The 120,431-nt window shown below is 55.1% G+C and overlaps 4 protein-coding genes and 1 long non-coding RNA gene across 8 annotated transcripts; 3 read left to right on the top strand and 2 right to left on the bottom strand.

Moving 5' to 3' along the window:
* The first annotated feature begins 19,725 nt into the window (after positions 1 to 19,725).
* Positions 19,726 to 55,542, top strand: LOC144727765 (DNA topoisomerase I, mitochondrial-like). Of its 2 annotated transcripts, XM_078606834.1 has the most exons (21): positions 19,726 to 20,194; positions 29,158 to 29,182; positions 36,510 to 36,588; positions 40,663 to 40,711; positions 41,526 to 41,578; positions 42,475 to 42,618; positions 43,092 to 43,167; positions 43,730 to 44,061; positions 44,647 to 44,762; positions 45,161 to 45,282; positions 45,955 to 46,077; positions 46,219 to 46,406; positions 46,758 to 46,902; positions 47,030 to 47,173; positions 48,109 to 48,291; positions 49,282 to 49,350; positions 49,813 to 49,927; positions 50,329 to 50,456; positions 51,139 to 51,233; positions 51,604 to 51,753; positions 54,112 to 55,542. In XM_078606834.1, the coding sequence occupies exons 1-21, from the start codon at positions 20,153 to 20,155 to the stop codon at positions 54,212 to 54,214; spliced, it is 2,481 nt and encodes an 826-aa protein (XP_078462960.1). In that variant the 5' UTR covers positions 19,726 to 20,152; the 3' UTR covers positions 54,215 to 55,542. The 2 variants fall into 2 exon arrangements, with proteins under 2 accessions (XP_078462960.1, XP_078462962.1); XM_078606836.1 differs by lacking the exon at positions 42,475 to 42,618 and having other exon boundaries at positions 19,729 to 20,194.
* On the bottom strand, positions 52,557 to 60,400 carry LOC144727770 (uncharacterized). The gene is made up of 2 exons (XR_013587445.1): positions 60,211 to 60,400; positions 52,557 to 55,449 (listed from the first exon to the last, which is right to left on the bottom strand). It is a non-coding gene; the product is annotated as an uncharacterized LOC144727770 (long non-coding RNA).
* Positions 56,155 to 100,526, top strand: LOC144727764 (1-phosphatidylinositol 4,5-bisphosphate phosphodiesterase gamma-1-like). The gene is made up of 32 exons (XM_078606833.1): positions 56,155 to 56,565; positions 62,707 to 62,862; positions 64,468 to 64,561; positions 65,010 to 65,057; positions 66,445 to 66,529; positions 67,643 to 67,726; positions 68,411 to 68,466; positions 70,696 to 70,747; positions 71,011 to 71,112; positions 73,403 to 73,521; positions 73,674 to 73,759; positions 73,976 to 74,096; positions 75,496 to 75,664; positions 77,405 to 77,512; positions 77,625 to 77,732; positions 79,534 to 79,715; positions 82,299 to 82,505; positions 83,430 to 83,549; positions 84,378 to 84,561; positions 85,683 to 85,754; positions 85,953 to 86,059; positions 87,038 to 87,125; positions 87,734 to 87,803; positions 90,721 to 90,884; positions 92,362 to 92,452; positions 93,075 to 93,290; positions 93,942 to 94,090; positions 95,048 to 95,162; positions 96,268 to 96,429; positions 96,988 to 97,076; positions 97,916 to 98,115; positions 98,629 to 100,526. The coding sequence occupies exons 1-32, from the start codon at positions 56,391 to 56,393 to the stop codon at positions 98,693 to 98,695; spliced, it is 3,846 nt and encodes a 1,281-aa protein (XP_078462959.1). The 5' UTR covers positions 56,155 to 56,390; the 3' UTR covers positions 98,696 to 100,526.
* Positions 100,527 to 101,531: 1,005 nt separating this feature from the next.
* Positions 101,532 to 107,901, top strand: AIRIM (AFG2 interacting ribosome maturation factor). Its single transcript, XM_078606843.1, has 4 exons — positions 101,532 to 102,737; positions 104,809 to 104,982; positions 106,238 to 106,356; positions 107,468 to 107,901. The coding sequence occupies exons 1-4, from the start codon at positions 102,421 to 102,423 to the stop codon at positions 107,506 to 107,508; spliced, it is 651 nt and encodes a 216-aa protein (XP_078462969.1). The 5' UTR covers positions 101,532 to 102,420; the 3' UTR covers positions 107,509 to 107,901.
* Positions 107,618 to 116,695, bottom strand: LOC144727766 (uncharacterized). 3 transcript variants are annotated; one of them, XM_078606839.1, is made up of 9 exons: positions 116,606 to 116,695; positions 114,203 to 114,499; positions 113,633 to 113,813; positions 111,403 to 111,671; positions 110,915 to 111,171; positions 110,611 to 110,758; positions 110,393 to 110,483; positions 109,699 to 109,834; positions 107,618 to 108,958 (listed from the first exon to the last, which is right to left on the bottom strand). In XM_078606839.1, exons 2-9 carry the CDS (start codon positions 114,471 to 114,473, stop codon positions 108,635 to 108,637), a joined length of 1,677 nt encoding a protein of 558 aa, XP_078462965.1. In that variant the 5' UTR covers positions 114,474 to 114,499; positions 116,606 to 116,695; the 3' UTR covers positions 107,618 to 108,634. The 3 variants fall into 3 exon arrangements, with proteins under 3 accessions (XP_078462965.1, XP_078462964.1, XP_078462963.1); XM_078606838.1 differs by lacking the exon at positions 116,606 to 116,695 and adding an exon at positions 116,394 to 116,590; XM_078606837.1 differs by lacking the exon at positions 116,606 to 116,695 and adding an exon at positions 116,096 to 116,379.
* Positions 116,696 to 120,431: the final 3,736 nt, after the last annotated feature.

A 120,431-nucleotide genomic window follows, 5' to 3' on the forward strand; every position in this document is an offset into this window, starting at 1 on the left:
CACCCCACCCCCCTCCCCCCCACCCCTAATCTAGGAACGCGGAGGACATTTGGTTTAATTTCTCAAACGACTCTGAAAGGTGCGCCCTCGATAAGACGACTCGCTGCTATAGCGACGAACTTTGGTGGAGCTATCAGCCCCGCGGCGGCATTAACCCGGGCAGCGCCTCGCTTTGTGTGCCGCGACAGGCGAGCGGGTGGCCTCGGGGTAATTAATGACGACGCCGCAATGAGACTCTCGTAATGAAATGCCACGCGCTCCGCTTCTCGTGACAACATCCCCCTAGCGCAGAATGCCGACGAGAGGCGGACATCCCCTCTACCACCAGAACCACGACCACCACCACGACCACCACGACCACCAACACGACCACCACCATAGCCACCACCACCTTAACCACCACCACCTTAACCACCACCACCACGACCACCATCACGACCACCACCACCACGATCACCACCACGATCACCAACACCACGGCCACTACGACCACCACCACGACCACCACCACGACCACCACCACGATCACCACCATGATCACCAACACCACGGCCACCACGACCACCACGACCACCATCACGACCACCACCACGACCACCACCATAGCCACCACCACCACCACAACCACTACCATAGCCACCACCACCACGACCACCACCATAGCCACCACCACCACCTTAACCACCACCACCACCACGACCACCACCATAGCCACCACCATAGCCACCACCACCACCTTAACCACCACCACCACGACCACCACCATAGCCACCACCACCGCCACCACGACCACCACCACCACCACCAGCCCCACGTGGAGAAGGCGAGAGCGCAGGCGTGCATGGTCGAGCGTGAGCAGGAAGCTCGTCCACACCGCGAGACCACAATGGGTGTCTCGGTCACCTCGAGTGGCGACCACGCGCGCACGCACATTGCGTCACGCGAGCCGCACCTGGACCCCGTGAGACACTGAATGCTGAATCAGGTGCAGAGTGTTGCTCGTGCTCAACCAACGCTGCTCAAGACGTTCACTCCCAGAGGGGCCGCGTGGCCAATAGGATGTACACAGCACCACTCGATTTGTTTAATGTGGACAGACGCGCGTGGGAGAAGGCGCATTGACTGCTTGGGTGCGAACACGCAGAGCGGTGACCCCAAGTGACCCTGCAGTAACAGAAGCGACCGCTGCAGACCTCCAAGGTCCCGTCGTCAGAGCGAGGCTGATTGAAGACATGCCGCTTGTTTACTCGGGGGGGGGGGGGGGGTGTTATTGGCAAGGGCACTCCCTCCGAATGCCCTGTTAGCGCGAAGACAGTTTTGTACAACCGCCGGCAAAATCAGCAGCAGCAGCCATCATCGATCCACTGCTGGATGAAAGCTCCACCAATCTGTCCCCATCGCTTACGACCTCGCGACGTAGCAGTCAGCCCAGCAGCGGCGCGCGAGCCGATTCCATCGCTCCATCTCCCTGGCGGTCGAGCTCTCTGGGCGCGTTCCACTCCTTGGCTGCCACTCCGTCCGAGTTCTCGACCGCAAGCAATCATCCCTTCTTGCCGTCACGCGTCCTGCCCAATCACACTTCCGTCCTTATTTGTTTCAATCAGATGTCTTCAACCTACGCGCATTCTCTAATCTGCGTCGTCCTCTCTCTCTGTCGCTCAGGGTAACCTCCAGCGTGCACCTCTCCATCCTTCCTTGAACACTTTACATTCGTTTCACGCTTTCAATTTTCTTCGGCAATGTCCTCGTTTTCTGTTCCGTATCCGCTCACATTCGGGCGGTGGTGGCTATGCACGTGGCCTGCAATTCCGCACTGTGGAGGCAGCAGCTAGGGTTGGTAGATCACACACAGATGTTGTGAACCACCATCCCTTCCCGTCGGCATCGAGAAGTCTCATACCTTGGCTTGCCGGCAGAAGGCGGTACAGCAAAGTGCGCACTGATATCATTTATCTCATCTGTACGGGGATAAAGTGTTGCTCCCTCGCACGCCTGGTTTTTTTCTCCACGCGTTCCGTTTCCTCCCACGTGTATGAACACACATTTCTTGGCTGAAAACATCCCGAAATATAGAGGCGTGAGGAGCGTGGGCAATCGTTTGAAAGCGCGTCTCCTTACCGCCTGACTGCTGCCTTCCCGCTGTTCCGTGGATCCTCGGCAATTGTGCAAGCCGCGTATTGTATGAACGGCAACCTCGCAAGATATACAACTACAACACGATTAATGATAATGCAATCATTTAATTGTAATTATTATTGCCGATCTAATTTTCCGCATTCGTTGTAAAATAATTCCGAGGACAAGCGCACGTTGAAAAGCGTCAGAGATTCCATGCGCACCCAATGATGTTCCTTCCTTATTGTTGTCGTTGTTGTTGTTGTTTCTGACTCCCGCCTGAAGGCCGCTGCCTCACTTTCTGTGGCCGTGCTCGGCGGCTCCGCGGCGCCTCTCTCCGCTCCCTGACGCGGCTCCACCTCTAAGCGGAGCGCCGCTCTCCATCAGCCGCGGTGATGCGTGAAGGGTCCTGCCGCACCTGTCCCCAATCGCCTCCCCCCCCGCCCCCTCCGATCCCTTCTTCCCATCGTCTCCTGCTCTCCCAGCTTCCTCCGACCCCCCCCCCCCCAATCCTCCTCGTATCCACGTCTCGTCCCCTCCCCTGACTCTTCCAGCTTCTCTTCCCCACCCAGTCCTGCTGGCCTCTTTCATCAGCACCCTTCCTTCTCGCCACTCCTCATCTTCTCCTCTTCAGGCCCCCTCCCTTCCCCTCTTCATCCTCCCCTCGCTTCCTCTACCAAACCCCTCCCCTCCATCCCCTCCATCGCCGCCTCCCGAAGCCCCCCACCCCCATCGCCCCCCACCACTCCCCCTCTCCTCCTCCCCTCTCCCCCGCGCGAGCAAAGAGGATCCCTTCCACGGAGTCTTCTCCTCTCGTGGTCTCTCCACTCCGTCTCCCTGCCACGTCCCAACACATTCACCGACCAACTGCTCCGACGCTGCTCGCGCACGGAGCGCGAAAGTGGTCCGCGTTGGGGTCTTGAGGTTCACGTTGGGGTCGTGGGGTTCACGTTGGGGTCGTGAGGTTCACGTTGGGATCGTGGGGTTTACGCTGGGGCTGTGGGGTTCACGTTGGAGTCGTGGGGTTCACGTTGGGGTCGTGGGGTTCACGTTGGGGTCGTGAGGTTCACGTTGGGATCGTGGGGTTTACGCTGGGACTGTGGGGTTCACGTTGGGGTCGTGGGGTTCACGTTGGGGTCGTGGGGTTCACGTTGGGGTCGTGGGGTTCACGCTGGGGTCGTGGGGTTCACGCTGGGGTCGTGGGGTTCACGTTGGGGTCGTGGGGTTCACGTTGGGGTCATGGGGTTCACGCTGGGGTCGTGGGGTTCACGTTGGGGTCGTGAGGTTCACGTTGGGGTCGTGGGGTTCACGCTGGGGTCGTGGGGTTCACGCTGGGGTCGTGGGGTTCACGTTGGGGTCGTGGGGTTCACGTTGGGTTCGTGAGGTTCACGTTGGGATCGTGGGGTTCACGTTGGGGTCATGGGGTTCACGTTGGGGTCGTGGGGTTCAAATTGAGGTCGTGAGCTTCACGTTGGGGTCGTGGGGTTCACGTTGGGGTCGTGGGGTTCACATTGGGGTCGTGGGGTTCACGTTGGGGTCGTGGGGTTCACGTTCGCGTTGTTGCGACATCGGTGACAAGCCACCTTCATAGGCCATCGGAGTTCTCCCGGAAAAAGTAAAAATTCTGATCCTGATTGTTGACACGCGCTGCTGCAAGCAGCAGCAGCAGCAGCTGCTGCTGCTGCTGCTGCTGCTGCTTGACTTTGTGATCTCGGGCTGCGTTAACGCACAATCCCAAGGGAACCCCGTAGCTGGGTCAGAGGGGCTTGATTGATTGACTGATTGGAGGGCGTTTCAAGTTCGTCGCTTGTTTTCGACCTCATATGCGCAATGCGAACATCGCTGTGAGGTGGTGAATCCTCACGAAACTCAAATCTTGGAATTGTGGGCCAACTCCGTGGCCCACGGCCCGACTTTCCAGGCAGTCCGCGTGGCATTTTCGGGGAGGTTCGGGGGGGGGGGGGGTTCAGGACGCCCGCCAGCGCTCCAGCTGCTTCACCTGAAATTTGCGTTTCAGAGCGCGACGGGCGACACCCAGCCCCGTCGACGTTGGTTGCGGCTCACAGAGACACCGCCGAGCTGCTTGATGCTGAGCGGCCACGACGGGAGACGCGGCAGTGGTGGTGGGAGACGCGTGGTGAGTGGGAGACGCGGTGGTGAGGGGAGACGCGGTGGTGAGGGGAGACGCGGTGGTGAGGGGAGACGCGGTGGTGAGGGGAGACGCGGTGGTGAGGGGAGACGTGGTGGTGATGGGAGACGCGGTGGTGAGGGGAGACGCGGTGGTGAGGGGAGACGCGGTGGTGAGGGGAGACGCGGTGGTGAGGGGAGACGTGGTTGTGAGGGGAGACGCGGTGGTGAGGGGAGACGCGGTGGTGAGGGGAGACGCGGTGGTGAGGGGAGACGCGGTGGTGAGGGGAGACGCGGTGGTGAGGGGAGACGCGGTGGTGAGGGGAGACGCGGTGGTGAGGGGAGACGCGGTGGTGAGGGGAGACGCGGTGGTGAGGGGAGACGTGGTTGTGAGGGGAGACGCGGTGGTGAGGGGAGACGCGGTGGTGAGGGGAGACGCGGTGGTGAGGGGAGACGCGGGTGGTGAGGGGAGACGCGGTGGTGAGGGGAGACGCGGTGGTGAGGGGAGACGCGGCCACGACAGACCGGAGGGCTACGGCGTTTCTCGGCGCGAACTCCTCGCGAAGGGGACGAGGGGGGGGATGGAGAGGGGAGGGGGAGGGGGGAGGAGGAGCGCGTGTATGGCCATGGTCGCGGCGACACCTGTTGGCGACGGCAGCGAGTGCCGGCCTCCCCGCTCCCCCCTCCCCCGTCCCGTCTGCTGCGCTCTCGTCTCGCTCCTCCCCGCCGCCCTCCGCAGTCTCCGCCGCCTCTCGCCGCCCCTTCACGCGACCCTCTCCCTGCTCCCCGAGCTCCACCCGCACTCCCTGAGCGTCTCCTGCCCCCCCCCCCCCCCACTCGTGGCACTGGCTCAGAGTGCGACATACAGCGCCCTCCCTGAAGTATCGCCTCGATCCCCAGGGAGACACTCCAGGATGTACAAGAGCATTATTATCATTATTATCACGAACAATATTCTCTCTCGTCTGTTCCCGTTTACTCTGCCTGCTTCCTTCCTCCACGTCTCCCTCTGCTCCCCCCCTACCCCCTCCCTCCCCGTACGCCCACAAAGCGCCGCTCTCATCAGAGTGCACCCATCCATTCCTTCTCTCCAACAAATCCCTCTTCCTCCTCCTCCTCACACTCTCCTCGTCCCCCTCGCCCCTCCCACACCCTCCCCAATTTGCCGCACACGCAGCTAATTAATCACGTCTGACTGCTTCACAGGTCGCTGCATGAAAAATAATTATAGGGACGCGAGTTTGGGGCGAGACGCGCGCCGCGCAGTGGAACACGTGGCGGTGACAGGGCGATTCCATTGAAAACGATTTCATTACTCGCTTCGAACCACCTCCCCCGCCGCAAGTAACCCCCCCCCCCCCACGGCCTCCCCAGCACGCGTGATCAATGCACGCGGACGAGGGGACGGAGCCTAAATGTCAGTGGACGTCAGGCGGCAATATTTCACGGGTACATTTAGACCGCCGCTAATCTGTCAGCAAAACAATTTGTCAGACGAAGAGCAACTCCACGTGCGCGCGGCGCTCAGGCAGAGGAGCACCCCCCCCACTGCCCCCCCCCCCCCCCACTGCCCCCCCCCCACTGACCCCCCCCCCCACTGCCCCCCCGCCACTGCCCCCCACTGCCCCCCCCCACTGCCCCCCCCCCACTGCCCCCCCCCACTGACCCCCCCCCCCACTGCCCCCCCGCCACTGCCCCCCACTGCCCCCCCCCCACTGCCCCCCCCCCCATTGCCCCCCCCCGCCCCTTTCGCCCCCTCCGCCCCGCCGGGGATGCACACCCGCGTCCCGTGGTGATCTCCAAACATTTCTCTCTCACCCCTCTCTCTCCTCTCTCTCTCTCTCCCTTCTCTCTCTTTCTCCCACCCCTCTCTTTTTTTTACGATCAGTGGAAACAAGAAGATGCTCGTTGTAGTCGGCACTTTGCTTCGTTCATCAGTTCGTATTTTTTTTCTACTTTGCTTTATGTAACCCCCCCCCTCTCGCTCGCTCTCTCGCTCGCTCTCTCGCTCACTCTCTCGCTCTCGCTCGCTCTCTCGCTCTCTCTCGTTCTGCACGCAGCCCTTCTCGCAGTCGTACGGCCTCCGACGGGTAGCTCATAACTGCATGCAGAGCTCTCCGTCATCTGCCACCGAGCACACGGCCTCCTCCAGCGCCCACTGCTCCTTGAAGGCCGGCACGGCGTGGGTCAGCCGCGCATGGCGGAACTCCAGCCCACACACCCTGGGGGCTCCGACCAGAGCGCGGAAGATGCCCAGGCTGCTGGCCGGACGTTTCCCCTCCAGGGCCACCTTCCTCGCCCTGTGCATGGCGAGCTTGGCGTAGCCGACGAGCACGTTGACCAGCCCCTGAAGATGTTGGGGTCCGTCGCCCTTTGGGTATCCAAAGATGAGGACCGTCAGAGAGAAGTGGAGGCTGAACCTTAGGAGGATGTTTTTGAGGACCTTGAACAGCAAGTCCAGGCTCTTGCACTCCACGTATTGGTGCGCCACCGTCTCCACTTTACCGCAGAACCGGCACTCCGGGGACGTGTCGGTGAAGCGCGCCGGGGAGGCGTTGGTGGTGACGGTGCCGTGGGCGATGCTCCAGCTGAGGTCACCGATGCTGTTGTACGTCGGGCTGGAGTAGAGTTGCCTCCAGCGAGGCCTCTCCGGAGAGATGCAGGGCAGGGCTTTCCTCTCTCTCACCCCTCTCTCTCACCTCTCTCTCCCCTCTCTCTCCCCTCACTCTCACCTCTCTCTCCCCTCTCTCTCCCCTCTCTCTCACCCCTCTCTCTCCCCTCTCTCTCCCTTCTCTCTCCCCTCTCTCTCCCCTCTCTCTCCCTCCATCTCTCCTGCTTCTGTACCCCTGCTCAAGGCTCTTAGAACCTTGCTTAATTTCAGGTAACGCGTCAACTCCACGCGTTTTCTAGTGACGGTGATGGCTGTTGTTGTTGCTGCTGCTGCCCGCTAGACGTGCAACGATTGTGTACATGGGATGGACCGTGCAGCAATGTACTTGGTGACGCTGCTGTTGCTGCTGCCGATGCTGCTGCTGCAGCGGTGCACAAGCACACACGCACACAAACTATGATCATCCGTTATTAGCACTGTGGCTTTAAAGGGAATGATATATAATAGGCGACGTTTAGACCAATGTCCATTCTTCATCGATATATATTTATATATTTTGGCAGATTGCCCGGACGTGTGGAGTCTGTATTATGCATGATATAGCTTGGTGTTGAATTAGAACCCCATATCTAACAGAGGAGGACTCGCCAATAAACATCTGGCAATTCTCCAGCATCGCTTCGAGCGAGCCTGAATCTGCTGCTGACGAGACACGGGATGTCGAAACCGATCCAGATGTTGCCTTTTTGTTAGACCGTCACTCCTGAGATGATTCACTCTCTGAAGGCCGCGTGGCCGACTGGAGCTCAGAGCCCAGGCGTTCCGATCAGGACGCAGTGCGAGTGTGTCTGAGACGAGACGGAGTCCCTGGAGGGCGGTGGGGGTGGGGGGGTTCCAGGGTGGAGGAGGCGTGAGGATTCACGCAGAACCCACGTGGCTCCACTCTCTCTCACCTAGGAGGGAGCCGGGACCTGGTGGGTGCTGCTGCTGCTTCCCCTCCTACGCCGCGACGCTCCCGACCTCGCCTCTACATTCATCACGAGCCGCGCAGAGCCCATTTACCTCGATTACTCAGCACAAGGAGCCCCATTAAACACAATTACCCAGAGCGCGCACTGGTGGAGCGAGGGGGGGGGAGCGCGGTAGGGCTGGGGGGGCGAGGAGGAGGAGGAGGTGAGCGTAGGACGATGGGGAAGGACGAGCGATTTGGGGAGTTGAGCAAAGCGGTGGCAGGGCATCGCGAACGGGATGCGTGCGAATACTGTGACTGCATGGGGAGGATGGGATCGGAACGCGCGCAGGTGCCGGGTGGATTGTTGCATCGCAGGAGCGTGAGAGCTGGCGGAGGCTTGGGGAGGCTTTCATATACTGCTGGATGATGTCCTCTCCACGCCCTGTTGGTGTTGGTGGGGGGGGGGGTATATGACCATACTTTACTGCCCTCTGTACACAAGCGAGCCCCGCTAATGTAACTGCGACACGCACAGGTGGACACGCGCACACACCGGTGATCGCCCGTAAGGGCGACTTCATTTTCACGTGACCGATGCCAACTCCGGCTCCAACCTGGAGAAGAAGAATCAGAAAATCCCTCGGCTCACGACGCGTCCCAGAGGGTGGGTGGGGGGTTGCCTGAGAGGGGGGGGGGAAGGGGGTCGTGACCCCTGGCTCATGGCGGGGAAAGGCGGGGGGGAGGTCCCACCGGACCCCCCTGAGTGCGCGGAGCCAGGGGGAAGAGGCGAGCAGGTCAGGAGAGACGTAGCGAGACGTCGATTCACGTCGATTGCTACGTTCACGCTGCGTGGCATCTATTACCGCGTGCTAGAATCGATGTTTTTATTTTATCGTATTCGTAGATGTTGTATGCAAGTAAAATGTTCACGTGACCTGCTGCCAACATCCAGGGCGACGCTTTTTTTTATTCTCAAGTGCATTTTTGAATCGAAAAGAGCAACCGAATGTCGCTGCGTTCAGAGCGCTCGACTCATCATCATCTTTCAACAGTCGAGGGTTTTGCCTTCTGTGGTCGATAAAATTTGTACCATTTTGTTGGAATTTAACAATACATTTTTGTATTGCCATTCTTCGTAATAGTATACTTGCAAAAAACTGTTACATTCTTAAATGTGCGTAATTGTTTGTTGTTCTTGTTGCAGTGGCAGGCGGGAAACGTCTTTGCACAATGGTGGCCCAGCTGGCTCACAACCTCACGAATAAATCATGAACACACAGACATTAAAAGACCATCCAACCCCGTCATAGAAATGTGGAATGTCCAGCACTGGCTACGAGTTCAAATCACGGGGAAACCACTTCGCCTTTGACTGCAGTCTTCACGTCGTCGCTGGGTCTGCCCGGGCTTTAGCGTCTGGTGGGCCACATCCAGGATGCCCACCACTCCTAGCTGCAGGTACTCGTCAGGACCTCACCTGGCTCTGGGTACTCGTGAGGAGCTCACCTGGCTCTGGGTACTCGTGAGGAGCTCACCTGGCTCTGGGTACTCGTCAGGAGCTCACCTGGCTCTGGGTACTCGTGAGGAGCTCACCTGGCTCTGGGTACTCGTGAGGAGCTCACCTGGCTCTGGGTACTCGTCAGGAGCTCACCTGGCTCTGGGTACTCGTGAGGAGCTCACCTGGCTCTGGGTACTCGTCAGGAGCTCACCTGGCTCTGGGTACTCGTCAGGAGCTCACCTGGCTCTGGGTACTCGTGAGGAGCTCACCTGGCTCTGGGTACTCGTCAGGAGCTCACCTGGCTCTGGGTACTCGTCAGGAGCTCACCTGGCTCTGGGTACTCGTCAGGAGCTCACCTGGCTCTGGGTACTCGCCCAGGAGCTGCCCCTCCTCCTGCTACTTCGCGCCCCACAACACAACCGGCGAGGGCACTCGAACTCTGTAGGCGGAGCGCACGAGAATGCAGGCGGTGCAACTGCGTCGAGTCTCTGGCGCCGGGCTCTTGTAGATGTTAGATGTTTTATTTCTTTAGATTTAATATAATTATATTGTATGTATTTAGATTGTATGGGTTTATATTGTACGTATTTAGATGGTATGTATTTAGATTGTATGTATTTGTATTGTATGTGTTTATATTGTACGTATTTAGATTGTATATATTTCAGCAGGACATGCCCAATGAGCTGATCGGATCTCTTCCATGCGCGTCCTGCTACGGAATGGATGTGGTTCAGTGAACAATCGTGACCCTCAGGTCGCCATCCGACATGGGGGTGGCGCGGTGGTTATGAGATGTGAACTCCCTCGCCTGGTGTGCAGGAGGTCGTGGGTGAGATCCCGACCCTGACGCCTTCTGCTGCTGTATATTTGGAGTCTGCGTGTCTCTCTCCTCGTGGTCGCGTGGATTTTTCTCCGCGTCCTCCGGTTTTTCCGTCCACATTTAGAATCAACATCACCGTGCGTTCAGAGTGTTTGGCTGCTCTACATGTCCACGTGATGAGCCACATCGTCAAACTACCATTTGTGGCCAGGTCACTTCTGAAAAAGAGCTCTGCAGCTTCGTCGCCCTTACTTCATGTGTGTTGTTTTTTAAATAGTTGTTCTATATAAATTGTGTATTGTTTTTTAAATAGTTGTTCTATATAAATTGTGTGTTGTTTTTAATAGTTGTTCTATATAAATTGTGTGTGTTGTTTTTTTAAATAGATGTTCTATATAAATTGTGTGTTGTTTCTGTAAATAGTTGTTCTATATAAATTGTGTGTTTTTTTTGTAAATAGTTGTTCTATATAAATTGTGTGTTATTTTTAATAGTTGTTCTATATAAATTGTGTGTGTGTTTTTTAAATAGTTGTTCTATATAAATTGTGTGTTATTTTTGTAAATAGTTGTTCTATATAAATTGTGTGTTATTTTTAATAGTTGTTCTATATAAATTGTGTGTTGTTTTTGTAAATAGTTGTTCTATATAAATTGTGTGTTATTTTTGTAAATAGTTGTTCTATATAAATTGTGTGTTATTTTTAATAGTTGTTCTATATAAATTGTGTGTTGTTTTTGTAAATAGTTGTTCTATATAAATTGTGTTATTTTTAATAGTTGTTCTATATAAATTGTGTGTGTGTTTTTAATAGTTGTTCTATATAAATTGTGTGTGTTGTTTAATAGTTGTTCTATATAAATTGTGTGTTGTTTTTGTAATAGTTGTTCTATATAAATTGTGTGTTATTTTGTATAGTTGTTCTATATAAATTGTGTGTGTTGTTTAATAGTTGTTCTATATAAAGTGTGTGTGTTGTTTAATAGTTGTTCTATATATATTGTGTGTGTTGTTTTGTATAGTTGTTCTATATAAATTGTGTGTGTTTTTGTAATAGTTTTTCTATATAAATTGTGTGTTATTAATAGTTGTTCTATATAAATTGTGTGCACCAAGGCTCACGCTAACCACGCAACGGCACTGCCATCGGCGGATCAAGAGCGCAGTGTGTTAACCGCTGCGCCACCGCTCCCCAAGAGAGCTCAGTGGGACAGGGGGCTCGCCTGGACATTGCGGGGCGTCCACGATAGGGGTGGGGTGGGGTGCGGTGGGGTGGGGTGGGGATTGGCCGGCGGTGGGGTGGGGTGAGGTGGGGTGGGGATTGGGGTGCGGTGGGGTGGGGGTGGGGTGCGGTGGGGTGGGGGTGGGGTGCGGTGGGGTGGGGTGGGGATTGGCCGGCGGTGGGGTGGGGTGAGGTGGGGTGGGGATTGGGGTGCGGTGGGGTGGGGTGAGGTGGGGTGGGGATTGGGGTGCGGTGGGGTGGGGGTGGGGTGCGGTGGGGTGGGGTTGGGGTGCGGTGGGGTGCGGTGGGGTGGGGATTGGGGTGGGGTGGGGATTGGGGTGGGGTGCGGTGGGGTGGGGTGCGGTGGGGTGCGGTGGGATGGGGGCGAATCGAACTCCGTGTCCAGTCCCAGGAGCCCCGGACCAGACGTCTCCCCGATGGGTGCCGCTTCATTAGCGGTGCCCACTTCTCTCACGCGGCCACCAACAGTGAAGCGCACTCTGCGATACCCACTCAAAACATCTGAGCGGCATGGGTTCATCGTGAGAGTCCACCCGCAGTGGGCGCGTGAATACACCTGTACGGTTAAAGGTCGCGCTCGCTACCTCGCGCGGTGCCATTCCGCCTGCCGCCTGCCGTGGCCCGTGGCCCAGTGGGAAGAGCGCGAACAACGCCGCCTCCTCCCCGCGCACCACGCGGCTGGCTGCCCGCGTGGTGCGTGACGGCCCCGGGACAGCTCCTGCGGTAGCCACAGCAGCAGCAGCCGCCCGGGTCACGCGCTAATCGCTCTTTAATGGTGGAATCCATCTCGGGGGAGCGCGCGTGTCACCTCCCAGCACCGCGAGGCGCGCGAGACGCGCCGCCCGAGTCGGCCCGACAGCTCCATCCACAGTTCATCGCCGTCGTCGTGTCAATCATCGAACGTGGTCATTTCCACCGCTGGATGAAAGCCCCCCCCCCTCTCTCCCTCCAGGGCCGTGTTGCCCGTGGGTGTTGTTTGACCACTGATGATCGGTGCGGGTTAGAAATGTGGCAAAGATCGAGGGGAGGGATTGGTTCTGACATCACTCGCTGCTGATGTTAGCCGTGGCCGGGAACTGAACTCGGTCTGCCAGCTTCATCGTACAGCGCGCCCACCACTGCGCCTCCACTCCGCCCGTGTGGCCTGCAGAGCAACAAGGGGCTGCCGGTCTCTGCACGGTCTCTGTTTACGTGGGGAGCCGTGGGGTGTTGACTATCGCACCACCGTGCTACGAAGCGGGCGAACTGGCGACGAGCGATATCAGAAGAGGTGTTGGGCTTCCCGCGAGTTGACTCGGCCTCAACTAAGCGCCGCGAGCGCACGGGAGGCGCGGCTGTAAAGCGAAGTTTATGATGCACACGCACATACACACACACACGCACATACACACACACGCACATACACACACACACACGCACATACACATACACGCACACACACACGCACATACACGCACACACACGCACATACACATACACACACGCACACACACACACGCACATACACATACACGCACACACACTCACACACACTCACACTCCCACACGTACACACACGCACACACACACGCACATACATGCACACACACGCACACGCACACACTCTCACACACGCGCACACACACTCACACACACACGCACACTCTCACACACACGCACACACACTCGCACACACACACACACTCTCACACACACGTACACACACGCACACACACGCACACACATGCACGCACACACACACACACACACTCATACACACGCACATACCCCACGTGTGTGTGTGTGCGGTGCGTGTGTGGCGGTTAACGCGCTGCCTTACGAAGCTGCTCACGACCAACTATGGTGATGATAATAATCTAAACCGGTCCTGGGCCTCCCCTAGGTCGACTCAGCACCAAATGAGTACCTGGTGTGGTGTGTAAACATCGCCACTGGGGAGACAAAGGCGGTCGGGCGTGGTGCTGGCCACCCACCCCCTGGTGTACCGTTCCGGCCTCCATAGGTGCTCGCTAACAGCACTTGCCCCAACATTCTGTTACAGGCTATACGGGGGATCTTTATCATTTGTCTTTTGTCTTGCATGAAAAACAGAAAGTTCTACGCCTCTGATATTTGCAAGATTCGCACAAAGCGGATGTTTTTGAAAGCCGTCGCGGTCAATATCAGGACGCTATGCTTAATGGGCAGCAATATCCAGTTAATTACGCCACTCTCAGCGGTTTGGGGCCAATTAACCAGCGGTGGGAAAGGGGAAGGCGGGGGGGGGCCTCCGGGGCCTGAGGGAGGAGGAGGAGGGGGGGGGGGTGGTGGAGACAGGCGGATCGGTGCTCGTTTCTCGGCCGCATTACCCGGAGTTTAACCTCTACGCTACCAGGTGAGAGGACCTCTTTCTCGCGCAAGGGGACACGGTCACGCGGCAGCGCGCCGTTCCGCGTGTCCCAGCGACTCGCGCGACGTCGACGCTGGCCCCGCTACGCACACGCGCGCACACACGCGCACACACACGCACACACACACGCGCACACACGCACACACACGCGCACACACGCACACACACGCGCACACACACACACACGCGCACACGCACACACGCGCACACACGCGTACACACACACGCACGCACACACGCACACACACACGCGCACACGCGCACGCGTACACACACACGCACATAGACGCGCACACACACGCACACACACACGCGCACACACACACGCGCACACACACGCGCACACACGCACACACACACGCACACACACACACACGCGCACACACGCGCGAGATATCGGATGAACGTCTAACTCAATACTGCCCGCACCGCTGGCGGAATGGAGTTGGTGGCACACTGAAGAGGAGCCGCAGCCGCGGCGAGATGTGGTTTGGATGTTGTGTGCCGGGTGCAGGGCGAGTGTTCTGTGCCGTCGAACCGGACAAACGCGCCGTGCCTGGAGCGAAGCCCTGACTGAACACTCATCTCACTACGGCACTCACCACCACTCACCACCTTACTCACCGCCACAATCACCATCTCACTCACTACCATAATCACCATCTCTATCACCAGCTCGCTCACCAGCACACGAACCACCACCTCACCACCGCACTCACCACCGCACTCACCACCGCACTCACCACCGCACTCACCACCGCACTCACCACCGCACTCACCACCGCACTCACCACCGCACTCACCACCACTGCACGATGCTGCACCCGCCGCCACAAGAAGCGCACTTTCTCTGTAGCCGCTTCTGTCAAAACGCAGCGGCAGTTGCAACAACAGCAGCAGCAGCAGGGGTAACAGCAGCAGCAGGAATATTCACAGCAGCAGCAGCATCAGGCGTAATAGCAGCAGCAACAGCACAGGCAGCAGCAACAACAGAGGTAACAGGAGCAGCAGGGGTAACAGCAGCAGGGGTAACAGCAGCAGCAGCAGGGGTAACAGCAGCAGAGGTAACAGCAGTAGCAGGGGTAACATCAGCAGCAGGAGTAACAGCAGCAGGGGTAACAGCAGCAGCAGCAGAGGTAGCAACAGCAGCAGCAGCAGGGGTAACAGCAGCAGGGGTAAGAGCAACAGCAGCAGGGTAACAGCAGCAGCAGCAGGGGTAAGAGCAGCAGCAGCAGGGGTAACAGCAGCAGCAGCAGGGTAAGAGCAGCAGCAGCAGAGGTAACAGCAGCAGCAGCAGCAGGGGTAAGAGCAGCAGCAGCAGGGTAACAGCAGCAGCAGGGGTAACAGCAGCAGCAGCAGCAGGGTAACAGCAGCAGCAGCAGGGTAAGAGCAGCAGCAGCAGAGGTAACAGCAGCAGCAGCAGGGGTAACAGCAGCAGCAGCAGGGTAACAGCAGCAGCAGCAGGGTAACAGCAGCAGCAGCAGCAGGGGTAAGAGCAGCAGCAGCAGAGGTAGCAGCAGCAGCAGCAGGGTAACAGCAGCAGCAGCAGGGGTAGCAGCAGCAGCAGCAGGGTAACAGCAGCAGCAGCAGGGTAACAGCAGCAGCAGCAGCAGGGGTAAGAGCAGCAGCAGCAGAGGTAGCAGCAGCAGCAGGGTAACAGCAGCAGCAGCAGGGGTAACAGCAGCAGCAGGGTAACAGCAGCAGCAGGGTAACAGCAGCAGCAGCAGGGTAACAGCAGCAGCAGCAGGGGTAACAGCAGCAGCAGGGTAACAGCAGCAGCAGGGTAACAGCAGCAGCAGGGTAACAGCAGCAGCAGGGTAACAGCAGCAGCAGGGTAACAGCAGCAGCAGGGTAACAGCAGCAGGGTAAGAGCAGCAGGGTAACAGCAGCAGCAGGGTAACAGCAGCAGCAGGGTAACAGCAGCAGCAGGGTAAGAGCAGCAGCAGGGTAAGAGCAGCAGGGTAAGAGCAGCAGCAGGGTAAGAGCAGCAGGGTAAGAGCAGCAGGGTAAGAGCAGCAGGGTAAGAGCAGCAGGGTAACAGCAGCAGCAGCAGGGTAACAGCAGCAGCAGGGTAAGAGCAGCAGCAGGGTAAGAGCAGCAGGGTAAGAGCAGCAGCAGGGTAAGAGCAGCAGGGTAAGAGCAGCAGGGTAAGAGCAGCAGGGTAAGAGCAGCAGGGTAACAGCAGCAGCAGCAGGGTAACAGCAGCAGCAGGGTAAGAGCAGCAGGGTAAGAGCAGCAACGCCCTTGAGCTTCCGCGCCGCGCGCCGCGTGAGGAGCACGGTGGCTCCTCCTCGAGGTAATAATTATAATAAGGGCTAAGTGGCTCGCTGGGGTGGAAGAGTTGTCGAGATCAGCTGTCGCTATTTAATGGAGCGTTAAGTCGCTGGCCCTGCATTTCCCTAATTAAAGACGCCGCCCGCCCGTGCGAGCCGCTTGTTTGTTTACCCGTGGCGATTAATTTGTAAAATCTGTCAGCGCCACTCCACGCGGCGCTCTTAGGTAATTAGCTGCGCCGCGGCCACGGGCGGGAACTGACCCCCCCCCCCCCCCCCCCCCGTGTGAGCGATAGAGGGAAGAAACTTTTGAGCCTTCGTTCACTCCGTCGCCCACTCGAGGAAAGGGTGGAAGACTCTGCAAGAACTCGCAGAGCTCGTGAAGAGTGGAGACACCACGTGACCCTCACAGCTGATGAAGAGTGGAGACACCACGTGACTCTCAGGGCTCGTGAAGAGTGGAGACACCACGTGACTCTCACAGCTGATGAAGAGTGGAGACACCACGTGACTCTCAGGGCTCGTGAAGAGTGGAGACACCACGTGACTCTCACAGCTGATGAAGAGTGGAGACACCACGTGACTCTCAGGGCTCGTGAAGAGTGGAGACACCACGTGACTCTCACAGCTGATGAAGAGTGGAGACACCACGTGACTCTCAGGGGTCGTGAAAAGTGGAGACACCACGTGACTCTCAGGGCTCGTGAAGAGTGGAGACACCACGTGACTCTCAGGGCTCGTTAAGAGTGGAGACACCACGTGACCCTCAGCTCGTGAAGAGTGGAGACACCACGTGACTCTCACAGCTGATGAAGAGTGGAGACACCACGTGACTCTCAGGGCTCGTGAAGAGTGGAGACACCACGTGACTCTCACAGCTGATGAAGAGTGGAGACACCACGTGACTCTCAGGGGTCGTGAAGAGTGGAGACACCACGTGACTCTCAGGGCTCGTGAAGAGTGGAGACACCACGTGACTCTCAGGGCTCGTGAAGAGTGGAGACACCACGTGACTCTCAGGGCTCGTGAAGAGTGGAGACACCACGTGACTATCAGGGCTCGTGAAGAGTGGAGACACCACGTGACTCTCAGGGTTCATGAAGAGTGGAGACACCACGTGACTCTCAGCTCGTGAAGAGTGGAGACACCACGTGACTCTCAGAGCTCATGAAGAGTGGAGACACCACGTGACTCTCAGAGCTCATGAAGAGTGGAGACACCACGTGACTCTCACAGCTCGTGAAGAGTGGAGACACCACGTGACTCTCAGCTCGTAAAAAGTGGAGACACCACGTGACCCTCAGCTCATGAAGAGTGGAGACACCACGTGACTCTCAGGGCTCACGATCTCACAAAAGAGTGGGGACTCTAGGAGACATATAAATACCAGAGACTCTCAGAGCTCATAGTGCCAGCTGTTAACAGGACTTAATTTCTGATGTTTGCCTATTCAGGTACTCTGCTCCCTCTCCCCTCCCGTCTCACTTTACTCCCCTCCACGCACCCTCCTCCCTCTAAATATACTTCCAGCACGCACTCTCCTACCTCTCTCTCCTCTGATCTCACTCTACTCCCCTCCAACTACTCTCCTCCCTCTCCCCTCTCACTCTACTTCCATCTACGCACACTTCTCCATCTCATCTCACTCTACCCCCCCTCCACACACTCACCTCTCTCTGATCTCACTCCACTCCCCTCCACGCACTCTCCTCGTTCTCCCCTCTCATCTCACTCTACTCTCCATCACGCAGAGATCGCTTGTTCTCCTCTGCTGCCCCCACTGTCTGTATCTCCCCGTTGAAGTCCAGGCTGAACACCGTCACGCCTCCTGGCCCTGACACTGTCTGAATCAAATACAAATTAACACCGACTCGGTGCAGCGTCTTACCACACGGTTGTATTTGAACGCCCTGTGCTGCGGAGGGGCAAGTGTTACCACTGCGCCACCCCATACATCTTTATTTACATCGATCAATGAGGTAACGCGCAGATCATTGATTAACTCGGGCTTATTGGATTGCGTTCGTCTTCATCTGCGTGATATCGAGCGGTGGCGCTTTGGTCGGCGCACTGCGCTACGAACCCGGCGACCGAAAATTCGAATTTGAATCGCGGCCACGGCGAACATCATTGGCGAGTGAGACGCAGAACCCGAACCGGTCCTGGGCTTCCCCTGGGTCGACTCGGCCTTAAACGAGTGCCTGACGCGGGGTGTACACATCCGCACTCGGGAGACCACTCCTTTGTCGCGCCGTTCTCCGGCGTGAATGGGCGCTCGCTAACAGCACTTGCCCCCACATCCTGTGAAGGCTACACGGGGGGGGGGTGGGGGTCTTTGTCTTTGTTCTCTCGACGAGCCGTGAGAGCGATGCGCGCCACCTGGCGTGAGGGAAGCGAGCGCGCAGGCGTGTATAACAGCTGACACACGTGTACACACACACACCTAACACGTGTACACACACAGCTGACTCACACACGTGTACACACACACACCTAACACGTGTACACACACACACCTAACACGTGTACACACACAGCTGACTCACACACGTGTACACACACACACCTAAAACGTGTACACACACACCTAACACGTGTACACACACACAGCTGACACACGTGTACACACACACACCTAACACGTGTACACACACACACCTAACACGTGTACACACACAGCTGACACACACACGTGTACACACACACGTGTACACACACACAGCTGACACACGTACACACAGCTGACACACGCGTACACACACACCTGACACACGTGTACACACACACAGCTGACACACGTGTACACACAGCTGACACACGTGTACACACACCTGACACGTGTACACACACACAGCTGACACACGCGTACACACACACAGCTGACACACGCGTACACACGTGTACACACACCTGACACACGCGTACACACGTGTACACACACCTGACACACGCGTACACACGCGTACAAACACACAGCTGACACACGCGTACACACGTGTACACACACCTGACACACGCGTACACACGTGTACACACACACAGCTGACACACGCGTACACACGTGTACACACACCTGACACACGCGTACACGGACAAAGAAACGTCCTCGTAGCCGACACGGGCTGCCGAGGCCACGTGATGTCCGGGACGAGCCCCTCTCAAGGCCGGACTGGCGCAGTCTCTTAGGGGATGGCGCAGTCTCTTAGGGGATGGCGCAGTCTCTTATGGGATGGCGCTCTCTTAGGGGATGGCGCAGTCTCTTAGGGGATGGCGCAGTCTCTTAGGGGATGGCGCTCTCTTAGGGGATGGCGCAGTCTCTTAGGGGATGGCGCAGTCTCTTAGAGGATGGCGCAGTCTCTTAGGGGATGGCGCAGTCTCTTAGGGGATGGCGCTCTCTTAGGGGATGGCGCAGTCTCTTAGGGGATGGCGCAGTCTCTTAGGGGATGGCGCAGTCTCTTAGGGGATGGCGCGGCCGGAACCACGTCCGGCCGCCATGTGTCTCCCGAGTCCTGGTTTCTTTCGTACACACCCCATCGTCCAAGGTGCTCATTTAAGGCCGAGTCGAACCTCGGGGAGGCCCAGGACCTATCCAGATATCACTCTCGCCACTGGTATCAGCCGTGGCCCCACCGCCGTCTTTCGCCCACCGCTCCCCCACCCCCACGTGTTCATGCGGCCCCCACGTGGGAGTGAGTGATGCGGCTCAGAGATGGGTGCGCGTAAAGTAGCTCCCCGGACACGCGCACTTTGTATCCATCCGATATTAAATCGCGAACCATCACGCAGACACATATATGTATCCAGAACTGCGGATGCATACAGATACTGTACGACTTTACAAGAAAAAACCCACCCACACAAATGGTAAACAAAAACAAACTTAATGATAAGACGGCCGTGACGTCACGCACTATAAGCAACCACGTGGGCGCGCTTGATGACCGGAGCACGTGGTCGGCGTTGAGGCCACGTGGAGCAGAAAGGAGAGAGGACAGGGAGGCGAGGCCGCCTGGAGCCACGGTGAGGGGCAGGTGGAGACGACAGCGCCCAGGTGGAGCCGGCTGGGCCCGAGAGGAGAGGCGGGAAGGCGACGCCCCGAGGGTGGAGCGCGTGGAGCCGAAATGATGGTGCTGGGATCGGACACAGGCGATGGCATCGTGGAGGTGAGTGCAGTCTCGCGTCGTGGGCTCACTGCGCTGGGTGAGGTGCGGGTGAGTTGCGGGTGAGTGTGGGGATGGCCGGGTGAGGTGCGGGTGAGTTTCGGGTGAGTGTGGGGATGGTCGGGTGAGGTTCGGGTGAGTGTGGGGATGGCCGGGTGAGGTGCGGGTGAGGTTCGGGTGAGTGTGGGGATGGCCGGGTGAGGTGCGGGTGAGGTTCGGGTGAGTGTGGGGATGGCCGGGTGAGGTGCGGGTGAGGTTCGGGTGAGTGTGGGGATGGCCGGGTGAGGTGCGGGTGAGGTGCGGTTGAGGTGCGGGTGAGTGGTATAGGCCGCTGTCGGTAGCCTAAAAGAGGCCTAGAAATAGGGTTTCGTTCCACCAAGTGGGGCACTACCTACTTTTTTAATATTTAACATCAGAAATATATAGAGATTCCTTAGGAAAAAGTTATCCGCACACAACCTTGCAGTTTTAGAGAAAAATTATGCTAAAGGTGCCCATTTTGAAAAAAGGTAAACCATAGGGAATTTTGCACTTTTAAACCTGTTTATCATATAAACCCAAAAATGCAGAATTACCACTTGAAGTACAAAATAAACCAGTGTGAAATGTGTGATATACCTGAAGTTGCTATCTATGCACAGTAAACATGATAAGATTATCAAGAAAACTTCTGCTGTTGCATTAACATCCCAATTACTTCTCATTATGTTGTTCCAATTGAAAGGTAATATTTGAGGTAAAATCTGAATAACAAATAGAATTAAGCCAAAATATAATATATAAAAAAGCACTTTTAAAAATAACACGTTTAATGGTGAATTGTCAATTCGCATACATGAGCAGCAACTGCACTACATGTACATATTCACAGCAATGATTATTGTAAACAAGATTGAATTTTGATTGATTTATATTAATATATATGTCCTATATTAATGTTATTATCATATACACATCACTAAATATCAAGATCACTGTCCTCACTATCAGATTCACATGAAACAGTATCCTCAGTTAATCTCACATTGTCACAATGAGCACGTTTACATCGGTCAGTGCAGGCCAGGCCAGCCTTGTGGCATGAGCACCTTCCACCTGGACAAGTACGAGACTTACACCCACAGTGGAGTGACCCCAAAATCTGTTGAGGAGCTGGATCTTTAGTCATCCATAATATGATGAGATCACCATCCTTGACAATCCATCCAAAGCCGTCTGGACTGGGAGCATTTATAAAAGGATCCAATGCTCTCCTGTGGATTGCAGCTTGGTAGTTAGCACGCTTGAAGTGCTCTGTAAGTGCATCTTTTGTTGGAGGTAATGCCTGTTCGGAAGAGGCCTGGACACAGAACCTATTGTATCTGGCCAAATTAACATCTGATACCTTTTCTCCATACAGCTCACACACAAAACGTTCTATGGTCACAAATGTGGTGCTGTCCATTTCAAATTGCCTCCCAAGAGCAACAAATGCACGGATGTACTCTGCATTTCCAGACACTATATTTAGTGGTTTCTCTTTTCCTTTCCCATAAAAGGAACTAGTTGAGTCACAGCCAGTGAATGTGTGTAGTCCTATCAGTGCCTCTGTCAGTGAAGGACCCAAAGCAGAACCAATAGCCTGGAGATCGAACATTCTTTGCCTGTCTTTTGTTCCTGTCAGAAAGTACATCTTTGCTAAGGGAAGCTTAGCCATTATTGAAAGTGAAATGATAGCAACATTAGTGTCAGGACTCTGGATGATTATCTTATTATAAAGTTCACTCCAGGCATGTTTTGCATGAAGTAGGAGCCTCGTGTCAGCTTCTTCGTGGTCACAAGTCAAAGATTCTACCTCTTTGACAGACATAATGCCATCTTTAAGAGTGAGTTGATGACATACATTTCTGTGTGCCACAAAGATAGCTATGTCTTTTCCAGCTGCTTGTAAAGGCACAGTTCTCCATGTCTCAAAGAGAAAGTCTGTCAAGGCTTTTTTATTTTCACCACTGGCTAGAAACTTGGTCCACTGACTTGGAGTCTTCTGCTTGATGCTGTGTATTTGCAGTAATTGTTGTCCAGCAACAGCACGTCTTGATCGTTCAGCATTTTTGATGCTCACTGCCGGGTAGCGATCAATGACAAAATCGACCCTTGGACAACGGAACTTTCTACCCATCTTAATCATAAGTTGAAGAAGATCATCAGCAAGCTCACCGAATGTGTTGAGACTCCTGATCAATGCCATGCCATCTATCAGTAGGGCACCATTATCACCAACAGTCTTGTTCACATGACAGTCCTTGTTCTTTGATTCTAAACAAGCTAGAAGAGCAGCCTTATTTGTTTTGGCTAATGAACCATCAGTGCTTGCTAGCGGGGATGAGATATTGCCAAGTGAATATGTCAGAATCTCTTTCAAGTTTACAGACCGGGATTGACGTATCACTAAGAGTCGTGCAAAGAGTCTCCTGTCATTTTTTAGAATGACTTGATTTCCATCTTTTGTCTTGGATGATTTCTTCATTTGATCCCCAAACGTAGTGAGCTTCAAGGACTTTATTGGAGAGAAGAAGTCTGTTTTTGATGACTGGACTCGATCTTGGATGAACTTTTTCAGAGCTGTTTCACCTTTATCACAAGCACTTTGTATGTCATCTCTGACAGTCTTTGTAGCAACAACACCAGAGCTAACACATACAAGATCTTCACGAGGCAGCAAGGGGTTGATCATAGACTCAACCGCTGAAACCAAAGATATAACAGCAGCATTGTCTTTTGCAATTCTTGTTGCATCCAACTCTTTATGACCCTTCTCTTCATGTTGCATTCCACCCATCATTTCACACTGCCTTGTGATTGCAGAACGTTCAGGATGAGACAGTATCCATCCCTGGACGGCACCTCTGTTCAATGTTATCCCAGTTATGCCGCCTTTGGTCTTTGAATCACGGTTGCAGGTTTGTTCTATTGCTTGGTCACAAGCTATGGATGAGAACCTGTTAGCATCCTTACGCTCTACTGTCCAGTTTCCTTTTGCAGTAACTTCTTCATAGCAGTGTGGATGAGTCTTTGGAAGATTGATCATCTCGACCCAATATGCTGATAGGTACCTTGCATAATTTTGGCGGTCATATGCAAAATACCATGCCAGCATACGTCTCACTGTTGCTAAGTGAAGGCTCCAGTCAGAGCATTAGATAGGACATGTATATTTGAAGCCCTACCTTCTATAGAGAAATAATTTGAAAATGGAATTACATTGCATTCACACGCAATATGTAAATGTAATTGGAGTGACCCCACAGATTTGTGAACAAACATTTTTTTGTACCTACCTATATGTTTTTCAGTTTTGCTGAGAAATCTTGTGTAATCTCGATAGCAGGATTTGTGGTATCGGACCTTGATTGCAATGCAGTCTTTCCCACGAATGTGTGTCAGAATGCTCTCATCTGATTTTATTTGAGCTGCCTCACGAAGAAGTCCTATATTAAAGATATGAAGAATACATTATAAACCCAGTTGGCAATATATTAACCTGCATAACATTCAATTCAAGTGAGTAAACATACCTGTGTTAATCGAGCTTGATCGCCGCTATCAGATGAAGCTGCGCTGCTTAAGTCCTCCTCCATGTTTACATGTGCGTAGTGATATTGGCTTGATTTTGGCTCTGACCTACTTACATTTTCGATGCTGATTGGTTGAAAATCTAGCTCAACAGTTTTTTATGTCTCAATACGCAGTCAATATAGTGCGCCAATAAATTACACTTTTCTCATTAACTGCAGGATAATGCGTGGAGAACTTTTTGCTTGGATACCTTTTATTAACGTTGACCATATTGAGCAAAAGAAAAAGTAGTGCCCCAATCTTAATTTTAGAACTTTCGTGACTGCAGGAATTATTATTTGGTTCTTTCGGTTAAGTCACGTCTAAAGATAAAATAAAAAATTAAATTAAATAATAGAATACGACGTTTCGATTGCAACACAAGCAATCATCATCAGGTATAATGAAATAGCGACATAAAATCTAACCAGAAAACTATAGACAGACATATTAGCAGACAGATATCACCAAGATACATAGCGAGAGCAACACAGGTAACAGAGAGGGGTGATCGTCTCTGTGGGGTGGCCTTAAATAGACAGAGGGGGGGGGCGGAGGCAGAGAGAGGGAGGGGGGTTAGAGAAAAAATTAGCATATCAATGAGTGGTCAACAGACGTGGTGCTGGTGCTGCAAGTACGATGACACGACAAGCAAGCCTGAAAATCAGGTGTTGCTCTCGCTCTGTATCTTGGTGATATCTGTCTGCTAATATGTCTGTCTATAGTTTTCTGGTTAGATTTTATGTCGCTATTTCATTATACCTGATGATGATTGCTTGTGTTGCAATCGAAACGTCGTATTCTATTCTTTAATTTAATTTTTTATTTTATCTTTAGACGTGACTTAACCGAAAGAACCAAATAATAAGTAGTGCCCCGTTTGTCGGAACGAAACTGAACGATACAGCTCACGTACAGCGGCCTAGTAGGCGAGGTGCAGTTGAGCGGGGGAAAGGGTTCTTCTCTAACTACAACACTTTTGTCAATCCACTGCTGGTCGAGGACCTCGCCACGCCTGTTATGCGACCATACTTCACCACGCTGGTCCAAGCGGGGAGCACGGACCTGGGAGCGTAGATAAGTGCGGCCACAACGATGGCTGTCGATGGCCTCCCCTCTGCTGCCCGCAACGTAAAAGCGCCCACGGCGGCGGCCTCTGTACGCCGCCACCGCCGCGGGCCTCGCTCCGGCAAAGTCAAAGTGGCGGCCTCGCACTCTGCGGCAGCTTCCGAGTTCTGGAGAGATGGGGGGGCGGGGGGGGTGCCGCGTGCCCCCTGAGCAGGCTGCTGCTGCTGCTTGGGGAGGGCCCTGTGACTGCGGAGGCAATCGCAACGGCTTCTGAGAGAACCACACACCACACACACCACACACCACACCACACACCACACACACCACACTCACCACACACACCACACACACCACACCACACACCACACACACCACACACACCACACACACCACACACCACACACACCACACACACACACCACACACCACACACACCACACACCACCCCACACACACCACACACACCACACACACCACACACACCACACTCAACACACACCACACACACCACACACCACACACACACCACACACACCACCCCACACATCACACCACACACTCACCACCCACCCCACACACCACACACTCACCTCCCACCCCACACACCATCCACCCACTCACCACCCACCCTACCCACACACCACCCCAACCAACCCACACACCACCCACCCCACCCACACACCACCCACTCACCACACACCATCCACCCACTCACCACCCACCCCACCCACACACCACCCACCCTACCCACACACCACCCACCCTACCCACACACCACCTACCCTACCCACACACCACCCACCCCACCCACACACCACCCCACCCACACACCACCCCACCCACCCCACACACCATCCACCCACTCACCACCCAACCCACCCACACACCACCCACACACCACCCACACACCACCCACCCCACCCACACACCACCCACTCACCACACACCCACCACCCACTCACCACACACCCACCCACTCACCACACATCCACCCACTCACCCACCCACCACTCACCCACCACTCACTCACCACCCACTCACCACACACCCACCCACCACCCACTCACCACCCACCCACCACCCATCCACCACCCACTTACCACACACCCACCCACTCACCACACACCCCACACACCACCCACACACCACCCACTCCACACCACCCACACACCACCCACCACCCACCCCACTCCACACCACCCACACACCACCCACCACCCACCCCACCCACCCACAACCCCACCCACCCCACCCACCCCACCCACCCACACACCACACACCCCACCCACCCCACCCACTCACCACACACCACCCACCCCACACACCACCCACCCACAATCCCACACACCCCACTCACCCACACCCCACCCCACCCACCCACAACCCCACCCACCCCACCCACCCCACACACCACCCACCCCACCCACTCACCACACACCACCCACTCACCACACACCACCCACCCCACACACCACCCACCCACAATCCCACACACCCCACCCACCCACAACCCCACCCACCCCCACCCACTCACCACACACCACCCACCCCACACACCACCCACCCACAACCCCACCCACCCCACACCCCACCCACACACCACACACCCCACCCACCCCACCCACTCACCACTCACCACACACCACCCACTCACCACACACCACCCACCCCACATACCATCCACCCACAATCCCCCACCCACCCACACCCCACCCACCCACGGGCAGTAAGTTGGCACAGTAAGGGGACACAGGTGGTGCAAGCGGCCAGTCATCTCAGTCGGTCGACCCGTGGCACCCGCTGGGTTTTGTCCCGTGACCTTCTGCCCAGCGGGCGTTCGACACTTCAACCGCCATTCGCCGCTTGGTGGCGAATGGTGGTTGTTGTTGCATACCGGTTGCGAGTAGCACCTATGAAGGCCGGAACGGCACACGAGGGGGTGGGTGGCCGGCCATCAACTGCGTCCGACCGCCTTTGTCTCCCCAGTGGCGATGTTTACTACATACTGCACCAGGTACTCATTTGAGGCTTAGTCGATCTAGGGGAGGCCCAGGATAGGTTCAGATAATCGTCACTCGTGTTGACCGTGAGCGGGCATCGATCGCGGGTTGCCAGGTTCGGTGAGCAGCGTGCTAACAACTGCAATACCGCAGACACACAAAGACAAACACAGAGACACACTGACACACAGACACACACAGACACACACAGAGACACACAGAGACACACACAGACAGACACACAAAGACAAGTCGACCTAGGGAAGGCCCAGGACCGGGTCCAGATAATCGTCACCGGTGTTGGTGGCCGTGAGCGGGTAGCGGGAATCGAACCCGCGTGGATTCTTCCTCCAGGTCCTCCGATTTTTCCCTCCACATTTATGGACACGCGTTTAAAGTATTTGGCAGCTATTTTTCCACGCGATAAGCCACTTCGTTGAGCTATCATTTGTGGCCCGGTCGCTTCTGAAAAAGAGCTATACAGCTCAGTGGATCTTAGCTTGTAAAATAAAAAGTTTATTTGAGTGATTTGCTTAACTTTACTATATTTTTAACTCCTATCGTTTGTGTAATGCATTTGTTGTAACTTTTTGACCTGTAAAAAAAGAGCTTCATAGCTCATCAGATTTATCCAGGATAAATCCGATGATTTAAAAAGTTGAAACTGACTTCCATTTACTTAAAGGCATTGGAGAGTTCTCGTTTGAAATTAATGTAGGACTTCTTTTTAAAGATTTCAGGTGTAATTTTCGAGCATGAATCAATGACGTTTCGTCACTTCATAATCGGGTTTCTTGGTCGAGTTGAGTAAGTGGACGTATTGGCGCTACACCGGTGCAGCAAGCACACCGGTCCTCATGAAACAGTCCAAAATCAACTTTTCAATCACTGGACCCCTGTCGCCAAGTTTGACGCGATTCGAAGGTTTATTCACTCTACCGAGGCTTGCTAAAAAAGGTCAACATTGTCCGTTGATTTGGGTCCGTTGGTTGAATGGAGGAACTGGCCGACCAAGTCTCTCGGGGCACGAGGAGTAAATAATCTGTCTTTTGGAACTCGGAGCAAGCGAGTCGTCATCATGGCTGGGTGCTGCGGCAGTGGCGGCTCCTGCAAAATCTCTCGGGGGGGGCAAATGTCTGGATGATTTATAAGGATAAGGTCCACCCATGCAAAGGATAAATTAACAGCTTAAGCATGTAAAGGCAACTTCACTTCTTTAATATTAATGAAAAATAAAGTGACTCTTACAATACATCTTGTTTGTTTCTATACTCACTATTAATACAATCCACTCAAGTTTATTTTATTAAAGATTCCACTAGGTGGCGACAAATAAAATTGTTGACTGAAACGTGCTTACGTATGATGACGTAAGCACGTATGATGACGTAAGCACGTTAGTGCATGCCCTCCCGGAAGCCATAGAGAATGCATTGCAGCGCCCCCCGTTCGAAAAAAACATCTTTGAATGTAAGTCTATGGGGCCACTCGGGGCGATTCTCAGCCGGAGTGAAATCGCCCAAAAAGAGGCGGTACTCCACAGAACGTGACATGACGCTGATTGGACTATATCCAGAGGCACAGTGACGGCTAGCGTGACTCTGTGGTTGAATGACATTGGTGGTGCGTCGCCCAATCGCCCTAATGAAGAAACCGCCCCTGTGCTGCGGTACGGCAGCTGTCTGTGCAGCTTCGTGTTCAGCCGACTCGTTTCAACATTGCGACTGCTCTGACGTCACGAGAACCGACTTTGACTCGCGCCACCGCCACCCCCGCCAGAGTGTCTGACCGGGGGCTGCGAATTGCGGGAAAATAAATAATTATAGCGAGAAATGTGAATTGTGTTCTACCGCACACCACCGTCCAATACGTTCAAATGCCGTCTGAAAAGAATAATGAAAGATAAAATATTCACTTTAAAGACTAAACGGACACAATTTTTTCATGCTAATGTTAAAATTAATTAAATAACCCCGTGTGTCCGAACGTTCGGACCACCCTAGATAGTTTCTGGACATCTGCTGCGTGAAATACCAGAAGACGTTGAAGGAATGCTAAGACGGACCGATAGACGTGCCAAAGGAGGGCGAGAGAGAGTTCCACGGCACCGTTTGACGGCGTGGCGTGGGGAGAGGAATTGGAGAGCGCAGCACACGGGGGTGGCCTCCGGGAGGTCGGGAGAGAGGAGCCAAACCTTGAACGTGAACGCGTGCTTAGAGAAGAGTAATGGGACCCAGCGAAGGGATTCTGTGTGATGTTTAACACCTGTGTCTCACCTGTGTCTCGCCTGTGTGCTGTGTGCAGAGCTGGTTTACTGAACCCAAACGTGGTAAGGAGCCACAAGCAACGTTTCCTGTACACGTAAAACAACGCACCCTCACCCCGCTCACCCCGCTCACCCCGCTCACCCCGCTCACCCTCACCCAGCTCACCCTAATCTAGCTCACCCACACTTACCGTAATCCAGCACTCCCCAATTACGCTCACCCCACTCACATTCGCCCGCTCACCCACACTCCGCCTGCACCCCAGTCGCCCTCCTAACCCTCACCCCACTCTCACACTCACCCCACTCTCACTCTCACCCCACTCTCACACTCACCCTACTCTCACCCCACTCTCACACTCACCTCACTCTCACCCCACTCTCACACTCACCTCACTCTCACCCCACTCTCACACTCACCCCACTCTCACACTCACCACACTCTCACACTCACCCTACTCTCACTCTCACCCCACTCTCACCCTACTCTCACCCTACTCTCACCCCACTCTCACTCTCACCCCACTCTCACTCTCACCCTACTCTCACCCCACTCTCACCCCACATTCACCCTACTCTCTCACCCCACTCTCACACTCACCCTACTCTCACTCTCACCCTACTCTCACTCTCACCCTACTCTCACTCTCACCCCACTCTCACCCCACTCTCACCCCACTCTCACACTCACCCCACTCTCACTCTCACCCCACTCTCACACTCACCCTACGCTCTCACCCCACTCTCACACTCACCCCACTCTCACTCTCACCCCACTCTCACACTCACCCTACGCTCTCACCCCACTCTCACACTCACCCCACTCTCACTCTCACCCCACTCTCACACTCACCCTACGCTCTCACCCCACTCTCACACTCACCCCACTCTCACACTCACCCCACTCTCACACTCACCCCACTCTCACACTCACCCCACTCTCACACTCACCCTACTCTCACACTCACCCTACTCTCACACTCACCCCACTCTCACACTCACCCCACTCTCACTCTCACCCTACTCTCACCCCACTCTCACCCCACATTCACCCTACTCTCTCACCCCACTCTCACACTCACCCTACTCTCACTCTCACCCTACTCTCACTCTCACCCTACTCTCACTCTCACCCCACTCTCACCCCACTCTCACCCCACTCTCACACTCACCCCACTCTCACTCTCACCCCACTCTCACACTCACCCTACGCTCTCACCCCACTCTCACACTCACCCCACTCTCACTCTCACCCCACTCTCACACTCACCCTACGCTCTCACCCCACTCTCACACTCACCCCACTCTCACTCTCACCCCACTCTCACACTCACCCTACGCTCTCACCCCACTCTCACACTCACCCCACTCTCACACTCACCCCACTCTCACACTCACCCCACTCTCACACTCACCCTACTCTCACACTCACCCTACTCTCACACTCACCCTACTCTCACCCCACTCTCACCCCACTCTCACACTCACCCCACTCTCACACTCACCCTACTCTCACACTCACCCTACTCTCACCCTACTCTCACCCCACTCTCACACTCACCCCACTCTCACACTCACCCCACTCTCACACTCACCCTACTCTCACCCCACTCTCACCCCACTCTCACTCACCTCACACTCACCCCACTCTCACACTCACCCTACTCTCACTCTCACCCCACTCTCACCCTACTCTCACCCCACTCTCACTCTCACCCCACTCTCACACTCACCCCACTCTCACTCTCACCCCACTCTCACACTCACCCCACTCTCACACTCACCCCACCCTCACACTCACCCCACTCTCACCCTACTCTCACCCCACTCCCACTCTCGCCCTGCTCTCACCCTACTCTCACTCTCACCCTACTCTCACTCTCGCCCTACTCTCACGCTCACCCTACTCTCACCCCACTCTCACCCTACTCTCACCCTACTCTCACTCTCACCCTACTCTCACCCTACTCTCACCCTACTCTCACTCTCACCCTACTCTCACCCTACTCTCACTCTCACCCTACTCTCACGCTCACCCTTCTCTCACTCTCACCCTACTCTCACCCTACCCTCACCCTACTCTCACCCTACTCTCACCCTACTCTCACCCTACTCTCACTCTCACCCTACTCTCACCCTACTCTCACCCTACTCTCACCCTACTCTCACCCTACTCTCACCCTACTCTCACTCTCACCCTACTCTCACCCTACTCTCACTCTCACCCTACTCTCACCCTACTGTCACTCTCACCCTACTGTCACACTCACCCTACTGTCACTCTCACCCTACTGTCACACTCACCCTACTCTCACTCTCACCCTACTCTCACTCTACTCTCACCCTAATCCCACTCTACTCTCACCCTACTCTCACCCCACTCTCACCCTACTCTCACGCTCACCCTACGCTCTCACCCCACTCTCACACTCACCCCACTCTCACTCTCACCCCACTCTCACACTCACCCTACGCTCTCACCCCACTCTCACACTCACCCCACTCTCACACTCACCCCACTCTCACACTCACCCCACTCTCACACTCACCCTACTCTCACACTCACCCTACTCTCACACTCACCCTACTCTCACCCCACTCTCACCCCACTCTCACACTCACCCCACTCTCACACTCACCCTACTCTCACACTCACCCTACTCTCACCCTACTCTCACCCCACTCTCACACTCACCCCACTCTCACACTCACCCCACTCTCACACTCACCCTACTCTCACCCCACTCTCACCCCACTCTCACTCACCCCACTCTCACACTCACCCCACTCTCACACTCACCCTACTCTCACTCTCACCCCACTCTCACCCTACTCTCACCCCACTCTCACTCTCACCCCACTCTCACACTCACCCCACTCTCACACTCACCCCACTCTCACACTCACCCCACTCTCACTCTCACCCCACTCTCACACTCACCCCACTCTCACACTCACCCCACCCTCACACTCACCCCACTCTCACCCTACTCTCACCCCACTCCCACTCTCGCCCTGCTCTCACCCTACTCTCACTCTCACCCTACTCTCACTCTCGCCCTACTCTCACGCTCACCCTACTCTCACCCCACTCTCACCCTACTCTCACCCTACTCTCACTCTCACCCTACTCTCACCCTACTCTCACCCTACTCTCACTCTCACCCTACTCTCACCCTACTCTCACTCTCACCCTACTCTCACGCTCACCCTTCTCTCACTCTCACCCTACTCTCACCCTACCCTCACCCTACTCTCACCCTACTCTCACCCTACTCTCACCCTACTCTCACTCTCACCCTACTCTCACCCTACTCTCACCCTACTCTCTCCCTACTCTCACCCTACTCTCACCCTACTCTCACTCTCACCCTACTCTCACCCTACTCTCACTCTCACCCTACTCTCACCCTACTGTCACACTCACCCTACTGTCACTCTCACCCTACTGTCACACTCACCCTACTCTCACTCTCACCCTACTCTCACTCTACTCTCACCCTACTCCCACTCTACTCTCACCCTACTCTCACCCCACTCTCACCCTACTCTCACGCTCACCTTACTCTCACCCTACTCTCACTCTCACCCTACTCTCACGCTCACCCTACTCTCACTCTACTCTCACCCTGCTCTCACCCTACTCTCACCCTACTCTCTCACCCTACTCTCACCCTACTCTCACCCTACTCTCACGCTCACCCAACTCGCACCCTACTCTCACTCTACTCTCTCACCCTACTCTCACCCTACTCTCACCTTACTCTCACCCTACTCTCACGCTCACCCTACTCGCACCCTACTCTCACTCTACACTCACCCTACTCTCACCCTACTCTCACCCTACCCTCACCCTACTCTCACCCTACTCTCACTCTACTCTCACTCTACTCTCACTCTCACCCTACTCTCACCCTACTCTCACCCTACTCTCACTCGCACCCTACTCTCACTCTACACTCACCCTACTCTCACCCTACTCTCACCCTACTCTCACCCTACTCTCACCCCACTCTCACTCTCACCCTACTCTCACCCTACTCTCACCCTACTCTCACTCGCACCCTACTCTCACTCTACACTCACCCTACTCTCACCCTACTCTCACCCTACTCTCACTCTCACCCTACTCTCACCCTACTCTCACCCTACTCTCACTCTCACCCTACTCTCACCCTACTCTCACTCTCACCCTACTCTCACCCTACTCTCACTCTCACCCTACTCTCACGCTCACCCTTCTCTCACTCTCACCCTACTCTCACCCTACCCTCACCCTACTCTCACCCTACTCTCACCCTACTCTCACTCTCACCCTACTCTCACCCTACTCTCACCCTACTCTCACCCTACTCTCACCCTACTCTCACCCTACTCTCACTCTCACCCTACTCTCACCCTACTCTCACTCTCACCCTACTCTCACCCTACTGTCACTCTCACCCTACTGTCACACTCACCCTACTGTCACTCTCACCCTACTGTCACACTCACCCTACTCTCACTCTCACCCTACTCTCACTCTACTCTCACCCTACTCCCACTCTACTCTCACCCTACTCTCACCCCACTCTCACCCTACTCTCACGCTCACCTTACTCTCACCCTACTCTCACTCTCACCCTACTCTCACGCTCACCCTACTCTCACTCTACTCTCACCCTACTCTCACCCTACTCTCACCCTACTCTCTCACCCTACTCTCACCCTACTCTCACCCTACTCTCACGCTCACCCAACTCGCACCCTACTCTCACTCTACTCTCACCCTACTCTCTCACCCTACTCTCACCCTACTCTCACCTTACTCTCACCCTACTCTCACGCTCACCCTACTCGCACCCTACTCTCACCCCACTCTCACTCTCACCCTACTCTCACGCTCACCCTACTCTCACCCTACTCTCACTCTACTTTCACCCTACTCTCACTCTCACCCTACTCTCACCCTACACTCACACTCACCCTACTCTCACCCTACTCTCACCCTACTCTCACACTCACCCTACTCTCACACTCACCCTACTCTCACCCTACTCTCACACTCACCCCACTCTCACACTCACCCTACTCTCACCCCACTCTCACTCTCACCCTACTCTCACTCTACTCTCACGCTCGCCCATGGGAAGGTGGGAGACCACTCGTTCCCTCCAGTGTTGCTGCGATGTGACTGTTGATATTTTGGTTGTTGCAGTTGTGATTATTGTCGTGGTTGTTGTTGATGTTGTGGTTGCTGTTGCGTTGATGTTGTGATGGTTGTTGTTGATGTTGTGGTTGTTGCTGTTGTGGTTGCTGTTGTGTTGCTGTTGTGGTTGCTGTTGTGGTTTCTGTTGTGGTTGTTAATGTTGTTGTCGTCGATGTTGTTGTTAATGTTGTGTTTGTTGATGTTGTTGTCGTCGATGTTGTTGTTAATGTTGTGGTTGTTGACGTTGTTGTGATTGTTGATATTGTGGTTGATACTCTTGGGTTCTTTCGGTAAAGTCACGTAGGTATAAAACAAAAATTAATCACGACGTTTCGATTGCAACACAAGCAATCGTCATCAGGTGGGAAAACCACAGCAAGAAAATGTTTTGCTGAAGTGGGAGAGAGATACCGTGGTATAAACCTCTTACCACTTCAGCAAAACATTTTCTCGCTGTGGTTCTCCCACCTGATGATGATTGCTTGTCTTCTTGGTTCTTTCGGTAAAGTCACGTAGAATGGAAATAATAAAATAATAAAAATAAAACATAATAAAATTATTCTCACGACGTTTCGGCCACAACGCAAGCAACCGTCCTCATGTGAAGAACAGGTCTGTCAGAAAGACAGCGTCTGAATGAACACCACCAGGCTTGGCAGCGTATATTTAAGCTGGGTTGGAGGGGGAAGGGCGCCTTGACAAAGTTATTTGCATATCAAGAGGAATTTAGCATATTTATGGGAAATGCAGGTATGTGATTAGTACTACTTATGCCCGTGCATTATGCAGGATTAGCAGCATCAAAGGGAGGGGATATGGGAAATGCAGGTATGTGATTAGCACTACTTATGCCCGTGCATTATGCAGGATTAGCAGCATCAAAGGGAGGGGATATGGGAAATGCAGGTATGTGATTAGCACTACTTATGCCCGTGCATTATGCAGGATTAGCAGCATTGCTGCAAGTTTCCCCTTACTACTCTCCCATTGACATATTTCGTTGCTTCCTCTTAGTATCTTTCACACGACGGTCAATGGTAAAGTGTATAATAACAAATAGTATAAAATGTATATGCTTAAATACAATGTACACAGTAATATATAGTATCGTAATTGTATAGTGAATATACAGCAGTGCGATATACATTAGGGTGTGTAGAATAATACATAGTGTAATATTACAATGTATAAGGTTTAGGGTGGTTTATAGCAATACAGTATATAATTTAATGTTGGGTTTGTCTATGGCAGTATATAGTACGGTGTAGACTCGTGTGATGTAAGAGAATAAAGTTTAGATGGAAGCATATTATATTTTTTACGACGTAGAATTGTAATGTATTACTTACTGTTAGTAACTCAGCTTATTGTAGAGTATATTTAGTATACTGATGATACTATGTAGTTTATACTTTAGTTGTTTACGTGGTGGTTTTAATTACTGCAGCTACATACTATTAACATTCCTTCCCTTTATTAATGCTACCCCTATCCCCTCCCTTTAATGCTGCTAATCCTGCATAATGCACGGGCATAAGTAGTACTAATCACACACCTGCATTTCCCATATCCCCTCCCTTTGATGCTGCTAATCCTGCATAATGCACAGGCATAAGTAGTACTAATCACATACCTGCATTTCCCATATCCCCTCACTTTGATGCTGCTAATCCTGCATAATGCACAGGCATAAGTAGTACTAATCACATACCTGCATTTCCCATAAATATGCTAAATTCCTCTTGATATGGAAATTCCTTTGTCAAGGCGCTCTTCCCCCTCCAACCCAGCTTAAATATACGCTGCCAAGCCTGGTGGTGTTCATTCAGACGCTGTCTTTCTGACAGACCTGTTCTTCACCTGAGGACGGCTGCTTGCGTTGTGGCCGAAACATCGTGAGAATAATTTTAGTGTTTTATTTTTATTATTTTATTATTTCCATTCTACGTGACTTTACGGAAAGAACCAAGAAGATGAATCCCTGCAGTCACGAAAGCTTTAAATCGAAATTTATGATTGCTTGTGTTGCAATCGAAACGTCGTGATTTAATTTATTTTATACCTACATGACTTTACCGAAAGAACCAAAGAGTATGGATCCCTGCAGTCACGAAAGCTTCAAATCTAGATTGTGGTTGATGTTGTTGTTGTTGTTCTTGACACGCCACCATGTTTGTGTTGTGCTCGTCTCTGCACACAAAGCCAAGGCGTCATTAAGAGACCGGGGCAGCAAGAAAGTCAGCGGGAAGAGCGGCCGATCCCTGCCCACCTCGCCCGACAGGTAACCCCCCTCCCCTACCACGACAACAACCGCCATTCGCTACTAAGTGGCAGTGACGTCACCACGACGCTTGTGCCAGGCCATGTGCACCTTGAGGCCACGTGAAGTCTCGAACGCCCGCTGGCAGGAGGCCACGGGGCAGACCCAGGTGCCACGGGTCGACTAACAGAGATGACTGAGATGACTGGCTGATGCACCACCTGTGCCCCCTACTATGCCAACTTGCTGTGCTTTAGCCACCCGGCGCTCCGCTCGTTGTTGTGAGCGTCGCTCCTCCGCCCTCCGTTGTTGTTGGAGGGCGACTGCCTCCAACTGCCCAGTAGTGTCCTTCACGAGCCTCCTCCACAGAGGCCGATCTTGACACCGCTGGTATCAGTCATCGGCAAGACCACTAAGCTCCACGTCCTCCTGTACCACATCACTCAATCTCTTCTCTATCCCGTGCCGCGCCCGTTTAGACCCCTCGAAAGCTGTTTAGGCATGCGGTGGCTGGGCATGCGGGCAACATGACCCAGCCAACGCAGCCTTGCCTGCCAAGAAGAGCTCACCAATGGGACTTTGTCCAGATCTTTCGAGGATTTGTGAGCTCCTCACACAATCCAGCCTGGTTAAACCCAGGATGGATCGTAGGCACGCCAGCCTAAATGTCTCTAACCGGCGAAGATGCTCCATTAAGGGGGTCCACGTTTCGCAAGTGTAGAGAAGGGAGGGAATGACTGTGGCCGAGAAGACCTTGAAGCTTCGTGCGGAGCAACAGACCAGGTAGCTTCCACACAGCGTTACGCAACGGATGAAAAGATAATGCCGCCCGACTGATTCGGAGTGAGACCTCTGCTGTTAAACCGGAGCCGGTCATGAGCACACTGCCCAGGTATTGGAAACTCTCCACTCTCTCCACATCTGCCCCATCACCGATTGGGAGTTTTGGGGGTGGACTGCCCGATGGTACAAAATACCCAGGCAGGTGCTTCGTTTTGGTGGGGCTGATGGTAAGGCACCACCTCTTAGTGGCACACTCCAGTTTCAGCAGCAGCGCCTCCAACTCCTCCTTTGAGTGAGCTGAAATTACCAGGTCGTCGGCATACATAACGTGGTTGACCAATAGGGAGCCATCCCTTATCTGCACCCGGGCATTGATCAGCCTCCCATTGTATCTGTACCAGATGGAAATTCCTCCGGTATGGCTGTTGAAGGCTTCACAAAATACGTGGTCGAAATAGATTTTAAATAATGTGGGAGCCAGAAGACATCCCTGTTGCACCCCAAAGTGAACAGGAAATGGCTCCGACTCCCAGCCACGTAGTTTTACCCAGGCCCGCTCACCATCGTGAAGGTCCTTAATGATCGTGAGCAGCAGGTTAGGGACTCCGAAAGCACGAAGAACAACCCAGAGCCCAGGCCTACTGATGGTATCATAGGCCTTGACCAGCTCAATAAAGCAAAGATGTCGGACTTGTTGGAATTCCCTATACAGTGATACCTCGGTTCACGAACTTAATTCGTGAACTGACTGGTCGTGAACCGAATTGGTCTTGAACCGAGGCACATTTTCCCACAGGGTTCAATGTAAATCCGGTTAATCCGTTCTGACCTTTCTTTTTGGTTTTTGAAGCACAAAAATATGAAACAAATTACAATACACATTAGTACTGTACAGTATAGTAATGTATAAAGAGAGAACAATAACCTTGCTTGAGATGACTTCAGTAAGCACTCAAACGGGTGAACTGTACAATACAGTAAGTACAGTATTGTACAGTACAGTAGTACAGTACTGTATGTGCTCAAAAGCACACCAAAAAGCAAAAAGTCACTGAAAGTGTCTTCACAGTACTCACAGTACTTCTTTCTGTGTCTCTGCTTCTCTCCACGATCTTCCTACAGGAAGTCACGACCACGTGACAGCCTGGAAATTGCATTGAAATGGCCGCGGCTCCTGCTCGTGAAGCGGAGCGGAGTTCGTGAAGCGGAGCAGATTTTTATGAACTTTTCTGTTCGTGAACCGAGTTGTTAGTGAACAAAAGCGTTCGTAAACCGAGGTATCACTGTATCTCTGCTGTAGCAGACGAACAGAAAATATGGCATCTGTGCAGGACCGCCCTTTCCTGAAACCACATTTGGGCTTGGACCCGGCATGCATCCATGATGTTGTGTGGATGTGCGTTGGTAATTACGAGCCCATGGGCTGCACAAAAATCTAGCAGCCTCCTGCCGTTGTTATTGAGCTGATCTGGCCCATGCCTTCGGATCACTCCAGACCAGGTGCCAGCATCATGACCAACTCGGGCATTGAAGTGACCCAACAAGATGACTCTACCCCGAGGGGCCACTTTAGCCAGCACCTGTGACAGAAAGTAATAAAAGACATATGACTCATCGGCCTTGCCTGCATCCCTCCACTGATGTTCATCTTCAGTGGGGGCATAAGTAACCACGACCACCACTCCTCTCCTCTGGTTGATGGGAAGGCGAGCCCAAAGTAGCCTGGGGCTTACAGCTTCCCACACCTCACCGCCACACTCCCACGCCCCCTTCATTATTTTGTTCACAAGAAGAGCCACTCCCTGTTGTTTTGGCAATCTCCTGCCTCGAGTAGAGAACTGTCCACCCCTCATGGTGGCAGGAGCCAGAGCCGGTTTACCGGACCTCCTGAATACCACAGAGATCCAGGCGGTACCGGTCCAGCTCCCGACAGAGGAGTGGCAGCCTCTTCTCCGCAATGAGCGTTCGAACATTCCACGTGTTGTTGTTTCCGGAGGAGCCCCGAGGGTAAGGATTCAGTCTCCTGGTTAGGCCAGGAGACGTCATAGATGCCTGTCCCCCTGGGGCCTCCGGCACAAGCTTATTTATTAAATTTTGTCGTCGTGGTTTAGTGGTAATTAATTGAAGGTGGAGGGGTTACCAGCCCCTCGTACCCGTCCAGAGCTCCCATTTGGCCGCTGTGGTGGTTACAAACGCCATGAGGGGAAAGGCCAATCGGAATTGGCCCTCCCCTACAGCACTGCCCATGACAGCATTGCCCGTCCGGCACCACGAGGAGGTAGGGGATTGTTTTGCCGGATACACACACAGACTCGCATACACACTCACATACACAGATAGACTCGCATACATACTCAAACACACACTCACATGCACACTTACTCGCATACACACATAGATTCACATACACACTCGCATACACACATAGATTCACATACACACTCGCTTGCATACACAGGCACTCATACTCACATACTCGCCTGCATACACACTCACTAGCGTACACACTTACTCTCGTACACAATCACGCACACTCGCGTACACACTCGCATACACACTCGCGTACACACTCACACTCGCGTACACACCCACTCGCATACACACTCATATAATCACATACACTCATAGACTCGCATACACACTCACACTCGCGTATACACTTACTCGCATACACACTCACACATAAACACTCACACTCACTCGCATACAGCACCTATGAAGGCCGCAACGGTACACGAGGGGGTGGGTGGCCAGCACCACGCCCGACCGCCTTTGTCTCCCCAGTGGCGATGTTTACACACCGCACCAGGTACTCATTTGAGGCTGATTCGACCTACACACTCGCATACACACTCACTCACGTACACACTCGCATACACACTCACTCACGTACACACTCACGCACACACTCGCGCACACACTCGCATACACACTCGCATACACACTCACGCACACATTCACAAACACTCCACTCACTCTGCAGAACAGGGGGAAACGGAGTAAAGTGCCCGAGTCCGGAATGAAACCCAGGCGCTTCTCGCTGTGAGGCGCGAGCGTCACCACTGCGCTGCCACGCGATGGCGTCGGCATTGATTCCGTGCGTCCCGCCCACCCGCCCGGAGAGCTTCCCCAGCGAGGCTTCTCGCCGCTCGCCTTGCGACCCCGGAGAAGCCTCCAACGGGAGAGGGGTGGGGAGGCAGCGGTTGCGGCGCGTGGCCGCCATGCGCGTAGTTGGGATGATTTGTAGGTGGGGAGGGGTGAAGTTCTCGTCGCTCGCCGACTGAAAGTTGAATCCGATGTCTCTCCCCGCAGAGGGAAGGACGTGGCGAAGAGCACGGGGGCTTCGCGCGGCGTCAAGCAGGTACCGGCGTGGGGCGCTCGGCGCCGCCGGTCGCGCCACGGCCGTCCCGTACGTGTGTGCGTGTGTATGCGAGTGTGTACGTGAGCGAGTGTGTGTGTGCGTGCGCGTCGAACTTCCCTGGCGCCGCGCGTAGCCGGCCGCGCTGGCCGGAGGACGTGACGGGTGCCCGCCACCCGAGGCGGCGCGTGGCCCGCGGGGGCGGCGTTAGTTGAACGTCGGGGAAACCACCGCCTCGAGCTGCGGAGAGCGATGAATCCCGCGAGAGGGACGAGCGCCCAGTCGGCTCGTAGCGAGCGGCAGGGCGGATTGCGCCACGTGGCCTTCCCCGCTCGACTGCGGCTCCTCCGCCTGACGCCTCGGAGGCGTTCGCTGTCTACGAGAGTGAGGAGTGGACGCCGTGCGGTGGCGCTGATTTACTTGTTGAGATTATTGTTATTTGTGATTAACTTGGGGTCGTAAAGTGACTTGCGCGTGATCTTCGTGAGAATCGCCCCCTCGGACCCTGGGTTCGCGGCGGTGGCGGTGGTGTGAGACGAGCGCCGTGTGTGCCTGTGTCTGTGTATCTGTGTGCCTGTGTCTGTGTATCTGTGTGCCTGTGTCTGTGTATCTGTGTGCCTGTGTCTGTGTATCTGTGTGCCTGTGTCTGTGTATCTGTGTGCCTGTGTCTGTGTATCTGTGTGCCTGTGTCTGTGTATCTGTGTGCCTGTGTCTGTGTATCTGTGTGCCTGTGTCTGTGTATCTGTGTGCCTGTGTCTGTGTATCTGTGTGCCTGTGTCTGTGTATCTGTGTGCCTGTGTCTGCGCGAGCGTCGCAGGGAGCGGAGCGCGACACGGAGCGCACCGCCGTTGAGGCCGGAGGCGATCGCCGGTGAGCGGCGGCAGGCGAGGGTGGGCGACACGGGGGGGGGAGGGGGGGGGGGGGCCCGCTCGCCCGCTCGCCCGCTCGCCCGGCACGTTGCTCTGTGGCCAGGGCCCGCAACGTGGCACGTACGGCGGGGGGGTCGCCGGGACCCGAATCGCGTGGAGAGACGGGGATAGCATTGGGGGGCTGGGGCTGGGTGTTTGATGTGGCTAGGGTTAGGGCTGGGTGTTTGATGGGCTAGGGCTGGGGCTGAGTGTTTGATGGGGCTAGGGTTAGGGCTGGGTGTTTGATGTGGCTAGGGTTAGGGCTGGGTGTTTGATGGGCTAGGGCTGGGGCTGAGTGTTTGATGGGGCTAGGGTTAGGGCTGGGTGTTTGATGTGGCTAGGGTTAGGGCTGGGTGTTTGATGGGCTAGGGCTGGGGCTGGGTGTTTGATGTGGCTAGGGTTAGGGCTGGGTGTTTGATGGGCTAGGGCTGGGGCTGAGTGTTTGATGGGGCTAGGGTTAGGGCTGGGTGTTTGATGGGGCTAGGGTTAGGGCTGGGTGTTTGATGTGGCTAGGGTTAGGGCTGGGTGTTTGATGGGCTAGGGCTGGGGCTGGGTGTTTGATGTGGCTAGGGTTAGGGCTGGGTGTTTGATGGGCTAGGGCTGGGGCTGGGGCTGAGTGTTTGATGGGGCTAGGGTTAGGGCTGGGTGTTTGATGTGGCTAGGGTTAGGGCTGGGTGTTTGATGGGCTAGAGCTGGGGCTGAGTGTTTGATGGGGCTAGGGTTGGGGCTGGGTGTTTGATGTGGCTAGGCTTGGGGCTGGGTGTTTGATGGGCTAGGGTTGGGGCTGGGTGTTTGATGGGGCTAGTGGTTACGGTTGACCCAGGGGGTGGGGGGGGCTCTCCCCTTCTCTGGCCGCAGCCCGGTGAAGCAGGAGAAGCCGAGTGGCGCCGCTCACGAGGTGGCACCTCCTCCACCCCCTCCGGCGAGCGACGAGGCGCGCGGGCACGAGGGACGCAGCAAGCGCTTTCGCGCTGCGCGGGACAATGGTGCTGGGATCGCAGAGTGAGCGACACGATTCGGGGTCACGATTCGATTGGGGGTCGATCGCCTCTCGCCGCACTCTCTGCCCTGCGAGGCTTTCGCCCCCGAGGTGCCGAACGGGGAACAGCCGACCGCGCCACCGCGGTCACCGATCTCGGACCACGGGCCGCCAGAGCGGTGACGCCCCGTACGGAGCAATAAGAGACCGTCTTGTTCGTCTTGCGTCTCCTCGTTTTTCTGACTCATTCCTGCGGGAGATGCGTTTTCTCCGTTCGCTGCGCCGTTCATGCAAATTGCATCTCGGGTAGCAGGCAAGTGCTGAGGAGCTGGCGCCACCACCGTTGTCCCAGCTCTGTACTCGCTGGTATGTTAGGGTGTTTTTCATTCGATCAACGAGCGATGAAATCGGCACGCACACGTTTGTGCGTGAACACACGTGCACGAGTCCGTACGCGTGTGTGCGTGGTGGTGACGCCAGCCGTTGTGCTTTTCAGGCCGTCGCCATTACAAAAGAAAAATTTGAGCGACACCGAAAACAGAAAGCGCAAGAGGGAAGCGGACAAGACGAAGGTGACGGCCCCTCGCGTGCGCATCCTCGACGCGGTGTGCGGTGCCGCGTTGTGCCTCATGTCCGGCGTGCTGTCACCTTTGCGTGGTGGCGCTGCGGTGACGATCGTGCCCCGGTGTTGTGCCGATCGTGGCACCGGCGTCGTCGCGTCGTGAGACTGAGACCCCCGTGCGGAGCTCTTGCACGGTGGTGCGAGCCGCCTTGCTCGTCCACGCACAGTCGACGGCAGGATTTGAGACTAATGTAATTGCCATGTTAAGTTGAGAACCAATTTGAATGTGATCAAGGTTTTATTAGCGCAGTCGTTGTTGATTGGCCTGAGACCATCAACTCGCTGAAATTAAGAAGCCGATTTCACAACTATCTGCATGAGTCTATTGGTCTCTGTGTGAGTCTGCGTCTTTGTGGGAGACTATGGGTCTCTTTGTGAATCTGTGAGTCGATGCGCCTCTGCGCGAATCATTAGTGACCAGGCTGAGTGCACTTTAAACAGCGGCTGAGATCCGGGTTGGAACCCAGGAGGGTGCCGTCGGTGGTGTTTGGTGGCCGTGTTTCGCGCGTCAGGAGGAGAAGCCCAGGGGCAGGAAGCGTCTGCGCTCCGAAGAGGAGGAAGCGGAGGAAGAGGAGAGGGAGGCTGAAAATGTCGGGAAAACCGACGGGAGAAAACCCTCGCAGAGAGAAGAGAGAAGGAAGGAATCTGTGAGAGAGAAGAGGAGACCGAGAGACAAAGACGAGAAGCAGAGGAAGAAGAACAGAGATGGGGAGCGGCAGAAGGAGGCAAAGGAGGAGGAGGTGAGGCCGGAGAAGAGGCGAGCAAGGACGAAGGGGCAGCTCTCCGAGGCGGCGGAGAAGCGTAGACGCGTGAAGGAGGAGGAGGAGAAGTCCAAGTGGAAGTGGTGAGTGGGGGGGGGGTGCAGGTCTCTCCCACGGGGGTCCATGTGGGAGTGGGGGGTCCACCTTTGCTCGTGCGTTGCGTGGGTGTGGCCGGGTACCTGTGTCGTGGTGGCGCGCCGCTCTACGAACCCAGCGGCCCGGGTTCGATTCCCGTTCACGGCACTCGCCGGTGACGATTATTTGACCAGATCCTGGGCCTCCTTCCGTCGACTCGGCCTCAAACGAGTGCCTGGTACCATCTCTTCGGACGTGGTGTGTGAAAGAGTGTTCCAGGTCGGCTTGGGTCAACTCTATTAAAATAGCACCTGGTCAATGCAGTATGGGCCTCTCGTAGATTTACTCGGCCTTAAATGAGCAGCTGCTGCCATTTGTAAACATCGCCGCTGGGGAGACAAAGGCGGCCAGGCGTTGTGCTGGCCACCTACCTCGTGCGCTTTGCCAAGCTTCACAGGTTGCTCGCTAACAGCGCTCTCCCCAACAGTCTGTCAAGGCCATACGGGGATCTTTGTGCTCTTGTGTGTACGGCACTTGTGATAGACACACACACACATGCTGCTCCACCGTCCGTCCCCCCCCCGCCACCCCAGGTGGGAGGAAGAGAAGCGTGAGGACGGGGTCAAGTGGACTTTCCTGGAGCACAAGGGGCCGCTCTTCTCCCCGGAGTACGAGCCCTTGCTGCCCGCCGTCAAGTTCTACTACGACGGTTAGGGCCCCGCGCTGCCCCCCCCCACCCGCGTCGCGACTCGTCATCGTTATCACGGCCGCTGAGACGTCTATACTGGACACGGTGTGCCGAGCGCCGAATTATTTTCCGGGATCGCTGATAAATCCGTCTGAAATTCAGCTCTGGTGATGGTGGTGACTGACGGTGGTGACGGTGGTGACAGCAGTGGCGACGGCGGTGGTGACGTTGGTGACGGTGGTTATGATGATGATAACAATGATAGTGACGGTGGCTACAGTGATAACGATAACAGTGGTGACGGCAGCGGCGACGGTGGTAACGGTGATGGTGACTGGTGACGGTGGTGATAAAGGTGGTAACGATGATGACGACGGCGGTGACGGCGGTGACGCCGTTGCGCGTCCCGTTGGGCCCAGGCAAAGAGGTGAAGCTGAGCGTCGCGGCCGAGGAGGTGGCCACGTTCTTCGCGAAGATGCTGGAGCACGAATACACGACACGGGACGTCTTCCGCCAGAACTTCTTCACGGACTGGAGGAAGGTGAGGATCCGGATATTAGGAGTGTGTGTGCGTGTGTGTGCGTGTGTGTGTGTACGTGTGTGTGTACGTGTGTACGCGTGCACACGAGTGAAAGGACAACAGCGGAGGGCAGGGAGGAGCAACGAACAGAGCGCCGGGCGGCTAAAACACAGCGAGGTGGCGCAGGTGGTGCATGTGACAGTCATCTCAGTCGATCAACCCATGGCACCTGAGTCTGTCCCGTGACCTGCCAGCAGCGAATTTTCCACATTGCTTGCGACGACCTCCACATGCACCTAGCCTGGCGCAAGCAACCGTGGCGACGTCACCGCTAATGGTGAATAGCAGCTGTTGCTGTACACGTGTCGAGAGCTGTGGCACAGTGGTTAGCACACTGCGGTAAGAATCCAGTGACCAGTTAAATTTTACATCGGTCCTGGGCCTCCCCTAGATCACCTGAGCCTTAAACGAGTGCCCTGTCTTTGGTGCGGTGTGTTAAACAACCGCACCCGACCAGGTTTTTGTTTCAGGCTGAGTCGACCTCGGGGAGGCCCGGCACATCCCCAGACACCACTTGCCCCACTGATGTTGCGCCCAAGTCACGGGGGAGACTGGCGGAGCGGCGGTTTGTGGCGCGGCTCACGACCGCTGCCAATTCCCAACTGCCGTGCCCCCCCCCCTCCCACATCGCAGGAGATGACGAAATCCGAGCGGAAGATGATCAAAGACCTGGACAAGTGCGACTTCAAGGAGATGCTGGAGTACTTCAAGGCCCAGCAAGAGGAGCGCAAGAACATGCCCAAGGAGGAGAAGCAGGTACCGAGCGGCGCCGTAACCCCCACATCCGCCGGGGAGACAAAGGCGGCCGGGGGGCGCGGTGCCGGTCGCACGCGCCGCGCCGGCCCCCGACGTCCCGCTAACGTCCGCGCGGTGGCGGTGGGGACGATCTGCGCCCAGGAGCTGAAGAGGAAGAACGAGGCGCTGCTGGAGGAGTACGGCTACTGCACCATGGACGGGCACCGCGAGCGCATCGCCAACTTCCGCGTGGAGCCGCCGGGGCTGTTCCGCGGGCGCGGCGATCACCCCAAGCAGGGCAAGCTGAAGCTGCGGCTCCAGCCCGAGGACGTCATCATCAACTGCAGCCGGTGAGGGAGAGAGGGAACGCAGAGACTGTGAGAGAGAGAGGGGACGCAGAGACGGTGAGAGAGAGCGGTGCGCACGGTGGCAGCCGGATGGCGGTGATGGTGATATGATGATGATGGTGATCGTAGTGGTGGAGAGTGGTACAGAGTGAGGGTGGTGGACGAACGATGGGCAGCGAAGGCCCATGGTTAACGCGGTGGCGGTAGTGGTGATGATGAGGTCGGTAGCGATGGCGAGGCAGCTATGGTGATGTCGGCGATAACGATGATGGCCAACGGCGGCGATGACGATGGTGGTCTTGGTGATGATGATGATGGCGGCGGTGGTGATGATGTCGGCGACGACGAGTGCAGGGACTCCAAGGTGCCCGAGCCCCCCGCGGGCCACCGGTGGAAGGAGGTGCGGCACGACGGTGCGGTGAGCTGGCTCGCCAGCTGGACCGAGAACGTGCAGTGCCAGAACAAGTACGTGATGCTCAACGCCAGCTCCAGGGTCAAGGTGAGCGGGTGGCACACTGGGGCTCGCGCGGAACGTCCGACCCGCGTCGCGGAATTCTCACTCGCTCGCGTGATCATTCCCCCTCCTCGTGGTGGCGGCGGCGGCGGCGCGCTTGCGCCACCCGCAGGGGGAGAAGGACTGGCACAAGTACGAGGTGGCGCGGGAGCTCAAGGGCTGCGTGGAGCAAATCCGCGAGCAGTACCGCAGGGACTGGAAATCGCGCGAGATGAAGGTGCGGCAGTGCGCCGTGGCTCTCTACTTCATCGACAAGGTGGGGGTCTGCGGGGGGTAGTGGATAATATGTGTGTTGTATGTGTGTGTATGTATGTTGAACTTATTTCGCACCGTGCGTATCCAACCGCACTAATCCGAGGCTCGGGGGAAGGGACAACGTGATAAACACAAATAAGTTCTCAAGAAATAGATTTTCGATCTAGATTATTTAGAAGTGCTTAGCTTCAGTGGCTTCCTAATATCGGAAGGAAGAGCATTCCAGACAGCCGTAAAAGCGCATTTGAAAGAACGCAATGCGGGGAGCGTTTTTGTTCAATGGCTAGCAAAAAACCGCTGTGAGGATGACGGTGTGTGCGCGCGCGCGTACATGTGTCTGTGTCTATATCCGCGTCAGCTGCTGTCAGGCCATTGCTGAACGTATACACACATACGCGTGGGGAGTATTGGCGCAATGGTTAGTGCACTGCGCTACAAACCCGGCGACCCGAGTTCGATTCCCGCTCACGGCCAACACCAGTGACGATTATCTGAACTGATCCTGGGCCTCCCCTAGGTTGACTTGGCCTCAAATGAGTGCCTGGTGCGGCATGCAAAAACATTGCCACTGGGGAGACAAAGGTGATCGGGGGTGGTGCTGGCCACCCACCCCCTCGTGTACCATGCCGGCCTTCATAGGTAGGTGCTCGCAAACAGAACTCGCCCCATCAGCCTATTAAGGCTATCCGGGGGATCTTTGTCTTTGTGTGCTGGAGACCCCGGGAAGGCAAAATTTCACTTGGTGGACCCAGCCTCTAACCCATCCCCTCGGGAGTCTTTCAAGAACCACACCGAGGTTGGCCACGTGAAATGTCCGTGGCCTCCTGCCAAGCGGACCTACGTCACTTAACTTGGCCTCAAAGGGCACCTCGCAAACGCCGTGGTGACGTCACCGCCCCTTAGTGGTGTTCTTGTGCGTGTGTGCGGGCCCCGTAGCTGGCGCTGCGTGCCGGTAACGAGAAGGACGAGGGCGAGGCGGACACGGTGGGCTGCTGCTCGCTGCGTGTGGAGCACGTGCGGCTGCACGAGAAGCTCGATGGGCAGCACAACGTCGTGGAGTTCGACTTCCTGGGCAAGGACTCGATCCGCTACTACAACAAGGTCCCCGTGGAGAAGCGGGTGGGTCCCCAGCCGCCGCCGAGCGTGGGGCCCTCGCGGCCCAAAACGTCAAGCGGCCAGCGACAAACGGCGCCGTCAAAGTCGTTGTATAGGAGGGTTGAACGAGTTTATTGAATCGAGCGGGGTTATTGTTGCAAGAGCATCGGAAAAGAGACCACGCATAGACCCATGGACGCGCACAGAGACCCATGGACTCGCACAGAGACCCATGGACTCGCACAGAGACCCATGGACTCGCACAGAGACCCATGGACTCGCACAGAGACCCATGGACTCGCACAGAGACCCATGTACTCGCACAGAGACCCATGGACTCGCACAGAGACCCATGTACTCGCACAGAGACCCATGGACTCGCACAGAGACCCATGTACTCACACAGAGACCCATGGACTCGCACAGAGACCCATGTACTCACACAGAGACCCATGGACTTACACAGAGACCCATGAACTCGCACAGAGACCCATGTACTCGCACAGAGACCCATGTACTCGCACATAGACCCATGTACTCGCACAAAGACCCATGTACTCGCACAAAGACCCATGTACTCACACAAAGACCCATGTACTCACACAGAGACCCATGGACTTACACAGAGACCCATGAACTCGCACAGAGACCCATGGACTCGCACAGAGACCCATGGACTCGCACAGAGACCCATGGACTCACATTTTAACCCATAGACTGGCACAGAGACCCACAAGCTCACACGGAGCCCTATACCTGCCCCTCCCCCTAAACAAAGAGCACTCCACATGGATCCGCACAGCGTCTTCAGGCGCCGCAATAGAAACCCGCGCCGTGCTGCACCGCACAGGAAACGGGCACCAGCGAGACGGTAGCAGCAGGAGGACCGCCGTGGAGACGGAGCGATGAAACGGCCTTGGGTGCAGCGCCAAGAGATGACGGGGGGAGGGGAGGGGGGGGTGCCTGTACCCAGCGGTGGAGTGAGCGTGGTTGGTGGTGATGTCATCCTTTCAGGTGTTTAAGAATCTGCACCTCTTCACGGAGAACAAGTGCCCGGGAGACGAGCTGTTCGACAGGCTCAACGTGAGCACGCGCACGCGCAGACACGCACGCACGCGCACACGCGCACACACGCACACGCGCATGCAGACACGCAGACACGCACGCACACGCACACACGCGCATGCAGACACGCAGACACGCACACACACGTCTCCTCCGCACCGCTGCCGTCCGGCTCCTCGCCGCCAGTGCTGCCGGTGCAGGGATTTCGTGTTAGAGTGCACGGCGTGTGTGTGTGTGCGCACGTGTTAGCGTGCATGTATGTGCGTGTGGTGGCGTGTTTGTGTGTGAGTGGTGGCGCGTGCGGTGGCGTGTGTGCATGCGTGCGTGCGTGTGTGTGGTGGCGTGTGTGTGCTTGCGTGCGGTGATGTGTGTGTGCGTGCGGTGGCGTATGTGTGCGTGCGTGCGATGATGTGTGTGTGTGCGTGCGGTGGCGTGTGTGCTTGTGTGTGTGTGTGCGTGCGTGGGTCCGCGCCTCCACAGTCCACGATGCTGAACAAGCACCTGCAGACGCTGATGGACGGACTGTCGGCCAAGGTGTTCCGCACGTACAACGCCTCCATCACCCTGCAGGAGCAGCTCGCGGAGCTCACCAAACGTGCGCCAAAACGCATGCACGCACGCATGCGCACACAGACAAAGATGTCCCTTATAGCCTCATCAGGCGGTTGGAGCAAGTGCTGTTAGCAAGCACCTATGAAGGCCAACGCTGCGCACGAGAAGTTAGTGAGGTTAGCATCACGCCTCTGTCTTCCCAGTGGTGACGTTTATATACACACCGGGTAATTATTTAATGCCGAGTAGACCTCGGGGAGGCCCGGGACCGATTCAGATAATCGCCGCTGATGTTGCCCGTGAGCGAGAATCTAAATTGGAGTCGCGCGCGCATGCCCAACCACATACGCCCCCACCCCCACCACGTACGCACAAACCCAATTGGGGACAAAAATATTTAATTGCTGTCAACTTTCCCCCCCCACCACCACCCACCCTCCACAGCGGACGAGTCGGTGGCCGCGAAGATCCTGTCGTACAACCGCGCCAACCGCGCCGTCGCCATCCTGTGCAACCACCAGCGCACGCCGCCCAAGACCTACGAGCAGTCCATGGCCAACCTGCAGGCCAAGGTGCGGCCGGGAGACGGGGCCCTCCCCACGGGGCCCTCCCCACGGGGCCCTCCCCACGGGGCCCTCCCCACGGGGCCCTCATGGGGCCTCTATGCGGCCCTGCACAGTGGGATCTAAATGGGTTCTCTTCTTAGGGCCGTTTGTGGTCTATGGGCCTCCGGGCCAGGCCTGTGAGGGTGTTGTGGCGGATTGGGGTGCGTCGACGCTACGTGTTGGAGGTCCACGTGTGTGCGAGTGAGTTTGTGCCTCTGTGTCTCAGTCTTCCTTTCTGTCTGCCGGTATCTCGCTGCCTCTCTCTGCAGTATTTCCGTCTGCCCTCGCATCTCGTTCTCTCCGTGTCTCCTTCCTCTCGCCCGCACACCCTGCGTTTCACTCTCTCGTCGCGCCCTCCTCGTAAACCGAACTCGTCGTGTAAACGGTGACTCCACTCGTCGGACGCGGGAGGGCACGCTGGCTGGAAACAAACGAGGGTGTGGCGCCACACGCTTTTTTGTGTGTGCAGCCCGCTTGTGCCGCGTGTGTCTGTACCATGTGTCGCGTGTGTCTGTACCGAGTGGGCGTGTGTCTGTACCGAGCGTGCGTGTGTCTGTACCGAGCGTGCGTGTGTGTGCCGCGTGCGTGTATGGCCCGTGCGTGTGTGCCGCATTCGCGTGTGTGCCCCGTGTGTGTATGTGCCGCGCAGGTAGGCACCAAACAGGAGCAGCTGGGCGAGGCGCAAGACGATCTGGCAAGGGCAAAGGTCGACCTCAAGCGGCACAACGATGCCAAGATGCAGAAGTAACGCAACGCGCGAGTATCCGTGTACACGCGTACAAACGCAGACCCCCCACTCCCCCATTCAAACTTAACAGACTGTTGGGAAATGTTTGTTAGCGAGCAGCTATGAAGGCCTACGTGACCTTTATAGCTGCTTTTTAAGGTCGAGTCGACCTAGGGGCAGGAAACACTGGAACGGATGAAATGTTTTGTCCATCGATGTTGACCGTGAGCAGGAATGGAAGTGCGCTAACTGCTGCGCCACCACTCCCCACGTGCGTGCACCAACGCATCTCGGCATGTGAAGGTCGTGTAAATGGCCCGACCCGCGCCCCCCTCCTGTCCCCTCTCCCGCCCCCTCCTGCCCCGTCTCCCGCCCCGTGCCGCCCAGGATCGTGGAGGCGAAGCAGAAAGCCGTGGAGCGGATCGAGCAGCAGCTGGCCAACATGGAGGTAGCCGTCACGGACAAGGAGGAGAACAAGCAGATTGCGCTCGGCACCTCGAAGCTCAACTACTTGGACCCTCGCATCTCCGTCGCCTGGTGGGTTGGGGGCAACTAAAAACGAACTGTAAACTTTTTATTTTACCAGGTTAGGCCCCACTGAGCTAGGCAGCTCTTTTTCAGAAGCTACCTGGCAACAAAATGAACGAAGTGGATTGTCACGTGGAATTTTTAAACCGCGAACCAAATACCCTAAACGGGGGGCCATGGGTGGGGGCTGGTGGCCCCCATCGGGCCCCCACGACCACGGATCTCCTCTCTCACCCGGGAGTAGGCGCGGGCGGCTCCGCGAAGTGGCATGCACGGCGACGCGCCGCTGCCGTGTTCCCGTGACGAACACGGCTGCTCGGCACAAATCAAGGGGCTCAAAACGTCAAGCGGCCAGCCACAAGCAGCACTATCAATGCTGTATTGGATAAGGGTTAATGGGTTTCTTAAATCCAGCGAGGTTATTTTCGTGGTAAGAGCTTGGGAAAAGATGATGATGATGTGAGGAGGGAATTCCAAAGTGGGGTAGTGCGAGAAAGAAGAAGCAGAAATAGAAGTGTTGTGACCTGCAGTGTGATGAGTGGTTTGGTGGGTGGGTGTGCGAGTTCGTGGGTTGGTTATTGAGCGAGTGGTGGTTTGGTGGTTGAACACGGTGTGGTGAATGAGATAAAAGACGGGGGGGAAGAATCATCGAGTTTAGTTAATGGGAACAGAAACCATGGTAGTCGCGGTAAAAGAGGTCAGGAAGGCGACCGACCTTTCGACCTTTAGCAGGTGTAGCAAACCGACGGAAGCTCTGGCTCTCGAAGGTTTTTAGTTCCATGTGTAGTGGGTTCACTTGAGACACACTTAACTCAGGAGGTAACACGTTTATTGTACGACCACCACGACATAAACGGTAACCACCACGGGGTAACTACATAACCGGTAACCACCACGGCGTAACTACATAAACGGGTCAGGTCAGTCGGCACACTGCCTGACCCACGATGCCGAGCACGGAGACCGGAGACTGAGGAGAAGGTGTAGCACGGCGGGTTCCATTCCAGCAGACAGCCCCGATGGGACCCCGGGACCTCCCTTTTATGCCCCCCAGCGTGGCCTGGCTCCGCCCTCGGCCACGCCCCCTTCTGGAACTTCCCAGAAGATTCTGGGCCATACACCACGTGTCCCTTCTGTCACCTTTGGCCCACATCCTTACCCTGTCCTGTCACGTGCCCTTGCCAGCCAACCGGGCTACTACGTCCTCAGATGCCCCCTCTCTGCCATACACCAGAACCATGCCCCCGAGGGGGCCGTTCCATGACATAGCGTACCCTGCTGGCAGAGAGGGCAACTACACTCCCAGTTCCCCTATCCATCAGTAACTGGCGCAAGGCGCCGTAGTGATCCATTATACGTCACTACACATGTTTGACAAAGGTGACACGTCCTGCGTGTTCAGACGATGAGCGATGCGGGGACATTCCGCCTTCCCTCCTCCGCAGGAGACTTCCACCCGCTGCAGGAGCGCCCCTGGCGGCGACGCAGCGGTAACACGCGTGTCTCAAAGCGACAAGGACCTGGATTCAATTCCCAGCTCCGGGTGTCTTGTGTGTATGGAGTTTGTGCTTTCTCCCCCTCTGTTCTATTTGGGTCTGCTTCCTTGGTACTTGAGTTTCCTCCCCATTAGCAAAAAAAAAACCACACAATATGACTCTTATTAGCCAAAAATTCCAAATGCTGAAAAATTACCTGCGAATTACTCAATTGGGGTCACACGCAGCCTCCTACTGCGAAAAACCTGTCAGGATCCTCCTGACAAAGTCGAGGAGGAGGGGAACCCCTGCGAGGAATTTCCTTAAACAAGCGCTGCAATCGCTCGCACGCTCAGAGCCCCAGCGTGGCAGCCGCGTGGCCACGGGAGGGCGCTAGCGCCATGCGCCGCCACCTCGGCAGGTGAGAGGCCACCGAGGCTCCTCGGTGAGAGCTGCGTGAACGCACGCATCACGTGCGCGCCGCCAGGCGACGTTCGCGTGCAACGGCCCTTCCCCCTAACCCCGCTACGGAAAAGGGCCGTCGCCCGAAACGTCGCCCGCGTTGAGCGCGAGTTTGTTCGCGCTCGTGTCGCCGCTGCCGACGGCGGCGTCGCGGTGCGTGTGCCGCGTTTATTGTCGGGTAGAAGGAATCTTTGCGGCGGGACGCGAGAGGCGGATGACGGCGGCACCCGGAGCCTCCGCGGGACGCGCTTGCCGCGGTCGGCGAAGCTCCGCGAGAAGCGGTGCGGCGTGAACGCGGCGACCCGTCGTGCACGCCGAGCGACCCGTCGTGCACGCGGCGACCGTGCCGGAGCGGCGCCTCTCGCCGTTGTTGATCTCCGTGTCCCCCCTGCCCCCCCCTTCTCTCTCTGCACCCGTCATGCCCCGCCAGGTGCAAGAAATTTGGAGTTCCGATCGAGAAGATTTACAACAAAACGCAGCGCGACAAGTTTGCCTGGGCCATCGCGATGGTGGATGAGGATTACGTGTTCTAGACACCCCTCCTCCTCCCGCCCTACCTCCTCCCGGTGGTGACATCAACCTTCTCATTCACAGCTTCTCTCGTTACGTTTTCCCCCCACCACCCACCACGTTCGCGGATTCGGTGACCCCGGAGTTGAGAGCGCGGTGACTCTCACGCCCGTTCCTCCGAACGGGCTCGCCGGCAATACCAGCGGAGACGTTCTCCCCCCCCCCTTCCCTCGCCGACTCGCTGAGCGCAAGATGCAAATTACCGCACGGGGAGCCGTGCTGGCGCTCCCGAGCCGGACCCTGGCGTCATCGCCGGTGACGCCAAATGAGGACCGGTTTGTTTCCCGTAAATGGCCGCAGAGCGCCGGGCCGCTGGGATGAGAGCCGCCACCTCCGCCGCCCCGGTTTGCCCAGAGTTAATGAGAAGGCGGATTCCACTATGTCACCACCGTGCGTTTATCGGTTTGGGTTGGTTGTCGTTTTGTTGTTGCACGGTCAGGGGGCCCCGGGGGTCGCGCTCGTGGCCCCACACAGCAAAGAAGGGCCTGGGTTCGACTCCTTGCTCAGGAGGTTCTCGGATTTACTCCCATAGCTTAAAACAAAACAAAAAATCCCCACTCAAACAATGCAACTGCTGTTGGCCATGAAACATCCCTACCCGATGTTGAGCAATTAGCCACAAATCACTCAATTTAGATTCCAGACAGCAATATTATACCCCCCCCCCCTCCTACTGCGAACGGTTGGCAGCACCCTCCTGGTTTAAAAGTCTTGAAGCTCTGGGAGGTTTTTTCCCTGGGTAAACAAGCGGAATCGTGTTTCGGTACGTGTGTACATGTGTGTGCGCGCACATGCTGCTGCCACTGGGGAGCCTGAAGCAAGGAGATGGGAGCTGCCAGGCGGAGGGTGGGGGGACGCCGCACTCGCCAGACAGAGAACGGCGTCTCCCGTGAGATAACCCGGTCGTGCCGCGCGTTGTCCACCAAGAGGTCCGATGGGCGGCTCTCTGGCCCGCACGTGGCTGCCTGTCGTCCAGCGATGATGCAGAGGCAGCGAGGGTTGGTGGGGGATCGCCACGCGCGTGTTGTGAGACTCCGCGTGGGGGTCGAGGTGCGGTGCCGTTCCCCGTTTCGCCAGGAGCAGGCGGTACGGCAAGTTGACTCGTCTCCATCTGGTGCCTTCTGTACGAGACGGCGTCGTGCGAGTTTCCTCTCCGCTCACCTCCCCGGTGTATGGACACGGTTTGGTTGGGAACTATCTGGAAAACAAAAAAACCTTCCATGTGGCAGGACCCTAAAAACGAGTTCCATGACAGAGTGGCTCTACTGAATAAACACACGTGTTCCCCCGCCGTCTGCGACGTCTGTGTCTTGAGCTCGAATTCCCTGGCGCCGCACGGGGGGGGGGGCACGGGTTCGCATCCAGGTCTGGGGGCCACTGGCTGTGCTGTTGGCTGAACTCGCCTGCGCGATCGGAATGTGGAATTCACAGCACAGGCTCGTGGCCTAGGAGGTTGGTGGTGCAGGAGTGGATCATGAACGCCTTCTGGTGTGTTCTCTGGGGTTTCGTCTCACTCGAAGCTAAGCAGGGGGTGAGCCTGGCTGGTCAGGTTCTCGGGGTGAGCGAACACCGAAGAACAATTTGGTCAAATATTGCGTAACCAGTGAGAGCGGAAACCGCAAATCGTCGGAACGTTAAACGCTGTACGCCACGTGACATGTAATTGGCTGTCGGGGTGGTGGAGGGCTTCACAACAGAAATCTATTGCCAAATTATTACGCAGCCCGAACCTCTCGAATCGATTGTGCATTATCACAGGAAGACTCGACGCTACTCCCATCTCGGCAGCGATGGGGAGACGCTACCCCCTAGTCGCCTGGGACGCATCCTTACCGCTGATTCCCCCAGGGGGGAGGGAGCGAGGGGGGTGGGGTGAGCTCGGGTCGCCGGGCAGCAGGAAGTGTTCGCATTGCCCCGCAGCGCGCAGCCCGGGGGTGAAGGCGACACGGCGAGCGCGCACGGCTCCAAACCCACCCCGGGGTGGGTGACGCTCATCGCAGAGTCTCGGGGGACCCCCTTTGTGTGCGCCCCCGTGTGTCACCAGCACGCAGCCCCCCACCCGAAGCAAAGGAACCAGCGGGGGGGGGGGTTGTGGAGGTTGCGTTAACTCGAAGATCCCCGCCGCCACCGCGCACCACGATGTGGCGGCCCCCCAAGCAGCAGGGCGCCAACTCCATGCTGAGCGAGCTCCAGCTGGGCTCCGTGCTCACGCTGTTCCGCCGCTCCGCCCGGCCCGAGAAGCGGACCCTGCAGGTGGACATGCGGAGCCGCCAGGTGGTGTGGAGCCGCACGGTGGAGCGCGTCGAGGGGAAAGGTGAGGGCGTGGGGGGGGTCTCGGGACACTGCTGGTCGCTCCCCGCCACCTGTATCATCAGAACCATCGTCAACTCCACGTGACGCCATCGTGTCTTGGTCGTGCGTACCGCGTTGCGTCTGCCTGCACAGGGAGGGGTTATTGGGGCTGTGTGCAAGGTGTATGCGGTAATTAAACATTGTCACGAAGCAAGACGTGCGGGCAGGGGTGAAGGTGCAAAGGGCTGTGCGTGTCCGCTGCGCTGTGAGGAGGCGTGCGTGAGCCAAGGCTTGGGGTGCGTGTGGAGGTGCGGAGCGGTGGGGCAGCGGTTAGCGCTACTTTGCGCTACAAACCCGGCGAACAGAGTTCGATTCCCGCTCACGGTCAACACCGGTGACAATTATCTCAATCGGTCCTGGGCCTCGCCTAGGTCGACTCAGTAGCCAGTGTGGGGTAGTCGGTAGGCGTGTCGACGGCACGTGGGGAAAATTTTGAAATCGGGAAATGGTGGGGGGGGGGGGGCAGGAGGGGGGCACGTGGGTGTCCTCGGGGGATGGGGGGAGGCCCCCCGCTGGTCCCCAGGCCCCCGTGGGTCTCGGCAGAGAGTGGTGCTGCTTGCTGCTGGCGGCAGCCACTCGCTCTGGCGTGGGCCCCGTCCGTGAGACGGGAGCGAGGCGGGAGCGGTCTGTCAGGGTGTGCATGAGGAGCCTGACTTCTCGTTTGCTCCACTTTCTCTTCTAGACACGCTCCTCCCTCCCCTGTCTTCCTTATCATTCTCCTAATCTCTCCGCTCCCTCCTCTTCATCCTCCCTCTTCTCCTCCCTCTCCTCCTCCCTGCCTCCCTCTCGTCGCTTCTCCTCTCCGCGGTCTCGGGGGCAGCGAACTCAGCTTGGTTTCGCGGTTCGGCTCAGGGCATAGATTTGGCGGAGAGATTAGGAGAATTGTTAGGCTCGTGGGATAGAGATGGAGGCAAGCGAAGGTTCTAATGGGTTTCAGTTAAACTTAGCGGATAGGGCAGGGCTAGAGGCTAGGTAAGGGCAGGGCTAGAGGCAAGGGCAGGGTTAGAGTCAAGGGCAGGGCTAGAGGCAAGGGCAGGGCTAGAGGATAGGGCAGGGTTAGAGGCAAGGGCAGGGCTAGAGGCAAGGGCAGGGCTAGAGGCAAGGGCAGGGCTAGAGTCAAGGGCAGGGTTGGAGGTAAGGGCAGGGTTAGAGTCAAGGGCAGGGTTAGAGTCAAGGGCAGGGTTAGAGGTAAGGGCAGGGTTGGAGGTAAGGGCAGGGTTAGAGTCAAGGGCAGGGTTAGAGTCAAGGGCAGGGTTGGAGGTAAGGGCAGGGTTAGAGTCAAGGGCAGGGTTAGAGGTAAGGACAGGGCTAGAGTCAAGGGCAGGGTTGGAGGCAAGGGCAGGGTTAGAGGCAAGGGCAGGGCTAGAGGCAAGGTAAGGGCAGGGCTAGAGGCAAGGGCAGGGTTAGAGTCAAGGGCAGGGCTAGAGGCAAGGGCAGGGCTAGAGGTAAGGGCAGGGTTAGAGTCAAGGGCAGGGTTAGAGTCAAGGGCAGGGTTAGAGGTAAGGGCAGGGTTGGAGGCAAGGGCAGGGTTAGAGGCAAGGGCAGGGCTAGAGGCAAGGGCAGGGTTAGAGGCAAGGGCAGGGTTGGAGTCAAGGGCAGGGTTGGAGGCAAGGGCAGGGTTGGAGGTAAGGGCAGGGTTGGAGTCAAGGGCAGGGTTGGAGGTAAGGGCAGGGTTAGAGTCAAGGGCAGGGTTGAAGTCAAGGCTAGAGGCAAGGGCAGGGTTGGAGTCAAGGCTAGAGGCAAGGGCAGGGTTGGAGGCAAGGGCAGGGTTGGAGGCAAGGGCAGGGACAATAATAAGGGGGAATGGTGACGGATGGGGGAGTGCTTCGATGTTAGGCTTAGGAGGATAGATTTCGGCTAAGGTTCAGAGTTGGTACAAGAATAGTCCTCGTTGCGCTAATACTATTGCGAGTGACGAGTGTGAGGAGGGATCCTGCGAGTGGGTGTGCTGTGGGAGCCAGTTGCTGAGGGTGAACGCTCGCGAGAACTCGCGTGCGCGCTCGGGTGAATGGGTGGCCCCCTCCTCCATCCCTCCCTCCCTCCACGAGCCCAGGGGAAGTGCTGCCCGTACAGATCTCGACCATTTCTGCTTTTTTCTCCAACAAAGGCCCCTTCACAGACTGTTGGGGCAAGTGCTGTTAGCGAGTAGCACCTACGCACACACACAAAGACAAAGATCCCCGTGTAGCCTTCACAGACTGTTGGGGCAAGTGCTGTTAGCGAGTAGCACCTACGAACACACACAAAGACAAAGATACCCGTGTAGCCTTCACAGACTGTTGGGGCAAGTGCTGTTAGCGAGTAGCACCTACGAACACACAAAGACAAAGATCCCCGTGTAGCCTTCACAGACTGTTGGGGCAAGTGCTGTTAGCGAGTAGCACCTACGAACACACACAAAGACAAAGATCCCCGTGTAGCCTTCACAGACTGTTGGGGCAAGTGCTGTTAGCGAGTAGCACCTACGCACACACACAAAGACAAAGATACCCCGTGTAGCCTTCACAGACTGTTGGGGCAAGTGCTGTTAGCGAGTAGCACCTACGAACACACACAAAGACAAAGATCCCCGTGTAGCCTTCACAGACTGTTGGGGCAAGTGCTGTTAGCGAGTAGCACCTACGAACACACACAAAGACAAAGATCCCCGTGTAGCCTTCACAGACTGTTGGGGCAAGTGCTGTTAGCGAGTAGCACCTACGAACACACACAAAGACAAAGATCCCCGTGTAGCCTTCACAGACTGTTGGGGCAAGTGCTGTTAGCGAGTAGCACCTACGAACACACACAAAGACAAAGATCCCCGTGTAGCCTTCACAGACTGTTGGGGCAAGTGCTGTTAGCGAGTAGCACCTACGCACACACACAAAGACAAAGATACCCCGTGTAGCCTTCACAGACTGTTGGGGCAAGTGCTGTTAGCGAGTAGTACCTACGAACACACAAAAACAAAGATCCCCCGTATAGCCTTCACAGACTGTTGGGGCAAGTGCTGTTAGCGAGTAGCACCTACGAACACACACAAAGACAAAGATACCCCGTGTAGCCTTCACAGACTATTGGGGCAAGTGCTGTTAGCGAGTAGCACCTGTGAAGGCGGGCACGGCACACGAGGCGGGTGAGCGGTCAGCACCACGCCCGGCCGTCTTTGTCTCCCCAAATGATGATGTTTACACGCCTCGCCAGGTACTAATTTAAGGCGGAGTCGACCTAGGGGTAGGTCCAGGGCCGTTCAGATATTCGTCACTTACACGCACATACACACATACACACATACGCACATATACACACACTCATTTACACATACACACACATATACACATATACAAAAAACACACAAAGACAAATATCCCCCTATAGCCTTAAACGACTTTTGTGGCAAGTGCTGTTAGCGAGGGCAGAGGAAGGCCGACAGGGCACACGAGGGGGTGGGTGGCCAGCGCCACGCCCGGCCGCCTTTGTCTCGCTGTGACTTCGGCCGCCGTGCCGTATGTACTTTCGCGCGTGCCTGTCGGTGATTTCATGACGACATTTACCACGGCGACGATCGATCACTTCCTGACTTTCAGAACCGCTCGTGGATTTTGAAAAACGATTGCCAGCTTACCGGTCATCGTTAAACAGCGCCAATCCGTCAGATGTAATGTTTGGCCGGGACGTTCCCAGAAGGTTCCAGAGAACCCCAACACATTCGTGAATCGCGCCGCGTGGCCTTAAAACACAAGGTCAAACGTATAATTGGCGACGTTCCAAGAAATGGCCCTTATTGTCGGCACCATAGGCCGTGTCGCAAAGTATCAGACAGTCCCTCGGAGTGACTTGGGGGCCGTCCATAAATGACGTCACACACCTAGGGGGGGGAGGGGGGTCAGATATTTGTTACGATGTGTGACGAGGGAGGGAGGGGGGTTGAGAAATGTGACGTCACATAAAAATGCGCAACTTTAAATAAATATAAACAATATAATTGTTATAACAACACTAGTTTTGATTAATTTTCATTATTAACTATTTGATTATTTAAATTTACTAAGGTCACCTTTTATTTATTCCATGAAGGAGCATTTTGCTTCTCCATGAGAGAATGGAGAAGCATACATTTTGTAAACATTTTGAATAATTGTTATGAAACATTTTTATTTTAATGATTCTACCAGGGCTTTTCATTCTGTGGAATAAATATATGATTGTTATCATTATACTCTACATTTTGCTTAGTTATACTACAAAGTTTCAAGTATTTTTTATAATTATTTTAAATATTTTATAATTATAAGATAATTTCAATATAATATTCTGAACATCTGCAGTTTTAGTTAGACGTTGAATATTTTCAAGTGAATTTTATGCTAAATTTCAGCTTTCAAACGCCTCCTTTTTAATAAATGTTTTCTCCTACAACACCAGAGTGCAGCGCCACATTAAATACGCACTACAATGACAATAGTTTAAAGTGATTTGAAGCATGTTTTATTTTCAAAATGCAAATATGGTTTTGGGGGTGGGGGCAGAGCTTTGTGACGTCATATTTGACGGTGATCTGAATTTTTGTGACGCCGTGTGACGCGGGGGGGAGTAAGGGTAAAACATCGGTCAATATCACGTGACGTCATTTATGGACGGCCCCTTGTGAGCTCTCACCTTTGGTCCCGAGAGAGGAGATCGGTGCTTGTGGGAGGCACGTAGAGATTTGAGATGGGGGGCGGGGCACGGGGGGGGGGGTAAAGTTCGCGAGGGTGAAAGACCTCACGGCCAAAGGGGGCAATTCCCACGGCAGTGATTTGCGCTGTTCTGGAAAAGGCCTGGGTCTTAAAATTACCAAATCCGTGCTGTATCTCCACATCCAAAAACGGACTCACAGAGGGCCCACGTGTTTGGAAGGCGGAGTGCCCTTGCCAATAACATCCGGGAGTATTTTGTCTCGGTGAGCCTGACTCTGTTGATGCGACCCAGAATGTGGAGACCGGGCCGCAGGGTTTCCGTGCCTGAACAAATGCCGCCTTTGTTGAATACAGGTCTGGAAGGCCCCGACAGACCGATTGGAAGCAGCAGACTGGGTCTCGGTGTTAGTTGTCCCGAGCGACAGCCCGAGCTGCGCGCCGAGCCGTCCACTCGTGGGCGGCTCGGCGCAGGGAGAGCAGAAGCGGACAGAGACGTGGAGGTTCGAGTCCTGACCCAGGCGGGCGGAGCGGGGGGGGGGGGGGGTTTGGTGGGCCCTGCGGTTCCCCGAGCGCCCACATACTGTGCCCTTGACCACTCGCGGACAACCAGCCGGCGTCTACAGTTTGGTGAATGTTGCACTCTGACCGCAGAGTGTGAGAACGCGCCACGCTGCCAATGGACCATGGTACAACTGCGCCTCGCAGTTGTACCCTGGTCCACTCTGACCGCAGAGTGTGAGCCATGGCACAACTACGCCTCGCAGTTGGCCAGCGCTGGTGCGATTTGGCTGACGAGACGCTGCGAGTCGAACCCGGTGCAGAGTTTACCTGCTTTGAAGCAATGCTGCTCAAATGACACGTCCCTCCCAGAACGTGGCGCGGCTGATGCGATGGTTCAATGTTACTGTGCCATTCAATTGAGGAACTACTGTGCGCTGTTATCTTGGTGTGCTCTGGGAGCGCTTTGTTGTTGTTGTTGTTTCTGCCTTGCCCAAGCTTGGTCAATCGGACTTATAATTAAACAATGTTACTTGTAATTTATTTCTATTTAATTACTTGCTTACCTTTTTCCCAATGTTGCACTCCTATTGTGCTGCTCGTATTGCTCGCTGTTGTTACTCGCTGACCCGCCCCAGACTGAACATCTCTGAATAACAAAGAGCTTCACAGCTCATCGGATTCCTCCTGCAGTCTAAGTAAACATTCTGATCCTGACCACGTGTAACACAAATTATCTTTTTAATTTTTGCGTGTGAAAGGGAAGATATTGGAGCAGCAGATGTGGGGGTGGTGGTGGTGGGAGGGGGACAGATGTGGGTGGTGGTGGTGTTGCTGTCTGTGTACTCCGCGACTCGGGGTGCTCCCGGTTGGGGGCTGCGTGCTCCGTGGGAGTCGCCCCCCCCCCCCCCCCCACGTTCACCGCTCCCTCTCTTGCTCGGCAGTCGACATCCGCGAGATCAAGGAGATCCGCAATGGGAAACAGTCGCGGGATTTCGAGCGCTGGGGAGACGACATCGACGACTCGCTGTGCCTCGTCATCTTCTATGGCAGCGAGTTCCGCCTCAAGACGCTCAGCCTCGCCAGCCAGCAGGGAGGCAGTGAGTGCAGCTCGGCACCCGCAGCAGTCAGAGCACAGCGTGCAGCAGTCACAACTCAGCGTGCAGCAGTCAGAACTCAGCGTGCAGCAGTCACAACTCAGTGTGCAGCAGTCACAACTCAGCGTGCAGCAGTCACAACTCAGCGTGCAGCAGTCACAACTCAGCGTGCAGCAGTCACAACTCAGTGTGCAGCAGTCACAACTCAGTGTGCAGCAGTCAGAACTCAGTGCAGCAGTCACAACTCAGCGTGCAGCAGTCAGAGCACAGCGTGCAGCAGTCACAACTCAGTGTGCAGCAGTCACAACTCAGCGTGCAGCGGTCAGAACTCGGCGTGCAGCAGTCAGAGCACAGTGTGCAGCAGTCAGAACTCAGTGTGCAGCAGTCAGAGCTCAGCGTGTACCAGTCAGAACTCAGAGTGCAGCAGTCAGAACTCAGAGTGCAGCAGTCACAACTCAGTGTGCAGCAGTCACAACTCAGCGTGCAGCAGTCACAACTCAGCGTGCAGCAGTCACAACTCAGCGTGCAGCAGTCACAACTCAGTGTGCAGCAGTCACAACTCAGCGTGCAGCAGTCAGAACTCAGTGCAGCAGTCACAACTCAGCGTGCAGCAGTCAGAGCACAGCGTGCAGCAGTCACAACTCAGTGTGCAGCAGTCACAACTCAGCGTGCAGCGGTCAGAACTCGGCGTGCAGCAGTCAGAGCACAGTGTGCAGCAGTCAGAACTCAGTGTGCAGCAGTCAGAGCTCAGCGTGTACCAGTCAGAACTCAGAGTGCAGCAGTCAGAACTCAGAGTGCAGCAGTCACAACTCAGCGTGCAGCAGTCAGAGCACAGCGTGCAGCAGTCACAACTCAGTGTGCAGCAGTCATAACTCAGCGTGCAGCAGTCAGAACTCGGCGTGCAGCAGTCAGAGCACAGCGTGCAGCAGTCAGAACTCAGTGTGCAGCAGTCAGAACTCAGCGTGCAGCAGTCAGAACTCAGCGTGCAGCAGTCACAACTCAGCGTGCAGCAGTCAGAACTCAGAGTGCAGCAGTCACAACTCAGCGTGCAGCAGTCAGAACTCAGTGTGCAGCAGTCACAACTCAGTGTGTAGCAGTCAGAACTCAGAGTGCAGCAGTCAGAACTCAGCGTACAGCAGTCAGAATTCAGCGTGCAGCAGTCACAACTCAGCGTGCAGCAGTCAGAACTCAGCGTGCAGCAGTCAGAGCACAGCATGCAGCAGTCACAACTCAGCGTGCAGCAGTCAGAACTCGGCGTGCAGCAGTCAGAGCACAGCATGCAGCAGTCATAACTCGTAGTGCAGCAGTCAGAACTCAGTGTGCAGCAGTCAGAACTCGGTGTGCAGCAGTCAGAGCTCAGCGTGCAGCAGTCAGAACTCAGAGTGCAGCAGTCATAACTCGGCGTGCAGCAGTCAGAACTCAGAGTGCAGCAGTCAGAACTCAGCGTGCAGCAGTCAGAACTCAGTGTGCAGCAGTCAGACTACGGCACCCAGAACACTCAGCACCCAGCGCAGGGTAAACCCAAGGAGAGCGGAAGGATTTGTGTGCTTGAGAACATCCACTGGAGGTTGCGTCACTGCTGTGCCCCCCCTCCCCGCATCCCCACAGCCGTGGATAGGAAAGAGGTGAACAAGTGGATGAACGGCCTCAAGTTCCTCATGGAAGACTGTGCCAAGGCCCCAACATCCATCCAGACTGAGTGGTGATTACCCCCCTCTATAACCTCCCATATTTCACCCCCCACCCAGATGGACCCAACTTTGCCATGTGGTTGTGATCGTTGGGCCGACGTTCCGTGTCCAGCGGGCAGCAATAACGACCTGAGAGTTGGCGCACCTGCTGGGCCGCGAGGCTCCTCCTGGCTCCTTGGTTGACCCTCCTGTGCACCAGGGTTTCTGCGCCAGATAACCTCATGGTCGGAGGAGAGAGGAGGGAGATGAGGGGGGGGGGGGGATCGGGTGCCGCAGCCTCGTGGCCTTGTGCCTGTACGAGAGCGGCCACCGCGCGTCAAGGCGCCGAGAGAGGAATGGGGCTTCAAATGCCGCTCCGTTCCCTCGAAAGCTTCACTCACTGTGCCCCCCCCCCACCCCCCTTCTCCAACCTGCCCGCCCCCGCCCGCCCACTCCCCTCACTCCCCCCTCCACCCCCAGGTGGCTGCAGAAACAGTTCATCCCCCTGCAGAAGCCAAGCACAAAGTGGTAACGCGGCGGCCTCCGCACAGCCGCGGTTCACGAATTGCGCACCCCCCCCCCCCCCATGGCAACACAGCCCCCAGTGTCGTCGCTCGCCGTTGACCAGCCGAGTCCGAGCTCAACCTCGAGGGAGGGGAGGGGAGGTGGCGAGGGGGGGCTCAGGTGTGAGCGGGGCACGGCGCCGCTGAGATCCAGGCATTGGATCCAGGTTCCGGCCACCCGCGATTAAACCGGATTCTCAAGTCGAGCGAGGCAATGGGGGTCGAGCCGGTCACCGACGATTTCACGACGACAACAACAAAACAATCAATCGGTTTGCGTGTCGTACGATGGGCATCACTCTCTGTAGCAAGATGGTAGGAAACCACTAGCCCGTACTGCGTGAAGCACATGTCAGAAACAGAATCAGAATATTTATTGACACTGGAGGAATCTGATGAGCGATAAACATGTGTTTTCACCGATGACCAGTAGGTAGAGGCAGGTCAGTGGAAGGGATCTCAGAGGTAGCTCCGTGATGTGAACTTCCGTGGGCTGTTCTCCAACACGACGGGCGGCACCCTCTCTGATTCTCCCCGTCACATTTGTCGGAGATTTACAACGGCAACAAAAGTCAGGAATGGGAATGTCGGTGTCTAAGGCATGCGCTGTCCGTCCCTCTGTGAGGGCCTTGTCCCACCCCCACCCCGCCCTTGCCTCCTGGAGCCAGGCAGCCTCCCTGGCCGGGCTGCTCACCGCTGACAGAGCGGCGCAACTTCCCCGTTTTTGGGCTTTCGACTCCGCGGCTCTTCCACAAATAGACGCGAGACCGCCACCATCGCTAAACGCAGTGCGCAGCGACGGTGGAGGAAGGGGGGGAGATGTATTCTGGGTCGTTCATCGATCGGCGGAGGCACGTGTTTACGTGTCACAACGGTGGTAGGAGATATACTGGCCGTGGTGTACCGGGTGAAAAAAAAATGTTTGTGGACATCTGTGAGACTGCTGGACATCTGTGAGAAAAAGAGCTTCAAAGCTCATCGGATTTCTCCAGGACAGATAAAGATTCTGATTACGAGTTTCTGCTGGGGGAGTTATCATCTGGTTGGCTCGTGGGTTCGGGTCAGAGCCGGGCTGAGTACTCGTGGCTGGTTGCTTACGTGGTTCGGAGTCGGGCTCGTACACGTGGCCAGTTAAAGGGCCAGTGGGCAGGCTAGCCCTGGAAGCTGATTGGCTCGTCGCTGGCTTGTCGGCTAGGGGAAGGGCGAGCATCTGGCTCGCTCGGGGAGTCCACCCCCACCCTGGCTACCTCCCCTGCGCGCTGCCCAGTTTGGCTCCTGCCCGCTGTGTCCCATTTTCATTTGCGGCGTTGCTGAGTGCCCCCCCCCTCTGCCCTCCCCCGCCCCGGCTGCAGCATCACAGAGAAGGAGCTCAAGATGATGCTGTCCCAGTTGAACTACAAAGCGACGAACCCCAAGATGCTCAAAGATCGGATCAGGGTGAGAGAGGGTGCGGAGGGCGGCTGACCCCTGATGGAAGAGTCTCGATCCCTGCTCTCGACCCCCCCCCCCTTTAAGGTGGGGCTACCCCAGACGCATCTACCCGGACCTCCACACACGGCGCGCGGAGCGGTGGATCGATCTGCCTGCCCACTGGAAGGGACGCGCGCGGACGACCGTTTACGATTCGTGCCGGTTACGTGCAGATTGTACTCAAATGAACACGGTGTCGCTTGGCTCAGAGAGCAGAGCGAGAGAAAACAACTCGTGCCAGCGAGAGACGGCGGGATGTTCGTCACCCCCCCCCCCCCACCGGTTCCACTCCGAGTCTCGCGGAGATTTACGCGGAGGCTCTGCACGAGCGTTGTGCCTTCCCCACCACGTTCAGTTACCACCTGCTTCTGTGTTGTTGTTGTTGTTTCATTACTGTATTCCCGGGACCGTGAGCTTGCCCGAGTATGCGGCTGCCGTCCTGGGGAATCTGCTCGGGTTCCCGGGACGTCAGTTCCCCGGGCCTTTGTCAGTTGCGGGGTAACCCAGATGAGAGTAACGCTCGTGATGATTCACAACGTAGTTCTCCGCTCTTTTGCTTTGTCAGATATTCTTCCTCCGATGTTGTTGTCCCGGGTTTTCTTTTTTTTTTGCTCAAAGGTGGCAACCCTACCACCACAGTGAAATAATTGGGTGAATGGGTTATGTGAGTGTGAGTGGGTGAGTGAGTGGGTGAGTGAGTGAGTGAGTGGGTGAGTGAGTGGGAGGGTGAGTGGTTGAGTGAGTGGGTGAGTGAGTGAGTGTGTGGGTGAGTGTGTGGATGAGTGAGTGAGTTAGAGTGTGGGTGGGTGAGTGAGTGAGTGAATGGGTGAGTGAGTGAGTGGGTGAGTGAGTGAGTGGTTGAGTGAGTGGGTGAGTGAGTGGATGAGTGAGTGAGTTAGAGTGTGGGTGGGTGAGTGAGTGAGTGAATGGGTGAGTGAGTGAGTGGGTGAGTGAGTGGGTGAGTGCTTGTTGTGACCCTGTCGTGTGGTGGTTGAACGCGGCGTCGAAGCGAGGGAACGGGCGGTCTGTGTACTGCCTGACAGACGCTCGCTGCTGTCCCCCTGTGTGTGCCGCGTCCAGGCCGTGGAGACCAAGGACGGGACGATTTCGTTCGAGAAGTTCTCCCAGTTCTACGTCAACCTCCTGTTCGACGAGCAGAAGTCGGTGCGTCGGCATCGCGGCCTCGCAGCCCACGGGCGTCGAGACGGCCAACGCCAAATCCCACAGTGACCTCGCACGGGCATTGAGCCCTTGGCTATAGCCGCAATTATATCGATCCCAGAGGCCACGATGGCAAGGATTTGAATTCCTGACCCTTCCGATTGCGAGTCGCCCTCTCTGAGCAGACGGGCCGGTCTGCGTCTGTGTGCACACCGACACTTGTACATGTTGATGCATGTGTCTGTACGATATCTGTTGAAGTAGCTGTGTGTGCATTACAGTGCAGTGGGGAGCGGCAGTGTAGTGGTTAGCACACTGTGCTACGACCAATACTAGTGGCGAATATCTGAACCGGTGCTGGGCCTCCCCTAGGTCGACTCCATCTTAAACGAGTACCTGGTGCGGTGTGTTAAACTTCAGCATTGGTGATACCAATACGTCCGAGTCTGCCGAGCCGGCCTTGACAGGTTGACACGCTAAAAGCACTTGCCCCAACAGTCTGTTAAAGGCCACACGGGGGATCTTTGTATTTCGGGGTTTTACATGATCTCTTTGTACGAGATATCTCACGTGACATCTTCGTGCTAACGACGGTGATGTCACCGGGTGCCACGCGATGCCACGGCGTGCGTGGCGCCCGCCCTCTGACCCCTGCGGTGCCCGTGCCTCTTCTTCGTTCCACTCCAGATCTTGCCGCAGATCACGGACCGCAGCGACCAGCCCACGGTGTCGTTCGTGCTCCGGTAACGACCCCGCGGTCCCCACCCCCCCTCACCCCACCACGGCCGAATGAACCGCAGAGCGCTCTCCTGCTGGCACGAACCGTCGAAGCCGTTGGCGCCCTTCGCCTGTTTACAAGCCCCCAAGCCAAGTGGCCTAAAATTCCGCATTCCTATGGCTGGGACGAGTCATCACGTAGGACAACCACCGTTGACTTCCCGTCAGAGTGGTGTTCGTTTTATCGACCTCCGGAAGGATGAGTCGCCCCCCCCCGCCCACTTCCAACCAGAATTTGAACTCGCGACCTTCTGATTGCGAGTTGCTCATCTGCCGCTGAGCCACCAGGCCAGACGAGCGAGTGCTGGAGGAGAGCGAGTGCTGGAGGAGAGCGAGTGCTGGAGGAGAGCGAGTGCTGGAGGAGAGCGAGTGCTGGAGGAGAGCGAGTGCTGGAGGAGAGCGAGTGCTGGAGGAGAGCGAGTGCTGGAGGAGAGCGAGTGCTGGAGGAGAGCGAGTGCTGGAGGAGAGCGAGTGCTGGAGGAGAGCGAGTGCTGGAGGAGAGCGAGTGCTGGAGGAGAGCGAGTGCTGGAGGAGAGCGAGTGCTGGAGGAGAGCGAGTGCTGGAGGAGAGCGAGTGCTGGAGGAGAGCGAGTGCTGGAGGAGAGCGAGTGCTGGAGGAGAGCGAGTGCTGGAGGAGAGCGAGTGCTGGAGGAGAGCGAGTGCTGGAGGAGAGCGAGTGCTGGAGGAGAGCGAGTGCTGGAGGAGAGCGAGTGCTGGAGGAGAGCGAGTGCTGGAGGAGAGCGAGTGCTGGAGGAGAGCGAGTGCTGGAGGAGAGCGAGTGCTGGAGGAGAGCGAGTGCTGGAGGAGAGCGAGTGCTGGAGGAGAGCGAGTGCTGGAGGAGAGCGAGTGCTGGAGGAGAGCGAGTGCTGGAGGAGAGCGAGTGCTGGAGGAGAGCGAGCCACAGTGGGCGATGATTTCCCCGCAGCTCGACTCGTCGTGACAAACGGCGACCGCCGCCTCCGGGGTTTTCACGAAATTGGCTCCTGGCTTCGAACATCTTCCACCTCCACTGCCTCAACCTCTTCCCACTGTTCGCTGTCTCCTCTCCACCTCCTCTGCTCCACCCCTCCCTGCACCTCTCCACGCGCTGCCTCCCATCACCTCCTTGCGAGCGTCGCCTCGTGCCTCCAGGTTGGAGCAGGTTTAAAAACCGGAGCCACGAGCCGCCTCGCCCCCCCCTCCTCGTCCCCCCTCCTCGCCCCCCCTCCTCGTCCCCCCTCCTCGCCCCCCCCTCCTCGTCCCCCCCTCCTCGCCCCCCCTCCTCGCCCCACCTCCTCGCCCCCCCTCCTCGCCCTTCCTCCTCGCCCCCCCTCCTCGCCCCCCCTCCTCGCGCCCCCTCCTCGCGCCCCCTCCTCGCCCCCCCTCCTCGCGCCCCCTCCTCGCGCCCCCTCCTCGCGCCCCCTCCTCGCGCCCCCCTCCTCGCGCCCCCTCCTCGCCCCCCCTCCTCGCCCCCCCTCCTCGCCCCCCCTCCTCGCCCCCCCTCCTCGCCCCCCCTCCTCGCCCCCCCTCCTCGCCCCCCCTCCTCGCGCCCCCTCCTCGCGCCCCCTCCTCGCCCCCCCCTCCTCGCGCCCCCTCCTCGCCCCCCCTCCTCGCGCCCCCTCCTCGCCCCCCCTCCTCGCCCCCCCTCCTCGCCCCCCCTCCTCGCGCCCCCTCCTCGCGCCCCCTCCTCGCCCCCCCTCCTCGCGCCCCCTCCTCGCCCCCCCTCCTCGCCCCCCCTCCTCGCCCCCCCTCCTCGCGCCCCCTCCTCGCGCCCCCTCCTCGCGCCCCCTCCTCGCGCCCCCTCCTCGCCCCCCCTCCTCGCGCCCCCTCCTCGCGCCCCCTCCTCGCCCCCCCTCCTCGCCCCCCCTCCTCGCCCCCCCTCCTCGCGCCCCCTCCTCGCCCCCCCTCCTCGCCCCCCCTCCTCGCCCCCCCCTCCTCGCGCCCCCTCCTCGCCCCCCCTCCTCGCCCCCCCTCCTCGCGCCCCCTCCTCGCGCCCCCTCCTCGCCCCCCCTCCTCGCGCCCCCTCCTCGCGCCCCCTCCTCGCCCCCCCTCCTCGCCCCCCCTCCTCGCCCCCCCCTCCTCGTCCTCCTCCGCCGTCGCACGCCGCGGCGCTGCCGCGTGGCCGTGAGCGGCCGGGCGAGGGCGGCGATGGCGGCACGAGGCCGGGGGTCTGATTCCGTCGCCCCCTCCCTCCCTCTCTCTCTCTCGCCCGCACAGGGACACCATCACCATCATGGACTTCCAGCGGTTCCTCTTGTTCGACCAGAAGGTGAGTCGGCCTCCGCCCCGGGCCTCGCTTCTACGCACACGACGACGAACACAGCGGACGCGGCCGACGCGGCCGTAGCGCTTAAGACTGCGAGGCGACGTTTTTGGCGGGCGAGCCCCTTCGCCTGGGACTCGCGCAGAGCGACCTCCGGCGGCCTCGTTCGCCCCTTGTGATGCGATTCCACGGTTCCACGATTCCACTCCCTCGCTCCATTGGCCCTGACGCCGCTGCCGCCGCTGCCGCCGTTGCCGCGACCGCTGCAGGAGGCGTGGGCGGCCGACCTGCAGCGGGTGCGGAACTTCATGAACAAGGTGCTGCCGGACCCCAAGCGCAGCCAGGACGGGGCCTACTTCAAACCCCACGAGGTGCCCCCTCCCCTCGCCCCCTACCCCGTCCCCTCCTCTCCCTCCAGGTCATTGAGTGAAACCTCCTGACTGTGTCACTTCCTCCGTGGGGCACCCTCCCACTGAATCGCTGAGCTATGTGGCCGCCTCTTTACGGTGTCATCGAGTCACTGAGGGACCTCCTCACCGTGTCACCTTCTCCCTGTGTCATCGGCTCACTGGGCCATCCGCTTATTCATTGACCCATCATTTTTGTGACCTCATTGCACCATCTCCCCCTTGATTGATAGATAGATCGTTTATTGTCATTGTCACCAGTACAACGAAATTGAAAATGCTCACCAGTCAGGGCATCATTCATAAATTTAAATTAAATAAAACAAGAAAATAAAAATAAAATTAAATGAAAGATAATCAATTTATACTATATATAAAAACAGCCCAAGTATACCCACATACCCACATAAGGTTACATTTTGTCATTGCACATCTCTATTTCACAGTCAATTGAAAAATACTATTACTTAATAATTAATTAGCATTATTGAGTGTGGTGATCGCTGTAGGATAAAAGCTCTGTTTGAATCTGTTTGTCCTTGTTTTGACTGATCTGAATCGTCTGCCTGATGGCAACAGCTCAAACAGTGAGTGTCCAGGGTGAGAAGAGTCCTTTATAATGTTCTGTGCTTTTTTGATGCAACGTGAACTGTGTAGTTCTTCCAGTGTGGGGAGATGGCAGCCGGCGATCTTTTGGGCTGTGTTGATGACCCTCTGGAGCGCTTTCCTCTGAGCCACTGTGCAGCTGGTGTACCATACACAGATGCAGTATGTGAGAATGCTCTCGATGGAGGCTCGGTAGAAGGACACCAGCAGTTTCTGTGTGATGTTATTATTCCTGAGGATTCTCAGGAAGTAAAGTCTCTGCTGGGCCTTTTTCAGAAGCTCAGTGCTGTTGGCGCTCCAGGTCAGGCCCTCCCCAATGTGGACTCCCAGGAAGCAGAAGTCTGCCACCCTCTCCACACAGTCCCCGCTGATGATTAGTGGTGGAGTGTCCGTTTTCTTTCTCCTGTAGTCTATTATGAGCTCCTTGGTCTTTGCGGTGTTAAGGAGCAGGTTGTTGCCCCTGCAGTATGCTGTCAGCCGCTCCACCTCGTCCCTGTAGGCAGACTCATCCCCCCCAGAGATGAGCCCCACCACTGTGGTGTCATCAGCAAACTTCACAATGGTGTTGCTATGGTGGATGGCGGCACAGTCATGTGTGTAGAGGGAGTAGAGCAGGGGGCTCAGTACACAGCCCTGGGGGGAGCCGGTACTGAGGCTCAGGGCTGTGGATGTATGACGGCCCAATCTGACCCTCTGTCTGCGGCCCGAGAGGAAACTATGTATCCACATGCAGGTGGAATGTGGAATCCCCAGGTCGCCCAGTTTTTCCACCAGTTTGTGTGGGAGGATGGTGTTGAACGCAGAACTGTAATCCACGAAGAGCATCCGCACATAGCTCCCCTGCTGCTCCAGGTGTGACAGTGCAGCATGTAGTGCTGCTGTGGCCACGGCGTCCTCCGTGGATCGGTTCGCTCTGTAGGCAAACTGGTGGGGGTCAAGGTTTCGGGGCAAGCTTCCTATGATGTGACTCCGGACCAGTTTTTCAAAGCACTTCATCACCACTGGCGTGAGTGCTACTGGCCGGTAGTCGTTGTAGCTGGAAATGTGGGTTTTTTTGGGCAGGGGGACTATGGTGGAGGACTTTAGACAGGGTGGTACAGTTGACTGTTCCAGAGACAGGTTGAAAATCCTTGTGAAGACTCCAGCCAGCTCGTCAGCACAGTCCCTCAGCACACGTCCCGGGACGCCATCAGGTCCCGCAGCCTTCCTCGGGTTGACGGCCCGCAGCGTGCGCCTCACCTCATGCCCCTCACTCGGTTACCTCTTTGGTCACCTCATTACTTGATCCTCTTATCGTTGGGTCGCCTCACCTCTTTATGGGTCACCTTTTGACGCGGTCACATCCTCAGTGCACCTCATCCTCCGACGGTGATGCGAGCGAGTGGAGGGGCGATCGAGTGGGGGAGTGGTTAGCTGTTTTCGTGAGCAAGTGCCAATGTCGCTGTGTGGCTGTGTCAGTCATGGCACGAGTGAGCGACGGTGTCGGTGACACGCTGTGTCACTCTGTGGCGGTGTGAGTGGAGTGACACAGTGAATGACACTTGAGTGACACTGTGAGTGGCACTGTGACACTGTGAGTGGTACTGTGAGTGGCACTGCGAGTGACGCTGTGTCACTGCGAGGTGTACGCCGTGTGTCGAGCGCGCAGTTCCTGGACTTCCTCTTCTCATGGGAGAACAGCGTGTGGGACCAGCAGTTGGAGCAGCTCCACCCCGAGGACCTCAACAACCCCCTCTCTCACTACTTCATCTCCTCCTCACACAACACGTCCGTGCGCCACGCTCACCACGCACCGCCACACTCACCCGCCGACTCTCGCCACGCACCGCCACGCTCACCGCCACGCACCGCCACGCTCACCGCCACGCTCTCTCCTCTTGCCCGGGTTTGGCCCTCTGCCCGCCGCGGGCTCTGTGCAGGTACCTGACGGGGGACCAGATCTCCAGCGAGTCGTCCACGGAGGCGTACGCACGCTGCCTGCGCATGGGATGCCGCTGCATCGAGCGTGAGTGCCTCGCCCGGCGGGGAGCGACGCCGCTCTGCGTCCGTACGCTCGCTCGGTGGGGAGCGGCGGCGCAGCAGTCGGCGAGCGGCGCCGCCGACCCGGCGGAGACCCGTGTTTCCACGCCGGCTTTCGTAGGCGACCCGCAAACGGCACTTGCCCTCACAAAGTATGCGGGCTACGCGGCGGGGGGGGGAACTTTTTTCTTTGTCTTCGCAGTGGACTGCTGGGATGGGCCGGACAACATGCCCATCATCTACCACGGGCACACGCTCACCACCAAGATCCGCTTCTCGGATGTCGTGTTCACCATCAAGCAGCACGCCTTCACCACCTCCGAGTGCGTCTCCGTGCCGGGCCCCCTCGCGCACTCTCACGACCTCTCGTGACCTCTGAAACCCACGTGACCTCTCGCTCTGATGACCTCTTACCCCCACAGGACTTCTCACTCTCTCGTGACCTCTCCCTCGATTGGGCTCTCAGCCCCGCAGTACTCTAAGGACCTCTGGTAGCTTCTGACCCCCACGTGACCTCTAATGACCTCTCACCCCCCCACGCGACCTGATGGTGATGTTGACGCTGGTACTGCTGATGATGCTGTCCGTCCTGATTCTGGTAGCGATGAGGATCTACGTAGCTATTTTTTCAGAAGCGACCTGGCCACACAAGATAGATCAACGAAGTGGCTTATCGTGTCTTGGTGTGGTCAGGGGCTGTTTTTGTTGTTATTTTGCTGTTCCCCAAGATTGCATTTGGTGTTGACAAATCTGAAGGTATTGATGTACTTCTATATATAATATTTTTTTGCATCTATATTGAGTGACTTGCTGGCTTTCCTTTACTTTTTGACCCGTGAAAAAGAGATTCACAGATCTTAATTTTTAGTTCTGATCACCACTGACGTAGGCGCCCCGCGCACTCCCCCACTCGCCCCCCCCCCCGCTCTCTCCCCCCGCTCTCCCCCCGCTCTCCCTCGGCTCTCTCCCCGCTCTCCCCCCGCTCTCCCCCGGCTCTCCCCCGGCTCTCCCCCCGCTCTCCCCCCGCTCTCCCCCCGCTCTCCCCCCGCTCTCCCCCCGCTCTCCCCCCGCTCTCCCCCCGCTCTCCCCCCGCTCTCCCCCCGCTCTCCCCCCGCTCTCCCCCCGCTCTCCCCCCGCTCTCCCCCCGCTCTCCCCCCGCTCTCCCCCCGCTCTCCCCCCGCTCTCCCCCCGCTCTCCCCCCGCTCTCCCCCCGCTCTCCCCCCGCTCTCCCCCCGCTCTCCCCCCGCTCTCCCCCCGCTCTCCCCCCGCTCTCCCCCCGCTCTCCCCCCGCTCTCCCCCCGCTCTCCCCCCGCTCTCCCCCCGCTCTCCCCCCGCTCTCCCCCCGCTCTCCCCCCGCTCTCCCCCCGCTCTCCCCCCGCTCTCCCCCCGCTCTCCCCCCGCTCTCCCCCCGCTCTCCCCCCGCTCTCCCCCCGCTCTCCCCCCGCTCTCCCCCCGCTCTCCCCCCGCTCTCCCCCCGCTCTCCCCCCGCTCTCCCCCCGCTCTCCCCCCGCTCTCCCCCCGCTCTCCCCCCGCTCTCCCCCCGCTCTCCCCCCGCTCTCCCCCCGCTCTCCCCCCGCTCTCCCCCCGCTCTCCCCCCGCTCTCCCCCCGCTCTCCCCCCGCTCTCCCCCCGCTCTCCCCCCGCTCTCCCCCCGCTCTCCCCCCGCTCTCCCCCCGCTCTCCCCCCGCTCTCCCCCCGCTCTCCCCCCGCTCTCCCCCCGCAGATTCCCGCTCATCCTGTCCATCGAGCAGCACTGCAGCTTGGCCCAGCAGCAGGTGATGGCCGATATCTTCCGCAAGGTGTTTGGGGACATGCTGCTGACACGGCCGCTGGAGACGCACGGCGACGAGCTGCCCTCGCCCAGCCAGCTCAAGGGCAAGATCATCATCAAGGTACCGCTGCCACCACCACCACCACCAACAACAACGACAACAACGGCAGCTGCTGCTGCTGTGATAACGTCGCAGATATCGCAGCGCGTGTTACCGCAGCGCGTGTTACCGCAGCGCGTGTTACTGCCGCGTATGTTACCGCAGCGCGTGTTACCGCAGCGCGTGTTACTGCCGCGTATGTTACCGCAGCGCGTGTTACCGCAGCGCGTGTTACTGCCGCGTATGTTACCGCAGCGCGTGTTACCGCAGCGCGTGTTACCGCCGCGTATGTTACCGCAGCGCGTGTTACCGCAGCGCGTGTTACTGCCGCGTATGTTACCGCAGCGCGTGTTACCGCAGCGTGTTACTGCAGCGCGTGTTACCGCAGCGCGTGTTACTGCCGCGTGTGTTACCGCAGCGCGTGTTACCGCAGCGCGTGTTACCGCAGCGCGTGTTACCGCAGCGCGTGTTACCGCAGCGCGTGTTACCGCAGCGCGTGTTACCGCAGCGCGTGTTACCGCAGCGCGTGTTACCGCAGCGCGTGTTACCGCAGCGCGTGTTACCGCAGCGCGTGTTACCGCAGCGCGTGTTACCGCAGCGCGTGTTACCGCAGCGCGTGTTACCGCAGCGCGTGTTACCGCAGCGCGTGTTACCGCAGCGCGTGTTACCGCAGCGCGTGTTACCGCAGCGCGTGTTACCGCAGCGCGTGTTACCGCAGCGCGTGTTACCGCAGCGCGTGTTACCGCAGCGCGTGTTACCGCAGCGCGTGTGTTACCACAGGGCGTGTTACCGCAGCGCGTGTTACCACAGGGCGTGTTACTGTTACTGGAGCACGTGTTAACGAGCTCTGCTCGTGGGTCGGTCAAAGGCACGCTTGCCACTCACCTGCAACCAGATACCGCTCACCTGATTCCGCTCGCCAGATAGTGGAGTGTATAGTAGTGTAGTGTATAGTAGTGTAGTGTGTAGTGTAGTGTACATAGTAGTGTAATGCACAGCGTAGTGTATAGTAGTGTCGTGTATATAGGAGTGTAGTGTACATAGTAGTGTAGTGTATTGTAGTGTAGTGTATAGCGTAGTGTATAGTAGTGTCGTGTATAGGAGTGTAGTGTGCATAGTAGTGTGTAGTAGTGTAGTGTATAGCGTAGTGTATAGTAGTGTAGTGTATAGTAGTGTAGTGTATAGTAGTGTAGTGCCTCCATAGAGCCCAATGTGTTCGCTTACCAACCATTCCCTTGTTCACGTACGGGCTATTGTAGGTACAGTAAATATTAGGTAATGCATTGATTAACCGTGTTTATTTTAATATTATGTGTTTATACCGTTGTTAGTATCTTTATTTATTAATACCCATTGTTTACATGTGATAGAGTACGTTTTTTTGGTGGAAACGGATAACTTTCGATGCTATCGGAATGAATCAAGCCTTTAGCGGGTATTTCCTATATTTGCTTAACGACCGGTTTCGCGGAACCAATAATGGCCGACGTTGAGAGGAGTGGGTCCCACTGCGCCGAGTCAGACCGCGTTAGGCCGACATGGCCCCAGACTGGAGGACATTTTCACTATTTCCGACAACTGCCCCACGACGACGCTCGGCTGCGACGTTCCAGCGAAGCGCCCGCACCCAATTTGTCGAGCGGGTCGCTCCGCCGAGCGGAGGAGGAGAGGGGGGTTTGTACGACGCACACTTAACTCGGCGCGGCGATGCAACCTGAAAGCGATTGCGGATCGCACCGCGGTGATGTCCGCGTCTCCCAGCACAAAACCATCGACCACCAGCTGTCGGAGGACCATTCCAGCTCGGAGTACGACATCAGCGACTCGCTAAAGAACGGCATCATGTACCTGGAGGACCCCCTGTACAAGGTGAGCGGGGACGCAGGGATGCTTCGTGGAACGGTCACTCGGTTGGACGGTGTCACGGACGTGGTTAGCCAGGCACGAATGTGCAGTCAACGATCGCGGTGTTGCTGTTCAGGAATGGAATCCGCACTTCTTCGTGCTGACGAGCAACTGCCTCTACTACTCGGAGGAGACGTCGCTCAACGCGAGCAAAGACGAGGAGCAGGAGGAGCTGGCCAAGGATGTATGCGGCTCACCGCATGGCACACCGCACCGCTGGACACCAGGGCGCACAATGCCACGTTACGCCGTGCCACACCACACTCTGACATGACGAGTCATTCCACATGGTGCCACCCTCCGCCACACCGCGCCCCGCCACACCCCACGCTCCTCCACGTGATTTGACGTCACACTACAACGCGTCATCTCCCGGCCACACCATACCGCACCGCGCCACATCGCACCGCGCCATATTACACCACTTCAAACGACATCATGTAACGCTTCATAACAGCACAGCACTACTCACGGGATTGTTCGAGTCAATGGTTGTGTATCTGTATGATCGTGTGCCTGTGCAGTCATGTGATTGTGTGTCTGTATGATCGTGTATCTGTGTATCTGTTTGGCTGTGTGTCTGTGGGGTTGTGTGTCTGTAAGTTCGTGTGGTTGTGTGTCTGTACAGGTGTATGGTTGTGTGTGTGTACAGGTGTATGGTTGTGTGTGTGGTTGTGTGGTTAAGTGTGGTGGAAAATTGGCGTTATCTGTGTGGTTGTGCGTCTGTGTGGTTGTGCGTCTGTGTGGTTGTGTGTCTGTGTGTCTGTGTGGTTGTGTGTCTGTGTGGTTGTGTGTCTGTGTGGTCGTATGTCTGTGTGGTCGTGTGTCTGTGCACATAGCCTGGCACAAGCGTCGTGGTGACGTCACCGCCACTTAGTGGTGAATGGCGGTTGTTGTTGTTGTGTCTGTGTGGTTGTGTGTCTGTGTGGTTGTGCGTCTGTGTGGTTGTGCGTCTGTGTGGTTGTGCGTCTGTGTGGGTGTGCGTCTGTGTGGTTGTGCGTCTGTGTGGGTGTGCATCTGTGTGGGTGTGCGTCTGTGTGGGTGTGCGTCTGTGTGGTTGTGCATCTGTGTGGTTGTGCGTCTGTGTGTCTGTGTGGTTGTGTGTCTGTGTGGTTGTGTGTCTGTGTGTCTGTGTGGTTGTGTGTCTGTGTGGCTGTGTGGTTGTGTGTCTGTGTGGTTGTGTGTCTGTGTGTCTGTGTGGTTGTGTGTCTGTGTGTCTGTGTGGTTGTGTGTCTGTGTGTCTGTGTGGTTGTGTGTCTGTGTAGTTGTGTGTCTGTGTGGTTGTGTGTCTGTGTGGTTGTGTCTGTGTGGTTGTGTGTCTGTGTGGTTGTGTGTCTGTGTTGCTGTGTGTATGTGTGTCTGTGTGGTTGTGTGTCTGTGTGGTTGTGTATCTGTGTGTCTGTGTGGTTGTGTGTCTGTGTGGTTGTGTGTCTGTGTGGTTGTGTGGTTGTGCGTCTGTGTGGGTGTGCATCTGTGTGGGTGTGCATCTGTGTGGGTGTGCGTCTGTGTGGTTGTGCGTCTGTGTGGTTGTGCGTCTGTGTGGTTGTGTGTTTGTGTGTCTGTGTGGTTGTGTGTCTGTGTGTCTGTGTGGTTGTGTGTCTGTGTGGTTGTGCGTCTGTGTTGCTGTGTGTCTGTGTGGTTGTGTGTCTGTGTGGTTGTGTGTCTGTGTGGCTGTGTGGCTGTGTGGCTGTGTGGTTGTGTGTCTGTGTGGTTGTGTGTTTGTGTGTTTGTGTGTCTGTGTGTCTGTGTGGTTGTGTGTCTGTGTGGTTGTGTGTCTGTGTGTCTGTGTGGTTGTGTGTCTGTGTGGTTGTGTGTCTGTGTGTCTGTGTGGTTGTGTGTCTGTGTGTCTGTGTGTCTGTGTGGTTGTGTGTCTGTGTGTCTGTGTGTCTGTGTGGTTGTGTGTCTGTGTGGTTGTGTGTCTGTGTGGTTGTGTGTCTGTGTGGTTGCACGATGGCGTTGACCTGTGCGGCCGTGCGCTCGCGCAGGAGGGGAGCGGCCACGAGGAGCTGCACTTCTCCGAGTCGTGGTTCCATGGCCGCATGGCGGGCGGCCGCAAGGAGGCCGAGCGCCTGCTGAAAAAGTTCTGCGCGGAGAGCGCCGAGCAGGACGGGGCGTTCCTGGTGCGCGAGAGCGAGCGCTTCCGCGGGGAGTTCTCCATCTCCTTCTGGTGAGAGCCAACCGACGGTGGGGTCCACCGGCACGCGACGGACCCCCCCCCCCTCCTCTCTGTCTCTCTGTGACAGGGCGAGCGTTTAGCCCAAAAAACAAAACACACACGAAGGAGGCCGGCCCGGCGAGAGGTCGGGGCACTGAGGCCCGGCACCGCTCAGATCCTGGGTTTGAATCGAGGAGGGCGATGAAGGTCATTACAACAGGGCGTCTCGAGCATAGCGAGTCTATGGTCTAGTGGCCAATCATCCAGTGACTTACACAGAGAGCCGTAGATCCCATCTGTGAAGGACAAGATTCCTGACATGCAATATCCCGGCGTCTACAAACTAAGCTCTATCTGCGGCAGCAGTTACATTGGGGAAACTAAGCGACATGTCTCGGACCGTGTTCGTGAGCATGAGGCAGATCTGAAACACGACAGGACCAATACTTCTGCCGTGACTGATCATGACTTTAATGCGGCTGGCTCACATGACATTTATTTCTCTAAGACGATGGTACTTTGCAAGCCGACTGGCTATCAACAAAGATTCCTTCACGAAGCCATCCATATATACAGACACAGACACAATTTCAACCGAGACGACGGTTTTAAACTCAGCAATCATTGGAAAGATGTCATCAACCATTTTGGGTCATGACTCGATTTGTGTTTTCTTGTCAACCTCTACCGTCAGTAGTGTGGATGGGTGTTGTGAGGTGCAATGCCCCCCCCCCCCCTATATCTGCCCCACCCCCTCTCTCTCCCCCTGTCTCTGCCCCCTTCCTCCCCCCCATTGTCTGCTCCTACATTAGCGCTGGCTGACTGGCTGCCCCGCCCATGCTGTTTGCGCTGCACAAGCTCTCCTCCTCCCAACTCCCCTATTGTTCTGCTCCTGCATTGGCGTGTTGCTAGCGCCGCTCTGGTCCCCCGCCCGCTCACTCTGGAGCCCTTATAAGCAGCAACATTTGGAGGCTTGCCCCCTCTTTTCTCTCCGCCTGATGAAGACCGCTTGTGTTGCGATCGAAACGTCGTGGGTTTTTTGCTTTTATTATTTCCAATTCATTTTTATTAAAAAAAAAATACTTTTTCATTTATTTTACTATATATATTTTTTATTTTTCTTGTGGGTTTTTTCAGCTTTTATTATTCTCAATTAATTTGTATTTTATTTGTATTATTACAATTTTTTTTATTTCAATTTAATTTTAGTTGTTTTATTTTAATAATTTTTTTTCTATTTACGTGACTTTACCGAAAGAACCAAGAATATGAATTCTCACCCATTATTTTCCACAACATGTGCAGTAGGGATTATTTGCATAATATATGTACGCATGATGAACTTATTTTTGCACCGTACATAGTCATCCGTGCTAATCGGAGGTACATAAGGCACTCACCACTAAAGTATACATTTCCATAATAATCCTATAGTTTCATACTCTATAGTCCTATAATTGCATGAACAGTTCGTGATTGTAGGGTACGATGGGGTCAAAACAAGGCGAGAAGGATGTGGCGTGCCAATCTAATTTCTGCGACAGTGTTCCAGGAAGTCAAGAACTTGTTGAATCTCTCTGTGAGACACCGAGTGGAGTCTGCGTTTTGCGGCGCCGATCGCGAGATCGGAATCTGACTCTGCAGGGAAAAAATTGTAGACAAACTAGAACAAGGAAGAAAAATAATGCGCTTGCGCGGATTCTGCAACGCTCACGAACGACGCGTCCTCGGAAGTATTTAATATGGGCGATAGCATCACCTACTTTACAGACCACAGAAACAGGTCTTGTCTCGAGACGTCACACATCGTTAGCTTGGGGGGAGGGGAGGCACGCGCATCCTTTTAGCACTTCCTTTTTTCTCTCTCTCTCTCTCAGTTTTGGGCCGCTCTTGAATAAGTTTGTCCGGTTTTCTCCATGGAGAGTCCCGGACAGCACCACGACTCGACACGACAGTTGTGTTCATGTTTGATCACCCCGTGGCGAGAGTCACTGGCCATTCCCCCCCCCCCCCCCCGAGCCGCGACAGATGGAGCAGTCACGCCGTCACCCTCCATTGGAAGCGCTAGAGACTCTATGGTCGACTTAATGCGTCGAGATTTTTTGCAGCGACTGCGATGATTCATTGTTAGACGTTGGGTTTGAGCCACGTGGTGATCTGACCGAATTTGTCTCGTTTTAAGACACCTTCACCACCCGACTTCCTGAGTTGTTATTCTGACTTCCCGGATCTTGTCCTGATGATGCTTGGCGGGGTTTGAAGCGAAACTTCGCAAATCTAATCGCTCAATTGGGTTGTGAGAGTTCTTCTTCTGCTCACCGGAAGAACAAAAAAAGTATTTAATTTTCACGAATCCACCGGTGAGCGAGCTGCAACAATCGTAGAGATTGAAGCGGTAGTCGCTTGTGTACACGCGATAATTTAATTTGACTGCGTCGGATGCAGGAGGGTCTCAGCAACACAAGTTTTCGTTCTGACTCATTACGCGACCCAAACCAGATATCGGTTACGAATTGCCGTCCGGGGCGAGCCAAGCGCCGGATCGCGGTTGACCCCGGAGTGTCCTCGCACGACCCCCCCCCCCCCCCCCGGCAGGTACGCGGGCCGCGTGCAGCACTGCCGCATCCACAGCCAGCGCGACGTCAACGGCGAAGTGGTGAGCTACTCGCTGCTCGAGAACCTCCCGTTCGACTCGCTGTACAACCTCGTGGCCTACTACCGCCAGGTGCCGCTGCGCTGGAAGGAGATCGAGATGCAGCTCTCCGAGCCGGTGCCGCAGCCCAATGGTCACGAGAAGAAGGAGTGAGAGGCACACCGGCTTCACGGCGGAGGCGCAGGCCGACGATCGTATCGTCGTCATCGTCATTCTCAGATACCAACAATTCGTGGATGTGCCGTGCGATTTGGCAGCTACACCTTCCCACCGTCCGTTGATCGCTGGGGCAAGTTCGGCTGATCTGGCTGCACAGTTCGGTGTCCGCTGATCGGCGCCTATTCCGTGTTGGTCCCTCCCGATGCTCCGCGCTCGGTGGCAGCGGACTTCAACCCCCGAGGACCGGCAGCGGCTTCTTCGTCGAGGTCGCGGGTTAAGGCGTAGCGACTGCTCCCTGCTAGACCAAACTCCAGATACCAACAATTCGCGTTGTCAGGCAAACACCGACGCACACGGACCAACGGTCACATTTCCACACCTCCGATTACATGCGCTGTGAAAGAAGCTCACGTTCAATGGTACATACATTGTCAAGATAACAGCAACATACACACCAGCATTCACATCAATAGGCACACAGATCACTCGTTGTTGTCCTAGCGATAGATGCGCCCTTGCTGTAGAATAAACAGGAGATGAGCACTAAATATGACTTCGATTCTCAAACTTTCGGCAGCAGTCCCGCATTGTCACACAAACACCGGCGCTCGTTCCTCAACATTTCTCACCGTCCTCACCCTCAAACGCAGACACACGCACCGCCACTCGCACCCTCGCGGACAGCGGCGTAGTGCGGTTGGCACCGGGGGGACCCGGGGGGACCCGGTGCAAGGGTCTTCCCTCCTCCCTGTGGGTCGGAGCCGGGTGATCCCCCTCCGACCTTCGAGGCCCGGTGCAGTTGCACCGCCTGCTCACTCGACGGCCACACACACGCCAGTGCTGTATCCCCCCCCCCCCCACCGCTGTGTGCTTGCGCGCGCGCGGCTCACGCTGTCGTCTCCCGTGCGTCGCAGCTGGTATCACAGCGGGATGAGCCGCGGGGAGGCCGAGTTCATGCTGATGCGAGTCCCGCACGACGGCGCCTTCCTGGTGCGCAAGCGCAGCGAGCCGGGCTCCTTCGCCATCACCTTCCGGTGAGCGCCTCCCGTCCGTCCGTCCGCGTGTGTGTGTACGTGTGTGTACATGTGTGTGTGTGTGTACGTGTGTGTACGTGTGTGTACGTGTACGTGTGTGTACGTGTGTGTACGTGTGTGTACGTGTGTGTGTACGTGTGTGTGTACGCGTGTGTGTGTGTACGTGTGTGTGTACGTGTGTGTGTGTGTGTACGTGTGTGTGTACGTGTGTGTGTGGGCAGTGGTAGCGTAGCCGTTAGTGCTCTGCTCTACGAACCCCGTGACCAGTGGAGATTATCTGGACCGGTCCTGGGCCTCCCCTAGGTCGATTCAGCCTCAAATGAGTACCTGGTGCGGTGTGTAAACATCGCCACTGGGGAAACAAAGGCGGCCGGGCGTAGTGTTGGCGACCCACCCCCTCGCGTGCCGTGCCGGCCTTCATAGGTGCTCGTGAACAGCACCTGCCCCAACAGTCTGCTAAGGCTATACGGGAGATCTTTGTCTTTGTGCGTACGTGTGTGGGGAGCGCTAGTGCAGTGGCTAGCGTGCCGCGCTATTTGCCGGGGACCAGGGTTTGATTCACGCTCACGGCCAACACCAATGATCATTATCTTACCCAGTCCTGGGCCTCCTCTAGATCGACTCCGCCTCAAATGAGTACCTGGTGTGGTGTGTAAAAACCATCGCCACTGGGGAGACAAAGGCAGTCGGCCGCGGTGCTGACCACTGACCCCCTCGTGTGCCACGCCGGCCTTCATAGGTGCTCCGTTCACAACACGTGCCCCAGCATTGTCTCTTTGTCACCGCTGCTGTGATGCGACGTTTGCGCTCGCACGCTCGCGTGTGCAGCTCGGAGGGCAAGATCAAGCACTGCCGCGTGCAGCAGGAGGGGCGGCTCTTCCTGCTGGGCAGCTCGGCCGAGTTCGAGAGCCTCGTCGAGCTCGTGTCGTACTACGAGAAGCAGCCGCTCTACCGCAAGACGCGCCTCCGCTACCCCATCAACGAAGAGACGCTGCAGAAGCTCGGCACCGAGGTGCGGGGGGGGGGGGTGGCGGCGGAGTGGTGGGCACGCACATTGGGGGACACGCGAGGAAATACGGGGAAACGATGTCACCTGTCATGGACACTTGGGGACGCGTGGAGGCGCATGGGGGATATGTGAGGTGGCGTGAGACGCACGCAGGGAGACGTGCGGGTTGCACGTGGACATGGCCGTGGGAAAAGGGAGGCAGGTGGGGCAGTTTTGTACCCAGGTCTCACATTTGAGGAAGCCTCAGAATGAGGCCTCACCTGGGATTTTTCCAAGGGCCTCCAAAAGCATTGCAGGCATTCGTGGAGACGTGGGAGACATGGGGGCCGATGGGTGTGTGGAGTGGGGAGGGGTGGCGCAATGGTTAGCGCACTGTGCTGAAAACCCGGCGGCCTTAGGTGTTATTTTCATGCCAAGTCGAAGATGATAATGATGATGATGCATTGTTAATTTTCTATTGCCAATAATTCAACATTTAAAAAGTAATCGACATTCAAACCAAGAACGAGATTCATTTATAAATAGCTGGCCCACAAGAATAATGTCAATGGCCACTATCCCCCCTCCTGTGCATTTTAATCGCTGCAACGGCAACATCTAAATTACAAACTGCGTATGCAAAACAAAGGTATCCCGTGAAGCCTACACAGACGTTTGGCGCAAGTGCTGTTAGCGAGCACCTATGAAGGCCAGGATGGCGAATGCGAGAGTGGGGTAGCCAGCACCATATCTGACCATCTTTGTGTCAGAGCTGATGTTGACACACAGTAGCAGGTACTCATTTAAGGCCGAGTTGACATAGAGGCCTGGGACCGGTTCTGACATTACCTCCGATTGGCCACATACGGTGCGACAGAAGTTCAACTTACCTTACTGATATTAGTCGTGACCGGGCGTTGAACTCTGGTCACTGAGATCGCAGCGCAGTACGCCGACCACTGCAACCCCCGCTCTGCAGCTGGACTGTGGATTTCCCGTTGAGGCTGTTTGAAGATTTCCCCGCCACTTCGTTTCTCACGGAATGACCTCTGGCTCGCCGGTACGGAGCGGAGGTCGCAGGTGCCACGTGAATTCGTGGATGCAGCCATAGGAACCCAGCCGTTGTGGTTCTCTCCCACCGACAGATGGCCGATCTCAACAGCCTCTACCGCTCCGACAGCCTCTACGTCACCGCGAACAACACCACCAAACCCGCGGTAGGTTCGCCCCCCCCACCGCCCCTGCTCGGTTGTTGTGCCCGAGTGCAGCCGTGTGACCCTGTGTAGCCCTGTGTGACCCTGGAGTAATCCCGTGTTACTCTGAATGGACTCGGAGTAACCCTGCGTGACCCCACATGACCCATTGCGAACCCAGTGACCTGAGCCCACACTTGCTTGATGGCGCCTGTGCTGCAGGGAGTCATGGTGAAGACGCTGTACGACTACCAGACGGAGCGTAGCGACGAGCTCTCCTTCCTGAGAAACGCCATCATCCGCAACGTGGACAAGCAGGATGAGAGCTGGTGAGCGGCGGGCGTATGGACACGGGAACGTGCAGGACGAGGGTTGGTGAGCGGGGGCCCAGGGGTATGGGGGTAGAGGGTTACGGAGACTGGGGGGACACAGGGGACATAGGGGACAAGAGGGTAGCCGTTAAAATGGTCACAGTAACTTGGGGACGTGGGACCACAGGGATGAGGGGACACTGAGACACGGGGACATGGAGACCTGATGATTGCTAAACAAGGCACACGTAATGCGGAGAGTGCTGACAACTTGCTTGGGGCGCCGCAGTGAAGAGATGTTAACTACCTCGCCTGATATGCAGGAGGTCTTTGTTTCGATCCTGACCGTGACACCTGTATAGTTGAGTTTGCATGTTCTCCCCGTGGTCATGTGGATTTATCTCCAGGCCCTCCGGTTTTTCCCTCTACATTCAGAATGAACATGCATTTCGAGGATTTGGCTGCTATACATTTCGTTGAGCTATCATTTGTGGACAGGTCGCTTCTGAAAAAGAGCTATATAGCTGAGTGGACCTTACCTGGTGAAATAAAAAGTTTATCCATTTTAGGTTTTTCTAGGTTACATATCGCGTAAATCTAAATGTGTCGTTAAACCCACTACCTTGTGGGTTCACGTTGTGGGTTTACTCTCCAACACACCGGTGTGCTGATCTAGTAACTAATTGGCATGTTTTGTTTACGTGACAAACCTTACTTATTGGCTGTGTCGGGTGGTGGCGGGTTTAACGACACATTTATATATTTACGCGATCTAACCCCCCCCAAAAAAACCTCGTGGATAATATTGGTCGCAAAAGCCTACGTGGTAAAAATAGTTGATAGTTTTTCATTCTTTTTAGTAACTCGGGAAAGACACGGTCACACTTGCGCGCGCGTGAGCACAAGGGCTCTGCGTCCGTCCTGTGCATGTTCCGCTGGGCTGCGTCTCTCGAGCGTTGCGGCGGCGCGTCACAGCGAGGGGGTCTCTCCGTGCAGGTGGAAGGGTGACTACGGCGGCAAGAAGCAGTTGTGGTTCCCCTCGAACTACGTGGAGGAAGTGGCGAATCCGCTCGCCCAGCAAGAGGTGAGGGCTTCCTCGCTGCACCTCCCGTCCGGCGGCACAATCCTCTCCGAGCATCCCTCCTCCAGTCTAGCGCTGGTAGCTGTGCGTAACTCAGTGGGCCTGTGTTGGTAGGCCGCAGTAGGATCGTGACGATGAGGAGTCACAGCGAGAGGGGCATTTACGGGATGTGTGGAAATATTGTCCGGGTCTGTGACCCGGACAGACCCGGCTGATGAGATTAGGGCCTGGTTAGATGTTATGTAACTAAAAATCATTACGCACACACACACTGGAGGCATACGACCGTTTTATACAACGAATGCAACACTCGAGACAAAACACATCCATGGACAGCACAGGCGTCAGACAGTGTCGAATGGCGGAGTCCACCGGGAGCCCACTGGGCTCAGATCTCACTTCTTCTCCTTCGCCTCACTCTTCTTGGCATCGGCCTTCTCCTCTGTCTCCTCTTCCTTCTCCTTTTCCTTCTTCTCCGCCTCCTTCTTTGTCCGTGCGCGCGTCCTCCCGGTTGCCGCATCGCCTGCCCGCGCACCGTGTCCCCGGCGTCACCGCAACCCTTCCTTGTGGCTACCCCCACCGCCCCCCTGTCCGCCCTCCCCCCCCCACAGGAGACGGATGGCAGCAACCCACTGGGGAGCTTGCAGAAGGGCACCATCGACATCCCCACCACGCATATCAGTGAGACCCCCCCACCAGCGTCGCGTCACGGTCGCCACCCAGTAAATGTGCGACGTCGGCCCAACGTCGGCCAAACGTTCCGTGTTTTTTTTATGCCGGGCGCCCTCCTGGTGCTTGGTGCTGGTTCCGTCACTCTTTGCGGAGGTTCCCACAGACTCCTCATGAAATACAACAATAATTGTATTATTATCAGACGATATGTTACATGGTGTGCATTATATTGCATTATATTATTGGGTCTTTTGGTAAAGTCACATAAATAGGTTCAAAGAAAATAACAAAAAATAACAAAAAACATGAAAACATTTCAAACAAAATTTGAGACAGATGCCATCTAGGCATCCACTCTACGTCCATCCTTGTGGAAGAGGTACGTAGATGACACGTTCATCATCTGGCCACATGGCCGACCAACTCTGAACCAATTCCTCAACCACATCAATTCCATCCACCCAGCCATCAAATTCACCATGGAGGTGGAAAAGGATGGCAAGTTACCATTCTTGGATGTTTTAATCGAAAAGAGACCAGATGGCTCAATGGGACACTGTCTACAGGAAAGCCACCCACACGGATGCCTCCCTAAAACCTGACTCCCACCTCCATCCATCCCAGAAGAATTCCCTCGTTAAAACTCTACACCATAGAGCTCGATGTATTTCCGACCGTCATCACCTAGCCAGTGAACTGGAACACGTACACCAAGCCCTCAAGAGGAATGGATATTCGGACTACACAATCCGTAAAGCTATCACCCCAACCGTTGGGAAAGAACCATCTTAGGTCCAATCAAAACCATCACCTTGCCATACATAGCAGGGGTCACTAAAAATATTTCCAAAATCTTGAGCAAACACAAGATCCAGGTTCGATTTAACACAGTACATAAAATTTGTGATCTGATCCCATCTGTGAAGGATGTGATCCCTGACATGCAATACCCCAGCGTCTACAAACTAAGCTGTGTCTGCAGAACTAGTTACATTGGGGAAACTAAGCGACATGGCTCAGACCGTGTTCGTGAACATAAGGCATATCTGAAACACTGTAGGACCAATACCTCGGCCGTGGCTGATCATTGTTTGAATGCGGTGGGCTCACGCGAAATTGATTTCTCTAAGATGAAGGTACTTTGCAAGCCCACTGGCTATCAACAAAGATTCGTTCATGAAGCCATTCATATATATAGACAGACACAATTTCAACCGAGAAGATGGGTACAAACTGAGCAATCATTGGAAGGACGTTATCAACCAGTTTAAGTCATAATTGGCTATGATGTTCCCATCCTACCACCTTCCGATGTTAGTTGTGCTTTACGCCCATTTCAAACCTTACGCTTTCACAGGGTTCACACTCACATAGCCACTTTGCACGACAATAACTTGGTTACGGCTCTGCGGTCTTCCATTAACATGCTAATATCTCATTAACATGCTAATTTTCACCTGCCAGCCCTTTGATTGGTGGAAAACTAACCACCGTCGGGTTGGCTGTCCACCACTTACATTATCATTGGCTGCTGACATTTGTGCTACACCCATTTCAAACCCTTATAAACAGTTTGCCTTCAAAGCTAACCCCCCTTTTCCTGAAGACGACCGCTTGTGTTGCGATCGAAACGTCGTAGTTTTTTGTTATTTTTTTGTTATTTTCTTTGAACCTATCTACGTGACTTTACCGAAAGACCCAAGAATATGAATTCCTGCAGTCACAAAAGCTTTAAGTCAAGATATCGCCCATTATTAAATAATTATTATAATCATGCAGCAGTTTGAACTTCTCAACGGTTCAGTTGCTGGCAGTGTATTCCGTGAGCGGATGTACAGTGTCCCGCATGAGGTGGGGGGGGTTTGGGGAAACCTAAAAAATGTACAAAAATTTAAGTGAAAATGTCACAGCTGAAAGGTCAAAGAGCAAACCGCGCGCGAGGCACAGCGCTGACCCGTGGCTCAGCGGCATCTCCACGCTGTGCAGGAACGCCGCGTACCGGGCTACGGTTCCACATTACGGTGCCGCTCCACCCTGCCGAGCGGCCCAATGAGCTCTCACAAGCCCGTGCGGTGCTTTTGTGATGTTCCTGCCAATCAATCAAAAGTATACATTTTCACGTGAACGAACGTGACACTGTATCACCGCTTCGACGGGACGCGACGGCTTCATTGACTGGCTGCGTTGTGGGCAGGAGGAGTGCTTTAAAACACACATTTATCTCACGCGATCTGACCCAGCAAAGCAAGTACTCTATGATTCGTTATATTGGCCACGAAAAACCTGCATGTCAGAGTTACTTTATACCTTCAAGTTATGTGCGCTATTGGTGTTTAAATTTAGTATGGTTGAGCACTCAAAACATTACTTTACAAGTAGTAAATGGGCAAAATTAGCTCTTCGTAGAGGTACCCAGGGTTTTGTAAACACAACAGGTATATACTGCGCATGCCTCCTTGGTGTTTTGAGGACATTTTTAATTTGATTTTGGTAAAGTTGGTGATGATTATGATGCTCGGTGATGTTTGTGATGGTGGTTGTGACAGTCGTGTTCGTGATGATGATGATGATATTGATGTTGGTGGTGACGGTTCTGACAGTGACACTCTTGATCTTTTACGATGCTGGCGATTTCGGTGAAGATGCTCGTCATGGCAATTCCGACACTGATGCTCGTGATGCCGGCGATGACTTTTGAAGACGATGTTGTTGGTGGTGACGGCGGCTCTGACAGTGACACTCGAGACCTTATATAGATTGAAATTGCGCCTTATTCCATGGCGATTTACGGCAATCATAAAAAACGGACGTAAGGTGACGAGAGGTTGAGATAAAGGGTGGGGTTATTAAAAGTGGCGGCATAGGCGTTTGCGATGCTCGCGATGTCGGTGGCGACGCCGACGGCCGCTGCCCGCGTGTGCCGTAGCCATCCACCAGCAGGGCAAGGGCAGCCAGCGCTGCGTCTTCACCATCGAGGCGAAGGTCATGCAGCCGGTGGTGCGGCCGCTGGACGTGGCCGTGACGAGCCAGGAGGAGCTCTTCTCGTGGGTCACCAAGATCCGCGAGACCGCCAACCACGCCGGCATCCGGGTACGAGGGTCTCCCCACCACCCCCATGCACCCCTGCATTGCTACCGCCACCGCCGGAGCATTCGGTCCAGGATCACGGTCGCCGTCGGGAGAATCGGTTTCTCGGAGCACGAGGCTCCGAATGCATGAGTCTTCTGTTGGTGGTGGTGGTTCTGGAAATGTCGGTGCTCAATGTCATGGTGGCGGTGATGATGATGGTCGTGTTGGGGACAATGGATGTGCGAGAGAAGTGGCAGTGACGGCGACGAGCGCTCGGGCCAGCCCCAGGTCCATGCCGTTGCCAATAATACAAACCGTTACATCTCTGCAATTACAGATATTCTAGACGAATCTGAGAATCACATTTTTTCGGTAACTGCAGCCGTGCAAGTCGTGGAAAAGGTTTAGAGGCGCCGGCCTCGTTTACGATAGAGCCCTACGTTACTCAAAGCCTTTTTGGCACTGCAAGTGCGCGTGCGATGAGGTCTGGATATGCACTGTACGACACAATTTTGCTCCAAACGAGGAAGCTGGCACCCTGGCAGAAGTGTGAAAGAGACCATTTATGAGCGGAGTTGTCCACTTTTTTTTTTTACAATTTTTATTTTCTCCAGCCGTAACCAGGAACACGGCCAAATGTCTCCCCACCAGAAGCCAAAGTGTAACGCTGCATTTCCGTTCGTTGCAACAACAAAAAAGCAGAACAAACGGAGCAAACACCAACGCCCTCCGTTTGCAATCAACACTGCAGCCATCGCGGGGAGTCGATCGACATCCTCGCCGCAGAGCCCCCTTAGCCTGGCAACCGCGCAGCCCATGGGCACAGGCCCGCAGCCTTCACATCGCCTCAACGAAGGAGGAACTTCTCCGGACCCAACTTCCCGCTTTTATCGCGTTCGTGTGTGCACAGAATTGTGTAGCAAGCCGTTGCTTACTAAAGCAAACGGTTTCCTCGCGGACACCTTACCAACTTCCCCTCGGGGTTCGGCTCCCATCCTCCCCTCTTGTACAGTGCCCTGATAGATACAGTGTTTGTATGGTTTGTGAGTGCGGTACAACATGCGCTGTACCGTGCTGAGTGTCTGGAGCCGCTGAAGGAAGTGGAGGTGGGCTCTGATGAGGTGGTGGTGATGGTGGTGATGATGTTGAGGTGTGTGGTGTCTATCTGGGGCTTGCCACCTTTTCCACAGACCGAACCTAGACCCGTGTCTCAGTCGGCACAAGGTTTAGCAACACTCTGTAATAAAGTTCAACACAATACCATCACCAGATCTCTGTGCAAGTCAGTTCCTGCCACCCAGTCCCGAGCTGTCCAGGTCAACCCCAGGACAGGTGGCCACCCAGTGAGTATTTGTGGACTTGCTCCGGTGGTGGTGCAGTTGGTCGCGCTGCAACGTTGCGTTGTCACGGCGCTCGTGATGGGGTTGAGGAGCGCAGGTGGAGTCTCCGTGCCGAGGTCGTGACCTCTCCGTGTTTCCCCGTCCCTCTGTCCGTGAAGATGCACACGTGCATGGAGGAGTCGCGGCGCCGCAATGTGGCTCTGCAGATGTCGGAGCTCGTGGTGTACTGTCGCCCGGTGCCCTTCGACAGTACGTGCGTGCGTGCACTTCTGTGCGTGTATGTGTTCGTGTGTACGGGTGCTCGTGCGTTAGCTGCGGTTTGAATCACGGTGACCCAAATTAATTTCCCGCTCGCAACCAATAACAAGTGGCGAATATTTCCACCGGTCCTGGGTCTCCCCAAGGTCGACCCAGCCTTAAAATTAGGACCTGGTGCTGTGTGTACACATCAGCACTGGGGAGACAAAGGGAGCCGGGCACGGTGCTGGCCACCCACTCCCTCGTGTACCGTGCCGGGCTTCATAGGTGCTTGTGAGCAGCACTTGCCCCCATAGCCTGTTCATAGCAATTTGTCTTTGTGTGCGCGTCCCATCGTTGTTCAGCATCCTTCAAATGTTCTAAAATCACGTCTCCAATTGAACGTATTGGCGGCACTCCAGTGCACGGTATACACATTTTTCACAATAATTATTTATTTTCCCGCGATTAGCAACCCCGGTCAGCAAATCTTGCGCGGTGGTGGTGGAGCGTCAAAATCAGTTCTTGTGATGCCGAAGCCCAACCCTAGCTGCGATGAATCCACGGGGGTCTCGCCGCCTGGTGACCCCCCCCCTCTGCCGCCTCCCCATCCCGCGCCGTTGACCACGAGCAGAGGAGAAAAGCAGCTGCCGCGACATGTCGTCGCTCAACGAGAGCAAGGCGGAGAAGGTGGCCGCGGGGGCCCGGGCGCGCGATTTCCTCGCCCACAACGCCCGCTACCTGAGCCGCATCTACCCCAAGGGGCAGCGCATCGACTCCTCCAACTACGACCCCGTGCCCATGTGGCTCTGCGGCACCCAGATGGTGGCGCTCAACTTCCAGACGCCCGGTGAGTTGCTGCGAGCCGGCGCACGGGGAACCCCCAGGACGCGTGGAGAGTGGCAGCAGCGGCCCGTTTCATGCTGGGCCTCGTAGTGAAGATGATGATGATGATGGGGTTGATGATGGTGAGGGTCATGATTGTGATAATAGCGAAGGTGATGGTGATGAGTTGGTGATGATGGTGAGTTGGTGATGATGGTGAGGTATATGATGATGGGGAGTAGGATGATGAAGATGATACAAAGGATGATGATGATGATGATGCGGCAACTGGTGATGATATTGCCCGTGTATCTGGTGATTCTGGTGATTATGGTGTGAATCGCAATTGTTTTAGAAACACTGAAAACTCTTGAGCCTTGATTTGATGACAGCATCATTATGGTTATTGCAATGCTCTGGTGTGACGGTGGCTGTGGTGTGACGCTGGTTGTGATGTGACATCAGCTGCGGAGCGACGCCAGCTGTTATGTGGCACCAGCTGTGGTGTGATGCCAGCTGTTATATGGCACCAGCTGCGGTGTGACACCGGCTGTGGTGTGACGTGGTGTCACGATGTGGTACGACGCCGGCTGTGGTGACGTTTTGGCGCGATGATGTGGGTATGACGCCGGCTGCGATGTTATGCTGGTTGTGGTGTGACGCTGTGGTGGGACAGACAAGCCGATGCAGCTGAACGAGGCGTTCTTCTGCATGAACGGCCGCAGCGGCTACCTGCTGAAACCCGAGTGCATGCTGGACCCCGGATTCAACCCGCGCGACAGCTTGACCCTGCGGCCCGAGCAGGGCATCAGCATCCAGCTCATCGTACGGAGTGACCACTCCCCCGAGTGCCATCCCTAACCCCGACCAGAATCCTAACCTCCACCATAACCCTCGCCCCTACCGCAACTATAATCTGAGCTGTAATCCCCACTCGAACCCTAAGCGTTATACTCAACCCCTAATTCCTCCTACTATCTCGAATCCTAATATTACTGCTTACACTGCCCTACTATTGACTCTGATTGGAATCTTAACACCAAACCTGGTCCTCACATGAACCCTAACTCTCACGCTAGTTTACATTTTAACCCTTAATATTAACTGTAACCCTAAATCTTACGCCTAACCGTGATATTATACCCAACCCGAATACTAACCCGAATGCTAACACCAACCCTAACCATACAATTACATCCGAACCCTTATCCTAACCTTAACACTAACGCTGAACACTAACCTTGACAACTCATTTCTTTAGAACTGCTTTTTGTGTTTCGTTTTTTGTTCTTCCCCCGCACCTTTGATTAGCGCGGTTGGCTACGTACGGTGCGAAAGAAGTTCAACGTACATACATCCCTAATGCTGCAGCACCACAACCCCTATCTCCAATGTCTCCCCGTCACCATCACATTCATCAAATCACTCGGTCAGCCACAGGCAGAGCCTCAACTTGAACAGGGGCAGGGATTTGACAGTGCGGATTGCTGGGGGAAGGGAATTCCAAGCTATAGGAGCAGCAGAGGAGAATGAGTGACCTCTCACTCAGCGAAGGTTGACTGGACAACACGAGGGAGCGCAGCGAAGTGATCATTGCATAGCACAGCCACACATTCAATGCGTTCAAGCCATTTGTGTGGCTGCACAAGGAATGAAGGGATCTTTATTTGTTGTATGCCCTTGCGCCTGTGCGTGCGCACGTGGATGCATGCGTGTGTGCGGGTGCGCATGTGTACGTGTGCACGTATTTGCGTGTGTCCACTTGTGTGCGCGTGCGCTCAGCTGTACGGGGCGAGGCGCCTGCCCCGGAGCAGCCGGAGCATCAGCAACCCGTTTGTGGAGGTGGAGATATGCGGTGCCGAGTTCGACTCCAACAAGTTCAAGACCGAGGTCGTGCGTGAGTGATACACAGACGCACGCACGAGGGGACGGGTGGCCAACACCGCACACGGCCGCCTTTGTCTCCCCCAGTGTTTATGTTCACACACAGCATCATATACTCTTTTAATGCTCAGTCAAAATCAGAATCTTTATTTCTACTGGAGGAACCCAATGAGCTGTAAAGCTCTTTTTCACGGATGTCCAGTAGGGGCGGGTAAGAACGTTACAACAACAAACAGCATCAAAGTGGCCCACCATTTTGACATTTATAGCACCAAAATACTTTTAATATGGGAGGGGGAAGCTCAGGACCAGGTCAGATATTCGTCGCCGATGTTGGCCATGGGCAGGAATTGGACTCGGGTCGCGGAGTTCGTAGCGCAGTGCGCTGATCTCTAAACTACCAGTCCTACACACACGCGCCACGCGAGCCGCTCTCTGGTGTCTCCGTGTGGTGCCCCTCGCTCTGCTGTGCCCACAACCTCGTGAGCTCCTCGCCCCGTCTTCAGTCAGCAGTTGCGCCCTCGGAGGCGGCCGGGCGGCTCAGACGTCAGAGGCGTGGTGGGCGCCACCGCCGAGATCCCGGGTTCGAATTCCGGGTTTCAGCCTCAGCCCGCGATCACATTTTGATGTTGGGTATAGCGAGTTGTTGGTCTCAGCCCGGTCGCCAATATCTGCACAAAACAAACCCTCATGATATTGCTACCTATGCTCAACAAACATTACGCCGGAGCAGGGCAGGTGGCAGAGTGCTGCCCCCTGATGTGTGTGAAACAGAGGTCACTTGAAGGGAAGCAGCTCTGTGATATCCACTTCTGATAGACATTCTCCAGTAAGAGAGTTCCGAATGAATTTTCTTCTTCGTATGACACCAACAGCACAATCGGATGAAATTGCGGGCAAACGACAACTATAAAGTGTCCCCGTGTGCCAGCGACAAGCTCGAAAACTTGTCACATTATCGGTGGCCCCACGCCCTCTCACGGCCTTTCTCACATGCTCTCTGACGCGCTCTTTCACTCGCTCTCTCACTCACTCTCTCACACGCTCTCTCATGCTTTCTCGTGTGCCCTCTCTCTCGTGCACCCCCCCCCCCCCCCACCATCCCACCCATCCCACAGCCGATAACGGGCTGAGCCCCACGTGGGCCGTGCGCTCCATCATCTTCGACGTGCTCTTCCCGGAGCTCACCTTCCTGCGGTTCGTCGTCTACGAGGAGGACATATTCAGCGACTCCAACTTCCTGGCGCAGGCAACGTTCCCCGTGCGCGGCCTCAAGACAGGTGTGCTTAGGGGGGCAGGGGAGCGTGTGCGGTGGGCGGCAGTGTGGCGGGGAGGAGGAAGGTCGGGCAGGCTGGGAATTCGTGGTGGGCCCAGACTCCAGGAGAGTGACGGGCGCGGGGGTCAACTCGCGTGTGTCGCCACTCGCGTCACGTGCCAGAGGCACCCAATCGGCACAGCAGGGCGACGTCGGCCGAGGTCATTTTTGAATGACATCGACTTTGCCTTGCGGGACCTCGATGTTCTAACGACCTCGACCTCGGTCACCCGGCCGACCGCCCGCCCGATCGACGCCATGGCCGCTGTCCGTATGGGTCATCAGCGTCGTAACCGCTCAGTGGCCTAGCGGCTACCTTAATCCAGGGTGATCCTGTGCCTTGCCTAGTTCATACGTTTTACATGAAATATTAACATGATGTACAATGTGACACCGGCGTCGTTTATGGTTGACTTGTATAGATGCGATCTGATGCCGGTATCATTGTCGTATACAATCGCTCACGACTCCCACACTACCCGGCAGCCCGCTAAGTGAGTCGCCCCCTCGTTGTCTCTGCAAGGATTCCGCTCCGTGCCGCTCAAGAACGGCTACAACGAGGACATCGAGCTGGCCTCTCTGCTCATTCACATCGGCATCAGCAGCTTAAAGGTCCTGACACCCTTACGCCGACACCCAGCCCCGTGCCGGGGCCTCTCCTGCCTCGGCAGTTTCTCTATGGTCATGAAAAGTCCAGACCCTGACGCCTGCTGTATATTTGGAGTTTGCGTGTCTCTCTCCCTGTGGTTGCGTGGATTTTTCTCCATATTCTCCAGTTTTTCCCTCAACATTTAGAAACAACATATTTGGCTGCCATAAATGTCCACACGATAGGCCACTTCATTGGGCTATCAGTCGTGATAGCAGGTCACGTCTGAAAAAGAGCTCCATAGCTCAGTGCACCTTACCTGGTAAAATAGAAAATAGTTTAGTTTTTATTTACGTGACGATCACTGTGCGTGCCCGTCTCCGTGACACTCGAGCGCACTGTACCAAGGGCAAAGAGTTTGCGCGGTGGTTTTCACCCCTTCTCCGCCCCACACACCCGGAATTCCGTCGTTGCACACTTGTACGAGGTCACTCTCGCGCCTAATGTACAAGTGGACGGTGAGCCATCGATTCAGCGTGGTGACTTCACTTTGCAGTTGCATTTGACAAGTAAACCTGTCTGCTTACATACTACAGGAGTGCGATAATCACCCCAACATGTTATGTTGATATTTATGCAACTTGTTTGTAAGCAATTCGTCCCAACAAACTCTTTTACAGGACATGCATGTAGGTTAATATTAATTATATTTGTGAACTGATTTCTCTTCGTTTTATTATTGTACTCGTGTTTACTTTGCCACTTGTTGTCGTGTTGGTGACTGGCGGTCCGGGTCACTCTTGCAATTGAGGCTATCCTTGCCTCTCGAGTTATCCCCTCAACGAACGAACCGGACTTGCAGGAGGAGGACAACGGCGAGCTGTACTCGTCGATCCAGCAGCTGCGCGCGCGCACCAACCAGCTGTCGCACGAGGTGGACCTGGGCGAGAGTTCCATGGAGCGAGCCGGGGGGCGCCCGCCCGCTAACTACGAGCAGGGCCTGCAGGAGCTCTACGCCACACAGAGCCGGCTCATGGAGCTCACGGCCACGCGCAGCCAGAGGTCGGCAGGGGCTCCTCTCTGTACATCTCCACGTCATCTCTACATCATCTCCACATCATATCCACACCACCTGCACAGACCACCTACCTTCACGCAATGGGTAGCACGCTATGCACGCAAACTCTTTGATGTAGCAACACACGAAGTTGTGCTGCAGGAAGGCATAACTCTCCTTATGCCTTGCATGGGCGTCATGTGACCACCACACTTCATTTACAATGCTCTCAGCCTTGCGCACACACTTTGCAGTTCTCTTTCATGATAACAAAGAAATTCAAATTTTCATGTATGCCATTCGTTTGTAAAACACGGCAGGCGGTTGTCCTAGTTGTTCACGGGCCTGCGCCCAGTCAGTCCGGCACACGTCACCCGAGCGGAAGGCCGCGACGTTTTATCCACGAACCGCAGAGGCAAGAGGATGGTGTCTCCCCTGCCGCCACGGAGAGTCGGGCATCCTCCACGCAGCTGCTGCAGCTGATGACGCTCGCTCTCTTCTTGTTGTTATTGTTTCAGGCTGCGCGCAAAGGAGCAGAAAAAAAAGTCTCAGCAAAAGGACGTGGACTTCTACGCTCCCCACTGAGGGTGACGTCTGCCTGGAGCGCGGTGGCATTGCCTCCTCAGTCGAGCTGCCCTCTCCCGCAAAGCTGTCCCTCACACACACACACACGTCGCCTCGCCCACGTCGCCTCACCTACTTCTTCACACCTACCTTTTCACACTCACCTCTCCTCACCTCCCTCTCCTCATGTACTTCCTCATACCCACCTCCCCACAGATGCCCTCCTCACAGCTACACAAACTTTCAAGACAAGGACATGCAGCACCTAAGCGCTTGTATGTTTATTAAAGGTTTAGTTTTACGTTAGGGGAATAAAATGTGAAACACAGTTTGTGAGGTATGCAAGTCAGAGGGAGTGCAAGGGAATCTCTGTCGTTTGGTCGAGATGTACACTCTGTTGACGTTGCACTAAACGAGAGATCGAGCATCTCAAAGCATTTGCTTTTGTCGTGGCTGCAGATGCTTGGCTCTGTTTTGGCAGTGGTGTAGCTATCGAGTGTGCAGGCGGTGCAATCGCACTGGGGCCCCCGCAGGTGGGAAGGAGCCCGCATGCCGGGGCTACGAAGAGGGAGGAGATATTCTTTTGTTTTGCACCAGGGATTGTGCCAACCACGCTACGCCACTGCATGCAATTGTTCCAGTTGGAGGCCCACGTCTTACCTCACAAATTGCCTGGTGGTGCTTGCGTGCACAACGTCACGTCATGCCGGCAGCAGCACCGTCACAGAAGACCTATATTATTGTTGTCAGCTTCTTCCCACTCTTCCTCCAGGTCCATTCCCCACGTGTTCAGCAGCTGTGTTGATTGGCCGTGCACCCCCCAAGGGGCAGTGGCCACAGTCAAGTGTCTTGCCTCTTCTCTACAGGGAGGGGCAGGACGTCAGGTCGCACAGTGTTTAAGGTCACTATTTGCGGGAGATGGCCAAACGGCTCGTAGGTCAGAGCGCTGAGCTGGCAATTGCTGAAATCCTGGGTTCAAGCCCAGGCGCAGCTGCCCGTGAGTCAACCGGCTTCTCAAGTGTAGCGAGTCAATGGTTTCAGCCCAGTCACCAATGACTGCACAAAATAACCCAAGCCATTTTAAGTTTTGTATTCCCCTGGTCTGGCTAAATACCAGCTCTGAGAAACAAAATATTTGTTCATGGTTTCGATTTGTGCTCTCATTCTTGGATTCCAACAGCTCCTGGCTCCCACCAGCGGAAGCTACAAAGTCCAATTAAACTTTTCCACTCTCAGGTAACATATGCAGGCGGACGAATTGATAACTGAAATGCAAAGACAACTTGTGGTGATAATCCGCCACGACTGGGCAGCCAGCACCACACCAGTTCTATCAGAAAGCTGCTCAGACTGCCACCTCTTGTGATTAAGTCACGACCATCACATTCAAAATTGTCAGTGGGTCTCTATGCGAGTCTCTGGGTCTCTCCGTGAGTCTACGGATCTCTATGCGAATGGGTGTCCATGCGAATCCATGGGCCTCTAGCGATGATGATGATGACGACGCCACTGCCATCGGAGTCCAGTTTCTTGGTGAATCTACCTGCACGTATTATCACCTCAGACTGGAAATGCCGGAGCAGAGTTCGTAGTGTCTCCGAACTGGAGCCATGGACTTGTCACTGCCTGGAGGCCGTGGTTTGTCGCAATTGTGTTTTGATTTACGTCTGGAATTGTGACCTCCGATAACAGCACGTGCCACCTTCGCAATGCGGGTGACACGCAGCCCCCGTCTTAAAATGAAGTTGCTGCTTCATGAATGTATTCAATAACACGTTAAGTAAAAATTATGACTGGATTTATTTTAAACTGTTTCTGAAATATAAAATAAAGGTCTAGATGTTTTGGCAAACTGGTGTAAATTGTATTTATGGTGGTTTTTTAATGTATGTAATGTGATTCTCTTCGTAGTGTAGCCAGGTAAGTCGAATATTTCCACGGCTCCAAGCCAATTGTGGAAATTCCACATTCATGTGACGGAGCGAGACCATCCATAGGACAACCAGAGTTGTAGGAGGTGGACATTTAGGAAGGTGAACCATCCATCCATGACGGCGGTGGTCGTGCTGTCAATAATCTGGTGAGCATAGTACCAGAGGTGGGACAAAGTCATTGTTATGCAAGTCCAAGTCGAGTCGCAAGTCATCAAATTCATGACTCGAGTCTGACTCGAGTCCAAGTCACATGACTCGAGTCCACACCTCTGCATAGTACGGTCCAACATTGTATGGGGTGTGGGGGGATGTGCTCCTGATGTGATGTTTTTTATGCTGCTGTGGGTGTAGTGGTGATGTGGTGATGTTCGTGCTGTTAATGCTGATTTGGTGACAATGTTAGTGCTGTTGATGGTGACGTGGTGATGTCGGTGGTGCTAGTCCTGGGTGAAGGTAATGTGGTGCGAATTTTGACGATGTGGTGATGAAGCTCGTAATGATATTGGTGACCTTAATGGTGAAGTGGTGATGTTAACGATGTGATGGTAATGTTCGTGACGGTGGCGTGGTGACGTGGTGACGTTATTGTTGTTGATTGTGAAGATGGTAACGTGGTGGTGGTGATGGTCGTGCTGTTTAAAATGTTGATGCTGTGGTGCTGTTGGTGTGGTGATGTGGTGGTATCAGCATTGTTAGTGGTGATGTTAATGCTGTTGACTGTGTTAGTGATGCGGTGGCGATGTCAGTGGCGATGTGACAGTAATGTGCGTGGTGATCTTAACCCTGCTGTGACGTCACCGCTGCTGACTGTGGTGACGTCACCGCTGGTGACTGTGGTGATGTTAGCGATATTCCTAGGTTTTTTCGGTAAAGTCACGTAGGTAAAACATTAACATTAATGAAAGTAAAATAAAAATCACGACGTCGTGATTTTACTTTCATTAATTTTAATGTTTTACCTACGTGACTTTACCGAAAAAACCTAAGAATATGAATCATTGCAGTCACGAAAGCTTCAAATCTAGAAAAAAAGGATGTTAGCGATGTTTCGTTCTGTCGATCCTAAGCCCCACCGTGTGAATAACGAAGCGCGCAAGCCGCCGCGGGACCCGCGCGAGTCGCCGTCCGCCGCGACCTCTGCCCCCCCCCTCCACCCTTGTGTATGGAGATAGTCAACACGTGTGGAGCCATTAATTGGGTCTTTCGGTAAAGTGACGTAGAGAGGTTCAAAGAAAATAACAAAAAACTACGGCGTTTCGATCGCAACACAAACGGTAGTCATCAGGAAAAAAGGGGTGGGGACAGACAGTCGACACGTGGAGACAGTAGCGGGTCGCGAGCTCCGGGCAAGATCTCCCTCCACCTCGCCCGTCCCCCCCCTGGTATCACGATGGAGCGGCCTCTCACAGATGCGCAGTAGTTGCCACAGATGCCCGGTCGGTGCCCGCTGTCGTCTCCACCCACTTCTTCTCCGCTCGTCGTCTCTCGACCTCCCCGCCGCGCTCCCTGTGCGTCGTCTCAGCGCCCAACTTCTCCCTCTCTCTCTGCCAGCGCCCGGTCCCGACATCGCCACCGTCGCGCCCGAGGCGACACGCCTCAGGATACGCGAGCGACAACGTCCCAGTGAACGCGTGAGTTGGACTCTCGCTGAACCTCGAGCAGGCAGCAGTAGCAGCTGCAAGGCTGGTGGTGGTGGAGGACTGCCACCGAGGTGGTGACCTCGCGCGCAGGCGAGCTCAGCCCGGTGGAGCGTCGCTCGCCCGCACTCGGGCCGAAGGTCGTCGACGAAACTTTGGCGGCGGCGGCGGCATCATGAAGTGCGGAAGGTCGCGGGCCACGCCGGAATCGTCGCCCTCGTTGCCACCTCGGGCCCCGCTCGCCGGCGCCGAGGCCTCCCTGAGACGGGCCCTGTCCGTGGCGCGGCGCGACTCCCGGGCGTGGGATGCGGCCGTGGCGTCGTGCGAGACCCCCCTCGCCTCGCTGGCCAACCGGGCCGAGCAGCTGCGGTGCCTGCGCGACGTCGACCTGGACGCGACCCCGCTGAGGGATTTCCCCGAGCTGGGCCCCCGGCTCGGCTACAAGATCGCCCAGGCCATGGAGGAGCTGCTGGCCAGGGTGGAGGAGCAGATGTGAGTGGCCGGCAGGGCCCGGGGGGTCACGCGCCCGCTGGGCCCGGGGGGTCACGCGCCCGCTGGGCCCGGGGGGTCACGCGCCCGCTGGGCCCGGGGGGTCACGCGCCCGCTGGGCCCGGGGGGTCACGCGCCCGCTGGGCCCGGGGGGTCACGCGCCCGCTGGGCCCGGGGGGTCACGCGCCCGCTGGGCCCGGGGGGTCACGCGCCCGCTGGGCCCGGGGGGTCACGCGCCCGCTGGGCCAGGGAAGGCGCAACCAAGATGTCTTCATGAATAAATGTATTTATAGAGCAAGGATAGGCACAGTGTCTATACCAAGAGGCAGAGTCTTGTCAATCTTTTTTATTCGTAAGGTGAGAGAAATTAACACCGGAGATGAACGTTTCGAGATTGTTTCGAAGCAATAACAATCTTCGAATGGTGTTTTTCGCACAATCTCATGCTCAGTCGAGAGTAGCGCATGATAAGCCAATGCGGTGTTTGGTTGATCGGAGACAGTGTGTTGGTATCAGCTTTAGCGAGTGACAGCGACAAGGGTGGTAGTAGCATGGGGGGCAGCAGCAGCAGCAGTACCAACGAAACAGAAGTGCCTCGGGCCCTCCAAGAACATCAATGCCGAGTCTCGTGCGGCTCGCGGCCCCCCGTGAAAGTCTGCGCATCGTCGAAAGGAGCAGAGATCATTTTCAAATGTTTGCGCGTCAATACCGCACGTGTCACTATTTTAACGTATCCTTTTAATGTAAATTTTCCAGGTAAGGTGGCCCACTGGGCTACGCAGCTCTTATTTCAGAAGCGACCTGGCTCTCACAAATGATAGCTCAACGAAGTGGCTTATCGCTTGTGTACATTTATAGCAGCCAAACGCTCTAAAGCAGGGGTGGGACACGTCCGGCCCGCGGGCTGTACGAGGCCCGCGAAATCATTTGGTGTGGCCCTGCCAAGGCAACCGCAGGCGGGACTCGAAATTCAATAAATCTAGGAGCAAACCTGGAAAAGCAGTTGCGAGTAGCAACATCATCAATACCAGCTAACATCATCATCAATACCAGCTAACATCACACGCCTCGCCAAAGAGAAGCAGTTCCAGCCATCACATTAGGGGTGAGTTAAACATTAGGGGTGAGTTAATTCAATGTTTGACCATATATAACAGGCTAATTTTAAGTTGATAATTTTGTATGGCCCGCGAATGATGTTATAAATATCCAAATGGCCCTTGGCAAAAAAGGTTCCCCACCCCTGCTCTAAAGGCACGTTGATTTTAGATGTGGAGGGAAAAAACAGAGGACCCGGAAAAAAATCCATGCGACCACGGAGAGAGAGAGAGAGAGACACAAACTACAAATATACAGCAGCAGGCGTCAAAGTCTGGGTCGAACCCGCGATCTCCTGTATACCAAGCGAGGTCGTTAACACTTGCTGTGAACGTGTCATTTGACGCCAGGAGACGTCATAGATGCCTGTCCCCCGGGGCCTCCGGCACAAGCTTATTAATTAGATATTTTATACGTGGTTTAGTGGTAATTCATTGAAGGTGGAGGCGTTACCAGCCCCTCGCACCTGTCCAGAGCCCCCATTTAGCTGCTGTGGTGGTTACAAACGCCATGAGGGGAATGGTCAATCTAAATTGGCCCTCCCCCCACGGCACTGCCCACCACAGCGTTGCCGTCCAGCACCACGAGGAGGTAGGAGGTTGTTTTACTGGTAGGAACCTCCTGGTTCCACCAGCCCACAGGGGATTATTGTGTCCGTCCGTCGTGCATCTAAAAATGGGAGGGGAGGGGCTGGGTGGAGAGGGGAGGGAGGGGCTGGGAGGGGAGGGTGGCGAGGGGTGGGGCTGGGTGGGGAGGGGCTGGTCACCCCGTGGTGCCCTTGTAAAACTCAACGTTTAACCTACTCACGCCTGCTTGTGCCCGCCCTCACAGTCGGGCATATTTTCTAAATACACCACGCCGCCGTTGACCCTGGCCATTGACCAAGCAACCCAAAGTTCCTACCAGCTCCCTCCGCAGGAATGTGTTTGCCAGACACACACGCGCAAACACGCGTTCGCGTGCGCTTTCGCTGCAGGAAGATACTGCAGGAGTTGCGGGACCATCTGAGCGGCGAGTTCGGCACCTGCTGGGCCACATACGAGAGGGACGCGCCCGCCCTGGCCGTCTGCCTGCAGCGCACGGCCCTGCGGCCATCGCTGTCTGACATGCTCGCGTGGCTGCAGGATGTGGAGCGGATGCGGCGCCTCGAGTATCCTCCCCTCCCGCGGTCGCCGCGTGCACCTGGAGAAAATCCACGCGTGGATTTTTTTCCAGGTGCACCGGTTACCTTCCACATGTAGACACTGATTAATTAGCTGATGACACCTTAATATCTAGGGCACTACAGAGCTTAGGTAATTGTCGCCACCGGCTCATCACGTAGCTACGTTCCCGCTTGTCTGTGGTTCCTAACTCCTTCGAGACGTTCTCTATCAGGTTGAGCATATGCTGTGCGCGTTACAAGTTGACATTAGGATTAAGAGTCTCTTCCAGAATGTGATTGGTTATGCGTGGTCGATGGGTAGAGAAACCTTTCCTCAATTCACATTTTTTTGGTGGTACTGCTGCGTTGGCAGTGGTGCACAAGCACAAATGGAAAAACCCTAGACGTTCGTCAATTACACTTCTTTAAAATATTATAAACATCGAGTATTATATATTTTTCAATTTATGGCAGTGCTATTAAAATGTGCTGAGTGTTTCCTAATTGTGAATTATTTTGTTCCAGTGATGTTCATGAAAAGTTTGCTGTGAGGGGCATAGTTTACTTCCAAATGTGATATCTGGAGCTTAACTTGATCCTCATCACATTGTTGAGGGGTGCTAAGGTGGAGAGATGTTAACTACCTCACCTGGTATGGAGTACTTCGTGGATTCCATCCCGACCCTGACCCCTGTATATGTCGAGTTTGCATGTTCTCTCCGTGGTCACGTGTATTTTTCTCCGGTTCTTCCCCCCACATTTTGAAACATGCGTTTAGAGTATTTGACTTTTATAAATTCCCACATGATAAGCCACTTCGTTGAGCTATCATTTGTGGCCAGGTTGCTGCTGAAAAAGAGCTCTATAGTTCAGTGGACCTTACCTGGTAAAAAAAAAAATCAAATAGTTTTTTAGAGTTCTGTAATTTTTTACTATATTCTGTTTATCATTAATGTCACCCATTGGGTTCCTGTAATATGTTTAACCTTCACTTAGAAGTTGGTTAATGGAATCATAAATGTCGACTATCTATAAACCGACTTCTCTTGTTGCTGAAGCATAATCGATGGATTTCTTACGTGTGATCAATGAATTGAGGCATCGTTAGACACAATACTCTTCACGTTAGTTTTCACTGCACACGTCCCATTTTAAGATACCACAGCTCCAACATTTCTACAGGTTTCGGGACTTTGCAATTTCTCTCGACTCGACCAATTTGTTTCGCACGTGGAGCTTAACGATGCCGACACTGCGTCAGGTTCGTGAAGCGAAGGCTGCTGCTGCAAAGGGTCGGCGAGGAGGACCTGGGCTACATCCAGGGCCTCCCACAGGCCTGGGCTCGTCTCTCCTCCAAGCGAGACGGCGACTTCATTCACGGCGAGTAGTCATGAACATTTTTAGTTTTTGATCTGGCGCCCTTTACGGCGGGGCCTCTCGGGTGGCTTGCATATGGCGACGAGTGAACCTGCATTACATCTGCATCACATCTGCATCGCGCGCTTTCAGGTGCGCTTCTGCGGTCGTCTGGAATGCTCGTCTGATGTTTGGAAGCCACTGGAGCGATGCACTTTTAAATCGTCAAGATTGACAAACTCATTTCTTTAGAACTGATTTTTTTGGTTTAGTTTATTCTTCCTCCACACCACCGATTACCACAGTTGGCTACGTACGGTGCGAAAGAAGTTCAACGTATGGACATCTCATCTCAAACATTTCAAAGGGCAAGTCGTGTCATTCACATGAACGCATCTATTGAAGCCGTCGGTCAACTTTTGCTCCATGAGAGGTTGCTCATATCCTCTGCTGCCCTCATTGTCTGGAACTCCCTTCCCCCAGCCGTCCATGCGTGACTCCCTGCCTGTTTGTCTACATTCAACACCTTACTCTTTTCCCCCATCAATGTCCCCAGCGTCTTGTGAGGTCACATTTATACAATAAAAGGTCGCTCACACCACTGCTGGTGGAAGAGGCCTCCTTTAGAGAGCCCACATTGTATATTATTGTATTTTGTTGTATTTATTATTTAGAGTCCTAGAAAGTGTTTGGCTAGCATTGTAAATATCTGTTGTGGTATTATTGGCACGGGCGTTTTTAATCTGGTGGCCCAAAGTTTCTTTGGGTGGCCGACCGAGCTCCGGTACAGGTCAGTGAGATGAACGATAAACGAGATGGAGTCGAGAGAGCTGTAGGCAAGAGAAATATCGAAATCAAATACATGAGATCAAAGACCTGGGAGAAAATAGGTGGAGGTGAATGTTCACTTGTCCAGACATTGACAAAAGTCTGTGCGTGCAACACTATGACGTGAAGACATAAGGACATTCGACATGACGTGGTCTGCTGGCTCACACACTGGTTTTAATCCATGGCCCACTGGAAAGTTATGGTTGACGTGCCCAGGATTAGAAATATCGTGTCCACGTGTGTCCAATGCTGTTGCTGTATCAGCCGTGAATCGCGCTTGCATTCTGCACCGGTTTCCCTGCAGATGTTCTGCTGAACGTTTCCTTCTTCCTGGACGAGAATTGAACCGGCTCCAGATTCGTCTGTCGCACGGTCAAGACCGGACGTCAAAACCGCATCACTGGCCGTTTGACTGTGACCTTCAGTGTTTTACAAGCAACGAGGTGTACCGAGAAAAAGTTAAATTTTTTATTCAGGGTAAACTCACACACGGCAGCAAAACGACATTCTAAATAGTTCCCATAAGGAACTCGTACACAGCAAGGCACACGGTGTGCTAGTTTTTCACACACAAAGTTGACGCATTATTACTGTTCTGCTAACGCAGTTTCTTATGTACACATTTCAAATGATAAAACGACACTTTGTAAACAAAGCAACCTTGTCTATACCTACTTTGAGTTTCTGCTATACATTGGAATTATAAAATAAAATGTTTGTATTAATTAAAAACACAAAGGCAAGAGCCCTGCAATTTCTTCCACCACTGGTGGAATGTCCTCGAGAGGAGCTCAATGGAGTCCCTCTCGAGGATATTTGTGACCTCTTCCACAATGGGCAGATGTCTTGGAAGAGATGACAGTACCCACGCTTTACCCCACCACACGCGGATTCCCGATCAACTAACTGTGGTGTGCCCATTTATACTCCTGGGTAGACAGAGGTGGAGGGTTTTAAGAAAGTTTGGCCAATTATTTCAACTGTTACTATGGGAAAACGAATAAACATTCCTTAAATTACTCTGGGTCAAGATGATAACAGTCTTGTAGATTACACACGGGACACACATTGCTCCACGATGGATTTTTGTGCTGTACAACTCTCCGATACGTTTTCGGGTTGTACCACATGCTCCGCGCGATGTGCGACAATTTGCTCCACGTGCTGGGACCTTCAGGAGCTGAATAGAACGTCTCACATTCTCCTTCACTTATACACGGCATGTAAAAAGAAAGTCTTCCTGCAAGGTGCGCTCCAGGAGAGCAGCACAGCACCTGTCTGGAGATACTCATCGCTTAGGTTTTTGCAGGTGTGCGTCCGACGCTTTGCTCCACACGATGTCTCACGTTTTTGATCCACGTTGCTGGGAGCTTCTCTGGGACCACGTGTAGCTAAACGTTGGCCATCCTACCGAAGAGCACGCGGCACAGCCTGGACACACATCGGAGAGACGTCAGCCTGCACTCAGTGGCTATTTCTGTACGGCTTCTTCATCGGTCGCTTTAGGAATCCCTACTTGGTTGAGCAGGGGTTCCCCGGGGCGTAGTTGCTGCTTCTGCCGCCCGCGTTCCTCCTCCACTCGGTCGTCCTCGTGGTCGTCCGTGGGGGGCAGGTCGTAGGCCACCATCTCCATGGAGGTGGACGGCGTATTGCGGCTTGGCAGCGGCGGGGGCGAGAGGTGGTGGAACGCGCGGTAGAACTCGTTTTCGGTGAGGACCTGCTCCTGTCCATTGGGGGTCGGGGGATTCTTGTCTTTCGCTTTGTGGAAGCTGTAGACAGCCTCGTCGGGTATGACCTAGGGAAATTAACAAGAGGAAATATATAGAAGGGGAAAACCTATTCTCATATATAAACAAGTTATCTCGTAATAGCTTTGCTGAGTTTCATTTGTAGTTAACCCTGAAGGGGTGTCCCTTGCTCAAGAGGATGTGACCGCAGAAATGGTGAGGGGTGGTGCGCTCTGAATTGAAGGGTGTCCTGGGAAACTTGATAACCCACGTATATATTGAACTTTTTAGATAACCCACCCTAAGTTAATTTGAACACTTCCCAAAGCCTATTGCTTCAATTCTGCATAGGTTGGTGGCAGTGACCTTAACGATTAAATTTCCGTCCGCAGTATGACTGTGGTCACCAATCTCAAACCATAGACCACATGGTAACGCCACTGCCCGCCACATTCGCATGCTGCTCCTGAATCCGTCCGATGGCATACTATCCAAACTCGATGTGAAGATATAAATAACTGTTTTTCTATCGCACTATCCATGCAAACTGTCACAACGCTGCACAATCTGCAACAACCAGCTGCGTGTGTATTAGGAGTTTTACAGCCAATGAGTTCATACGTGTGGGAGTCAACTGGAGCACCCAGAGAAAATCCACGTGTGCGATGGGGCAACACTTCATCCCCGAACGTTGCCGATCAACTCCCCACGATACGAAACAAGTAGCCCCTCCAGCTGGACACTCAACTTATGTGGGTTATCGAGTTTCGCATGGCACCCCCCCGGTTGGCTGGGGCTGAAGCAGTACCTCGTATATGGAGGAGTCGCTGGCCTTGCGCGTCCGTCCACTCTGCATCCCGCGTGGCACGAAGCCTTCGTACTGCCCCCGAAAGCCTCCATCTCCTCCTGCGTCGTTCGTATTTGGGGGCTTTCGCCTACGCTTCCTGTGTGCGGGAGCGGCGGCGTCAGTCGTAAATTGCCAGTGTCAGAATAGGACAATACGGTGAAAATATCCAAGTAGACTATTCAACGTGGTCATGACACGTTTGGCTTAGAAGACGAACAAGAAGAATTGTGGGCGTTGTTCAGAGATTGGCTTCAGTGCTTCTCTCTTTGCAGGATCGCCAAATTTCAAATGCAACCACAGGGTGCTGCTCACAGATACATCTATCGGAGGTCGTGAAGGAGAATGTGATCCATCCAAGTGCGTTGGCCGCCATTACACCTCGGCCCACGGACCACGGTGCGTTGACCGGCCCACGAGCACCACGAGAAGTGGCCGCTCACCGCTTTTCGCAAATAGTTCGCGGATGGCGTCACGTATTTGTGTGAACACGACGTCCATGTGGCCCCCTCGGCCCACAGGGAGCCAGGAGATTGCCAAGGCTGCACGATCCCTCCTGGTTCACACAAAAAAAGCGCTGTTCGCTTCAAATAATATTCTACTCCCTTGTGTTTAGTTGTAACAGAAACTTTGGGGGAGGTATCAATCTGGGGCTCACTTGCAGACGCAGCACACCGTCACCAGGACGATCAGCAGCAAGCTGGCGACCACGCCGCCAGCTATCCCACCAATCATCAGCGCCTTGGAGTCTGTCGGTGACAAAAAACATTCTCACTGTTGACACGAGCACAGACTTGCATCCGACAAATATTCTCACGTTAACGACCTGGCGTTGTTCGACTGCGTTGCGTAGCGGGGGGCGGCTGTGCACTTTACCTGGCGGTGGTTTTACGCCTGGCTCTATGAGTGCCTTGAAGAGAAGACTGCCGGATTCCACCTTGCAGTTGGAGAAGTTGAGGTAGAAGGTGTCACTGGAGAGCCCAACCAACTGGGGCCATGCGTCGTCCTCTCGCCACGACTTTCCCTGAAGTGACAAGCCGCACGGAAAGGACACGGTAAGCCTGCGCTGCCGCCAAACGCCAGGTTTGCGAGTCTCGTCACCTCGCGTTCACTGCTTGTGCAGAGCAGGGGAACACCTGCTCCTCACAGCCGGTGTTAATGGCGCGTGTAGCGTGCCGACCTCGTTGAGGGAGTGGCGCGGCTGGGCAGAAGTGAAGGGCTCCACGGCCATGGTGACGTGGCCCTGCCGGCACTTGGGCGCGCTCGCATTGAGGAACGTGACCCTGGTGGCGTAGTCGGGAATGCTCCTGGATTTTACCGCCACCGTGCTCACCAACCAGCTGCCCGACATGAGGTCCGGCACGCCGCGGGGCCAGCCCGCGCTCTGCACCACCTCCGAGCCGTTGCGTCCGAGCTCGTAAAACACGATGTATTGATCTGCGGCCACGTGGACGAGACAATGGGTTGTGGAGGTCCACGTTCGACACCTCATCTGCGGGACAAACAAGTTCACTTGCCGGTACTTTGCTGAACAACGATTATTCGCCGAGGTCTCCGACGTGGTTTTCCGGTTGAACGCGCGGTATATCCCGATAACCCATCCGAGGGCTCTAGAACACAACCGCAAAAACCTGCGCGGCGACGTTACAAAAGCGACTCTGAGCTTGCCTTGAATCTCTTGGGCCAGGTAGGACACGCTGAACTCCACGGCGGAGGGATAGGGTGAACGCTTGGCACGAGACTTGGGCGGGAGCAGGAGCCGAACAGACGTGCCGTTTCTCGACAGCAGTTTCTGGAGGCCGCCCTCCTTGCCAGCCCCGTGCTGGCAGAAGGAGCCGACCGTCATGACTTGTGCCACCCAGTCGCTCGTGAAGATGTGCAGCTCCCCCTCGTCGCAGGGCCCCGCCTGGTTCGAGCCACCCGCAACGCCCGGCGGCCTGCGGTGTTGAACGCCGGCCACAACGACAGCGCCTTGCGTTGTTACAAGACGGGTGCAGGTAAACTACTTGCCAATCCATTCATAGATGGGACACTCAATTTTTCTTGAGGTATTATAGAGAAAATAAAACAACTTAAAAGCCTCTGCGTGTCTCCCACCAATCTCGATGCATGACTTTTTTAAAGTTCTGCCTCTAAAACATGGAGCCACCACTTTCACAATATTCAATCACCTGTTGAGAAGAAGGTTATAGGGTTATGAACATGGATCACTACATATTCTAAGCCGAAAACCCGATTACCACAGGGGGCAGGCTTCGATTGTGTGCCTTTTCACTCGTCACATCCATCATCATCCCTGCGGCTCCTTCCACCGCAACCTTTCATGTCATCCCTGGTCTCCCTCTACGGCCTCACACACACACACATCTAAACAGCGCCTTTAAATCCATCTCCTGTTTCAATGGTTAAACAGTTAAACTTCAGTTTAACACCTAGGCTTTCGTGACCAATATCCATGAGGTTTTTTGGGGTTTATATGATAAACCTCACTTATTGGCTGTGTCGGGTGGCGACGGGTTTAACGACATGTATATTTACGCGATCTAACCAAAACAACCTACATATTACGGACAGTTAAACTTCGTGTAGCTATTACCACCACACACATACGCAAGAAACGTAACTTGTCAATCGGCTGTAGCATGTTTTTTTATCATACAGAGTCGAGTAAGAGATAATTCTGACTGAAAGGAGCCAGGGACCTGTGACGTCGATTAACTCTGCCCAACCTCAGACGTAAGTATTTGAGTATTCGGCTGCTATAAATTTCCACACGATAAGCCACTTCATTGAGCAATCATTTGTGATGGCCAGGTCGGTTGTGAAAAAGAGCCATAATAGCTCTGTGGGCCTTACCTGGTAAAATAAAATAAAAACAAGTTTACCAATTAAAAAAACAGGGTGACGGTCTTGTGCAGCCTGCTCAACGTGGTGTGATGGCGTCGCCTGGTGGACAGTGCGCGGCATTGCGCCACGTGCCCTGGTGGTGGGGGGCCAAGCCTCAGAGCAGGCAACGGTCACTCATGCAATGCAGTTTGACTGAGGCCACCACTTCAGAATAATAAAAAATATATATATTTTACAAGGCAAGGTCCGCCGAGCTTTGCAGCTCTTTTTCAGAAGCGACCTGGTCACAAATGATAGCTCTACGAAGTGGCTTATCACGTGGAAATTTATAGCAGCAGCCAAATACTCTAAAAAGCACGTTGATTCTAAACGCGGAGGAAAAAACTGGAGGACCCGTGGGAAAAATCCAGGCGACCACGGGGAAAACACGCAAACTCCAAATATACAGGCATCAGGGTCGGGATCGAACCCACGACTTCCTACATACGAGGCGATGAAGTTAACATCTCGCCACCGTGGTGCCCACATCTTGCTACATTGTTATAAAAATAACAACACGCAGTTTCTGAGAATGGGTTGTTGGCGTTGCTATACGCCAGAAGCCCTCGCGTCTATGTGCGGTGGCATTCTGCTTGGGTGAGTGAGCAGCCAACTTGCCGAGTGCACGCACTGCAGTTATTGCAAACCACAACACCACGCACACGAGTCACGCTCTACTTGTGCCATGGGGGCTCTCTCTTACATTTTTTGTTTCACGGTTGGGTAAAATAACGCTCGTTTTGGTACAGTCTCTGTACAGCGACTTGATATCCGGTCGCTTTTACCCATCGTAGTAACATCGACAATGTTGTACCGTGCCGTAACATCGCAAGCCGTTATTACAAGGGCGCTGGATGAAGGCCTCCGCTATATAAATACAAGTAAATGCACATTGTAGTTGCGATGCATCATTACCACATCATGAACTGATGAAACTAAAAGGAACAATAAAAACTTTAAGTGGGACCCCACGCTGCACGTGGAGGCCGCTATTGTGCGATATGGTCGGTACCTTCGGCTGGGCGGTTTGATGGTCGAGGGGCGAGGGGTCGGGAATAGGATCTCCAGGGAGCCTTCCTCGCCCTTGGTGGACAGCAGCAGCTTCCACTTCACTTCCACCAGCGAGAGCGGGAAGGTCCTGGGCAGCATGGGGACCCGCATGGAAACCTGGCCCGGATGCTTGGGGTTGAACACTGGGCTCCCCGACAGAGGACGGGAACAATGGGAAGGGTGGCCGTCGTTTGGTCATGTTCGGTGAATGGGTACTTATTGCATAAACTTTGCAATCCACCGCTAGATGAAGGCCTCTCCAAGGTGTTTTAATCTCACAATCAGCGCTTAGTACGGGTCTGTTAAGGGGGATCCCAGAACTCGTTTGGATATTGATCGCCAGCGATGTTTGCCGTGGCTACGAATTGAGCTCCGTTTGTTGGGTTCAAAACGCATAGTGCCAACTACAGCTGCCCAAAGACTGTGGGAGGTTTTGGGGTAGCATTATCATCCTGGAGTGGCCCTCTCATCCAACAGTGGAACGAGACTGGCTGCTGATTGCAGTGTCGGGCGAGCAGTGGCAGACTCTTACGGTACTTGAGCGAGGCGTTCATGGCAAAATGCTTCTCCGGTTCGGGGCACGTGAACCCCACGTGAATGCTGGCGCTGGGGTTGATGTGCAGGTCGGTTGAGTTGTAAGTGCAGTTCGCCGTCAGGTTGGAGTTCAGGTTGGGGTTCAGGTTGGGGTTCAGGTTGGGGTTCAGGTTGGGGTTCAGGTTGGGGTTCACCCTGCACACCTGGCACCGGTCCCCGAGCGGAGCCTCCTTGCGTGGCCACAGGTGCAGCGTGAGCTCTTTGCGCATCTCCAGAATGTGCCAGACTGGGACCACTGCACAAGAGCAACAAGAGACTAAGTTGAAACCTGGCAAAGGTTTAAACAAGACGTCACATCCGTTGCGACGTTTGTTCCCCAACGGTCGACTGCTATGTGTGATAATAGCAAGGCAAAGGCGCTGTGTTGAAGGATTGACACGTTTACAGAACACAGAGATGAATGTGCGGATTCGCTCGTGGATTTGCAATTATTGCAGAACTTCCTGTACAGCAGGAGTCATCTGCGATTGTGAAATTATGGAAACAATTCGTTGAAATACCATCTCATGTAATTTTAACAGTGTGACTGACCCACTTTGACACTGCAGCAGACAAGACAAAGACGATGTTTCCTGGTCTAACATTTACATATTGTTGGGGCAAGTGCTGTTAGCGAGCACCCATGAAGGTCTGCACGGCACAAGAGGGGGTGGGTGACCAGCACGATGTCTGGCCGTCTTTGTCCCCCGAGTGGCGATGCTTACACACTGCACAGGCTACTCATATGAGGCTCAGTCGACCGAGGAGGGGATCAGGAACGGTACAATTCGCCACATATTTGCCGTGGCTAGGAATTGAAGTCGGGTCGCTGGGTCCAAAGTGCAGTGTGGCTATACACTATTGCTGCACCACTACACACAGCATCACATGCACTCACACACGCGTCGTCTACTGTACGGTGAATTGCCAAAGGGATGTGATTGCACACTGCCTGGCAAGCGTGAGCAGGTTTAGTCGGACACAAATCCATGGCCAAAGTCGCATGACCGGAGACACGTCCTGCCTGAACCTGAGCACAGCACGGTGACTGGGCGTTTGCTCCAGGGAAAGACGTGTGTTTGATACCGACAGTGAATGTATGGATGTATGTCGAACATCTTTCGCACCGTACGTAGCCAATCGTGCTAATCGGAGGTGCGAAGGAAGGACAACAAACTAAACACAAAAACAGTGAATTATAAGTCACGCAGCCATCGCACTGACCAGTCACCTGCTCAGTGTCAACCAAAACTGTCCACCCGACCCCAACTGATTATAATTTGTCAGGCCAGACTAAACCGATCAGTGTCCCCAAAACCATTTCCACGAGCAGTCCACCCATGAGCAGAATCGACCCACCGGTCTCACTCATTCAGCCGGATTCCTCTGGCCAGTCTGAACCCGTACATGGCTGCCCTCCCCCGAGCGTGGACATCCCGCCGATGTTGGCCACGTGATTTGGAATGATGAGAGAGCAGGCTCGTCCATGACATCTGTTGCCTCCGAGATGACCACGATACAAACTTGCGGACGTGTCCGAAACCACGTGGTTCTTCTTTCAAACAAAAGCCACTTGAGTTTAACACGTAGTAGACTTTCGCGAGCAATATCATCCATAGTTCAGTTTTCTGGGGTTAGATCGCGTAAATAAACATGTGTCGTTAAACCCGCCGCTACCCGACACTGCCAATTGGTAAGGTTTGTCCCGTAAACAGAACACGCCAATACGTTACTCGTACAGCACGCCGGTGGGTTGGAGAGCAAATCCACAACACAAACAACCCGAGTACGACGTTTCGCCAACCCAAACAAACGTGTACTATAAAAGCCACTTGAACTCTACGGACTTAACTCCGCTCGGCTGTTGACGCAAAAAACGCAGCGTGGTGGATGGAGCACGACCCGTAAGCACGTCTGCATGGCGGGCGTTTCCTGTAGCGCCCAGGTGCGTGTGGCTCCACTTGTCTCGCCTGTGTCTGCATCTGTGTGGCTCAACTTGTCATTCCGTGTGTGCGGCTCCACCCGTATGTGACTCCACTTGAGTGTGGCCCCATCCGTAAGCTGCCTGTCCCCACAATGTCCCAGCTGTATCTGGCTCCACCAGTGTGGCTCCAGCTGTAAGCTGTGTGGCTCAACTCGGCTCCACTAACCTGGCCAGCGCGCCGTAGGCACATCCCGCAAGGACCACGCGCCCATCACCACCACCGCCATCACCACCACCACCGCCGCCATCGTCCCCATCGCGGGCCTCGCTCGCTCCCACGGCACGGAGGACGGGCGCAAGTCCCACGGGCGGAAGCAAGGCGGACCCACTCTGCCGTGTGTGCGTCTATATAGATGGCAGCAGTTAATTTAATATTACCTTACTCCACACATGCGCCTTGGTTGCATGACGTCACCCAGGTGTGTGACGTGAGCCCGGCTAAGCCCAGGGGTGGAGTTGTCTGTGCTCGTTGCTATTGATGGGGAAATTCCCCTCCTACAAATATTCTGGCCAGACAGTTCGGTGACAAAGAGGCTCGGGAACAGGAGCTGACATCCGCGGCCGAAAAGGTCAGCGGTGACGCCCCTGTGCACCTGCGTGGATACAAACACACACCCCATTCGGGGGACTTGACCTCGACTCGGACACTTCGTGGCCACCTACCGCCCAAACCCAAGGCCGTCAACTCCTCCGAGGCGGATGATGCATGCGAGGATTTGCCCATAAAAGGAAATGAGCTTTTGATGGGATTTTTGAGCGGTCGTCATCAGGATATCATGCGTCCATGTCATGAGATGGATCGCGGAGGGATTAGTCACCGAGCTATTTTCCCCATCCAGGTGTCACGGGGCAGGTGTGAAGAGGTTACAACACTTGTGCAAGATGATGTCTTCAAGTTAATTTCACGCCTGCGTGGAAACATAAACTGGCAATACACCGGTGTTTATCATCGTAGCGGTGTAACAGAACAAGCGTGTAACCTATTCTGTAAAAATAGTCTGAAGCTCGCTTCCCCCCAGACATCCGTGATGTCGTCTCCCTTGTCCCTGTTTGAGTCCAGGGCGAAGAAGACCTTCCTCGTACCAATGAAGTTTATCTGAGGTTGCACACCCGTCAAACGTGTTCTATGTTCTATGTTGCACCCGTGGTGAACAAAAGACCGGATTTCTTGGTTTGCGGAATGTATAGCGGCCCCTAGCGGCTGCGATGAGTCACACGAACCCATGGTGTACAAGTTTGGATGAGAGCATTGCTAGGCCTTGAGACGTATGTGGCCATACTTGACCATGCTGCAAGGTGGCGGGGGGAGTTGTGGCACCAATGCTGGAGATGCTGCCCTTTGCTGCCCATTACACACATTGTAACCTCTCTGCGCATAACGCAGAGGAGACATCAAAGACGATTGGCTTCATTTTGTGTGTCAAAGCCGTCTTTTAACTCGGAAAAAGTTAACGCTGCTGCTGTACGACAACACACATTGTGACGGCATGCTCTCGGTTGCTTTGCCAAACCACGCATTCTGCCAAAGTGAGAGTGACGATTCTGCCGTCTCCTACTGCACTGCGCTGGGCAGACTTCAGAATGAAGCAGCCATCAGGACGTTCGATGATCCAGAACTCACCGATTCACTCCACTCACTCGCTCACCAGCGGCCAGACGCATCCCTGTCGCTCTTATATCGCTACCACTAACATAGATACCCTTCTCGCGAACTTAACCTATTGAGTCCTCCAGCCGTTTTCATGGCTCACCACACACTAACCACACTGCAGGTCACAACAACACACCCACTCTCCCTCTCACTAACTCACTCACTCACCACACTGCAGGTCACAACAACACACCCACTCTCCCTCTCACTAACTCACTCACTCACCACACTGCAGGTCACAACAACACACCCACTCTCCCTCTCACTAACTCACTCACTCACCACACTGCAGGTCACAACAACACACCCACTCTCCCTCTCACTAACTCACACACTTACCACACTGCAGGTCACAACACACTCACTCACTCTCCCTCTCACTAACTTACACACTCACCACACTGCAGGTCACAACAACACACCCACTCTCCCTCTCACTAACTCACTCACTCACCACACTGCAGGTCACAACAACACACTCACTCTCCCTCTCACTAACTCACACACTTACCACACTGCAGGTCACAACACACTCGCTCACTCTCCCTCTCACTAACTTACACACTCACCACACTGCAGGTCACAACAACACACCCACTCTCCTTCTCACTAACTCACTCACTCACCACACTGCAGGTCACAACAACACACTCACTCTCCCTCTCACTAACTCACTCACTCACCTTCTCACTAACTCACACACTCACCACACTGCAGGTCACAACAACACACCCACTCTCCCTCTCACTAACTCACACACTCACCACACTGCAGGTCACAACAACACACTCACTCTCCCTCTCACTAACTCACTCACTCACCTTCTCACTAACTCACACACTCACCACACTGCAGGTCACAACAACACACTCACTCTCCTTCTCACTAACTCACTCACTCACCACACTGCAGGTCACAACAACACACTCACTCACCTTCTCACTAACTCACACACTCACCACACTGCAGGTCACAACAACACACCCACTCTCCCTCTCACTAACTCACTCACTCACCTTCTCACTAACTCACACACTCACCACACTGCAGGTCACAACAACACACCCACTCTCCTTCTCACTAACTCACTCACTCACCACACTGCAGGTCACAACAACACACTCACTCTCCCTCTCACTAACTCACTCACTCACCTTCTCACTAACTCACACACTCACCACACTGCAGGTCACAACAACACACTCACTCTCCTTCTCACTAACTCACTCACTCACCACACTGCAGGTCACAACAACACACTCACTCTCCTTCTCACTAACTCACTCACTCACCTTCTCACTAACTCACACACTCACCACACTGCAGGTCACAACAACACACCCACTCTCCCTCTCACTAACTCACACACTCACCACACTGCAGGTCACAACAACACACCCACTCGCTCACCTTCTCACTAACTCACACACTGCAGGTCACAACAACACACTCACTCTCCCTCTCACTAACTCACTCAATCACCGTCTCACTAACTCACACACTCACCACACTGCAGGTCACAACAACACACTCGCTCACCTTCTCACTAACTCACACACTTACCACACTGCAGGTCACAACAACACACCCACTCTCCCTCTCACTAACTCACACACTCACCACACTGCAGGTCACAACAACACACCCACTCGCTCACCTTCTCACTAACTCACACACTTACCACACTGCAGGTCACAACACACTCACTCACTCTCCCTCTCACTAACTTACACACTCACCACACTGCAGGTCACAACAACACACCCACTCTCCCTCTCACTAACTCACACACTCACCACACTGCAGGTCACAACAACACACTCGCTCACCTTCTCACTAACTCACACACTCACCACACTGCAGGTCACAACAACACACCCACTCTCCCTCTCACTAACTCACACACTCACCACACTGCAGGTCACAACAACACACTCGCTCACCTTCTCACTAACTCACACACTCACCACACTGCAGGTCACAACAACACACCCACTCTCCCTCTCACTAACTCACACACTCACCACACTGCAGGTCACAACAACACACCCACTCGCTCACCTTCTCACTAACTCACACACTTACCACACTGCAGGTCACAACAACACACCCACTCTCCCTCTCACTAACTCACACACTCACCACACTGCAGGTCACAACAACACACCCACTCGCTCACCTTCTCACTAACTCACACACTGCAGGTCACAACAACACACTCTCCCTCTCACTAACTCACACACTCACCACACTGCAGGTCACAACAACACACTCGCTCACCTTCTCACTAACTCACACACTCACCACACTGCAGGTCACAACAACACACTCACTCACCTTCTCACTAACTCACTCACTAACCACACTGCAGGTCACAACAACACACTCACTCACCTTCTCACTAACTCACACACTAATCACACTGCAGGTCACAACAACACACTCACTCACCTTCTCACTAACTCACTCACTAACCACACTGCAGGTCACAACAACACACTCAGTCACCTTCCCACTAACTCACTCACCACACTGCAGGTCACATCAACACGT

Source organism: Lampetra planeri, chromosome 26, assembly GCF_965212315.1.
Source record: "Lampetra planeri chromosome 26, kcLamPlan1.2.h2, whole genome shotgun sequence".
In the NCBI taxonomy this organism is placed as follows: Eukaryota; Metazoa; Chordata; class Hyperoartia; order Petromyzontiformes; family Petromyzontidae; genus Lampetra; species Lampetra planeri.

Bases quoted from the DNA above. Each gene is read 5' to 3' on its own strand.
- AIRIM (XM_078606843.1), top strand. From the start codon at position 102,421: ATGAAGTGCGGAAGGTCGCGGGCCACGCCGGAATCGTCGCCCTCGTTG. The intron at 102,738-104,808 runs GTGAGTGGCCGG...CTTTCGCTGCAG, and splicing joins GCCAGGGTGGAGGAGCAGAT to GAAGATACTGCAGGAGTTGC. The intron at 106,357-107,467 runs GCGAGTAGTCAT...GTTTCCCTGCAG, and splicing joins AGACGGCGACTTCATTCACG to ATGTTCTGCTGAACGTTTCC.
- LOC144727764 (XM_078606833.1), top strand. From the start codon at position 56,391: ATGTGGCGGCCCCCCAAGCAGCAGGGCGCCAACTCCATGCTGAGCGAG. The intron at 65,058-66,444 runs GTAACGCGGCGG...CCCCGGCTGCAG, and splicing joins CAGAAGCCAAGCACAAAGTG to CATCACAGAGAAGGAGCTCA. The intron at 68,467-70,695 runs GTAACGACCCCG...TCGCCCGCACAG, and splicing joins ACGGTGTCGTTCGTGCTCCG to GGACACCATCACCATCATGG.
- LOC144727765 (XM_078606834.1), top strand. From the start codon at position 20,153: ATGATGGTGCTGGGATCGGACACAGGCGATGGCATCGTGGAG. The intron at 20,195-29,157 runs GTGAGTGCAGTC...TGCTGTGTGCAG, and splicing joins CAGGCGATGGCATCGTGGAG to AGCTGGTTTACTGAACCCAA. The intron at 42,619-43,091 runs GTGAGCGACACG...TGTGCTTTTCAG, and splicing joins AATGGTGCTGGGATCGCAGA to GCCGTCGCCATTACAAAAGA.
- LOC144727766 (XM_078606837.1), bottom strand. From the start codon at position 116,225: ATGCAGACACAGGCGAGACAAGTGGAGCCACACGCACCTGGGCGCTAC. The intron at 110,759-110,914 runs GTCGGCACGCTA...TTGTCACTTCAG, and splicing joins CGCGCCACTCCCTCAACGAG to GGAAAGTCGTGGCGAGAGGA. The intron at 109,835-110,392 runs GTGAGCCCCAGA...TCCCGCACACAG, and splicing joins ACGGTGTGCTGCGTCTGCAA to GAAGCGTAGGCGAAAGCCCC.